Consider the following 144,179-nt stretch of genomic DNA (forward strand, 5'->3'; position numbering starts at 1 on the left):
CCGGATGTCGACGGAAGCGACGACGCCCAGGTGGTTTCCCAACGGGCAGAAGAAGTCCGTCAGCTCGGGAGACTCCGGATTCAAGCCCAACAACGTATCGACACTGGCCTCTACAACCTTCGTCCCGGGACGTCCACTTCCAGCCCGGAGACAGGGTGTGCATGTGGACACCGATCCGCCACCGTGGTCTCAGCGAGAAACTCCTGAAGCGCTACTTTGGACCCTACGAAGTTCTTCGTCGACTCGGGGATCTGAAATACGAGGTGGTGCCCGACGGAACACGGACTTCATCACGCCGCCCTCCACGGCCAGACGTCGTCCACGTCGTGCGCATGAAGCCGTACTACGCTCGATAGGACAGTGGACCTTAGGTATTCCAAGTGACTCTTTAGTTTACCGTTCTTTTTATTTGCTTTGTTTTGTTTTTCGGTTGCATCGGGACGATGCACTTTTTAAAGGGGGGTAATGCCGCGCGCTGGCCAAGTATGCAGTGCGCGCGTGGCCTAACGGTTATCGCGCTTGCCTTACACGCAGAAGGCCAGGGTTCGGTTCCTGGCCGCAGCTACAGATTTTTGTTGACACTGTAATGTGATGTTCTGGTGAATTCGAGAACCGTCTTGGCTGATTCGAGGTTAGAATATTCTACGCGCCGAACCTTCGACGCCGAACGATCCAGAAACCCACGAGGGGTACATAAGGGATTCCGCAAGGCGAGCGGAGTCAGTTTCGCACCAGCGTTCGACTCTGCTGCTACGCCGACTTCGGCGCCCGCGACGCTCTGTTATTGTCTTTTGTACCCGTTTATTTTTGGCACAAGTTCGCCACATTAAACGTTTATTTCTTTCTGTTTATTGTTCTTTTGGTCACAACCCGATACAATATGGTGCGCCTTCACATCTCCCGGGTGAGCTCCTTTCCTCCGCATCATGCGACGGCAGCGTTCCGTCCCCTCCTCACTATCTCGAAAAATTACTAAACGACCAAGGCTCCAAAAGAGTTGCGTCATTGACTTGGGTCAAGGTAGTGACCCCTGCAGAAAACCAAGTAACAAATAGATGTCCTTGTGGCACTTTTACACTGGATTGGATTGCTCCATTATTTCTCCTCGTTGGTCAAACATTCACAATGCTTCGTACTGGACCCTCATTTTTGTTCCTCTTTCAGAACCCAAGCGTACCGTGCTTCCTGCTTCATGAGAGGGATTTTTCTGGTAGCTCGCCACGGGGTAGAAATGAAGGTCGAATCGCGGGATTACAGTCCCTTGCCTTTCAGAATAAGTTAGTTAAGGAGCGGACATTGTAGTGATTGAGCGTCGTTACATTTGGTTTTACCTTGGCTTGTTTGGGCTTCCAGAACAATAAATTACGATAAAAAAAAAAGATTTCTGTATATAACTGCGCTACTTGCAAATTTAAAGCAAACAGCATATGTAAAGAGCTACAACTCGCGAACAAGTTATGTTATCATCCAGTAAATTGGGTCGCTTACGAGGCAATTTCGTTAACAAACCCCGAACCGTCTCGTAAAACTGCACCGCAATATAATATTCCTGCTGGTAAGGAGTAGGAATATTTTTTTAATGCAGTATCTATGTGGTTGCAAGCCTCACATCAAACACATTGGGATACTCCGCCTGAACGCTTGAGAGGGAAGGGATGTGATGGACAATTAAAAGCAAAAACAATACGTGTTTGTTTTTACTCCTCGAGACGGTTGATTTGTAATGTGTAATAAAAACGTTTAACATATCGATCATTTAAAATTTCATTGCATGCATGATAAGATTTAGAGATCAAGGTCATAACAAATATTTTATTCCCATGAAAAAAAAATGGACGCAGCAACGCAAGGATTCAACTGCGGGGTCCAGTCGACAAATGCAGAAATGGCCGGTTTTTAACATACCCCATGGGAGGTTGCCTTGAACAGAATTCATATATTTTATGTAAAATCCAACTAAGCTTTCATTCATAAAAATATACCTGCAGAGAATGATGTCTATATTTCTAGAGCAAGCAATATTACACCAAAGGTTATTATAATTACCGACAGTTTAAGAAGCTCAGAGCTTGGCTTATGTCCACGCTTTCTGCTTTATGCGCAATGTCGCCATCCTATTGGCCGTGGAGCAATAATCAGATGCGGGAGACTAGCCACGCCCTATGTTTTTTTCTGATGTCTATGACTATTGAAAGAAAATTCAGAATGAGGGTGGGGTTTAGAGCTCGGTGGTTCGAACGAATTGGGAAGATGGTGAGGGCAACTCGACTGAATCGACGCGATGACACACGCGGCCAATAAAATAGATTAAAACCTTCCGCAGTCGTAATACTTGCTACCATAACATCATCTCCCCTTTTTGTTCCGAGAGGGGGAAAAATATCAAGAAAAACAATTAGATTTTTCTTTACAAATAACAAAAATTATGCAAACACGCGCGAATAAATACGCTCGGAGTTGGATCAATACGCACTCGAAAAGTATACGAGCCAAAAACAAAACGCGGTCGATTGTACGAGTACCTTTACCTTCAATAAAAGACGGATTTCAGGCAAAAACACGCCCCAACAGAAAAGTAACCACGCCGAAACAAGGTCCATAAACAGTAAAGTCTACGCTCAGCTCATCACGGCTATTGTAAATTTAAGTCTCCTACATAAACAAAGCAAAACAAAAAGAAAACGCAAGGAACAAACCTAAACGCCAAGTCAGAGAAGTCCACATGTAACACTCTAAATTGCGCTGACATCTGCGCCTAAAGCACGATGATGGAGGATGCATTTACCGAAGCCAAAAATCACTTTAGCCGGGGAGCTATGCTGAAGAAGTGCCCCCCGCCGTCTATAATCCACAATGCCACAGCGGCTCTATGTAGAGCGTGCGGTTGAATCGCTTCCATACCGCAAAGCTTGCGGTCAAACGACCGGCCATAAAATGCGCGGAGAGCGCGGATATAGAGGTCTTGAGCTCGACGGAGCGTACAGTTTGGTCGATTTTACTGTCCGCGCCTCAAAACTGGCGACCGTTAATCACGATCTGCCGCTGTGTGGAACCGCGTCGGCTTTGGTGCTGCAAGGAAAGACGTTCCGTGGAACGGCGTTCAGAGATACAGTATTATGAAAATAAGGTATACAAACTATAGTCAATGAAATATTAAGAAACGTAAGTAATGGCTTATTAGGCTGCGAGTTCTTCTACGATTTGTTCTTCGGACGTCTTGTCGTGTAAAAGTTCAAGCTGAATGCCTGCAGAGTTATTACAATATTTTCAGGACTCGCCGTGTCCTCCGTCCATTAAATTATCAGCGACTATAAATTGTTATTTTTTTTTTAATTTTTACTGAAACTCTGAGCGACACGATGTACAAAATTTCACTCAGCGCGCAGCTGGGTGATGGAAGTTTACTTTGATGCTTTTTGACCCGAGTCTGGGGCACGTGTTTTTAATGCGAAAGCCTTAACTGGTCCCATGGAGCGAGCCGGCGTCATCCGCCAAACGGCAGCTAAATTCCCCTGTCTCACTGAAGCGAAGTGACGCCGCGATCTGAAGCCTCCCAGCTTTTAAGCCGCGCAAAAAGCCAGTCAAAACGGCAACTGAATGAAGCCGAAATCTGAGGAATGCGCCTCTGTGCATCAGTTTCAAGGAGCACCACCCGATGGCGCTGAGTGCCGGAGCCTTCAGCGCGTCGGCAAAAGGAATCGGCTGGGGCGGGGTCAGCGACCCCAGAGCGGCGGCAAGGCTATGTCAGCGCGGCGCAGCCACTTCACGATGCCGAGCGCAAGAACGACATCTATGCTTTCTCATTCACAACTCATAATAAGTACTTAGGTATACCTCAAGCTCTTTTTAGAGCGCAGCTCTTAGGCGCCCGTTTGCGGCTTAAGCGGCGTCGCCGTCGGCGTCAGCGTCGGCGGAACAGCGCGGTGCATGATGGGTAAATGTCCCCCCTAAATTTAGTGGAAAACGTTCTCAACTAAATTTAGCGAAAAATTTTCCCCGCTAAATTTAGGGGAAGCTTTCCATGCTAAATTTAGCGGGAAAATTTCCCCCGCTAGATGTAGCGGAAAGTTTTCCTGCTAGATTTAGCGGAACATTTTTCCCGCTAAATTTAGTGAAAAATTTTCCCCGCTAAATCTAGCCGAAAAACTTCCCCACTGAATTAGCGGAAAAGTTTTCCCTAAATAGGGGGCGAGCAGGAGAGGAGGAGGGGCATAGCCCCCTCTCCGTAGCTCCCTCTCCTCCTCCTCAAGAGCTGCGCTCTTATTCGGCGTTACAGGGAGTGTTAAACTGCTTTCATTTTCTTTTTATGTATTCGTAGCTATAAATTTTTACAATCACTTACCCTCGACCAATTTTCACTCACGACTACATACCAAAACTCTTGCTTATGACGCGACATTTTTATTTCAATTGAGGTTTAGAGCGCAGCTCTTAGTCACTCGTTCCCGTGTTTCGCGACGTCGGTGTCGCCATCGCCGTCGCCGTCGCCGTCGGTGTAACCGCAAGGGTTCCATTATGGGATGCCGCAGACCTATACACCAATTCACTTCCCCACTAAATTTAGCGAAGGATCTGAATTCATGTCTAGGTACGTCCCACGGTGTAACACTGGACATTCAGTTTCCCCCCTAAATTTTGTGGTATAACTGACGTCAGATGACCTCAACACCAATTCAGTATCCACGCTTAATTTAGCGGCAAATTCATTTGGTTTTGAGGTCACGTGATATCAATTTTTCCGCTAAATCTAGCGAAGAAACTGAATTTGTTAGTAGGTGACTTGACACGAAGTCATGTGATGTCATTTTCCCCGCTAAATTTAACGGGTACATTTAATTGGTGTTGAGTTTACTTGGCGTACATTTTCCAGATAAATTTAGCGGGGAAACTGCGGTAGAGGTGGAGGCTATGGAGGACGGGGAGGAGGGGAGGGGGAGCAAGGGAGAAGGAGGGAAGCAGGAGTAGCGGAGGGTCCTCCGTTCTCTCCCCTCCTCCGCCTTCTTATATAAGTAACATTATAATGAATAACTAATTTATATAGACATATAATGTACGCAGCAGTACGAGGTTCCTATTTCTTGACATAGATATTTCTTCCTCAAGTTTTTTAACACGGTATATCCCAAAATAAATATACCTCAAAACCTGTGCTCTAATTTCGCGTTACAGGTACCTGTAAACGTCTCAATATTTTTCTTAATCATCTCTAGGGCATCCAAATAATTCACTACATGAAGAGGAATTTAAAGTAGATTAGAAAATCAATTAAATTGATAATACCGTAAAGTACAATACTGAAAAAATGGTAAGGAACATGAAGAAGTGTATCTGAGTTAAAGTCGGTTTACAAATGATTAGTAAATGTTTTACCAAAAATTATAAAATTGCCACAATAATTTTGTAATAAAATTAGATTAAAGATTTCTTGCGCAAAAAAGTAACGTGGTACTTGCAAAATTACTTGAAAAGTCACGAATCGCAAGTAATAAGTTACTTGTGACGGATTACCTTGCTAGTCTGGTACCAAATGAGGGTATTTGGACTGCACTTCGTGCCACGTGAGGAACTTCTTTGAGATTGACTAGGACAAGTAAAGCAGACGAAATTACTGTGCGGCTGCTCCAGACTTCAACTGTATAAACACTCAAAAAGTTGGAGGACAAGTCACCCTTCTCACAAGTTTTGCGCAATATTCACTAATATTTTTCACATATAGTTGGCGGTAGTAATTGTTTTCAGTAAGCAGAAAGGACTGTCAGACGACGCATTTTTTTTTTCTGGCGGCGCTCTTGCGTACAAATGCCGAGCGACGGCACTCCACACGCGTTCAAGTGCCGTCTGTGGATTTTAAATACGTCACGCTTCTTCTGACCTGTGTTCCATCGGCTGCTCACCATTAATTTGTTTTAGCATCAAACGCGAGCAAGCAAACGTCAGGGCTCTACGGAACTACTGTTGCCACAAAAATACACCGAATTCCTCCAACGTGGCGCCAAGGCACTGATGGCAAACAAAAATGTTATTTTTTTTTATTTTTTATTTTATTTCAAAGCTATTTAGAGATTAAATCAGGTGCAAGAAGCCTATACGCGAACAAGTCATCTGCTTATGCCACAGGAGTTGAGGTGACATCATAAAAACACCCAGCTCTGGTTGGCCCTGACTGAAAAGATAGTAGGTAGACCTCAATGCTGGATGCCTTGGCGTATACCCGCTAGTGTTTTTGTCAATCAGCCAATAAGAGTTCAGCGCTCTGACAATCATCTAAACTCCTGTGCAAGAAGCAGATATACTTCCGCTTTACATTCGAACACGGCTCGTGCATGATCGAACGCTACAGCGGCGTCCTCATGGTCGTATCATGTCATGAAAGTAGGAAGCTTCTGGAGGCGACATGACGCCACCAGGGGTGAAGCGGGGGGAGACTTCGGGTTCGGAGAGACACGCCCCGAAGTGTGTCCAAAACCAAAAGACGCTTGGGCGGACTTGGGCACCCTTGGACGCTTTTGTACGAACTTTGCACCCTTGGGGTGTTTCCACCGACCGCGAGCTCTACTTTCGGCCTAACTTGGGATTTTCTCGTGTGCTGGCTTGAGCCGGTGTGTCAACTTTTCTTATTCCTACCTTCATGCGTCTGGCAGACGCCGCAGCCAGCTTTACATGGTCGCGTCTTACGGACGCGCTCGCCGCCACCTGCCGAAAAAAACGAGCATATGAGACGAGAAAGTGAGGGAAAGGAGAGCACACGGGAACGTCAAAACGCCGAGGTCTGATTCGAATAATTAGTGGGTAGACATAAAGCTAGCTGCCATTGTCTCCACTGTACTCAACGAACGCACTCGAATGCAAGAGCCGAACGCCGGACCCCCGCGTTGCGCGTTTTAACGTAATCGACAAGTGCAGTTGGGAAAGAGGCAGCTATCTTTAGGTCAACTCACTAATCATTCAAATCAGAGTTCCTCTTTCCGACGTTTCCGCGTGCTTTTTTCTTCTCCTCTCCCTCACTCTCTCGGCACATAACAAAAATTACCCTACTTTTTTGAAAAAATCGCCAAGAGATATTTTTTTCTACCGAAATGCAGTGTTTTTTAGCGTTTAAGTTTTAAATTCTTAAAATATCCAGCATTAGGGAGGTCGCTTCCATATGGAGTGGACAGCTGCAATAGCGTTGAAGTATTGCGTATTCGGTACATTCTACTTTACGCTGGCTCTCATTTACTACTGTAATGCTTCGAATGCTTACGCAATGCAGTGTACTCTATTCTGAGGATAAAATATTGTAGGTGCGCATCTGAATATACGCGCAACGTGCGTTTCTGCACGGTGACATCCCATTGTTGTGGAAAGCTTTTCAAAGGCTCATTTTTTTTGTTTATTAAGGCCATTCACTCATTTAGGTTTCCCTCCGCCCCCCCTCCCCCCCCTCCCCCCACCTCCTTGTTTTATTTTCCCAGATGGGTGAAACCACAAAGCACAGAAGTCTGAATCCAGAAAGGAAGATAAGCAAGCTAACCTATACAATATTAAACAATACGGACTATCGCAAGATGTGTCATTGTATATAGTGTCAGTGTATGAAAGGACCACGGGTTTGGTTTGCAGAGTCTTCAGTTGCTTTTGTGGCGCCTTGTTCTGGATAAACGTTTGGGCGGAGGGGCCGGGGGGAGGGGGGGGGGGGCTCTTGTTAAGTGACGCTACAATCCCTCAAAGCCACTTATTAGATCATGTGTGTCGCGTGCCTTCACACCCCCCACCGTGCTTTCGGTAATAATATGACCGGCGTTTGAGCAGCTGTGTTATTAAATACAAAAGCATCGATTTTTTTAATGTTCCCGATAGTCGTAAATTAATTACGGGCATTTAGTACCTCTGATTTATTTAAACTATTATGGAGGTTAAGAACAGCAGGACAATATCTTCCCCGCGAAGCCCTTCACTTCTTTCACTTTTGTAGAGCGAACACTGGAGAGTAGACGAAAGAGGAATCGAGCCCACTCACCTCCAATCTAGCGGTCGCTCTGCTAAAGTGGAAAGAGCGGAGGGTCCTGCTGAAGCAACTTGCTCTTTCTTCCGTAACCTCCAACAGAAAATAGTATGTGCAGGAATATAACTAACAATATTTATCAATGATTGGCGCCTAAGGGTGTGAAACAGTACGCAACGACGGGTGCATTTATGTGTAATGCTTAAAGTATCTAATATGAGGCGCAAAACCAAATGAGATTTATAACGGACGTCGCTTTATTTTTCAAGCTGGAAGTCTTATAGCCGAAACTGTAATAAAACTCCCCTACTCATTGTTAAAGAAAGCGATTTTTTTTTTTCGGGTTACCTCAGACGCGCCTTTTTCATAATCCTGCTGATTTAAGGTTTTGCTATTGCTCACTGACAGATTCCTTTTAAAGGGCAACTCCGCTTAATTCTTTATATTGAGAAAACTATGCAGCCCTCTACAGCATCATCTATGAAGACCGCATGCCAAATATCGCGATGTAATTCCGTCTACATATTTATTAAACTGGCCAGCAAACTTTCAAGTTAGCCAAGTCGCAGAAATCTGCTAACTCTAGCGCGGGACGTGAAGAGCAATCAACCGCGCTGTCAATACCACGGAGTTGGCGCAGCCAACAGTTAGCCACTACGTCAGAGGTACGACTACGTCATTTCTATGTTTTGGCTCTTTTTACTTCTCCGGGCGAAATTGAACGATGACTTCGTAAGTGGAAGTAGTTCCTCCCGGTGTTGGGTCTAGGCTCTGTCCATATGATCACCGTAACACGCATGTGCCAAGTTGAGCACTATCTCGTTTCGCCTCTGTTGCAGCAGGAGGACGGCGTTTTGTGGTTTTCTTACGATTCGGGCAGCATGCCTGAAGCCTAGCTGCGATGCCTTGCGAAAGGGCTATAGGCTCATGATGTTGTGTTGCTGCCTGCTTGAACTACCAGGTGACCAGCTCGGGAGTTGTTTTTCACAAGTTCCCTTGCGACATTGCGCGTCTCAATGTCTGGACAGACATCGTGTGCCGTTGGAACTCCGGGAAGCCGTGGTCGCCGAATAGCAGGACAATCATCTGTTCTGACCACTTCTTGCGAGAATGCTACCAGCGGGATCTGCGCTTGTTATGCGACGCTGGTTTTTCAAGCAAGTACGCGCGTTTGAAGCCAGACGCCGTGCCGTCGATCCTTGATCCTGGATCCTCGCCTTCCGAAACAGCCGACGGACTGACGCCAGACGCCGTTTCGCCTTACCTCGTTCCTCGATCTTCGCCTCCCCAAAGAGCAGACGGATCATGCGTGAACCCTCGCCGGACCGGGGTACGTATATTCCTCGCTCACGTCGCGCTGGCCGCTGCTTTGTCCCTGTTCGTGCTGGCGAGCATGTGCGATTGCAAGCCTGTTGAAGCGACATTCACGTGCACGTCGCACGTGAACGCATACAAAAGTTTTGAGCTATATATCAGTAGAAGTGAGTGCGCGTGTCCGCCCGCGAGCTGGCGTGCTCTTGCAAACGCTGCTTTAGGAATTTTACCCAGGACTGGACCGAACCCGACATGGGGAATCATAACTCTGAAGACCACCGTTATGCACTGTAATCTTATTATATTTCAATACTCTATGCTGTTACCAGAAAACAGTACATTTAAAAGGAAATACGTTTTTTTTTGTTTTTTTTTTTCAAAACCAGTGATCTGAATAATATATTCTTCATTATTGCAAGATGCACTCTAAAAAAAGTTTGTGCATCAACTTTCACGCACGACCTTCGGAGAGCCAATCAGCACAACTTACGGAGGTAGCTCAGCGAATGACAATGCCGAACATATGGTTAGACCAAGAAATACAGCCTGAGTTGTGACATTAAGCAATGCAAAATGTCACGCTTGCATTGCTTAATGTCACAACTCAGACTGCGTTTTTTGGTCTAAACATATGTTTCGGAATTGTCATTCGCTGAGCTGCCTCCGCAAGTTGTGCTCATTGGCTTTTTGAGTGTTTTGCGGGAAAGCAGGCGCACAGGCTTTTTTTTAGAGTGTAGACTAGAAAACATTTCGTTTGTTTGGCGACCAAAACATCCCACTTCTAATACATACATCCAATTAGTATTTATGTTGACACATGTTGCACATCGTTAGTTTAGCAGCGTGCGGTCGCCAGGGCAATTTTTTCCACCCAGTCTCTCCTCTTCCACCGCACTAACATTCTGACTGACTCCCAGACGGCCTGTCGGCACTTCCTTTCAACACCCTGCATCTCTCCACTGCGTCCCTACTTGACTCCTTCCTATCCTACACCACCCACACTTTCCGGCTAGTCTGGGTGCCTGGGCTTGGTCCCTGGGCACGCAGCCATCCCTGGTAATGAGTGCGTTTGTGTGCTCGCCCAAGAACTCTCACACCGGAAGTCTGGGGTAGACTGCCACCATCCGACCAGCCCCTACCCCTTGCACAACTCAACAAGCAGAGTTACACCTTGTTCAACAACATTATCCTCCTCCTCACCCTTCTCTTACTAGCAGAGAGTGCGTTCTATGACGTCAACTCTTTTCCCAGCATTCTCCGCATGGTCTGGCATTGTCCTCTGTCTCGCCTCTTCCCAACCCCTCCCCCACCTTCTGGGAGGAGCGGCTGACCGATGACGCGGCCACCGGCCAGCAATGGCAGGTGAACCGTGCCAGATCGGTGACCACCATTTTTGAGGCCCCGGACTAGGGGCTCCACGCGGGGATGCTAGAACCCGTTTCTACAAAAAAGTTAATTTATTCAATATTTTATCACTTTCGCGTGGCCCTTAGACTGAAGTTAGGCTATAGGGTGTGTTATGAACAAATCAAAGATGATAAATATTGACTGATTGGTTTCACAGGGCGGTGACCACTGTAGCAGTAGCACAGTGTCGAGGGACAATGGTTTGCCAATGGTCAATACATGGGATGACGCCTCAGAAGCACCGACGTATGAATCGTCGCCCGATGCACCAGTGGCTCGAGAAGAACCTGTTGGCCAGAACCAAGACAATGCCGTATGCCTTAGCCAAGTGCGTATATTTGTTTTCATTGGTGCAAATTAGCCGTATCTTGTGTATGAGCCTGGAGATAATATTGTTATGAGTAACGAAACATGTTTACTAATACTGAACGTGCTGGTCCTTGGCCCGAAACCAAAAAATGAATCATCAACAGCGTCTCGCATTGCTTGATATAGGGGGGTGTCAAGAAACAAAATTTCACTTCCTAATATCACACTCTGGAGTGCGGGGGGGGGGGGGGGGGGGGGGGCTGTATCCACCATTTGCCCTATTCGTTACGTAGAGGCGCTTGTTTATGAGCGAATTTCGCGGTGTTGGTAAATGCCACAAAACCTAATGAGCATCTCTTACGACTGCAGAGCTCGAGAAGCACCACTGAAGACGCTCTTAGGCCTCACATACCTTAGTCCACTACGCTTTTCTGTCCGTCGAGGTGGCCCCACGGCACCCACTGGGGCCGTTTTGACCACAAGTGAGCCAATTCCTTGAGTAACAGATCCTCTAAGCTCCGAATAAATATCAATATGTATGAAAATTGAGTACCAGCCGATGCTCTTTTGCGTTGCCGACTTCTTCGGCTGGCGCAGCCAATCACAACGCAAAAAGAAGTTGAGCAAGCTGGAACATATTGCCTTCGCCCGCAGGGAAAAAAAGGGCAAAGGCTCTCAACTATGAATTCTAGCGCGGGTTTGAGCAGAAGGTATGTCACGTGAAACCACCCTATACGTACACGAACTCAACTCTGTTACGTCACGGTGCGGTAATGGCGCGTCTTGCGCACTTCCGGTCTGGGATGTAGGCGGAAGACTCCATGCGAAACGTCTATTCCTGCGTTGTTTTGAAAGGAACCAGACAAAAAACTGCCTTGTCGTCAAAACGCCGCGACTGATCACGTACCAAAAGAGCCGAGAAAGGTTCGAAGGTTGGTTTTCAAGGGCTCGGTTCGTCCGAGAACGTGGATATGTGCCGTGAAAAGGGAAAACCAGACGCCGTCGGTGTCGTGTCCCAGCGAGGGATAACGGCAGGAACGTCGTGACTGAACAACCGTCATCAGGCCAATGATGTTCATTCAGGGCACAAGGACCCAGCTCGAGAAGGAGAGAAAGACGAAGTGGCATCTAGTGGCCGAGAATTATAAATGTGGCAAAGATGTGGCAATGAAAGAGAAAGTGAGAATACAACATCCCCCCCCCCCTCCCCCCGTTAAGGAAAGAAGAGAAAGAGGAAAGAAGAAAGAAGTAGACACAAAACAAATGCAACACAAATTACATAGGACTCAATGCAATATACAAAGTACGATAAACAAGTATGAATAAATGTACAATAACCTCAATTGGAATCAGCACAGCATCTCCGAACCTCACAGGTTTCCGCCGCTCTCGTCTAGAGCGTCTAACAGTCTCGTTTGCTGGCGCTGTTGCGGCGGTGTTAGGTGCAGCCGCTGCACCATTGTTCCCCTGCACAGTCCTGTTACCGGTGGATCTTCGACCGGCAGTGTCCTGATCACCATTTGGCTGGACCGCTGGATCCCGTGCAACAACGCCTGAGGGCGTACACTGGGCAGGAACCTGACTGTCATCCGCGACAGTAGGCGATTCAGGAACCCATTGAACTCTCAGGATTCCTGGTGGCCGATGCTGAAACGTGTTTGAGGGCGTCGACTGCTTCTCGGGTGGAACGGCAGTGGTCAACTTGGATGCGTTCCAGGCTCTTCCGTCCTCTAAGCGGAATGTCCAACGTCCAACTCGTTCCATATTTTCAACGGCTCGCTGAACTTGGATTTATCGTTGCGCGTTTTCTTTGGAAGCCGGTAGCGAACGAATTGACCAACAACAAATGTCGGTCGTTTGGCTCCTCGTCGCTGGTCAGTGTATTTCTTGCTTGACTGTCGCCGATGACATACTCGTTCTCGTAGACGTTTCATCTCCTTCACTGGGTTGCGAAGAAATTCACGAGGTGAGACCCAGGATTAGGAGACGCGTCTTCGGTTTGCTTCCGTGGAGGAGGAGCGCTGGCGACAGGCCTGTTGTGGCATGTGAGGTACACCGATACACCCCTAGGTAGTCGGTGACTGCTTCTTGTAACCGACGCTTCTCAGCGGCGGCGAGCTGAATGAAGTTTTTCAGTACGCGATTGAACCTTTCGACGAGCCCATTGGCTTGCGCATAGTTCACAGACGAGTACACGTGGTTTATGCCTCAGTTTTTTAGGAAGTCGTTAAACTGTAATGACGTGAACTGTGGCCCGTTGTCTGACAAGAGACAACCTGGATAACCTTCCCGAGCGAAGACTGATGACAGAAATGTAATCACTCGAGAGGTTGTCACGTCGTGGCAAAACTGAACCTCTGGCCATTTTGAAAAATAATCAACAAGAGTGATGGCATACCGGCATGCTGGCTCTGCTCGCTCAAATAGACCGACAATGTCGATGGCGACTTTGGCCCATGGCCGCTCCGGAAGTGGAACTCGCTGCAAGGGTGCTGGTGAAGCTTTGATAGGCTTGTCTGTCGCTAGGCACACCGGGCAGCTTCTGATCACACTTTCGGTTTGACGTTTTATGGCAGGCCACCACTAGAGGTCTCGGAGCCGGCTCTTGGTCCTGACGATTCCTGGATGGCCTTCGTGTGTATTTCACACGAAGTGTGAAATACTCACGAAGGACAATCCTGTTGACTGATACAAAACTTGAAAGTATAAAACAGAGAGGACGAGGACGGGAACAGGACATTTTTTAAAACAGAGAGGACGAGGACGGGAACAGGACATGTTTTGTATCTATTAACCAATACGCTCGTTTTCAATTGTAACTAACAACGTTTTTCGAGCCATGTTTCGTCCAAACCCCAACTGCGTTTCTTCGGTCTGAAAGATGTCCTGTTCCCGTCCTCGTCCTCTCTGTTTTATACTTTCAAGTTTTGTATCTATTAACCAACACGCTCGTTTTCAATTGTAACTGTTGACTGAAGGACAATCAGTGCCTGATAGTCGGTACGTAATGTAAAGTGGCGACCCTATAGGTAGTTATGCCATCGCTCACGTGCCTAGAGACATGCCAGGGCTTCTTTTTCCCCAACAGATTACTTTGGTTCTGCTGGAGTGAACGTACGAGAGGCAAAAGCAACAGTATGGACTTGTTTCCCCGCTCGTTGCTGGAGGACAGCCCCAAGCCCATATGCGGACGCCTCTGTTGCGTCGATTATCGGCAGGGCGGGGTCGAGCATCCGAAGTACTTGACTGGACGACAAGAGAAATTTCAACCGTTTAAAACTTTCGTTGGCCTCGGGGTCCCAAATGAATGGAACGTCTTTGCTCAGGAGCCGGCGAAGTGGTTCCACTTCGGTCGCAAGTCTGGGAATAAATCTTGAATAATATTCCACCAGTCTCAGGAATGACCTGAGCTGGCTAATGTCCGTTGGCACCGGTGTCTGGTTAATGTTGTCCACTTTTTGTTTAAGAAGAGCGATTCCCTGGCTGCTAAGTTGGTGACCCAAGAAAGAGAGTTTTCTGACGTCAAAGACGCACTTGTCATTCATGCGTAGGCCTGCACTGGAGATGCGCTGAAGAACGGCTCGGGAGTTAGCAAGATGCTCCTCGCTGGATCTGCCAAAGACAATGATGTCGTCTATGTAGAATAGTACTCCTTCACAGCCATGTAAAATTCTAGACATCATTTGTCGGAATGACGCTGGAGCAGAGGCCAGGCCGAAACATACCCTCTTAAATCGGAACAGGCTTTCATGTGTTACAAAGGCTGTCAGGTCTCTGCTATCTGGGTGTAGTTCTACCTGATGGTATGCAGAAGCCATATAGAGTTTTGAAAAGTGGATTGCACTAACCAGGGAATTAAGAAGTTCCTCTGTGTGTGGTAGAGGAAAGCTGTCAATAACAAGTGCCTTGTTTGGCTCCCTGAGATCTACACACATCCTAATTTTTCCATCCTTCTTCTGGACTACGACGATTGGCGACACCCATTCAGACGCGTCAATACGTTCAATCAGGTCCCTGGCTTCAAGGCGCTTAAGCTCGTCTGAAACTTGCTTGCGAACCGTAAACGGAAGACATCGCAATTTGCATTGTACTGGTGTAACAGAGAGATGGACTTTTACCTTGTGTACATAGCCTTTGGCGTGACCAAGCTCGGAAACAAAAAGATGCTTGTAGTCAGCGCTCAGTGATTTTGGAAGCCGTCCCACTGTAGATGTTTCAGGTGTCGCTGCTCCAGCAGCAACTTGTCGATCTCCGATATGAGGAGGACCACTCTTCGGAGAGAGCCGTGATGCGGAACTTGATTCCCTTACAGCAGCACGTAGACGATCCTCTCACGACGGCGGGCGTTGCTGGACTTTTTCTGGAGGGCTGTGTGCTACCCCGGAACCATCTGGCACTTCGTTGGTCAATAAATCTTGCCCCGATGAGGAATCTAGGCCTTTGACCTGAGTGTGAAGACAGCGCAACGCTGTCCCTAGGATGCGAAGATCTAGGGCTTGTATAGCATCAAGACCCAAGAGAGGCGTTCCATTGTTTGTGACATAAAATAATATAAACGCCGTCTTTTTCTGGTAGGAGACATCTGCGTAAAATGCCCCCAGGACTGTTATTTTCTCGTGTGAATAGTTCAGGAGATCCGTGTGTGGTGAGAAAAGCTCGATGGTCCTTTTCTCTTTGAGGCTCTTGGAAACCGCATCCGAAACGATGGAAACGGACGATCCGGTATCCACGAGAAAGTTGACAGCATGATGGAAGACGATGACGTGTATGTAAATGGCCGATCGACGACTACCAGGAGTAACGTCCATCAGAATTCCATAATCGTCTTCGTCGTCGTCGGAAAATATCTCTTGGATATGAACGGAGTTCTGTCGACGGTTGGAGCTCCTGCAGACTCGCACGTAATGTCCGCGCTTACCGCACCCATAGCACGTGGCATTTTTCACTGGGCAGGCCGCGGCGGTTAGACATTTGTGCAAACCACAGTTTCGGCATTATGGCAAGGTCTCCTGGTGCGATCTAGGTGCCCAAGGCCCGGATGTGAGCCTCTTGCACTGGACCGACTCCCGGTTATTACGTGGTACTGACACTGATTGGTCATGAGTAGCCGTCCCGGAGAGACTCCGATTTGAGGCTCGACGAGACAGAGGCTGGTCGTGTTGTGGTGCATGGCAGGTAGTCAGTCGTTCCGACGTAGGCGGAGGCCATGACACCTGGCGCGAGGAAGAACATCCTTTGTTACTTCGCTGCTGTCGATGGGAGGGTCTACGACGTTCTGCATTGACCTCGCATGCTATTAAAGGTTCGTCGGCATATGGCTGTGATCGCATCGCACTTGCTTCTTGTGCGGCCTTCTCTAGGTGAAGAGCGACGTCGACGGCGCGCTCGAACGTTAAGGCTTTGTCGTAGAGCAGTCGTTCGCGAAGAGAAGCCGAGGATATTCCCGCTATGAGCTGCTCACGAAGGTCTTCGTCAACGCGGGTTCCAAAATCGCATCTGATCGCCAATTGACGTAAAGCCGCGATGTACTCTGCGAGCGACTCGTTGGCTTGTTGATGGTGGCGGCGAAACCGATATCACTCTACAATGGCGCTCGTGTTTCCAGAGAAATGGTTGGCTAAGGCTGCGACCGTTTTTACGTAGCAGTCATGAGAGGGAGTTTCCACATGGACAGACTGACTTGACTTCGTAGCTTCTCCAGCCGTGTTTACAGCTGGCCCCGTGGCTGGCGGAAGCGTAGGGGTAGCGGGTGGTGGAAGACGACTCACTATGACGGCATCATAGACACGTTGACCTTCATCACCCAAGTTGTGGATGAGGATGGATTGACGGCGAACGGCAGAAAACTCGACAGCACCAGCTGCATCCATGTAGCGCTGGAACCGCTTGTACCATTCGTCCCAAGGTACCGGAGGTCGTCCAGGAGCATCCAGAATTGGTTTTGGTGGCGCGATGTTTGAAAAAGCCATCTTCGGGTGAGAGCGGATCAGCTTGCGGCAATCTGACGTCCTGGTCCGATCTAGCAGGAGGCTGCGTCAACGTTATGGGAGCGAGGCCTATATCCGAACGCTGTGGTATGGCCTAACTGCGCTGGGTCTAGAATTGAGCTGAGGCAGGATCGCAGATCGGCGGACCAAGGTAGGCGAAGACGCGCAGTCCCGCGACGAACTTGGTGGCTAGCAGGAACCGTCAAGCATCCTCGTCGCCAAACGAATGTCGTGTCCCAGCGAGAGACAACGGCACGGACGTCGTGACTAAACAGCCATCATTAGGCCAATGATGTTTATTCAGGGCGCAAGGACCCAGCTCGAGAAGGAGAGAAAGACGAAGTGGCATCTAGTGGCTGAGAATTATAGATGTGGCAAAGATGTGGCAATGAAAGAGGAAGTGAGAATACAACAGTCGGCGCCTGTCCTGTTTACTTCTTGTCCTTGTTTCTGTTGCGCTATTTTATGTTTTACTAAGATGAACCAACTAGCCCAACAACGTGCCTTACTAAACAACAGTCGGACCACGATTGCTTGAGCGGCAAGCACTTTGGGTTGAATTCACAATTACTTGCGGTCATCAGCTTTATTTGTTTTGTTCCAACATAAATGCCAGAGAACTAACAAGTTGTGCGGACCACCACGCGAACTTTTGCGGTGTAACGAGCCTCGGTAATTTTGCTGAGGCCGCTCAAGTAATCGGACATTGCCAGGAAGACATAGGATCAACAATTCGAACGCGAACAAAGGCAGGGAAACTCACACCGACGCCAACAACAGCGCATTTCAATGGTGTGTTTATGGGTGACGGCGAGCTTCTTGCCCACACTCCATCGCGCATGCACGGCGCTGGTGGCGTTCGCTAGAGGCGCTCCGGTTTGTTTGTAAACATGAGTTGGTGTATAAGATGTCCGATTGATGTGGCCCCCCAATTTTCACCCAGGCGTGCGGCGTAATCTGCCGGTTGCATCAGTCAGTCAGTCAGTCAAAGTATTGAAGGAAAACAAAGGAGGTGTTGCTCGACCAGTGGCCGTGTATGCCAGTTGTAGTAACTATCGCACCGCTTTTACAGAGCGGGGACCAGGCTTCCACTCGTGGGCCAGGGTGCAACCGCAGCACCGCCGCTTCATGCGACACCGTGTCAGCAACTACTGGAATTGATGGCCATTCTGGACCGCACTTGGAGCCACCCATCTGCCACATCTGTATGTGGGTGGTAACAAGAGGTATGCAGTGACTTGGTTCACCTTATCGTGTAATGACGGAATACCTTTATCAGCCTCTTTCTCACTCTCTCACTCTTTGTGCATTGTTATTTGAGTCTATATCTTAAATGTAATGCGTTTGGTGTGCCAGGTACACCGACACTGTACGCGGACAAAGCTGTGCAAGCCTTCGAGAAGCTTTGTCAGACCTCGACTGAAAATCCGGCACTGCCAATATTTTTGGGTGAGTAATTGTGGTGGCTTAAGAATATAGTGCCATCTATGTAATGCAGATTTGACTAGAGTTATAATAGTGTACATAGTATAGATGCATTATTCGTGTTCCCCGAGTTTATTTTTCGTCAAATTCGGAAGGTTAGTTCTGGATTTTTATTCTTTTATCAAAACAAATTTTTATATTGTAAAATATTTACAATGAGCTCATCTCTACATTTCAAGACAAGCAGGTATGCTCGTATTTACTACAAGCTTGCTGTAATAAATACAAGTGCAGATTTTTGTATACGCATAAAAGTAAAAGTCGTCTCGCTGTTGCTGATGCCACAGAAATGTGCCGTGAAAGCCCAGGTTGAACAATGTAGTAGTATAGAAACCTCAGCTTCAAGCACCCCCGTTCAAGTAATTTTACCCGTACCCACTGATGGAACTATGCGGTCCACTGTTATACAAAAAAAAAAAAAAAAAAAAAACATGCCACTTTTTTTTTCTGCAAAAGCCAGGAATGGTGACCACGGTCTGAACTTGAGACTTGAACAACTGCTAGCAGCGTTAGACGTATAGCTTTATTTCTGCCGCGAAATAGAAATACATTGCCTCGTTCTCTGCAAAAAAACACTGACACACACCGTCTTTTTGAGAACCGATGACCGTTCGCACTGATCCAACCTGACCTTTATTGTGTGCTTTATCTTTTCCCCGATCGATGTGACCTTCAAACTCTTTTCGGATAAATTGCGGGCAAATGGTTTTAGGACTTTATTGACTTTATCTGAAAACACAGAACTACCGTTATATCATAACCATGGTGTTGTACCGTCGTCTTTGTGTTTTCTTCTGGTTCGGTCTTGGTTCCGGCATGCATGCTAAATAGTAGTTTGGTTACTGCCACTACCAAGCATGAAGTGGTTCCAACCAGTTCATAACACTACCTTTGACTGTGGCCATTCATGCATTCCCCTCATCTTTTGTTGAGCCTGGGCTACTTGCAGTAGCATGGCAGAAAGGTGGGGATCTAATGTTTTATTGCGTCAAAATAAACTGGGAAGAGTTAGAGTGACGGATATATATTTTTTCTCATGAATTGCAAACTGCACTGCGTCATAAGTCATGTCATGCACACTCTTACTGTGTGTGTCTAACAGTTTTTCAATGAACCGGGAATCGCCATGCACATCTGGTCGAGTTCTGGTTCGGTCAAAAATAATTATTTTGATCCAGTTTTTGGTTCGATTTTCTTTTGACACCATAATGTTTGCCCTGGTATTCGATTCTTTCCAGGCGTGGTTGTCCAAAGCCCTTTGGGAAGCGAGTCAGGTGTTCCGGGAAGTCCGGAACAAGCTGAAGAGAACTCGGCAGAGGTTGAACAATGGTTGCGCAGTGGTGTTCCATGCCTACGGAGGACAAAACACCAAGCTCTTTGTCGTTAGAGCGGGATGCCGCTCCTGAACCCTCGGAACCCGAGGCAGCGCCTTCGGAGACCAGTAACACGGACTTCATGGACTTTGACGAGGATATGTGTCCTGAGCCAAATCTGTTGGACGAGTGCTATAGGCCAGACAACTCTTTCAACTTCGATGATGAACCGGACTCTTCAGACACCAGCATCTGCTCCAAGGACTCTGTGGACTCGGACGGTGGAACAGATGTCGAGTATGTGTCCACAATAACTCTTAAGAAACCAGAACTTAATTTTATGAGTAGGATTAAGCTGGGTCTACCAATTTAGGAAACCTGTAATTATCTGGGACTTTTCTTTACCTGGAAAAGTCAAAGAATTATGAAGAAAACAGTCAAAAGGTTGGCTATAATCAGGAAAAATGACAAATGAAATTGGCACAGCAGTACACAACGAAGCTTGACAGTCACATAATGGCATGGCTGCACCCAATAATGTTCCTTGAAACATCATTAGATAATGCAAGCCATTACCTGAATTAATTAATTAATTAATTTAGATATACTACCAGTCCCTAAATAAAACTTTATTTGGGTGGTTACATGGGTATATGTTATCATACATACGGTTTATGGTGCAGTGTGGGAGTCTCTATAACTACATCTTATAAAAAGCATGACGAGCACACTTGGTTATTGGACCAGGTTGCAGTAACGGCCAGGGAATTTAATCGAAATAGTCTGGGAGAACCTGGCAAAGTCAATGAATACGACAGGAGGAGTTTGGTAGATATCCCGGTTTGGTGCAAAGAACTGCAAGAGATAATAGCAGAATAAAAACAAAATTGAAAGTGTTGAAAAAGAACTGCTTTTGAAATTTCAAGACTATAATTTCTTTTTATTATTTTTTTTTACAGTGAAAAGGTTTGCAAAACGTCCTCAGCAGCAGTGGACCCGATAAAGGAAATAAAGTACCTGGTAACTGCATCACAGCTGCTGCTGCTGTTTTCTGTTTGAGTCAATTGCCTGGCTCCAACACGGACGAAGCTGACACATCAATGGACCCTTGTGCACGCCGTCATCACGCGTGCACGAGGACACAATACTCTCTGGGAGAATCAGCCCCGAATCAACACCAAGGCACTCCTTAACATCCTGCTGCCTGCTGCCATCACCTTCTCTGGAGCCAGCCCTACGCGCGTTCTTTGCCTCCTTGGATCTATAGGCATGCAAGCCTTGAAGAAGACGCAGCTCTTCCGGGTGCAGAGCTGTTTGGTCTTTCCTGCTGCTACAAAGGTGAGCAGAACTGGCTACAAGATTGTCAGTTTACTAAACATGTTCATTGATTGAGCCTCACACTGCGTTTTCCGGTTTCAAAGGCCTGTGAAGCTGAACAGAAGTCCCTCCTGACAGTCACGAAAGGGAAGCTCCACCTTGCAGGCAATGGGCGTGCTGACTCGCCTGGCTACTCTGTACACGCTGCTTGACACCCGCATCAAGAAGATCATGGACTACGAGGTTCTTCAGGTAAGAAGTGGCCAAATATAAGATGATCTCAATGCATAACATATATTAGGTATGGATTTCACGGCACCTTTTCTACCCTAGTCGTCAGGAGACAATTCGAGCAACCACATGGAGACGGAGGGCCTGAAACGTTCCCTGGACCAGCGGCGTAGACTTTTCATTTGCCCGGGGGGGGGGGGGGGGGGGGGGGGGGCAGGCTGCAAGTTCTCCAGGGGGAGAAGGGGGAGGGGGGGGGGGGGCTTTTCCACGCAATTTTTATTTACACCGGAAATTGTCAGTAGTTTATTTTAGGGGGTACATTTAAGAGCGTATGTATATCACTTGGTGTCCGTCGCTGTGTGCGTTATTTTGTTTACATTCCACTACTAGAAGCTCGTTGCATGGTACGTAAACAACATTTTGGTAAGGATCATGGCCCGCGGGGGGGGGGGGGGGGGGCTCTGTCCTCCCCCTTCCTTGTATCTCACCAGGGGAAGCATGAGCCCCGATGCCCCCCCCCTCCCCCCCCCCCCCCCCCCCGTTGTCTACGCCTATGCCATGGCCTTCCTCCTGAGCACGGGGCAGTCGGTGTATGTTCTTGTGACCGACCGGCGCTCTGGGGTGAATGCCCTGATGAGAGACAGGTACCTCAACACCAAGCACCGGTTCGACGCATGGCATTTCGCAAAAGGTAATAGTATTGATAGCTCTAATACCCTTGTACATGGGCCGTTTTACAATCATTGAGTCAAGGATCATTGACATCTCCCAACTGTCGCTGAGATCAACTAAGTTGCCCGGTGCTACACAGTACATAGGCCTAACGACCGCAGTTGGGGTGCACGTCACGTGACCCACATGATAGAAAAAAAAAGTTTGAGGATAATTGCGTTTAACACGTTTAATAAAACACAAATAAAGTTCAACTTGACATATACTGTAAACAACTTAAATTTCGCGAATCGCCCACAGTTCGCGAAAAATAGGTCCCACAAACAATTCCGGTGAAATGTAAACACATAGAAATCTATATTGAGATCCCACTGCGTCGCGAAAATTAAAACCCACAAATTATTCCAAAACTTCAGCTTTGACTTAGATCGCGAAATATTAAGTCCGCGAAAAATAAGTAGTTAACAGTAATAGATTTTAGTTTATTTTGGAAACACAAAAAAACACGAAAATCGGAACATTTCACACTAATTCAAAGCAGGAGTGACAACGAAAGTTTTATTGCCACCGACATCACAATGGCCGCACTTCCGCGACGTTTCGCAATACTTTTAGTGGTAGCTCTGGCTTCGTATCATACCTCTTCTGATAATATTTGCTGCTATGATAACTTTAGCTACCGCCCCCAAGCTTCTGCAATAGTAAGTGCTTTACTAGCACTGGCCATCAATGGTGATGCGGTGAATGCCGCCATCTTTAGCTCTGTTAAGGTGGACCCCCATCAGTTAACTGAGGCAGGCCAGCTCAGTTTAATTCAGTGATCGTTAGCGGCTTATGGTAGATGCACTGCCGTGTAACACCGCTCGATCGCGATTGAGTCAACGATCGCTGGCTCAACAAACTATAGTGCAATATACTTTGTTGTCAAGATACACGTGGCATTATTCAAACATCATCTTATGGTATACTAAAGCTGACGATGTTGTCTATCCTGCACCACTATCTAGATGCAATTCTACTATAGCTTCATATATTTAGTGCATCTAATATCAAAACTTATTATTCTCCAAACTAGACTGGTGCTGAGCTAGTAATGCATGGAGGCATTCTAATTTCTAGGCATTGGGAGCAAGATGGCAACTGCAGGCAAGACGAAGAACAGCGTCTTGAACGCATGGGTCAAGACTGTACGTGGACATTTCTACTGGTGTGTAGAAACCGGCAGTGGAAATGTTGGTTTAGACGGCTGATATACCGGTCTAGAAGGGGGTCATGACATCCCGACCCCCCCTCTAGACCTGCCACTGGCAGGACTCCATCTCGTATCCAGCTCATATTACTGAGCGGATATTTCACTTACATGAAGAGGCCTAAACCGTTTGTTTTTAGCCTTATATTTTAATTAAAACACTCTTCACTTTTGAGGTCGTGAAAAGACACATAATGAGGAAGTGAACACTGACTTGTAACATGCAAAAGGCGCATAAAAAAGAAAATTGAAGATTATATGAAAATTATTTATGTAGAATTACTGAGCAGAGATCTAGCTTCTGCAAAAATGGCAAAAAATAAAATGGCAGTTGCATCACATATACAACACAAAAAAGTGTTTTGTGGACAGGCAACACGAAATGCTGCAAGGGACACTGGCTTTGCTGTTTAACCTTTCAACTACCACCTGGAGTATACTCGGCTGCGCTCTGGTTACTTGCTCAGCAACTATCGACTAAACCCAGCACTTACAAGGGTTAATTTGGTACTTTATCTTATTCTCTTATCGCAGGGACCGAGCCATACGTTGCTCTCGAAAAGATTGTCGTGTCCAAGCAACTTCTAAAAGACATTTCAAGGGTGTCTGGAGACGGCCAGACATACCGTCTAGAGTCATTTCCCAGCATGCTTCATCGGTTTACTCCAAAATCCAGTCACTTCAGCTTTGAGGGCCTGGTGGCACGGTAAGCAGGCATCCTGATACGTGCTAGTGGTATGTGTGTGATATTTATGTTTGTTCTTGAGCCTTTTCAGAAATTTCTACTGTGCACCACTCACGCAGAAAATTCTGCGGATGCGCTGATGTACTCTAGCAGATGAGCGAGTGCACATGTTGTCTTCAGGAGTGAGGCCCTACGTCAATTTGTGCAATATTTATCTCCCTCGTGTTTTTAACAAGCTTTTCATTGTTACTGTAAGTCGAAGGGAAGTCAACATTTTTCATACATACTTGTGTCCGCACAATGGTGGCAAATTGCAACGCTCGATGTACTGTAAACGACTTAATTTTCGCGAAGATCTAATTTTTACGAATCGCCTACAGTTTGCGAAATAACATCTCGCAAACAATTTTGGTAGAATGTTAACACATAATACTTCACATTGAGATCCGAGCGTGTGGGGAAAATTAGAACCTGCGAATTATTGCAAAATTTGAGCTTCGACCTAAATCGCGAAATATTGAGCCCCCGAAAAATAACTTGTTTACAGTAAATGAGGACTGTCGGCTTAGCTTTGGTCGCAATAACAGTGAGTCATTCGATGAGAACAGGATGGGTTGCTAGTGTGCGAAGCGATGCAGGGCCATGCTCCCGAGGATGGTCAGCTAGCATACAACAGGTTGACTGCTAGTGTAGATACAGTTCCTAGCATTGGTTATGCAATATGAAAATTTCCGGAAAGTTCTAATATGAAATATGCTTAGGGCATGTTTACAGTATTTCCTCCCCTTATATGTGGCCTTTGCAGGACTGCCGCCGCGGTGCTTCACTACAATGAGAACAGCAACCGTGCGCAGGCCACAACGAAGGACGAAAAAAAGCGGAGTTTTCTGAAGTTTCCCAAGTCACGGAAAGGCACATGGGTCCTCAGCCTTATCATGGAGACTCCGTCGTACGGTAAATACCGACTTTTATTCAGACATTGGCAGAAGCTTGGCTATCAATCTTTCTTACTCAGACTACGTCCAGAGGCTCCTCAAATCCTGCCTGGAGCTGGCCAGGCTTCCCAGATCTACCAGCAGGCTGCGGCTGCGAACATGCCGCGTCCTCGTCGACCACCTCTGTGTAGCGTTGCACAAAGGCCAGACAAGGAAGCAGCGGTGTTGGCCTACAGGACCCGGTTCGATGAAGCGTAGTGGAAGCCTGTGCATGTGGTCGATGGGAATTCTTTTCTTATCCTGGCCACCACACAGTCTGACACGGCGAAACCTGCCCAGTCGTCCCCAAATCCGCCAGACGAACTAGCTATATGCCGTTTTTCTGTACCTTCTGAAAACGCAACACGAGAATTGGTAAGAGCCTTAGAAAAACTTCATCTGCTAAACTTGTGCTGCGAGCTTAGGAACCCTTTTGCCGCATCTCTATATGAAAAGGTTTTTCGAAATTTGGAAAGCCCATGATATCTAGACATGTGGGTGAAACTTTTGGCGCTGCTTCTGGTGTGCTTCTATAGACACTGAGGAATTCAGTAATGCTTGTATGGACGTTTCCTCGTTCTTGGGAGATTTACTTTGCAAACCCTTTTAAAATCTAATTAAATCTTTCAACTCGTTCATTAGCCTGTGGGTTGCAAATTGCAGACTCACGATCAGAAGTCCCTCGACTTGAGGAACTCTTAGGTTGTGCGGGACCTGACCTGTAGTCCATGGTCCAAGGCAGTAATCTTTGGATGTCTCTCTCAGATCAATATTGTTATTAGGAAGTCGCCGAGAATCTCTGCTGTCACTTGACTGCAGAAAGCAACCCCAGGCCACTTACTGAACTAGTTTGTTGTAAAACTGTAATGGTCAGAGAAGTTTGTAGAATAGTTCCACAGTGTCTGTTCCAAGCTGTTTTCATTCACCTGTTGGAGAAAGGACTGGTTGTAGAGGCGATGCTTACTTGTCGGTTGTCTGGCGTGTGTGACAGTATTTGGACAAGTGTTGGCTTCGCTATCCATTCTGGGCCACCAGAAGCACTCCCGTAGTCGTTGGGTTCGCACTATTCCAGGATGATATTTGTGTGCCAGGTCGATGAGTCGACGTCGGAGTGAAGCAGGAGGAACCAGCATTTTTGCACATAGCAGTAAGCCATACACAGAAGAAAGTTCTTTTCGTAGCTTGTAGTAGGGAGACAGTGCTGATTCCCATAGGTATTCGAGACCTCAACCCATGTTGACACACTATCACCCTAGGTAAATCGGGGTGGTGTACTTGGTCAATTGAGCAGAGGCTGCACACAGGGCAAGTGAATTTTCTCTTGTCGACGTATGACTCCGTGCAATCGGAGCAGTTCAACGCAGGAAGACGAGAAAGCTCGTCTGCCACAAGATTATCATTGCCCTTTTGGTAATTTTAAGGAGACGCATGGCCATCCGGCAATTCTTATCGGTTGTCGACCGTATCCCTAAATACAGAGTAGTGTAACCAGAGCCTGGTGGTCCATCCTGAGCATGAAATGGTGACCGAAAAAGAAAACATGCTGCTTCTCGCAGGCCCAGAGACACGCCTATTCCTCTTTCTCTGTAGAGCAGTTGCACCTGGTGCCCAAAAGCATTCGCGACGTGAACAACATGGTGCGAATTACATATGAATATCTTGCTGTAGAACTATGCCTAATCCATAATTTGATGAATCTGTTGTGACGACAGCAAAATTCTAATTGGAGAGTGAAGAAAAAAACTGAAACAAATTTCTCTCCAACCTGTGACGATAGCAGGCAGTGTCACGTCGAAAATTAAATGGAACAGTTTCGAATCAGGTCTTGGACTAATGCAAATGCCTCCTCCTGTGCCGTTCGCCTTTATAAGGCGGCATCTTTACGCGGGCGCACATGCAAGGGCTTCATGATGGTGTCAAAGTTAGGTATGAATTTGAAACGGTATGTAAGCAGGTCAAGCAAAGACCGGTTATGATGTCGTGTCTTTTTGAGTAGAAGCTTGCATGGTGGCTTGAACATTATCATGGCACGCCTTAATTCCCCGAGGTGTCAACTTATGTCCAAGAAATTGAAGTTGCTGCACTGAAAAATGCATTTGTTTTTGTTCGGTTTCCAACCTGCATCTTGTAGGCGGGGTAAGCCTTTTCTTAGGTGGGCATCATGCTCTTCAACTGTGCACCCGAAGCTGAGCGTATCATCCAGATCGACAAGGGTGCCTGTAGTGTGCCAAATTATACAGTTCATCATCTTTTGAAAAGCCGGAGTGGCGGAAGCCAGCCCAAAACATACTGTGTACACGAAGAGACTTCCATAAGTCACAAACACATTGAGGTCCCGGCTCTCCTCTACCAGGTCCAGCTAGTGGTACGCTGACGAGAGGTCCCGCTGGTTGAAGACGCGGGTGCCAGAAAGCTGGTGAAGAAGCGCGTTCGGACATGGAAGAGGATGTGGATTGAGAACAACAGAAGTGTTTGGCTTGCAGAAGTGGTCTGTGATGCAGTAATGCGCTAATCACCCAGGAGTGCTCCAACTTTGCCAGCTCTTCAGGAACTTTGTCACGCACTGCAAAAGTTAGCCTTCATAAATTTTGTTGCACCAGACTGATGGAAGCTTCGTCTTCACCTTGTGAACATGTGGGGGCACGGCCAAAATACTACGACAATGGCACCTAACATACCGCTCCTGTTAGCTCTGCAGTTTCTTCTCGCGGCGAGTGACAGTGGCCTTCCATCCTTCTACCCGAGAGCGACCAACGCAATGCCCGGGATGACGAAGACAGCACCGCTGATTACCCTGGCCGACCCCCTCGATGGCGGTGAATTCAACGCTGGAGCGGTACCAGGATTCCTGCCGCCAGTGTCGCCTGACACGCAAGCCCCACCAGCATCGACATCAAGCACACTGCCTTCAAAAGCCTTCTCGCAGGTGTTTTCGACCAGTGGGCACGGCGAAATTGCTACGACAATGACACCTAACATACCGCTCCTGTTTGCTCTGCAGGTTAGTAGGCAAAAACTTTCGTACTCCGTTAGGGGTAATTACGTTTGTCTCGTTTTGCCGTGCCCACGGATGTGTCTGAAGCAGTGTTGTACACGTTCCTCAAAAAAAGGAACGAAAGCTCGTTCCTCGTTCCTTCTGATATTTGGAACGCGTTCCCGTTACAAGTTCCATATCTGAAAAAGGAACTCGTTCCCGTTACAGTTAAAAAATGGAACGTATCGTTACATATACGTTACATTTATATTTTGCTATTACCATATTGAGTTGGATCGAACCACGTTCTATATTTTTATCTATCCCATCAAATGCCAACACAAGAATATGAATGCCGTGATGGAAAGGCACCTGGAGGAGAAAACAAGCGGAAGCAGAGATTTATTTCATGATATATTCACCATTAAAAGTCTCAGCTTTTAACCATATTCATGTTTGTGGTGGGCTATGCAGACGAGCTAAATGTACTGTTGCATTGCACGAGCGTTTTACAACAACCTCGTACGTTTCAATCTAACAATGTTCCCTGTTCGAACTTAACAACAGTTGCTTATCGATGTTGCTGTCTGCATGACAAACAAATGAAGAAGAGGGTAGGGCTTTTGGAAGGTCAGTCTTGAAAACTCAACAAGTTCTTCGTGAAGGTTGAATTTGTTGTTCAGTTTGAAGGAGGGGAGAAATAATAAAGGTTAATTTTTGTGTATTTTTTAAGTGACCAGTGTTCGGGATAGAGGAGTGCGTTCAATGTCTAGAGACTAGTAACCTGCTTTTTTGTTGTAACTGTGGTTCTCTTTGTGTAAGTTCAGTGGCGGCTGTAGTCGGCCTCAGATTTCTGCGTGTATGAGGATTTGTGGAAGCGAAGCAAGTAGCTGAGTTTGAAACGTCCCTCTTTCTGACTTTTCCTTTGACTAAAGTTTTTATGTTTTGCTCTTTGAACTGCAGCCTCGGGCACGAAAAAAAAAACAAATTAACGTCCACTAGCTCTCATGTACCCAACTGTTACCAAGCGAGGACCACACAAAATGAACCCTAATATAAGTAACCAAAACGTTCACGAGATTCTGCTCTTCGTAAAGACATTGCTTTTATACTTTTAAAATTTCCCTCTTAAAAATAAATTAAAAATTACCCCAGTAGCGGAAAAAAAGAACGCCGTTCTTTTTCCCGTTCCAGTAAAAATGTAACGAGTTCCCGTTCCAGTTCCACAGATGCCAAATGAAACGGCGGCGTTCCTTCGTTCCTCCTAAAAGTAACGCATTCCAGGAACGCCGTTCCTTGGAACGCCGTTCCGTACAACACTGGTCTGAAGCGGTTTCTTGACTTGTTGTTACTTCTTAGTGGAGACATAGAGCGTAACCCTGGTCCCATGCCTAAACCTGAAGCCGAGTCACTTACGAAAATAGAGTCGCTTGTCAGCGAAATGCATTCCGGCCAAGCAAGCGTGTTGATTCAGCTCAAATAAATCAGGGACGAACAAAAACGAACAAATGACTCGATAACCACTCTCATCGCGCGTGTTGAAATGATTAAAAGTGAGCTCGCAAGTTGCAAATCAAAAATGAACTCGACAGACGAACTTGAGGCGAAATTCGAGTCTGTACTTTAGGAATTGGCCATTTTCAAGCGTCGTTCCGATGACGCAGAGTGTCGTTCCCGTCGATCCAACTTGCTTTTCTTTGGCATAGATGACTCGGCTAAGGAAACGTGGGCTCAATCGGAAAAGCTGGTTTTGGATGTGTGCTCAGATAAGCTTGACGTACAAATTGACCCTGCTACAATCGAACGGGCTCACCGCATCGGGAAGTTCAACACCAGCAAGAAAAGGCCTTTTTTTGTAATGTTTTCCTTCTTTAAACATAAGGATGCGGTGCTGGGGTCATGCTACAAACTAAAAAATACGGGTATTTCTATCAGCGAGGATTTTTCACAAATTGTTCAACTTGACAGAAGGCGGCTGCCTGAATTTGGTCGTACCCAGGGGGGTCGTTACAAACTTCGCGTCGACAAATTGTATATCGGCGATAAGCTATATTTGTTCGACCATAACACAAACGAAGTTTATGAAGCCGCCTCCTAACTAACTCGAGACAGCGCGTTTGAATCTGTCCTCCCTGAGCTAAAAAAAACGCCGGTAAACACACGCGTAGTCCCCTTTCTTTGCCAGATGAGATTTCAGTTATTTTTACTAACACAAGAATCGTAGTCCGTAACCGCGATGACCTGCCAATAGTTATTGACGCATCATCAAGCGATATTGTTATTTTGACAGAAACGTGGCTTTTAAGTGTTGTCCGTGATAATGACATTTTTTTACTGTTAAATGCTACAATTTTTATCGGTGTGACAGAACGGATAGGCGTGGAGGAGGTATTTTAATCGCAGTGAATAAAGCCATTGAATGTTATCACGTGAATATTGTTTCCCCGTTGGAGCTTGTTTGCGTACGCCTACAGTGCGCTTATAGAAATATTATTTTGCGCGTTTGTTGCCGTCCTCCCAACGCTCCTGCAAATTCGTGCTCGGAGTTGCACGATGCTTTAAATGTGATTTGTTGAAGGTTCCCCCTTGCACCCATGTTTTTACTAGGTGACTTTAATCTTCCCTTGATCAACTGGTCGGGACCTTTTCCCGCTGCATCTAGTAGCTCTTCTGATTACTTGCAGGATATTTAGGGTAGTCTGCCATGTGGTGCAGTGAACCAGATCTGTAGCAAATGCTGGACAACCTTTGATTGGGTGTTTTGCCCCTAACTATTGATTCCTTTTGTGCTTGAATTTTTGCCACTTGAAAACTGAGTCCCGCATCTTTGGTAAAAATTTGGCCTCCTTCATCGCCTGCTCAACCTGTGAGATGATGGCATGAGCTTATTCGAGTGTTAGCTCAAGCTCTAGTAGTGGGCGGTTTCAGACTTCGGCATGAATTATCTTATTATCAAGTCGATTGTAGATTATTTCGTCTGCTATTCTCCCAAACAGGCAGTTTGTCGGAAGGCCCCGGAGGACATGACACACTCTTGTACTGTTTTGGCCGGTCATCCACGTGCACAACGAAAAGTAAATCTTTCTGATGTTTTACTGTGAAGAATTTTTGCAGCTTCCGTGCCGCTGCATCATAGGTTCTGGAAATGGGTGATGCAGGTCTCCACGATTCAGAGGTAGCTCCTGCAGTACTTGCAGTTATATGAGTGGTAGCACTGGACAAGGCAGAATCTTCCGGCTGTTTGCAGTAGGTCCGCTGACCCTCAACTCCAAGTGAGCTAAATAGAATGGCAGTTCTGCCATCATCTATTGTTGACCCATTGGAAGGGATCGTGTACTGGCATACCATAGCTCCATGAAATCGCAGGCTCACCTGGGTATGGTAGGAAACACGGGTGGATCAACCCTTATAATCGAGTTGAGGCTGTGTCAATTGTGACAATTGTTATGTATAGGGACTGTCTATGCAAGTTTCACATAAGGCAAGCTGTTCCCATTCCGAGCTCGGTTCGCTCAGCCTTATTCATTGTCTTTTTCGGCTCAAGCTACTCGTAGACAAAACAATTTAGGTATTTCGAAATTCCCCAATCCCCTAAAACAAACACCTGGCTATGTTCCTTCTTCAATCCAAGGTACCATGAGCACAACTAACACTTGCAATAGTCGCGACTCCAGCTAAGTATAGGGGGTGTGCTAGTCAGGCAAAATGGCGGACGAAAGGAGGTCGTTTTCATCGTTCAGCACGCGGACCACCATAAGTTTCTTGTAAAATTTGTGTTACATAAGAAAGCAAAGCAATTTTTCAACAGTAGAAACCTTCTAGTCAGTGCGTAGGAATGAAACGGCAAAAGCATAAAAATAATTACTGGAAACAATGTTTGTTTCTATGCTCCCTACGAGAACCAAGCTGCGATAGCAGACGACAGAATCGAAACGACCTCGTCTCTTGTGCTTCTTGGCGTTGCCGCTACACAGCGTCGATTTCGTTGGAGTCGCCAATACGCTAAGCGGGATTTACAGGCTGTCTTACAGTGTAGTGCATTTATATTTGATATGCTATAAACGTTCTGATCTTACTTGTTCCGATACCGAGCTGCTGGCTCGAAATGTGTTGGGTGAAAAAATTTTAGTTGGTCGTACGCAATGTTCAGCGGTCGCACATCCAGACATACAAGCAGAAAAAGTTCGTTTTCTGTGACACACTTTCCCAAGTGTTTTTGTGTGATTTTTGGCATGCTCCTGCAGCATTGCCCGACCTCCTGGGGGCAATTTCCGCATGTTCATCTCAAAGAGGATACAGTTCACTTGAAAAATTATCTTTCGATACTTATGTGAAGAGGGAGCTTCAGGCAGATATCAGAGCGGCCTTTCGACGTTTTACTAGGAAACCTACCTTCTTCAGGAGACCTAGCCTTGAAGAAGCTAGGTATCCTAATGAGGTATCGGCATGCCGTTCTGAGGTCTACCTGAGAGGCTAGGCCTTCACGTTCTTCCTGCCAGCCTGGACTCCCTTGGAGTTATGTTTGTGCTTCCTATACTTGTGGTCACCCCAGAAAATGCTAGTTGCACAAATAGTTATTATCTGCATAATGTAGTTCATACTGGACTGGTGACTCCTGGCTTTTTTTGTTGCTGGCTATCACGTCGTTCTCTTGCTGGCAATAAGGGATCAAAGTTGTACGGATCAGGCACATATGTAGCTCCTTGCTGCGGGCCTCCCAAGTCTGCTCCAAACGGCAGACTGTCTTTCTCGGATATAGATACTTAAAATAAAGCATTTGGATCAATTAAACATTTCATTATCTATGATCGGTTACATTTATTTTTGTCTGACTGTTGCATTAGCTCTTGCAAAGTGTTCTAAACAAGAATGCTTAGTACGAGTTATTTCAATTTAGTTGTGTAAATTACACATATGTATTACTTTGTTGTGCTGGTTTTGTGGGAATTGTGCGTATGTGATTGTTCTATTACCAAGCTACAGCATTAATAAACAATGAAGCTATACTTAATTACTCTTTTTTGGTTCTCTACATTTGCATAGGTGGCAACATGTGATTGGTTATGCTCATGTCACTAATTTGCAGTTACCCTCTAACAAGAAAAAAAAACCAAAAAAAAGTGCGTGCAAATATTAGTTACGATGTGAAACCAAACAAATGTGCACTGAAGCGTAATTATCGCAGCATTGATCACTTTCGCGGGGGCTTTTGCTATTGACAACAAACGTGTAGTCTGTCGTACAGCCCTAAAAAGGTGCACAATCAGACTGCTGAAGTTGTAAACATGCGCAGTCAAACGCACACCGCCTTGGCCGCACTCCGCGCCGGGCGTTTCCGTGTGTACGAGTAAATGTCTAGCGCCCGTAGAAACAAAACGCGAGAAAACTTCGCCATTTCCGGGAAAAGATATGCAAATTTGGCGGATTATGTACCAAACCAACGAGGGGTACCTAGCACGTGCAAACGAAGGTCTGATTATTAATTTGCACCACTTTGCAATCTTTTTACGAGCAACCGATATCTCGGTTACATGGCACCTTCTCGGTAATAAGCAAGCGTAAAATTACGAGCATCTCGGTCGAGATTTTAACCCGCCAACTGGGGATACGCAAGCTGAGCTATGTTCCGGGACAACATCTAGTGGCACTGAAAACCCTTCCTGACTAAATGTCTGCTGATGCCAAACCTTCGACGGCACATAAACGATAACTGAAAGCAGAGTTAGGGCACAGGCGAGCTGGTGACCGAAGACACAGAAAGACGATTACGTGGCACGTCACCTCGCACAGCAAAGCATCCTGGGATGTGTGATGGTTGTAGCTAAGCTCTAATTCATCAACTTCGTGAGGACAAACGAATGCACCACACTGTTGATGTTACTACAGTTCCTTTGTTCCAGCGGGTATTGGCCGTGGCACTCTCGAACGTAGTGCATGTACATGTATTGTTTACTCTATTTCAGCTTCTGAAATGCCTACGAAACATACGCTTGAGAAAACTTGTCTTTTCTGTGAAGCAGCGCACGCTTCGGCCCCGGTTGTTAAGACGTCGTTGGATGCTGTAGAGAGCTAGGTTGGCGAAAAGTGCGGAGCAGACGACACTGCCGCTTGCTCCACGTTCGCCTGCCCGCCCGTCAGCGATCGTGTAGAGATTCACGCGACGGTTCGAACCACGTGGTTCGTCATGACGTGGCCGTGCCTCTGACGACACGAGACCAATGTTGCCTGTCGCATTCAAAGTTTCGGTTTCGGTTGCTGTTAATGTCGAAACTAAGATTACACAAAAAATATTCCACATTTCGTGGATCCAAAGACGTCAAGTGGTTCATTAGTGCTTCGGGAAGTGGAATGACATGTAATCCTAATTTGTCTGGAATTGAGCGGAGTTGTCCCTTAAGAACAAACAACTTATGAGACACTGCAATACAAATAGAGCTTACGTTATCGGTTTTATATTCCCAACTAAATTGCGGTGCCATTTTTGACACTAATAAAATCATAAAATCAATCACTTGACAGTAGCGGCGGCACGGCACGGTCATAATCGCACGCAAACCCTCACAGCCGGACGCGACGAGACGCTGCTCTGGAAGCTGCAAAAAAGAAGCGCATAACAAACAAAGATCCGGGGTCCACTAGTACCGCACCGATCTACATAAACGAACACCTATGCCGCGTATTGAAACGACTTCTTGGCATGTCAGTGGCAAAAAAACATGAACATAAATGGAAGTTGGTGTGGGTCCGGACTGGCAGGATCTTTGCCAGGAAAACGGACAACGCCCCTATACTGGGCGTCACGCACGCGGACGACCTTGAGAAGATTAAATAAGAGGTGAATCGTGTCTCGCTATTGAGTTTGTGTTAAAATGACTGAGGAAAATTACTTACTACCAGAACATGTTACGAAAATATTCAACACAACTAAACATGAGATATATAGTGTATTTTATCTTAACCTACAATCTGCACATAATAAAGAGGATGAACTTAGTATTTTACTAAACAACTTTGGGTTTAGTTTTGACATTCAAATGTTCACGGAAACATGGTATTATGAAGAAGGTGACGTTATACACTTGGAGAACTACAAAACATTTTATTTAAATCGCTCTACTAGACTTAGTGGCGGTGTGTGTATCCAAGCAAAAAATAGTACCGAGCGCGAACTCATAGAACAGTTTTCTGTGATTAATGAGGACTATGAAGTATTGACTTTAAAAAATAACGACTTTTTGTTTTCAGTTCTTTACCGCCCACCAGGCAGTAATATTGCTCAGTTAACTACATTTATTGAGTCCCAAATTCGTTTCGTAGGAGACAATGGCCTAAGAATAATTTTGGGTGGAGATTTCAACATTGATATGTTAAGTGATTCAAAACACAAAAGAGAGTTTAGTATGTTGACTGAGTGCTTTGGATTTTCTAATACTATCAATTTCGCCACTCGTGTGACTTCAAACTCTAGCACACTTATAGATCTCTTTCTTACAAACGTTGATGCCTCAGTGTTACAAAGTGGTGTTGTGGGCTGTTCAGTCAGTGATCATCTACCCATATACATTTTTGTGCATCGGAATTTGCCCAAGGTAAGCATAAATGATGCTCCTTCATTTACATTTCAAGACATTTCATTTACCGCCTTAACAGGATTTAAGTATCAAATTGAACATGCGAACTGGGATGCGGTATGCTCTGCGGACTCTGTTGATGAAGCATATGACTGCTTTATAATGATATTCACTACCATTTACAAGAACAATTTTACATATAAGACACATCGGGCCCCAAAAGGCTCTCGCAAACCCTGGGCGACTGCCGAAATTCTAAAAAAATAAACAATAGAAATAGACTTTTTAAGCAATTTGTTCGTACAAAAATCCAGAAATACTACATCTTTTTAAGAAATGTCGTAATGAGGTAACAAACTTAATTAGACGAGCAGAATCTACCTAATACTTTAACATGTTTATCAACTTAAGTACCAGTACCAGTATATGGAAGAAACTCAACTCGATCTTAGGAAAAACGTCAGCCTCTTCTAAAACTAAAACATTAAAAATAAACGAAAAAAAAACTCGGAGGAGTTGAACTAGCCAACAAATTTAATGATTATTTTATTATCTTAGTCAGTAATGACCGCAGTAAAGTGAATGAAGCACTGCTATATGTATCGAGATATATAAATGAAAGTATCTTCTTTTATCCTACGGATGTTCATGAGGTAAGTTCTGTGTTTTGTAACCTTAACAATAGTAAAAGTTGCGATATTCATGGCATCCAAATAAAACCCGTTAAATATGTGATTGCGCAAATTGCACCTAATTTAACTCATTTGTTTATTCTATCCTTATCACAGGGTATTTTTCCTAAAAAAATGCAAATAGCAAAAGTGTCGATACTTTATAAATTTGGAGATAAAAATGATTTATCAAATTATAGATCGATTTCTGTACTTCCGATATTTTCAAAGGGTTTAGAAAAACTGATACATTTTCGATTAAACCAGTTTTGTGAAAATTTTTCAGTTGTTACAGATTCTCAATTTGGATTCAGAAAAGGGAGATCGACTGTACTTGCGCTGTTGAACATGAAATAAATAAATTTGAAAATAAAATTCTAACGGTAGGAATTTTTAACGACTTTTCGAAAGCCTTCGATTGGTTAAATCATGACACATTAATGAGTAAACTTTACAATTATGGCATTCGTGGAAATTCGGCGTTAATAAGAAGTTATTTGAGCTTTCATTTTCAGTGCATTCACATCAATGGCCACTTCTCTGATCTAAAACAACTACAGGCAGGTGTACCACAAGGAAGTGTTTTGGGACCTATTTTATTAAACCTAATCATTAACGACATCATAAATATTTCACATAATTCCCAGATAATAACGTATGCGGACGATACGAGCATATTTTTTCAAAGAACGGACATAAATATTATTTCATCTGTAGTGAATAGTTTCTCAATGTGCTTAGTTCGTGGGCAATGGCAAATTCGTTAAAAATAAATAGCAATAAAACAAAGGCCGTTCTATTTCGCCCTAAAAGTTCTCTTTGTCAAATAGATATACCACTTAAGCTAGATAGATCAACCATACAAGTTGTTCCAACGGTAAAAATACTAGGGGTGTTCTTTAACCAATACATAAGTTGAAACGAACACGTAGAACATGTTATGCCTAAAGTATCAAAAATAACAGATATTATTTATAAACATCGTTTTTGTTTACCAGAAAGGGTCAAAATTATATTATATAACACATTGTTTGCTTCAAATTTAAAGTACTGCCAGCTTGTAGGGGGCAATACGGCAAAATTAAACCTAGACAGATTATACATCGCACAAAAAAGATCTTACGTTTAGTAGCCAATGTACCATATAGTAGTCATGCCGATATTTTATTCACAAAATTTAAGGTAACAAGTATTTTTGACTTATGTACACAGACATTATTAACGAAATATAAAGATAGTATTTATTGTAATAACAAACCACTCCTTTACTTAGCTTCGCTGGAAGAAAACTCGTTTTATCATACGCGTAGTCCAGACCACTGGAGAGTGCCACATCCCAGAACCAATTACGGATTTCAAATGCTCCAGTATACTGTATCATCTACCATTAATGTACTCATAAAAAACAATATTCACGTAGAAAATATGTCAAATAACCAAATTAGAAAATTGTATTTTAACAACAAATCATATTTTTAAAGTTCTGCGCTGTTCATCATATCAAAAGCTGTATAATGTTCTGTATGCATTTTTTCTTGTCTTTTTTTTTTTTTTTTTTTGCAAGTGCCGATTAATCTGCCCAAGTCTGTATGGGAGGCAGGGACCTGTGAAGCACGTAATGCAGCTTTTTTTCCCTGTCTCCTCCAAACTGGAGTCAATAAAGTTGAATTGAAATTGAAAAAATAAGAAATCACAGGTGAAATTCTACGTGGAGATCAATTGTCCCTCAAAAAGAGGAATTCCAACTTGGAAGCTCTTCATCGAACAAAATACCTGCCCTTTCTATACTACGCTTACATACACCTTTAAAAGAATACTACAAAAAAATTTGAAATATACGCGTCGTGTTCAGATATAGGCTGAATATGATCCGCAATAGTCGTAAATTGCAATCGCACGTTTGTATTCTGAGCCTGATGGCGGTGTTTTTTGTTATAAACGGCCCACTCTGGGCAAGCATTCGGAGAGCAGCCGGCAGAGAATACGTGGCGCCCAGCGCCATATTGGGGTAGATGGTTTCGGGAAGCGCAATGCTGTGGCGAGACCGATGTCGAAAGGACGTCCTAGCCCTTCCAGTCACCGAAGAGGCGGAAACATGCCAGCGATCGGGCCATCGCGACTAAGCTCAAGGCTGCTCTTGTACGAATTTCGAGTGACGGGTTAATCTTCTATAATCTCATAGAGGGACAATGGCGATATCTGAGACACACAAGAGAGAGACCCGGTGAAAGGGTAGTTCTTCCCCTCTTCTCTCGTGGTCGCCGGAGAGCTGGGAGGATGACGTCACGTTGAATACATGTGTTGTACTAGGCGAGACAGGCATCGTCACTACCCGTGAAGGTTCATAGACAGGCATTACAAACGGCTTTAACGTAACCCACCTGGTGCGCTTTTCTAATTGTTTCATTTGTTTTAAAAAGACATTTCGTGTTTTTTAAACATCATATTGGTGCAAATAGATCAAGGAATAAGCTCCGAAATATCGTTGTAGTCTCTTTTTAATGTTTTACTTTCTTACACCGTGACATTATGGTGTCCTGTGACCTGACGGCAGGTACGTGAGGTCACGTATCTTTATTTTCTCCGCTACATTTAGCGAGGAAAATTACGTCAATTTATTGATTGGTGGAGACACGTGATACATTGACGTCAGATGACTTCAATTTTCCCACAAAATATAGCGGAGAAATTGAAGTCACTGTGAAAAGTCCTGGCGTAATGAGTGAAGAAGACGTCACTTGGGACGTCGATTTGCTCGCTAGGTTCAGAGGAAATAGGCACCGACGGGCGGCCGAGCAGACGAACAAATCTTCTAGATTTGAGGGTTCCGTTCAAAAGCAAATTCTTTGCTTTGAACCAAAAAAAAAAAAAACGCAGTGTTTTACTTTTTTTCGTAAATGGACCACAGCAAACGCCAGCCAGCGATCTCCAACTAATGAAAAGCCCATATAGCGTCACCTGACCTTCAGTTCCACGCATGAAGAAGCTCCAAAGAGCAAGGTCGCAGTGTTTCAACGACCGTTTTTATTGGCTTCTTGCAATTACAGCGGTTAAACTTTAGTCTTAATGTGACATGAAGGGGTCAGCGTCCCCTTGTTACTTCACTTTGTAAACTTACTTCACTTTGTAAACGAGAGAAAGATAATATCTGAAGAAGTTTAGAATATTGCGAATTCAATAAATTTCGTCCTGCAACTTGTTTATTATGGCGACTAAGACAAAAGAAAAAAAAACGCGAGTAAATATTACTTTCTGCTAGATAAGATGTAACTTTATTCAACAAAGCTGAGACCGATTTGTTTTTCCTTGCGAAGCCCTTGAACATGTTGATGAATCCTGCCCTGGCTAAGAGTCAGATGCACCCGATGCAACACAAATAGCGGTTGTACCCCACATAATTCAAGCAAATCAGAATCTGATCTACCATTTTCGTACAAAGTATTGTAACTGACATCTTAAGAAACGAGGATCTGTCGAGTCCCGAGAATTTTATTAGCGCTGTTTGATCAAGAAGGCTGTGGCATTACCTGATAATATCCCCGAAGTGCAAGTCGCGATTCAAAAAGTTTATAAATAATAAACAACCCTTTGCATTTCTAGCTCTATCAGTTATTCTCTCTTTTTAGGTAATTATGTGTGTTTTATCATTTTCACTGGATACAAAACAAAACGCAATGTTGAGACAGCTGGAGCACTGAAACTTCCTGGGTGCGTAGTAACATAACCAAAACTCGAACCTATTAATATTTTAAATTATGTAGGTGCACAAGCCTGTTGAGAAGCGAAAACCACTGTGAAGACTCAGCTAACGCGCTCTCTACGCGTGGTTTCCCTAAACGAACGTCCTCGCAAGCTATGAAAGACGCCTAGCTTTGATGAGAAGCAGGAAAATTGCCAGAGCGAATTAAGTCCTTTCCCCCACCCCCGGAGGACCCTAATTGAAATAAATGGTCATCCCTTGCCTAACCCAACGGCGAGATAAAGTGGTGGTCGCACTAACACTCGCCTTACGAGCGCTGTGCTGCATTTTTTTTACCCTTCTTTTTTATGTTTGTGCACTATTCTGTTGCGATAAACCTATATCTGCTCTTAATTTGCTTCTTTTATTTATCATATCTGTTGAGAAGATTCTGGCTTTTGGAGCATCTCTGAAACGCAACGCACTAAATTATGTATTTTGTTTTCTTTTTTTATTACGGAAGTTGGTTATCTGCGTCTGCTCTTTCTGGTTTGTTACTATCGAAAGTAATTCCAAGCAAGACTATTCGCGCTAGTTATATCAATACACAAAATTCATAAATTATGTCGATATTACCAATATTTTTATGCAGTGATTCTATCATAAAATATTTGTATGCAAAAAAATAAAGAACACAGATAATTTTTTTTTATTCAACCGGTATTTTTTGCATTTTGTTTGTGAATCTAGGTGTGATCGTGAATTTTAACACTGTAAAATTTCGGGTCTGTAAAACAATAAAAGCAGTAAACAACACTCATAAAATCACAAATTGCAGCGAGACAGTTATTGCTTCTTTTCAGGATTTGTAAAAAAAAAAAAAAATTAAATAAAATAGAACCATTAAGATTTTTAGGAGTTCTTTTTTTTTTTTTTTGTCTGTGCCCGCGGTTAGAAAAACGAAACTCTTGTAGGTGTCTGAAATACATTTTAATACGTCGGACGTTTTCAGCCTCGAATTTTACAAACACAAATCGAAACGCCTCAAAGTTCAAACCTAAACAAGTCTAGCTGGAGATTATCTGTCGCTAACAATATTCCCATCGGAATAACATCTGAAAAACCTGTTTCGTAAGCCGTCAGTGATTTTCCTGAGACCCACATAGCTATAGTTGTATAAAGTTTCGGACGTAGGAAAGGCGCCAATAAAATGCATATAAAGTTCTACTTCTGGCGATTCATATGAAGACGAGTTCAATTGTTGTCTACCCAAAGTGTAACCCATTCAGGGTGAATGCTTCACATTACGGCGATCTGATGTCCAGGGCTCATCCACTCGAGCATTTTTTTCTGCTTGCTCTAATATACACATATTAAAGTACGTAAAATACAAGTCTAAAAAGAAAAAAAAAAGCTCCGTTGGTGTGCACCCGATCACTTTCGTTTTGCATGCCCAAATCTTAGTTATGATAGGCGCATTCGTTACTATATGCAATTCCCTTTTGCTCTTTAATTCACTGAACCTACGGGTCTTAATCGTTGTCATTATGAAACCCTGGAAATTGGTTGTGTTGTCTCTGTTTTAATTGCTTTATTCTTTCTTCATGCATGGCTTAAACCAACACGCTCTTCTCCCAAGCATACCTATAAGTTACTGCCGAAGAAGTGCAATGTGGCAGTTGCGATATTATTTAAAATACCATGTATTAAAATTAATACGCTGTTGCCGCAAATTCCTTCCAATCTTCGTTAAAGACCGTTGTCCGGTTTTGTCCAATCTCGATTTTGTTGGAGCTAAAGAAGGTTTCCGAAACATCGTTCTACAAGCAAAAATATTTAAACAGGTTTGTGTTTCTACCTATGGGTGTAAAATTGAAACGTTTCGTATTCTTGTAAATTCATTCGCTTAGGTTTTTATATGCCTGTATGCATGCGCCCTTAACTAATTTTGATTTTCGATCTCTTAATTATCCCTTAATCATCACTATTTTAAGAAAAAAAAGCATAAATACGCTATTAAGTACAATGATTTAGAAATTGAACGGTGTGTATAGTGCTTGTTTCGCAGCAACGGTAAGCGGACCACACATATTTTCTTAATTTTTTTAGATAATGGGTTCTTTTTTTTTGTGTGTGTGTCACACTTTTAGCTGCAAAGTTTGCTTCTCCGCTGGCGAAGAAGCGAATTCCTGTACAAATTGCTTGGAACGTGGAAGAGTACAACATGCTAAAAGGCCCAACACACTACGTTTTAAAGAAAAAGTGGAGGAGCTCTCGCTAAATTGTTTCCTTTCGGTATATATTCCTTATACATGATAGGAAAAACGGCTCAGGAAACGGGGACGACAAAAATTATTATTTACGACAGGAAAATGCTGTCCGGTCGTGTATGTGTAAAAAGCAGTTCAGAAAAGCGCTCGCGTTTTCTGAGCTGTTAATTAACGTGAACCAACTGACCCAGAGACCGCCTTATTATATTCCTGTTGTTGAAGGAAGAAACTAAAGAGTTAAGTTATCCACCACTCACGTATTACGACATTTAAGTTGCATTAAAGGGGCACTGACACCCCAAGGGTCATATTTTTTATTGTCTAAAGCGATGCAAATTGTAGTCATAGACATGCAAAAAAATACCGCATCGCGAAAAAAAATTCTTACGCGCGCGCGCGTGCCTTTTTATTGTTTGCGTTTTCCTCTCCCGCTTTTCGCCTCCTCACTTCTTTTGATTCGTGACGTCAGAAATCATGCAATTTAGAAGCTGTGTAGGCGACATTTCTATAACATAACGGCAATCGTAAAACATTTTTTAACGTAATTGCGAACGCACTGCGGCCCTTCTTTTTGAAATACCAAAAATCGGAGTCCGATATGATGTCGCCTTGTGGAATTGTATCCCCCCTCGGAAAACATGCCGCCTGAGCCGGCGGCACCGCTCCCTGCACGGAATAAAACCGTTTTTTCTCGGTCCGCCGGCGCCCACATCTCCCGCTCCCCTCCTCCTCGTATCGAGTCGCGATTGCAACAGCACGGAGTCGTGAAAGAAAGTCGACTCTCAGGACTCCGCAATATTTGACGTCAACGCACCTGCGCGGATCGCGCGGGAACTTCGAATTTGCCTTTGGAAATTGTTTTTTTACTTCACAAATACTGAAATCCCAAGTTTCGAGTTTTGAGGGTAAAGTCCCGGCATCGTTTTCAATCGTTTCGGATAATTAAAAAAAATAAATATATGACTTTGATATGTCAGTGCCCCTTTAAGTGGTTGCTGTAATTATATTGATCGACTTTTGTTTCACGTCCGAAGAATGTTGTTGAAATAAGACGGACTGTTACTTAGCTTGAGGGCAGTACTTGGGTTTTTATATCGTATATATTTTGAGGCTGTAGCAACACAGACAACAACAAAAACCTCAGCGTTACTTGAACCCGAGAATGTCCTAATAACTCAGAGCAAAATATTACTGGTGGGAAACAATAGCCAAAGAAAACGCTATATTAACATCCGCCTGCACCACTAAATAAAGCAGGTCCAAAACCGAGGCCAGTACTGCCTCCCTAAAGTATTGGTAGCTAAAGGAAAAGCTATGTTTCTGTGGTACATTCCTATAATATTTGTATCACTCACTCTTTAGGAAACACAAGGCGTGGGTAATTGCGTAAAATATTTTTCTTCGTTATTCTTTCTTCGGCGTTTGGCTAGACTAATCCCCGCATCTTATTAGCAGCGGAGCGATAGCAGGATGGTGGGCCCACGTATTCGTCAAATTAAGGGTTATCAACGTCATCAACGTTTTAAGAAACGCAGGATGCAGCTTTTTATCATAACTCTTTCTGCTTTTCGATTAGATCTTCGGTGTTCTCGTCGGCTAATGTTACTATCTTAATGGCTGCCGAGCTACAATGAGATGCACTGTGTTTCCCACACCCTACGTTTCTCAGTTAGCCGTAACGATACGTATCTTGTACTGACGTCACTTGGCCAAACATAACGTGAAGAAGGGCGCGTGAGAGGGCATCTTTCGCTGGGTTAACGAGACGCTTCTGCACACCAGAAAGAGGGGCGAACTGACGTCACGTGCAAGCCATGTATAGGCGGCAATAAACCAGTTCCAAATTCTTTCTCTTTTTTTTTTTGTTTTTGCTCGAATGTCAGTGTTTAAAAATTAGTGTCACGCTTTTGTTTATCCGTGAGTGCCTCCTAGATTAAGATAATGGACGGATATCCGTTGTTGCCACGGACGCGCCCATGCACTGAGTTTGTCGACTGCCGTTAAATCGCGCGATTAAGAGGAAGGGAGACGCTAGCTAGCGTTTGTCGTACCAGCAAAGAGCACGCGAATTCCCACTCAGTGCTACGTACAGTGGACATTGTGCAAATGAAGCCGCAGACAAATGTGATGGCGAAAACAAGAGGCGTCCGCAATAACTTTAAAATTATGCATGAAACGCGATGTCTCGCAACGTAGCCCTACATTTTTCCCAACTATTTTATTCTTACTCGTAATATAATAATTCTATTTCAAGTGTTTATTTATATTTAATAATACTGAACACTAATCCGAGTCGAAGGTGCAGGGAACATAGTAATAAAAATAAAGACTGAAAACCAGAGCATTATAAAATGCAATATTGATTAGGCGTTCGTGTTTCCTGTGGTGAAGCAGGCGCGCGAGTAACATTTTTAGAGTGCATAAGCTGGTGCAGAAAGAAGGGCGCCAAAAGGCGAGGTAACTCTGTACCTAAAAAAGTCGTTTTTATGGCTGTGTACGTAGTCTTACTGTTTCGGTGCAGCGGTGGCCATGTTCACATTTTATGGATATGATGTTTTTTGTTTCTTTTTTTAAATTTTACGAACGTTTCTTTCTCTCGGTTAATCTTATAATGTAGTTTCTAGGCATATAGTGACTGAATTTGTATAAACGTAAATAATCTGGTGGTTATTAGCCGAGCTAAGAACTCAAAAGTGCTGCAGCTTTTAGGATTTTTTTTTTCTTCACCTAATGGTTGTCAATCGACATACAATTGCTAACTCTAAATCAGTGTACTTGGCGGAACAATGTAGTAGAGCTGGTTTCTTGAAATATGCTGATCAAAAAAGTAGTTTCATTGCCGCCTTGAGCTTTCACGTTAAACATACATAAAAAGAAAACTAGGGTCATCGAAAGGCTTCTAACTTTAGTGACTGTAACTATACTTCGTTTCAGCTTAAGTACAGAGGCAGCCAACTCTACAAGGTGACACGACCAATCAAGATGCGCCAAAAGCGCCAGTCACTAGGCCTTTTTTGTCTATGATTGGCTCAGGGATGATAGAACACGCGCAAAAACATTACGAACACCATGATGGTACGCTTTCGACGTTATCTGATCGATTTGATCAACTCGTAGCATAGGCAGCATCTGGACTTAAGATGAAACGAAGGTAATGGTGCCTTTTAAGTTCAGTCTTCAAAATTACCACATGTTAAAGCATTCTAAAAACACCAGTTCGTATTGTTATCACTAGCAAAAGCCAAAAGAAAAATCCTTATTGCACAGATCTTCTGAAGCTTACAAGACGTTCTCTGCCATTCATGGAATGCTACCTGTACCGAGACCTTTGGTAAAAAAGGAGTCATGCTCTATGTTCCAGCGCAGGTAGAGGTTATGTATGTGAACGTTCATGGGACCAACTTATGTGCGGGTGCCCCTCAATCGACCCGAGCAGTCCGTTCTCGTTAGGCTCGATGGTCAGGTGAATGCTCGCGGAGCGCAAGTTCGTCTGCTTTTATTACAGGTGTTATGGTGACGGCAGAAAGCCGAACTCTGATTGAAGGATAGTGGGTAGACCTGAAAGCAGTTTGCTTAGAGGGCTACCACCTACCTTTCAATCAGAGCCAATCAGAACTCGGCGTTTTGACGTCTTCGCAACCTCTGCGAAACGCAGACAAACCTGCACTCCGCATAGCCACATGAGCAGACGCGTTGACACGAAGCTCTGTGATGTTGGAACGTTGAATCGTTGGTGAATCAAAATAAGAAAATACATTTCCACCTACCTGAGAGCAAGATGGCAGTACATTGCCGCATAAATGAATGAATGCGACCATTCGAAATGTAGAGCGGTCTGGTGACGCGATTGTAAATTGGTTCTGCATAATGAAGAAATTTTCAAGGACTGGTATTTTGCTATAGCAGTAACAATGCTACATCTTGATTACGCTACACCAAAGCATGTCCAGGGCACGAGAACAACGTACACTTTGTTTAGTCGCTTTTTTAATTTGTGTGACAACATTCTGCCATCATGTATCGAAATACGTGCAAAGATTATGAAAGTCCTCGTCTCTCGTGAATCTTGCAAGCGGGTTGGATATTATTCAGAATTTTTTTTTTACAGCTACATACTGCCCTTCTTCTAGTTCAGTTAAACCGCGGCATTTGCGATTCTTGTCTATAGTTTAATTGCAAACACATTAGATTAAGATCTATGATAATCAAGGTGTGGAGCTATGAATAACCAATGTCGCGCATTCAAGAAAAAAAGAAATACAATCCTCAAAGGTTTCTGAAGCGATATTTTGGTAGATTAGAAGCAGATATTTTGGCCCTTACTTTTTACCCTGGGGCAAACACGCTACTTCCACGCGGTCACTTCCCTCGAAAGACAATTAGGAATGAATCAGCCCAAAACAAATCTGCGGAAACGCGCAGTCTAATTAAGGTTGGAGTGTCCCCCTCTAAATGCGAGAACGTCTCTCGAATAAATTTTTAATTATGCTCGATACTAATGCCTTTGACTACGTTATTAAGTACAAAGTGCAAGGTGCGCATTCCCACCGTTGAATGAAAATTTTCGCTTTTACCTTTTTTATAAAAGATATATATTGAATTAAAAATAATGGTACATTATTTTATTGTATTGATTCTATTGTCTGGAATATTCGGCGGCAAAAAAAAGTCTATTGTTTGTGTTTTAGTGCAATTTTGTTGCCAAACTACAGCCTGTTGTTGGTTAGTAAAATAAGCAAAAACGTCTACAGCAAACCACTCAGCTTCATTTACTTCAGCTAGCGAACGCTGGAGAGGATACGAGAGGTGCCTTTCATCTGGTCTCCTCTAAATTGTTCGCTGCCTAATGTAGAACGATTGGAGGGTTTGTGGAAGCAGCTTGTCCTGATTTTATTAGCTTGAAACACGTTATAAAAAATAAATAATAATAAATTGGGTATTGGTCGAAGGTATAAAAATGTCTAGTTAATTTTAATTCTTGATTGATTGGTTGATACATTTAAGATCACTAGCGTTATTTTGTTTTCGTATTCAAACAGCAGATCAGGTAATTCTTGTTATTTTAATGGTAAAAATAAAAGAAAGCAATTTTGGAAAAAAAAAAAGGAATTGCCAGCATCTGTGTATATATGGAAATTTGTTTTTGTTTTGTTTTGGGTGTAATATCTTCAACGCTAAAGTGCCTTGACACAAACGAATGTCTCAGCAATGCCAGATAATAAGCCAACTGATAAGTTCAAGAAATTTGAAAAGTAGAAAAGAAAACAGCGGTGAAATCTTCAAAGAAATTAAAAAATCTTCCACATTCCTGCTGCAACTGTGGATGCGATTGAAACATCTTCAAATATTAGCTTTCTGCCTTGTTTCTTTCTCCAGAACATTTATGAGAGTAAAGTATGGCTTTTCGGTTCTACTTTCTTCTTGTTTTTTGTTGACAAGGAGGGTGGAAGAAGAAATATATACTTCCCTTAAATTACTGGCATAATGAAGTGGTCGACCTAGTATGTGCAGGTACGGCGCCGACCCGGAACAATTAGGTCGCTCAGGAACATCTTGACTGTTACATGATCCGATGTAACAGTCAAGTACATGATGAAAAGCGATACAAATCTCAGACCATTTATTGGCTTCGTTATGCCAACGAGGAGTAGAAGCATCACGTATTTTACGCTGTCGGAATAAATAGAAAGAGACGCGCAGAACGTCTTATACTTCTTTTAACATTCTAGATAGCGCGCAGAGCGTGCTTTGGCAGTTGTTAGCGCAAAAATGCGAACACCTATAGTGTAGCGTACATGGTATTTAAAATAGTCCACCTGTAAAGGTGCTCGAAAAAGATCAAATTCGTTCAGCAGTTGCTAGCACGACCACTCGCATCGCTGAAGGGTACAATCTTTTTCAATGCGGTGGAGCTGTAGCCAGAGTGACAGTTGACTATAAGTGGATGACCCCAACAGAAGTGCAGGAATCTGTTGTGCACAAGCAGTCTTGTTCCTGTTACTGAAGAAAATTGACCGACTGCAATTACAATTACTTTATTCAAAAATTCACTTTTACAGTAATCAATTACTGCTTCACAAAGGAAATTGAAATATTACCAGAGAGCAAGTTATTTCTTTTCACTTTCATTCTTAATCTTTTTATTACTAAATATAAAAAGTAATACATATGTTTAAAGTGGTTACATTTTGTTTGTTTTTTCTCATGCACACCTCGTAAGCTTCAACAGCTGTTGTCATTCCAGGTTCTCGTGAGTCACCTTCCCACGTTTCCTGGCGAAGAGATCTGCCGCGGCGCTGAAGACCCTCTTGATGGATGCTCTTGAGGGAAGAGCGGTGTTGTAGCGAACAACACTTAGCGTACCAGTCTGTTGCGCAGTGCTTCGACGGACGCTTCCGAGTTTTGTAGGAAGCGAAGTGCTCCGCTGTTGAGACAGCCTGTTAAGAGCGTGTCAGGTGGGGAGGCTGAGCGCGTTGACATTCCAATCCTTCTGGTGTCTTGCTATCTTGTTTTAATTGTTTAGAGGTAAGAAGAAGTGTCCAACGTTTGTGCAGCTTCGACAAGTGCCGCACGAGCTGACGGCGATATTTCACGTTACAAAAATGAACTCAATCATTTCAGCTCTTTCGAAAACATATATTTGGTTACGTATACTTGAGTACCGAAAAATTGTAATTGAATTACAGCGCACGTAAAAGCAGAAAAAGTAATTGAAGTGTTAAAATTTACAGTAAAATGTAATTTTACAAGTAATCAGTTTCTTGTAACTCGTTAGGTGAAAGCCTGCGCAGGAGACACATGCTTTGACAAAACTGTGGTGCGTGGAAAGTGCCTCCGACTGGTGGACTCGTTCTAGATAGTGGTCTCCTCTGATTTCCCCCTGGCAAGGTCATAAAAGCATCATATACTGACGGTGTCTCTGCAGCGGCGGTAGGCGTGCCAGTCGCCACTTTTGGTGCAGCTCTCTCTCCAGCTTTACAGTGCGTGGCATCTCCAGCAAATAGGAGTTGGGACTCCGAGGGGACAGTGAAACTCGCGTTTGCTTGTGCAATTGGAATGTCTATGCAAATTTCATACCATCGAGTGTCTGCTCAAATTTTACGATAAAAAATTAGTTTGTACTACTAGAGCAACCGCAGTTTTGATTTATTAAAACACCAACTCTTCATAATCTTCCAAATATTATGCGCCGATTAACACCAAGCAGGAGTAAAGGATGGGAGGTTGACTTTAATGTATTTCATGACCAGCAGCGAAATGGAAAAGTTGGAACTACTATAAAAACTGAATATTTAGCTTTCGCTGACTGATCAGCCGCAACGTATCAAATAATGTATACTTTCACGATGGCTATACGCGTAGGAAGTAAGACAATGGCGCTGATCTTTATAAACTTACTAGTACAAGAAGTAAATATTTACTAAAACACGAAGGAAGTTAGGCAATTAATTGTAAAGCAAGGAATGCTTTATAAGAAAGCCCATACCTATAAAAAATGCATCCATATGTGCGTCGGTGCGCCTGCCAGCTAATGGCCCATCGCACGTTCCGTGCCGTGAGGTCCCGGTCCATTCATTTATTATTCCTTGAGGGCCCGTTAGGGCATTATAAAAGGGGGATAATAACACACTAATAATCATAGTTTAATATAAATTAACACTCACGGAGAGGTAGTCAGCAATACAGATAAATCAAAGAACAACAAAATACAAGTAGTTATCAACATTACAGAATATTATTAATATTTTAACGGTATGCACTGTGAACAGTAAAAATAAAGAAGAAAAAATTAGCAGATAGACATGTTTGTAAGTTCAAGGTAATTGATCAGTTCTTCGGCAAATCCATCAGATTTAATCTGGGTACAACGCTATCGGGTAATTTATTCCAGTCCTTGGTTGTCATGGGCAGATAGGAATTATAAAATGCTACAGTTGAACTAAAAATCGGGCGAACTTTCCGGGAGTTATCATGGCGGAGAAATATGCTGTGGGGTGGAAGGAAGACGGATGCTCTAATAGAGCCATTGTTGCAGTATAATTTATGAAACAGGGATAGTCGAGAAAGAATTCGCCTAAATGAGAGTGAGCGAAGGCTAGCTTTGCTCCTTAGGCCTGTTACGCTAGTGAAACGAGAGTAGTCTGAGAAAATGAACAATAAAGCTCGGTTTTGAATTGCCTATAATTTCGTAACAAGGTAATGCTGCCACGGAAACCATACAGAAGACGCATACTCTAGACGAGATCTAACAATTGTTATGTATGATAATTGTTTTATTTCAGGTGAGGCAAGTTTGAGGATGCGCCAAAGATATTCTAATGATGAATTAGCTTTAGATAAAATAAAATTATTGTGAGTTTCCAAAGGTAGATCACAGGTTAAATGAACGTCGAGGTATTTATAAGATGTACAGGGGTCAATTATTGTGTCGTTGAGTTTATATGAAAAGAGTGATGGGGACTGTGATCTGGTGAAAGACACTAGTTTCGTTTTATTTACATTAACTGTCATTTGCCATGTTTGACACAATTCTTCTATTATTAGTAAGTCAGCCTATAAGAGTAGGTTATCATTATTATTACTCATCGGTCTGTATAGAGCACAATCGTCAGCAAAGAGGCGAATTTCAGATGTTAGGTTAGCAGGAAGGTCGTTAACGTATATTAAAAACAGCAAGGTGCCAATAACACTACCTTGGGGTACACCGGACGTTACACGAGAAAAAGGTGAACGGGACTCGTTTACAACAGTATATTGTGTACGATCGGATAGGAAATTTTTTATCCAAGGGATTACTGAATTATGATTACGCAGTTGGATTAGTTTTTGTAGCAGACGTTGGTGGGACACTTTACCGAATGCGTTAGAAAAGTATATGAAAACGACTTCGGTCTGTAATCTTTTGTCAAGGTTACTGTGAAGCTCACGAACGAAATGTATTAGCTGGGTTTCACACGAATATGTCTTACGAAAGCCATGTTGATTTTAAAAAGCAGATCGTAATTTTCCAGATATTTCATGATAGAAGAGAAAATGGCGTGCTCTAGTAATTTACATGAGATGCTGGTGAGAGATATTCGGCGATAGTTCGATACAACATTACGATCAACACTTTTAAAAAATAGGGATGACTCTACCAATTTTCCAGTCAGACGGAAGCTTGCCGACATCAAGTGACTGTCGAAAAATAAGGGTTAAAAATTGGGATGAGATATGTTTTGTGTTTTTCAGCAATTTAGAATTTATTTGGTCATCACCGGAGCTAGCAGACGTAGTGAGATTTTCTATCGCTTTCACTATACCCATATACGTTATTTCGATAGAAGGCATAGCAGAATGAGAAAGGTGATTTATGAGAGGAATATTGTCATTGTTTTCTAGTGTAAATACTGAGCTAAAGTAGGTATTTATTAGTGAGGCGCTTTCGCTATCAGATGCGGGAGTTCCATTCATATTTGTAAGGTGGATAGATTTATGCTCTTTAGGATGAATGTTCTCCCAGAACTTATTAGGCTCATTCTTTAAAATGTTAAGAAGGTCGAAGTTAAAAAAATTTGTTCTTTGCATTTTTCACTTCTCTTTTGTATTCCTTGGCAGGCGCGTTGTAATTATCCCATGCAATAGTATTGTCCTTTTTTTATCTTGCTTGAAATGTCGTTTCTTCCGAGCACTTAATCTGGAGATTTTCTTGTTGTACCAAGGCTTTGCATTGTTTGTTTTAATTCTGATGGTTGGAACGTACGGGTCAGTCAGAGTTGTTACCTTATTTTTAAAGAGATTCCAATTTTCCTCGACTGTTCTTTGATAAAAGTTGATATGAAAAGTATCGTAAAACTGTTGAAGATTTCTATTAATTGTATCATAGTCAGCTTTATTATAGCCTTTAATAAATTTATAATGGCATGATCTGATAACGACGTCAAACTGCAGGTTTAAGTGTATAACATTGTGGTCACTAATAGCGGGGAGATGAGTGATTTTATTCACATGTGAGGGGTCAGTAGTAAGGCACAGGTCAAGAATGCTTCTAGGGTGATGTCTAACTCTTGTTGGTTTAGTTATCATTTGGGAAAGGTTAAACGTGAGAGCTAGGTTGATGAACTCATTATCAATCTGACGACCTGATGAAAGGGAGTTCCAATCAATATTCGGAAGTTGAAGTCACCAAATAGGATGACCGACGCATTTGGTTTAAGGGTATTAAAGATGAACGAGAGGGAGTCATGAAGTTCGCTAATGAAACTAGCGTGATGATCGGGTGCTCTGTAACACACACCAATCAAGACATCGGAACACTGACAGTGAAGTTGAAGCCATACCATCCCGAGGTTACCTGAAACATTAAATTGCGACTTATTAATATGACTGCGGATACCGATTAGGATACCGCCACCCCTCTTTGTTAGTCTGTCGCATCTGTGTAAGGTATAATTTATATTGCGGGGGGGAACATTTCTGAGTCAGCAATTTCGGGTTTCAGCCACGTTTCTGTCAGAATGACGAGGTCGGCAGTGCACGATTCAATTAGTGATAATATATCGTCGCGATTTGTTAAAACACTTCTTATATTTGCAAAAACGACCGAATATGACTTGGTGTTTCTGCATACTCGGGAAGACTGGGGTGGGCGGCGGCGTGTACACATCTCCTATCACTTTTTCTCTTCATATATACTGTTTTTTGCACAGTCGAAGCAAAATGTTTTGTTTTCAATGACTAATCTGCTCGAGCGCATCTTGTACTGCTTTCCCGGTTGTTTCGCAAACTCAATCAGTTTTCGCCGTGCCTCGCGTACTGCTGGTGAAAAAGCCTCGCTGACGAAAAAAGCGGTATTTTTTAGTTTGTAACACGCGCTCAAGATACTATCTTTATGCTTGGTAGAAGAAAGCTTGACAATGGTAGGGCGTGTTTTATTATCGTTAAAAGGACCTAGCCTGTGTGCTCTTTTTACGAAACTAGATTGTAGCGAAAGACCCGGGTTGCGAAAGCACGTCAAGAACCAGTTTTTCTGATTGGGCCCACGTTTTATTTTGTTTGTCAGCGTGGCGATAGAACACAAGATTGGAACGTCGCATTCTATTCTCCGCGTCCTCACACCGTGATTCCAAAGTATGAATTTGTTCTGTCATACTTTTTAAAGATATTTTTGTGCTTTCTGCATCTTTGCGTATCTCGTTCAAACTAGACACGCATGCTTCCACATTCGCTACTCTTTTAGTCAGAGCAGTCACGGCTGATGCAGTACGAGACTGATCTTCTCCCAGTTTTTTTAGTTCGCTTAAAACTTCATTTTGCCCTTCTTTAAGGTTTCGTACAATGGACAGGACAGATTCTAATTGGGCTTCCTGAGCCTTTGTCATTCCAGGGTTAGTCTCTACGCCACCGGATAATAAGAGAAGGAATTGGTTACAACACTCACCGGCGTAAGCAATGCTATCAATGGTGAACGGATACCAATGGGTCGGGCACGACACCGCTATTAACAAGAGGTCATCGTTTTTCTAACAATCAAGGTGAATTATACCAACCTGAACGAGAGCGAGCGGTAAGACTTCCATTCCTAGAGCAGTGACATGCCCGAAGTGGCGGTCCGGAGCTTGTTGTTTAAGTAGTCGCGGGCTTGTTGTGGTAGAGCAGTGTTGCCAGCCAAGGTCTGCGCTGAGTTTCGTGATTGGCGGGAAAGGCGTTACGATGGTTTCAAGTTGAAAAAATGGCAGGGCTGTTCTGTTGTCGATCGTCCAAACAAGCCGTTGAGGGTCGGTAGTCAGTTCGGTAGCTGTAGCTGGTGCAGGCAGGCAGAAGAACCAGATAGGCAGCCATGCTTGGAGGAGCACCTGAACGAGAGCGAGCGGTAAGACTTCCATCCCTAGAGCGGTGACGTGTCCCGGTGCACATGACGTTAAGTCATACCGGGATGTCGCGGCACAAGACCACGTCACGTGATGTCAGGTCACGTGACGCCACAATGAACATGACAGCACGACTTGACGCCATAAACCAAGTGACGTTTTTCTTTAGAAATTCTATGATCGTTCCTGAAATACCGTATTTCATTCAAAAAAGGATTGTTGATGAAGGTCTCTGCCAATTTGGGTTTATTAAAGTTAACTGTGCTCGCCAATTTGCCTCTCAAATATTTAAAACACCCTAATGGCCGTCATGGGTTTTTATAATTTTATTCTTGAAGGTTCTTGCGAAGTTCAATCAGTAGAGCGGCAAATTGTTGGAGGTGATGTAGCATACAATAGTGTCAATGAAATGTTCAGAACGAGACAGTAATTATTTTAGAACTCTAGTAACTGAGAATTTACAAGGGCACTGAAATTAAAAAAAAAAATATATTCCCAGGCAACACATATATTTTAAAAAATTAGTTCCCCTAATTTTTTTAGCAATATTTATTCCTCCAGACGTAATTTGGGAACAGAATGTGGAGGTCGCAGCCAGTTAAGCCCAGCCCCGTGCTAACAAGGTGCTTACATCGCTCACTCGCTGGAGAGATGATTGAGGTGTCAAAGGTTAGTTTAAATTTGTATCCCCTTGCCGTATTAGTATTTGAATCGACAATATTTTTATGTTAGGGTAGCAAATAATCTAGATAGAGTCATTATTGTTTTCAAAATTATCATGAGACTGCCTTTCCGTTTTCGTTTCAAACGACAGCGAATATGACTGTCGTTGTCTACGGTGCTCTCGACGATCTGCCCTAGTTGAGCTCGTTTATATTTATGAGTGCGAGTCGTTCTGCGTTCACCGAGGTATTTAGAGGATGTTCTCAACCGGCCTAGTTTGACGCAAACTCTCGCAAGTACGCGCATTGGGAAGCGCTTTGAGGGTGCTTGTTTTCGTAGCGGGACTGGCCTAAGCTTATGCGGAGAGCACGTCGTCTGGGCGTTTGACTCAAGTTAAGTTACACCAGGAATACTCTCGTCATTTCGCTTCGAAAGGTAGTAGCTCTCAAGTTTTGCACTGCACCTGGCCTTTCAAAGCGAATATTTTTAGGCTACGTTTTAACTGTGCGTCGTAACGCACATTCACCTTTCTCGCAGGTGCCATGCGAAAAAATCAGAAGAACGTAGACGCTGAAACAATTGCAGATATATCTTGAAGCTTTTCTTAGTCCTCGCTGTCGCTTCTTTCCGCACATCGACAGACTTTCACAGACGTTTCTGTAGGACCGTCGCTCGCGTATAATGTGTCGCTAGAACGTCACTTTCGTGGTCGACTATTGCGACCGTTGTAAAGGTTTCTAGACGGGGGCTGAGTAGCGGACGGAAGAAAAGTGAAAACGGACGTTGGCGTGCAGCGTTCATGTTCACGTCCTCCGGGCACTGCAGACGAAGATAGACGGCGGTGAACTAGCAAAACGATGCCAGAGGTTGCTGCGCACGTCGTCTCGCGCAGCTAGCCGGCGCTGTCAAACTCTGGTCCCTGGAATGCGTCACCGACTGGTGTGCTTAGCGTCCCATCCTATCCATACATCAAAAGTGTTCCCGAAGTAGCAAAAAATTACGATACGAAATCCGGAATGTTACGCTGTCGGATGTTGCGAACCTGACGGTCGGCACCAGGTGTACCGGCAAGCAGCACGAGCGAACGCGAGTGTCGCTGACGTCGCGTCGTCCCAACTCCTGGCTGCCGAAACTTCCGTGGACTGACCAGCTGAAGAGCGACCCGCAGCAGATGAGACGTCTCCCGCATCCGCCATCGTTGCTGTAACACCGCGAGGTTCGCTGCTGGCGACAGCAAGACTCTTTTATGACGTCATCAGGCGAAAATCGAGGGACAACTTTTTTGGACACAGTAAATACACCAGTTGGTGAGGCTTTCCAGGCACCATAGTCAGACGACAGACTAGACGAACCGGATGTCGCGAAGCGGAGAAACTAGGCTTCTTAGCGTGTCCGGCCGAATACCCAAGCCAATTTGGTAGTAATGAACTCGGCAATCAATCCGTGGTGGGGGCTCAGAGCAGGCCGTCACCCCCACGTAAATTACTACTACCAGGGTTAATATTGAGCGAAAATATGTTCTTCTCTTGTAAAAAAATCACGGAAAAAAATACGCGTCCGATTTATTACTTCTTAAACAGACTTTTTTTTTTATTTAAGTGTTCCTTTAAGAGAAGCTGCGGCGGAGTCCGGAGCATATTTTATTGCCACTTCGCAGTCAACAAGGGTGTAGCATTAGAAGATAAGAAGGTCGAAGAACTTATCAGGAAGCAAGAAGAGTGGACATAATTAAGCTAGGTCACTGCTTTTTTTTATAACGTTTTTAGTGACTATAGTTAAATTTGATTCAGCGTGGATTATCACAGATCTCAATTAATAAAAGTTCAAGTTTCAGTCATGTTCCAAAGCATGAAGAGATTAAATTTAAATTGGGCGCAAGCAATACATGTTATAAATAAGGCTAAAAATACATTTAGTCAATACCGGTTTCTTATATTTCAACAAAACGCTGTAGAGCAGAAAGAAAACTGCAAATTACTAGAGCAGCCTGCACATTTTTACACTCTGAGGTGCCACTGACTTCATAAATTTGAATTTAAAAAAAACTGCCAGAGGAGCTGCTTCTGAGGAAAAGAAACAAAAAAGCACTGTACTTAAATATACGGTATGCATCAGGAGAACTCACGGTAAGGGTTGACAGTTCAGGAGCTCATCTTTATTATGTTAGCTTAACTAACTTCACAAATACCTTACTCTTGTACATCTTCCTGGAAAACTAGCCTCTAAACTTTATATATTTATATAATATAGTACGCCGGGGGTCATTATAAAAGGGAAGCGAAGCACTGCTCCTCTCAGCACCAGTCGGCGCTTTTTTTCTCTAATCATTAGAATTAGTTTATTAAATTTTTGTTGCCAATTCCTGAGCAGAGCTTCAAAGCTCTCTATGAATTGAACCAAAAAAAAAACATGTAAAAACTACAGACACCTTTTTAACAAGCTGATGGTTATCCTGAGTTTGGCGCTTGATTACGGACCCAAGCATATCATTAGCGAAATTTGTCGAGGGCTATATCAGAACCCATAGTTCCGTTCGGTAACAAGCGACACTGCACTCTCCCTTAAGTACCGCTTTTGTGTAGCTTAGATTTGACTTTATTTGTTTATTTTAAGTTGGCTTAGGATGTGAGAGTGTGAGAAAAGTCTGACGTTTAAAAGTAGCACCCGCGTTTTCGCCCTCTAATTAACAAATACACTTATATTAGAATTTTGAGCATGCTGATTTGTTTTTGTGTTGTGAGCGACAGCAACAACTATATATATATATATATATATATATATATATATATATATATACATGTGCGGCATGAGCATCGTACGTTTTAAGTACAGTGCTAATTATACTTGTCTATAACGCGCGAGCGTGCGGCTTTCTCCCGGGAGCGCTAGACTGGTGGCATTCGCGGAAACTAAGCTAGTCACGTCGCGCAACATGGAACGGTCCGCTCGAGGGGTGTCCTGCCCACTCTATCAGCTGGCGGCGAACGCGGAAGGCTGCTCGCAAGCTTTTTACAAACGTGACTCGAACAATCAACACACTAAAACATGAAGGCGTATCAAGAATGTCGTCATTAAAAAAAATATATATAATAAAGCACTTTACTTTTATCGCTTATCAAGCTCATAGAGTGGGCAGGACACCCCTCGAGCAGGCCGTTCCATGTTGCGCCACGTGACTAGCTTAGTTTCAGCGAATGCCACCAGTCTAGCGCTCCCCGGAGAAAGCCGCACGCTCGCGCGTTATAGACAAGTGTGATTAGCACTGTGCTTTCGTCTTGAATCACCCAGCCGATAGAGCAGGATGAGTTCGATGCAACAAATAGCAAAAAAAGAAAAACTTATCGAGAAGTTACTAGTATTACTGGCATCACCCTTCGTCAAAATGTTTACAAGTTGTGGATGATCGGTGTAATTTGTGGCAAATGTCCCTTAATACTAACAAAGTAAAGCGATGAATATCTCCCGTCGAATCACTATATCTTCTATTTACTCAATTTTTCAATTCCCTCTTGCAACGGTACCATGCTACAAGTACCTTGGGGTGCACATCACTTCTAACATGTCTTCGAAACCTCATACTGACCACATTATCGCCAACGCTAACTCCATGCTTGGTTACCTAAAGAAAAAATTTAGGTTAGTCACAGTGTCCCTAAAACTAGTAATGTATAAAACCCTTGTCCGTTCCAAACAGACTATGCCGCAGTAATCTGGGATCCGGGTCTCTGAACTCTCGTTACTGATCTTGAAGCCCTACAGAATCGTGGTGCCCGTTTTATAATTACTAACTAGCATCGCACATTCAGTGTCTCATTCATGAAAACTAATTTATCACTTCCTGCTCTTTCATTACGCCAAAAAATAACTCGTTTGTGTCTTTTTTTAAATAAAGTTTATCATTCCCATACTTAGCTAAAAAAGAAACTAATGTTAAATCCTGTTTTCATCTCGCCGTGGGTAGATCATCAATTTAAAGTCGGAATTCTTCATTGCATTACCTCAGCCTCTTATAACTATTTTATTCCAAGAACATCTTCGTAGTGGAATCGCCTTCCCCCGCAATTAGCAAACATACCGCCCATTGACTTGTTTAAAAGTGCGGTGACTAACTTGTTGTGTTAATATTTTTCTTTGTTTGTTTGCCTTGCTCTATAAATTTCTTAACTTGTTCACAATTTTTTTAAACATTTTTAGTGCTTGGTTTCTAGTGCTGGTATATTGTTTGTATTTCAAATTTGTCTTGTACCACTCCCCTCTGTAATGCCCCAGGGCCTTGAGGGTACTGAAATAAATAAATAAATAAATATAGCCAAATATAAAAACGGCTCCTTATACTTCTTTCAAACACTTCGACACAGTTTAACCAAAATCCGACTTATGGACTGAGAACAAAAAGAGAGACTAATCATGCAATTTATTTACACATTTCTTGCCTTCCAGACTACGGCCTCTCGATGAAAAGCAAAGTGCGGCCGGCCACGTTGCACCGCCGTACATAAGCAAAGACGAGATTGATCAGTTTCTACTGGCCGCGTTGGCACTAGTAGTCGTGTACGCTCCGGAAAATTCCGGGGACACGTGCCGCTTAGAATCAGCGGAGAGATAATGACTAGCGGGGAGGTACCACAGAACAAGGCAACCAGCGCTAGTTATAGACCGCAGCTGTCATCGACCGGTAGCGCCGCGGTGGCCACCCAGGGAATTAGGCGCGTCTCGCCGTTTGCTGCCCATCTGGCGGGTCATACTTCTGCCTTTCAGATCAAGAGGCCGTGCCAAGACTACACCCAAAGGCAGCCTAAGAGAGGCGGGAGTGCCAATACACCAAATAGGCAAACTTTGAGTCGAGAGCGAGCCGGTTATGGCAGGTGAACAACTCCGGTAACCTCTCGCTTTGTTCAGTGCCACGGGGTAAATGCTGCGGTGGCAAGGAGGAGGGTTGACGACTCCGCGCGCGGCGTTGGTGGAATTTTGCGAAAGTTGGATTGATTATTTTAGTATTGTTTAATTGTTATTGAATCAGGCTCATTAAGTGTGTTTGTTTTATCAAGCAATCACAAAACTCATGACCAAGCTATCTACTTTTATGACAGTATAGGTAATGATAACTTGTATAGTTTCCGAATCACAATCCGCAGTACCGAAGTCTAAAAAAAAAAAAAATCACTGCGAGCTCTACAAAAGTCCTTCAAAACCGCGTAAGCGTGAAGTTCGTTTTAGAATTTGCGACCATTGAAAGCCCGTTCTTGGCTACTGAATCAGGAGACATTCTAATCGGATGCCTATCTTAAAGCCTCATGTTTCCCAAAGCACAGGAGCAGATCCGCCACCATACTGTTTTAAGAACCCCCTCCCTCCCTTTTTCTATCCCTCCGCACACACTCCAGCAAAAACTAATCATATGCAAGTATGGAAGCTCCACAAAGCGCAAGAACTTTAATACGCATTCCGAAACCAAATTTTGAAGAAAAAAAAGAAAGGAACTGTCAGAAGCATTTTCCCATTAGGATAGGCCGCAGGCAACGACGTTGTTGGGAGCTCCTAAAAAATGTTCAGGGATGTGATGCGAGCCCTCGAGCTAACTTCGGGTCAGAAAGCGGATTATGCTTTATCTAGTCACTATATGGACCGCTGTAATTACCGGGAGCCAATGAAATGGCTCATACTATATCACGTAGTATTTCTCCATACCATCCTCAGGAAGGCAACGGAATGTCACGTGTTATATTACTGGATGCCAATGGGCTAAAAGTTACTCGAAGAGGTTGGCTGAGATCCACTGCGAATATAAAATGCAGCGATCAGTTTTTTCTTTCGCATACCCCGGAAATTAGGCTCGCCATTCAGGCGCCCCGTTATAAGGCCCAGAGAAAGAGACGCTGAGGCTCGCTTCGGGGCATCTCTGAGACGCATTCCTCGGCGATAATTAGGGCACAGAGAGGGAGGGGCAAATTAGATAGCAAATGAGGGCGTACTCGTAATGCAATGTGACGAAAACAAAGCGTAATATAAAAGCAATATTTCTATACATAAAGTACAGGTGTACTGCGTCTGTCTCTGTTTTTAAGGACGGCTCTTGTCCATTTCGTATTATACCTGCCTTTCGTTATAATGTAGACAGAAAAATTATTTTACAGCACTTTATCTCCACACAGTTGAAGCAGCAACGTAAATCTAATTTATATATATATATATATATGCACCTCATTATTGGCACAATGCAACGAAGATAAGCCGGCCAGTCTACAATAATGACAATCTATACAAATTAAAATCGGTATTACCGAAACTAAGAATGTTACGTCTACCAGAAGCAATCATTCCGTATTTGGGCAAAGGACCATGTGAGGTCGGTTTAATCTCCGGAAAGCGCCGTTTCTGCTTGAGCGCTCGTGTACCGGGGCATCTTTCATCCTAATGGCATACCACCGGCGGTCGTCAACCTCCTTCTATACATGGCGGGCCGGTGGACTACGATTCATAGTGGATCGGTTCGCAGCGAACTGGAAATCAATGAAGCAGAAAGAAAACTAAAGCACTCTTCTTGATGTCTGCGTCACGCCCAAAAAACAAAACTCCTATTTTTTTTTTGTTCAAGGAAAACCGGGAAATTATATTAGATGGTGCCCTTTCCCAAAACATAGGCTAGGCAGACAATGGAAGTATAGAACGAATAGCCATGCATGTCTCCGCTCAGATGGACACAATCTGCAGAGATTCCGTCATACCAGTATAGTTTTAGTAAATCGGATCAATACATTTTTTTTCTGGATATTCTTAAAATAAAGAGAAAAAGGTTTTTTTTTCGCCTGTGTTGCTTTTTTTTTGTATTTTTTTTTGCTTTTGTGTGTGTGTGTTCATAAGGTTGTGAGATTTCTTCCTTTTAGCTTCACACTTGTTACTAGACCTGATAGCTACGCCCTACAACAAAACTAGTGCAAGGATTATTTCATCACAGTGGATAAAGCGGCTATACTACTTCCATTCCTAAGCTGCGCGTGCGCTGGAAGAAGCAATACCCGGACTAATCAACCACGTACCTTTCATAACCTTACTCCTCTTTTTGTACGTGGCTAGTGAAGGGAGCGTGATCGCGTGGCAAAAGGAGCATGACTGAACAAACGAGCATAAAGTTTCCACCGCACTGTCAGCTTAAAAGGGAACTGAGTATAATCGGCTCTTTTAAAAACGGAATAACAAAAAAAAAAAAGGTTCCTTTTTCTCTTATTTTGGTGAGCAGGCCAGTGTTAATTAAGAAGGCGATGCAGCGTCGAGCTAGGTGCGATCGTAGCGCCGCCATTTTCGGCGCTACTGTAACTTCGGCAATATATCTGCGGGAAGGAGGCATACCGGAAAGAGAAGAAAGAGTTGTACCATGCTGCGGCTTTCTCGTGAACAGCCCCTTCCACTGGACGCATCAAAGCGAATTAAGAAAAAAAGGTGGGGGGGAGGGGGGGGGGGGGAACGGGGCGCACTTTACAGGAACGTTGAAAGCTTCGAGTGTAATCGTTAGGGGCGCGGTAGACTGCGACGCTCGCGTCGCTCTATATATGCTTACGTGATGTGCCCCCGCTCGAATAACTTGGATCAACTCTATACTCTGTTCACCCTTCATCTGAGACTATAAGCTCCGCCTTCAGCGTGATCTTTCTGCCCATGATAACACAAGTGTGAACGCGGCGGCACACGTCGCTAAAGCACTGCGGAAGCTAAGAAGCTCGCGCTGAAGATGGAGCTTCTAGTCTCAGCACAAAGGACTACGAAAACCAAATTCCGGCGCTTATTTTCTAGCTTAACTTTGTTGCATGTTGCACCATAACCTCAAAAACACCGGTCCTTCGTTAACAGGCACATGACAATTTATTTTAAAGCGAATTAAACTATCTTTTAATCTGCACCTGGAGGATGCCTGTGAAGCCGAGTTGGGAGGTAATCTAGCAACGCGAGGGAATCTCGCTACGTAGTCATGACGTAGTAGGAACCGTTAGGTAGCCGCACTAAACATCGAAGCAGCGCCGCTCTTTGGAAGTATGTTCAAAGGTTGTAAGTCACCTCGGCCTGAACGCGATGGCGAAGCCTTTGGCAGTGCGTTTTGCCCCTTTGCAAAGGAAGCCAACGAGATGCCATGATAGGATCGTTGAGGAATATCGCAAAGTTCTTCCTGCGACTTTGCTGTGCAGATCGAAGCCGTTCGGCGCTTCTTAACTTCGAGGTGCCGCCCCGATTCTGCATGACTGAGAACTCCGGAAAACACTTGCTCAACAGCGATATGACGATCAAAACTTTCTGAACGACGAAAAACTTCGTGTTCATTGGATATGGCTCGCACGTCCGTGATTTTCGACGTGGGTTCCGACGCTTGCTGCTCGTTTTCCGAAATGAATACAGATAGGGTTGTGTCGCTGCTCTCACCCTCACTTGGGACGCTCAAGGTTATGTTCCCAAGTGAATCTTCCTAAAGAGCCATTGGAGTGGGCCACACGAAGACAACGCACACGACTGATCTCACACGTGAAACGCTCGTCACCCCACGGGACTTCAACCGGCTCGGTTGTAACAGGTTGAGGCTGTTGACACCACCATAACGCTGACAACGACATCCACGGCAAAACTCATAACCCCGCCAGCCTTGCTGCGTGACGAATGAAAGAAAAAATTGTTTGTTTTGTTTGCGTTGGATATTTCAAAACGCATTGCGCTCTCCGTTCGCGTCTCTTCGAGCGCTTGCTCGAGTGCATCACTTGGAACAAAAAATACAGCCACTCGTTCAAAATACAAACGTGCAATTATCATTTACGGTTCTTATTCGTCATGCTAGAGTCATTTTCGAACGAAAGCTTTATATTTCAAATTTCGTTTCTTTACTCCTTTCAGGGTGAAGGGAGCACAGTAGGACCTTTTGGTGGCACTGAAGTACACAATCACTAAGGTATTAGCTAATACACAGTAAGCTGTGCATTAGCGTATTTTGACACTCAAGCTCTTTTTTTATTAATTTTCAAAGTGCGAAACCAAAAACAGTTTGGGTGCCAGAATTATAAAAGATTATGCATTAAAAGTGGTCGAAAGCGTGGGATGCAATACCACGGGTAAAATATTGTCTCAGCCATAAGACGCTTCGCGCAACGGCACGCCACGCGAAAGAATGCGTGGTGGCACGACGCGATGATTGCACTAGGAAATGTATTGTCAAGACATGCGCTTCGGGGTAAGTACATTTAGGTCACCAAGCTGTTTCCAACAATTATAATTAAGAAAACGCAAAAGGCACTATCATCTAAAGAGTGGACGTTTCTTGTCGCGAGCGGAAGAAAGCATACCCACCTCAACATAGCCCCAGAGTGAGAACAGTGGCCACACTCATAGAAAAAAGGGTATCGATAGTCCTCCCTAAGACGAGGAACGTTCTTGTAAGCTATGTTCCTTTAGAAAGGGAGAAACTTTCGTCCCTGAAGCAGGGGAGCAAAGTTCTTTCGTCGCCTGCACCCCATTAGGGCGGCCCTAAATCGAGCAAATCGAGCTCAATAAGGCTTAATGAGGGCGCTACGTCTCTTGTACGAGACGGCAGGAGCAGCAAATAAAAGGGTAACACGAGCTTTCCGCGAACTGTGTTTTTTTCCGAAGCCAGATTGCCCCCGCAGGTAAAGAAACTTGCGTTCTAAAAGCAGTTACTCCGTCTTCTTGTCGTTAGCACGGCGATGTTAAACGGAGACAACCGATATACTGTTGCTTCGATCACTTTACGTCTTACCTTTGCTATTTCTCGAGCCAAAATTCCTTCGTCAACCGCACATCACGGAGAAATGGCAAACAAATCCGCGAAATCAAAAGCCGTTCTTAAATGAACAATTTCGAAGCCGCTGTTCATCGCGTAGCGTGAAAGAAGGTTAAATCGCTTGCCACCAGATGGCAGGATCAAGCAGAGTAAGTGTAAGTAGTTAGGCTAGGTGGCGCTGGGTACCGCCCTAATTCATGTTCTAGAAAAAAATTATCATTTCCTCACGCAACCATTGCGCTTCGAGAACTTCGGAAACCTTTATTATACACACCTGTAGACACATTAGGCATACTACAAGCAGCTGAACATACATTCAGCGCTTACACATACATGGCACATACAAACATCAATACAACAGCACACTAACCCAATCACTAATCTCGAGCTCTGCGTTTCCCTGTTTTATACCGGTCGTTTTGAGAGTACGGAATTTCTTGCTGACTGCCTAAGCAATAAAAATATTCCCAGCATGTTGATTTTTTCCAGCAATGTCATACCTCTGAGAGTATTTTGGATGACTCAGGGGGTGAGTCTCTTAGTAAAACGTAAACGCTCGGTCATGCCGTAATTACTTGAAAGCCTATCAATCAACCCCTCCAATGCAATTCCCAAGCCATGTGTTTGCTTCCCTGCACGCAACGTCGCAGCCAGTATTTGTAGTGTAGTGTGTTTTTCTATCTGTGCTGTTCGTGCGCGGCTGGAATTGTCTTAAATTAATCTCTCTTGAGTGGATATTCACCCTTTTGGAAGTGATGCTTCACGGGCAAAAAAATCGCTTTTCGATCAACTTGAATGCAGTCAAAGCCGCGACTTGCGGCAGGTGTTAAGTGTACGGAACTACGCCGTGGCGAGCTCGGAAACTTCTAGCGCTCATCCAAGCGTGCCTCTTGGGGGCAGTTTCTCCAGGAACCGTAGTATATTTAAACAACAAAATAAAGGAAACCTTTTTTTTATTTTAACTGCTATTCATTTTTAATGCTAAAATTCCAAACAGTAAATATACGTACTTTCCGCAGACTTGTACGTAGTTCAACCATTCTACTCAAATTACTTATATAGTTTAACTACTTTTCCGAGTAACTTGGTAACTTTCAATTACAACTTTATTGGGGTATTTAGCAGTTTAATTTAACTACGTTTTTCAGATAACTTCTACTCCAATTACTCTAACTACTTTTGAAATCTAATCCGATTTTTTTTATATACAACAAGACTTTGAGCGCAGAAATAAATAAGCTCCCGAACAAGGGGCCCCCTCACATTCCGTTCCAACGCACTTATACTCGGCAGCCGTAGAAACTGCCTCAAAGACGTCCTAGGGGCAAGGCGGCGACGAGCAGCCAAAACATAACACCGGCGCGCACGAACACAGGCAGAGATGCTTAAAGGGCAACTCCGCTTCATTTTTGATATTTAGAAAACTATGCAGCCCTCTTCAGTATCATATAGGAAGACCCCATGTCAAATATTACAATCTAATTACGTCTATACATTTAATAAACTGGCCAGCAAACTTCCAAATGAGCCAAGTCGCCGAATTCTGCCAACTCTAGCGTGCGACGTGAGGCGCAATCGTCAGCGCAGTCAATGCGACGGAGTTAGAGCGGCCAACGTTGAACCACTACGTCGCAGGCATGACTACGTCATTCTCACGTTTTGCTTGTTTTTACTTCTCAGAGCGAAATTGAACGATGACGTCATGAGTTTCTCTTCCCGGTGTTGGCTGAACTGCGTCCACGTGATCACCGTAACGCGGATGCGCTAGTTTGCACTGCCCTGCGCGCTTATCGGTCTTTTTCTCTGCTCCCCCTCTCCTCTTTCGTCCTCTCCCCCGGGTCATCACCGTCCACGCCATACGAAGCGACCTGCCCGCGTCGCGTATCCTGTCCCTCGCCCACCCGAACGTCACAAGACAACGTGGTTCGACGTGACGTGGCCATGACTCTGACGGCACGAGACCAATGTTGCCTGACGCAACCGAAGTTTCGGTTTCGGTGTCAGCTGATGTTTAAATTAAGATTACACAAATATTATTCCACATTTCGCGAATCCGAAGACGTAGAGTTGTTTAGTAGTGCTTTGTGAAATGGAATCACATGTAAGCCTAAATTTTTCGGAATTGAGCAGAGTTGCCCTTTAACAAGCCTCGGTCGGGTATTGACCTAATCCGGTAATGCACGTAGGCGCCACGCCTCCCGCTGCAACCGTGAAAGATAGGGACACTAAGAGGTTTGTTGTTGTTTTCATGCGTGTCTTTAGTGAGTTCTGACTCAAGTGGTAGGCTCCACAGTAGGCGCCACTGGAATGACCTCGCAGCTGGGCGCCTGTTCTCATGGTCGCCTTGTCGTCAGCGCATACTCCCTTCCCCCGCGCACAAACGCAGACACGGATAATCCGTTCATGGGAGCACGTTCCCGCTTCCCGCTTGTTCACGTCTTCCTTCGCGTCCTTCTGACCTTCCAAGCCAGGGAGACCGCCTCTTTGCTGAAAACGTTGTACTTCTGATCCATCGGAGATTTTTTTCTTGGACCCCACGTCAGCGGCGAAAAGCATTTTTTTTTTTTTTTTTTTTTCAGTGGCGTAGCATCAACATTGCAACGAGACGCGCAGTCGTTCGGATGATCCCATCGTCGTGGAGCGAGACTTGATCCCTTGACGGTCAGGTGGACTCACTCAGCGAACTCTCCGAACGTCGTGAGAATAAAGAGGGGCCAGTCAACAATCTCACCTTGCCGAATAAAAAAATGGAAGAAGGAGGAGAGTTTGTTATAAAAGGCCCTCTAGCCGAGGCAAGCCTCACATGTTTTGTTATGAACCCCAAAGATGCCGACACTCGCTTACCCGACCCTGCACAGCCTGCCTCCAATATTGAACGCTGCCTTTGCATCCAGTGCCACGGTGGGACGCCTGTTTAGCTTGACAGAGGACGTCATTAGAAGGAAAAGGGGAAAACTTTCCGATAGCAACTTTGAAAGATAATTGCTTCTGCAAGCGAATAGACCATTTTGGAAGTCATAAAATTACAACATTTATTTCAGGCTCGCAGGGTTTTCACTGGTCAAAACTGCTGTTCCTTTTGCTGCCACAAAAATATAAAAAGTAACTTCGAAAGTAACTTCAAAGTAGCTTGCTACTTTTTCGCAGTAGTTAGTAGTTTACTCAATTACTATTACAAATACGTAATTTCTACTCTACTCCAACTACTTTTGGCGTCAATACTCAGTAACTTAACTTAACTACCTTTTCTGAGTAATTTGTACATGTCTGACTTTCTGTCATATTCTCGTACTGTTCAGTCCTTTCCCCGGAGTGCAATCGCTCTCGGGGAAGAGACAACCGACAGTCACATTAGCCACAGTACGATAGGAGCTTACGATTCAGACCAGCGTTCCAACATAACTATCCGCATTGAAAAACAGCGCGAAAACCACACGGAAAAAGAGAAGAGAACACAAAGTACTAGGCGCTGACTATCAACAATCTATTGTGATTCGCGCTGTTTTTGAATATGGATTATTACCAACTAATTGTCCATTCTTATGACTATCCCCACGTCGACCAATTGCACCTAATCCCTCAAACGGTCTTAAACTCTTTATGGAAAGCGGAATGTCAACCTGCGACACCCCGCCGCCTCCGATCACGGCCCGACCAGCGGCATCAATGCTCGACAGTTTACGTCATCTCATCTTGTTGTTACACCACTGATACGCGAATAGACGGTCCCATCGGCGCCAATTCCCGTTTTCTGCTCACAAAGCACAACAGTGCCATCACGATGTTGCAGCTATGTTGCTGACACGCAGAAATAAAGACCCACGTTGATTGCCGGTTGGCACTCTGCATTGGGAAACAGAACCGAACTCAGCACAAAAGTAACCCAGGCACCCGGCAGCAAAACCTGCCTGTCTGGGACGCAGTTTCTGCGATTTTCATAATGTCGAAATCGTCAACACGGTTCCCCGTTGTTCCGCGCGGATCCTGCAATCCAGAGGACGCCATCTTACCCAGTGTACTTAGCGCTGCTGGCACTGCTCCGGAGCTTCGCCGTTTTTAGCGGCTTCGTTTGCTCGTTTGATAAAAGTAGTCGTAAAAACGTCAATACAATCGAAATGTTCTACACGTTTGGACTGGGAGACGGAATACCAGCGGCCTTCGCTGCCGCTGAAGCTCAATCAACTCAACAACATTCATTAAACAACGTGCCCGACGTGCTCGAAAAACGAAACCGAAAGAAGATGAGTCGGGAGGGCGCAAGCTTTCTCCCGTCTGCCTAAAAAAGGAGAAAAACGTCTCGTTCCTCCCTTCTTTTCGTGTCCGCTTGGGGGCGCGTCAGCAGAAGGGAGGAAAATGCGCAGTTGCTACATTTTCCTCCATTTTATTCGCAGAGTGCCCCTCGGTCGGGCGCTTGTCAGTGCGTCTGGTGGCCAAAACGAACAAACTTGGGGAAGGTATACCGCTGAAAGACTACACAAGTGCACTGCAACAAAATTTGGCAGGCACTCTAAGATGCGTGCTCGAGATTGTGACGAACCACGAGCAAGCATCTTAGAAGGTTTGATGGCGCTAACCGTCTAGGAGATTAGAACATTTAGCATGAAATGGCGCAACATTTCAAATCAAAGTTAATTGACAGTTCATTATATAGGCCCACAAAAGGCTGCTTGCTTTATGTTTTGTTTTTTCTGCTGGAAAACAAATAGGGCCTTGTTTAGCAAGGGCAGCAATTCCCGCTTCTCTAGGCCTTCACTGGAGGTTCGTTTATTCCCAAGAATCTTCGGCATTTTAGCCTGGTTTTAACTAACATATATTTAGAGGCCTGCTACCGTGTTGCGTCGCAGTCACGATCGTCTTTACCGTTGACGAGTGGAGACCCTCCTGCACCAGACAAGGTGGCTACCTTCTGGCAGTTGCGCGAAATGCACGCACTTCTACAGGTAGCATTGTTTGCGTTTTCACCGCGAAATAAAGAAATCCTCCAATCGCAGACGACCCTCGGGGAAAAAAACATCTTGGGTCCAAATCGAGAGCAAAATAACGCGCCAGATATATGCTAATTGTATTGGTCCTATGTAGTGCTTCTATGGGGATGTGCGTTGTTCTCCCAAGGTATAGTCCGCGTCGTTATGTTTCGTTCATGCGAAAGATTTCGGTGAAATATTATGCGATGACAATACAATAATATTATGCGACGACAATACGATAATATTATGCGATGACGGTGAAGCTCAGAAATTCGGGTGAGTATTTTTTTTTTGCTGTTGTTCTCGTCCTAAAAGAGCAACAGTAACATGAAATGTTTTGCTAACCACATTAATTTTTTTTTTCCGCGTGCATGTGTTACTTTCGCGCAGAGGGCGCTGTTGCGGTAAACTGTTAAATCCGTTTCCGCTCAGTTCTAGACACTGCCGACGCCCAGAGGAAGTGAGACAACTCGAGAAGCATCCAAAGTGCAACTCACAATAGGCCCTTTCCGTTTATGATTAGATCGGCGGTGATAGAAACACGTATACAGAGACACGAAAAACGCCGTGATGGTGCGCATTTGACGCAGTCTGATTGGGATCCCATCAGCTCGTAGCGTCGGCTGCATTCTGGACATCGGTCAAAACGAAGTATAGACCAACTCATCTCACTGACGTCACGCCACTGCGGTGGCGCTGCTGTCGGTACTGCGCATGCGCAAACGCTTCACACCTGCCGAATTCGGTTTCTGCGCACGCGCAGTGCCCACACCCGGTGCGGGAAAAACGGGCTTTATGTAAACACTGTGTAGGTGTATAGTGAATCCGCACAGAGTCGCATAGGTTTCGTCAGCGTCTCCACGAGCTCCTCTTTCAGCGTCTCACAAGGGGCGCGACACTTAGATACGGCGACTCTCGTGAAGCTTCAGCGTGTTTGCTGCTTGGGGCGGGTCTGGCCGCCTCTAACGATGACGTCATGCCCAGGCCGTGCCGAGGCCTTGGCCAGGCCTCGCCCAGGCCTTGCCCTCTATGTGGTGTTGTTCGAAACCACGTATGAGACAAACGAGCTGTAATTGAATCCTTAGTGGCGGAAAAAAAGAACTGTGACGAACATTCAGAATCGTGCGTGTGTGCAGTGTATGAACGTTAAGCTACAAATGAGAGTGTGCCGTTGGACCCGCGGTTCAAAGACTTCGTTCCTCAGAACTTGGGGAAACTGAAGTTTATATGATCGGCTGCGGCTAGGGACGTCTTGCCACCGCCATTAGTCTACGACTGCTGCAACGTGACGGTGACATTATTTGTTATGATCTACTTATCGCATATCGACCAATCGGAGGTAATTAATTTGGGCGGGAACATAAACCGTGCAAGAAATCAAGCAGCGCTTTACCGGCGTCTGTTTTTAAAAAAACACAAAAAAAAAAGTTTTTTTTTTTTTTTTTTTTTAACAATAATTGGGACACGCCTGTCAAAAAATAAAATGTATGTAAAAGCTTGGTCTGCTGGGCAAGTTGGTAGTGGACATTCATATTAAAAATAGCGCAAAAGAGACGGGACAAAAAGACGAAGAAGCACACCGGTGAATGTCCACTTGCGTTTGTCCTGTGTGCTTCTTCGTCTTTTTGTCCCGCCTCTTTTGCGCTATTTTTAATATGAATAAAATTTATGCTTGTTCTCTTTCTCGGCATTTCGGGTGTCTGGAGGAGAGGTGGACCAACTGGGCCATCGCGTTGAGGTGGAGAGAGTGTTTGATCATCTCGTTGTGGTAAAAAGAGCATGTTACTATTCCGTAACGTCATAAACTTCGCGCAACAAATTTAAAACAAGTCTCGCGCCATCAATATTGCTCTAAAAAAATGTTGCGAGAAATGTATTTTATGACACGCGTGTCTTTTTAGACTGTTAAGAAGAAACGAACAAACAGAAAGAAACATTGTATTTCCGTTTTAGTGGCTCTTTAATAGCACTCCAGGAAGCCGTTTGAACCAGCACGACTGCGCCCTTACACGAGTATCGAACTTTTATATTTCCGCACTACTGAAAGATGCACAGCTCAGTTTTTAAGACAACGGGAGCGTGATTCGGGAAGTGAGGAGATGTCAACAAAAGGCGGGAAACGAGCTAAAACAGGAAAGGTGTGCCTGCCCGTGTTTCGTGCTGGTGTAAAGCCGTAGAAATGTGTCGAGATTATCTTGACAATAATCGTCCATGGATTGAACGTGCAGTTATACTTTGTGTAAATTTATCACTTTTAGAGTAACCAGTTTTTGAGAACATAAGTGTGGGACATTACATTTTGAGTAACCGGGTATCTAGAAGAAAGAGCACGAGTGAGAATCAAATGAGCACCCTTCGACACCTGTCTCTTTTCTTGTCTCGTAAGTATGAGGCGCCTGATTCCCTACACGAAGCAGTTCTCGAAAACAAAATGGGTCCTAAACTTATTTCAGAAATAATCTCGTGATTTCTGTGTAAAAAAATAACTTTCTTTACTTCAACCGTGTTCTTTGAGCAGTATTAGTGTTCTCTAGTAAAAGTTTAAACTTCAAGTCTCATCTGCAATCTTTCTGTGTTAGTATAGTGGGGATCCTAACTTACGTTTCCCGTGACCTCTCATTTTCCCTATTCCCCGCGGCTTCACTTGGCCGCGCACCACGTGATGTCACGGGACTTAGTTCTGGACAGTATTGCCCAACGTAAAAGATCACGTGATCAAGAGGAAACTGCGAGAAAACACACCGAGGTCACAGCAAAAATGAGTGGATGGAGTGCTTTTTTGGACTGGGCTCCCATACGTGAAGGGCCTAGCTGTTTCGTCCGTCTATTGGAGATGTTCCTCATGCCCGCCTCATGCGCCTGGACTAGCTAGAGGTGAATTTTAGAGTATTTTTATCCCGTGAATCTGAAAGCGACGTTCGTCTTTTTCCGAAGATGCAACTAAACGCGATAAAACAGGAAAGGCATCCCATCAGTTTGTTACGTCATGCTAAGATCTTTCGTGTCACCAAGCGCGTGTTGCTCGTGTGGGCAGCACGTGCAATTGAATGATTGCCAGGTATATCCCCCGCACTGAAATCAGTCGTTACGTCTTTTTCGGACCTTTTTTGGAAAATAGCAAGAATGCGCGTGCATAGCTCTGATTAGCGCTTAAGGTGCGCGAGGACGGAGGTTCCGACTGCTCTGGATATGACGTCCCGCTCCAGGAAGGAGGGGCTTCAGCGCTACTTCGCAAATGAGTTTCTGTAGCCTCCATGCACCAAATAAAAAAATAATAATAATCTCGATATACGTTATCTTGGGGGCCAAATGAAGATGATTTAAGTATATTTCCTCAAATACAAAACCACTTGATATGCCCTTTTACCTAATTATAGCGGACAAAATGACCTGAAATAGTTATTCGCGCTTTTTCGGCGTACCAGGCAGTTATTGAGAAAGCTGGGGACCGAGAAATAGTAATGAAATGGGAAGTAGTGGTGCAATACATCGAACCTTTTAAGAAATTATGATATATCAGAGATTGTACGAACCGCTGACAGAGAAATAAAAAATCTGGATTGGCTCTTGCAACTCATATTGTTAGCGGGGCTACCGACAGCACAGCCACTTGGAGAGATTTAAAGACTGACAGACAACAGCGCTGTTATACACTGTCTGTGCCGTTGCTCTGTTTGTACGTTTAACAATACTAACTAGCCCAATTGACAACTATAATTAACCGTGAACCGAGAGCTTGTTGCGACATTGGTTCCATTCAAAAGTTATCGCTGGGGTAAAGGTGGAAACCCACAATGTCCTCCTTTTTTTTCATTACAAAGTAGCCTTTTCTTTCTTGTCCATATTTCCTACGTTCGTTCCTTTTAAAACGTGCTTACTTCACTCAGCTCATAAAACGTTATTATAGTCAAAGAACTACAGCACGCATTGACAGAGACTATTAATGACGCAATATATGACTGCAACGTATTCCCTGTAATTACATTAATACTCAACAAAAGTGTATTTTCGAGGGGGAATTTGACTGCACAAATAATTGAGACAGAACGTTCTGTCCGCAGTGGGGGCTTGAAGTTGACAACCCCAACACCACAATTAGAGCATTCACTTATGACTAAAAGGTTGCTCTATATACAGTTCAATAAAAAAATACTTTGGCGCACTTTCCCCGCCCAATACACTCACTAATTATACTCCGAGTTAAAGTCACGTCGCCAAATTTTATCGGATTGCTTTTTTTTTATTTTAAACTAAAGTATAAAATTGAAGGAAAACTTGGAGATACCGTGGTGTAGGATTATATGAAATATGTATGGTTTTATAAATTCTAAAGTAAGCCGAAGGACGGGCCGAGAAATCCCTTAGGCCTGCGAAAGAGAATCGTGCATTATACTTCCTGCTGTGTATTAAGCATTTAGCTGCTCGCCAGACACAATACGCCCGTTTCCAAGCGCAAACTTCTACTTTTTATTCGAAATGCGGTATACTTAAAACAGATACTTCCAATGTTTTTTTTTTTTTAGTTTTAACTTCTCAGGAGGAAATTACCCCAACAGCGGAGTCAGGCGCTGCAGATTTCTATAACGGAGTTATTTAGAAACTACGTTATTCATGTCAGACAAAATGCGCGATACTTATTAATTTTTTGTTGTTTTTTAAAAAGATGGGTTGTAACAATATGCCCCCCTAGTATACCGCGAGCAACGCTGCTCGCAAGATGTAGTCATTTTTAATGCCATGGGCTTCCCGGCGTGACATTCTGGAATTGAAGCAGCATAAGGTCCACCAGCTCACCTGCGCACTGATTGTATTACTATTATGGCCGTTGTAATCGCAATATGATGATCTGGAACATTAATGTCTGGATTTAAAAAAAAAAGAAACAAAAAAAAAAACGATAGAATATTTAATGCGAAACACGCTGAGGACTTTCGGTAAATGGCTTGGGACGTATACATAAATGCGATTTGTTTACGTTTAACACCATAATTGTAAAAATATAAGACATTTTCCCTATGCTTCTATAGTTCCTTTTTTTGTGCGTAAAATAACTCCAAATGAAATAATTTCAACACCTTTTGGGAGCGCGGGAAAACTTCACGATGATGACAAATCGCGTGACGCACCGCTTTCATCCGCTTCCCCGGTCCTCTTCTCCCGATCGGGCACATCTTCACGCGTCAGCATGATGTTAGCGCCATCCGCGCTGACATTGGCTCCGGCCCTCGGAGAGTCGAAGGGCGGTGCGGTGAATATCTAGCAGGTTGCTCGCATGCTGGAGCCGGACGGAAGTTCTTCCGACGCTCCGGTGGGACGAAAACTCTCGCCTCCGAGCGTCGTTCCGACAGTTCGCACGTAAGATTGGAGAGTTTTGACGCTCATGTGTCTCGCGCACTGACAGGGTATTTATGCTTGCCAAGGTTTGTATTTGTACATGATATATGGGAGCTCAACTACCCAAAATAATATCGCGGCTATAAATTCGTTTTCTTTCTGCCCGAACTGGCCGGTTTGAGTCGCGCTTACTCTCTTCTCCGTGGTCACGTGCCGTTTTCTATGGTTTAGACACAACCACCAAATACAATCAAAGTCCTAGGTCATCGAAGGGACAGACACAATATTCAAATTATAAAATGAATATGATACCCATATCTTGTGGCTTCTAAAAACCAGCAAATAAAAACCACAGCGACGAAACTTTTCCAATTCTCTCCTCCTCTGTATGTCTTCTTCCTCCCCAGTTCAGTTACGGTTTCGGTTTTGAGCAGTTGCGTTTTATTTTATTTTTTTTTATTTATTAAAAATATACCTGACGCTGTACCAAAATATTAATTGGGTAGTCTTCTGACCCAATTATAAATCGCCTAACGAAAACAAAATGTAGGGTATTTCAGTGTCCCTTTAAAGACGACGGTGGATCACGGTGGACCACTCGACACGGCAGCCTCGTGATGAACCTGCGGCTACGCCCGCTCTTTTTCCTTCATTCATATTTGTTATTATGACTTTTCGTCCAAAAGTGATAAACTTCGAATTTTTCTGCCGTCTCCCAGTGTTGTGTTTTTATGTTTTGTTGATATATGTGCGTTACTCTTGCAAATGAGCTGGGATGTTGATACAAAACAAAGTCCACCGAAGTTGGATATGTGAAGTCGGGAGTTTTAGGAAACCATCCACAAGTGGCCAACGACTTAATGGCTTTCAAGGAAAATCAGACGCGAGCAGAAGAGTTCTTCAGGAAATTGACAAGAAGCTGGATAAATTTTAGACCAATACTTCAGCCATAGGGACCAAAAAATTAATATTTCTGTTTGTGAAAGCAGACGCAAACGTTAAAGGTATAATGGGAAACCTGTTGAATAGGATCGATGACCTCAAAAATGGATGCCGCCGAAAGAACGTAATCATTTATCGTGCACCTGAGAAGGTTCACTAAAGAACGGAATTACGTCAATCACTTGGTAATTTTTTTGGCGAAACACACCGATTACCAGAAGCAACCGCGGCAAGAGTGCATCGACTATAGGATATGAAATGGAAAAGAAACGACACCAGTAAGGGTGAAGTTCTTACCTTACTGAGAGAAATGTTTTCTTCTTCAAATCTGTCCTACGCTGAATGGCTCGTCGATTTCTATTTAAGAAAAATATATTCTTGGTACGTTTTCGGGACGTTCCTAAGCAGTGACGGGACAGTGCTATCGGGTATTTTTGTAATGGTGATAAGGCAAGTCTGTGCTATCTTTACAGCTTGTCCAGACACAGCCGACACTACAAGTTGATTGGACAAGTCAGAGAGTATGAAAACCGCCCCTTCATGGAGTTTGTTATGTTTTGTACGGGTTTTATTATCGCTGAACCAAATATAAACAGAAAGATCAAGTGACTTGCGTATTTGAAGCTACTTGATTGGTCCTTTCGTCTCATAGCATCGGCTGCATCTGAACTTCAGCTGATAGAAATTATAATGTACAACTAGGCAAACATTAATAACAGTTTTCATCTAATACACTCAAAACAGACACGACAAGCACTCGTCCAAACCCCGACCATTGCTACGCAAAGAAACAGTGTACGCGGGAGGCTACGGATACTATTAAAATCGAGGGCTTGAATTGAAGGAGCGTAATGAATAAATAGGGTTGTTGATATTTAACATGTTTTGCTGACTCCCAAGCAACATATAATTATCACGGAACAATTTCTGTACAATGAGGTAGCTGACTCAATAATTATCCCTCCAAATTATACAAATTATAGGAAAATACCGAGACACGCATGGTGGAGCCGCGGCGGTAGTCCGGGGGGACAACTCGCATTATAACAGAATACCCGATATCAGCAACGTGGAAATTTTGTAGATTCGTGTCCGTATTCTTACTACATCCTTTATCATGGGTGCGTTTTACAGACCACCCAGTAGTCACAATGCTCGTGAAAATATAAATGACTATCTTTCCGAAAACGCACACACAATGTTTACAAATATTTTTCCCGGGCGATTTTAATCTATACAACATAGATTAGGACAACACGTGGTGAGCATGTCATACTTTGGAGGGGTTATTAGAGCTGGCCTTTTGTCATAACTCAGTCAAGTTGTACAGGCTCCCTGAAGGTTATCCCAGAAGAGAAATTTGATATCTGATATTATTTTTCTTACGCAGAATTTAGAATGAAGAGTGGAAAGTAATGATGTGACAGAAATAACTGCAGATCACAAACTGCAATTATTACTTTGCAAATTATATGACCTGCTATGCACAAAGACATGAAGAATACTTTGGTTTCTCCAGTGCTGATGATGATGCTACTACTGCCACGCTGGCATTCGCTTTTAGTGATTTTAGTGCTTACATTGAGCGTTAGTGCGACGTAAATTTTATCTGGATTTTTGTTTTGAATATTGCTCTAACAGCAGTTTTATATTTGTGCCAAAAATAGTGAAGGTTCAAAAAAATAATTTGTGGATATATAAGAAAATTATTCAACTGCGTCGTAGACTATGCAGACTCGGCAAACGAAGGAAAGTCAAACACCACTTTGGTTCATTGAACCATGAGCCCAAGAAAAAAGTAAAAAAAGCAAAATATGGGTTATTGATTGTAACAATGTCCTCTTTCCTCTAGTACACGACTCAGATATTTTTGGCGCTTTGTATCGCCGTTAAGACTGAATGTAAATGAACTTAATATTAATAATGAGACAGCGGACGAGTACTATTACATTGCTGATGCTTTTAGTAAATACCGATTTTTAGTGAGGACAGCGGACACAGTCAGACTTTGGAGGTAACTCGTGAAGGTAATGATTGCCATTGAAACGTTTTGTGTAATATAACGATTTTAATGGTTGGAATCCTAGATTACCGACTGAATACTAATGATTAAAAGGCGACTGCAACGCACAGCACCCATTATGCTTAAAAAAAAGATATTACAAATAGAGCACTAAGTACTTGACAGCACAATTTAGGAGGTCGCTAGAGACAACCACCCTACCTTCAAAGACGGAAATAGCATAGGTTATTCTAATTAAAAAATCTATCAGTTAAAAAAAAAGTTTCGAATTATGTAGATATCTTTGCTTAATATTGCAGTGAAGTCTTGGCGGTTAAGACCAACTGACAGAAACCATCAGCCAACTGACAGAAACAGTGCCCGAGTTCGAGTCGGTACTTAATCCGCGCGGGCAAACTGCTGTGGTGTACTTGACCTTCGTAACGGTGCTTGGTCGCGTTTCAGATCAAACAGTTCCGTAGTAAATCGGCAGTTCTACTAATTAATGCTAACATTTTGAAGTGACCAGAGGTATTTGTTCATGAGACAGATATGTGTGCCATTTGCCACCACCGGTTTCTGTAGTGGTGTTTAATATTTTAATATCTGTTAACGATATTGTTGCTTAAACCGCAGTAAAAATATTGTTTGTATAAGAGTGTGCAGTGCTGAGAGAAATCAGAATTTCCGCAGACCGTAAAGACATAAATTGCTTGTTAGGATATCTGTCTATATGGTGTGCTTACGGCTAATGTCCCTGAATTTATGAAACAGTATTCCTATAAATATTATCCCATAGAAACATCCTCTACTTTTAATATTTTGTTGGTAACTAAAGCCACGTCAGGTTAGGCTCCTACAAGTACCTTAAATTAACAATTATATTCGACTTAAAGGAACACAGCAAAAAAAAAAAATTCAAAAATTTCTAGAGGGACATTTCTATTAAAAAAAAGCGTAATCACAAAAAATATTTATTTTTTCAATATGTACACCGTTTTACGCAATGTATGTGCAGAACGTAGAGATCGCAGCCCGCTGAGCCGTGCATCGTGCTTACAAGGTGCTTACTTCTACACATGGTTGGAGGGATGATTGATGCATGAAATGCTGGATGTAAATTTGTATCTCCGTGCCGTAATAATATTTAATCGAGTTTTTTTGTGTTTGAGAAGGAAATAATGTTGGTAAAGTCACTACTCTTAAAAAGAAAATCCCGAAATTGCCTTTTCGCTTTGGTTTCAAACGATAGCAAACATGCAAGTCTGCGAATAGATGAACAAGCGTAGCTCGTTGATCTTGCCAATGTTTATGAGTAAGGGTCGTTTTGACTTCACAGAGGTGTTTAGAGAAACATATCATCAACCGACATAGTTTGCTGCAAACAACTGTCACAAGTACGCGCCTTCGGAAGCGCTGTGTGGATCTTGTTCTCATAGCGGGACTGGCCAAAGCCTAGCGTCCCACAGTCACTATTTCGATCAATCTGGCTTGATTTCTTCCTTTGCGCTTGTTCATGCTAAACAAAGACGTTGTTTTCCTTAAAAGCGGCTCCCCCGCTGCACAGTGAATTGTGTAACCGTCGTAATTGTGACCATGGTTTCAATACCGAGAAGATACAAAAACAAGTAAGAATTTAAGAGTCAGTTGGCTGGAGGCAATCGGGTGTTCGGCTCTCATCAAGTTTGCCCAGCTACGTATCCGTCATTTCGCTTCGAAAAACAATTCGTTCTGAAAGGGGCACTGACACCCCAAAGGTCGTATTTATTTTTATTGTCTAAAACGATGCAAGTTGCAGTCATAGACACGCAAAAAAAACCGCATCGCGAAAAAAAATTTTCCCGCGCGCGCGCGCGCCTTTTTATTTTTGGCGTTTGATTTTCCCGCGTCTCGCCTCCTCGCTTCTTTTGATCGGTGACGTCAAAAAATCAGGAAATTTAGAAGCTTTGTAGGCGACATCTCTATAACATTTAATTACGGCAATCCTAAAACATGTTTTTTAATGCAATTGCGAACGCACTACGGCCCTTCTTTTTGAAATACCAAAAATCGGGAGTTCGTTGTGGTGCCGTCTCCTGGATTTGTATCCTCCAACGGAAAACAGGCGACACCGCTCAAAACCGGTCCGCCGCAACGCCTGGCGCTCGCTCCTTTCCTCCTCGCTTTGGGTCGCCATGGCAACAGCGGGGAGTGGTGAAAGGAAGTCGACTCTCAGGTCTCCGCGATTTTTGACGTCAAGGCACCGGCGCCGATCGCGCGGGAACTTCGAATTCGGCATTTGGAAATTGTTTTTTTACTTCACGAATACTGAATTCCCAAATCTCAAATTTTGAGGGTAATGTCCCGGCATCGTTTTCAATCGTTTCGGATAATAAAAAAAAATATGATTTTGATGTGTCAGTGCCCCTTGAAGTTGTGCAGTGCACCTGGCCTGCTAAAGCGAATAATTTTGGATCACGTTTTAATTGTGCGTCATGACGCTCTCTTTTACTGCTCTCCGGTAAAAAGCGACCGAGAGGACTCAAAGAAGAAACAAAATAAATATGCCGACATTTCAGCTTTCATTTTTTGTCCCATGGCATCTGTGAGTATTCTCACAGATGCCACGGGAAAAAAATAAAAGCTGAAATGACGACATATTTATTTTGTTTCTTCTTCGAGTCCTCTCGGTCGCTTTTTACCGGGCATCAACAGACGCTCACGCGTTTGTATCGGACCTAAGAACGCCGCTTCACGTTCGAGAACCTAAGAACGCCGCTTCACGTTCGAGTTTTTCGAGCGTTGTAAGTTTTTAGACGAAGGGCGGGAATGGCAGACGGACGAAGTCGAAAAGGGACACCGGAAGGCAGCGTTCATGTCCGCGTCCTTCGGGCATGGCAGACGACGATGGAATGAAGCGAAATAGGGGGAAGGTGGGGGGGGGGGGGGGGGGGGGGGGGGGCTGAGGAGGCTGCCGCGCCTCTGCTCGCGAAACAAGCGCGTGCTGTTAAACGACAGACTAGACGCCGGATGTCGTGAGAAGGAGACACTAGGCGTGTTAGATTGTTCGGCAGGGCAGCTAGGCAATCCAGTAGTAGTGGGCGGGGCAACTGATTTGTGGGCGGCACTTACACTGAGCCGTAGCCTCCACCTAAATTGCACAAAACGGCGGAAATATCGCTAAAGGTTTTTTTTTCATCTCGTGGAGAATATGCGAAAACATCGTTGCGGCTTAAAGACAAACTTTTTTTTTCTATTGTAGTATCTATTTAACGTAAAACAAAAGTATTAGTAAAATATCTGGCAAAATAATGAATACGTCGGCTTCGATCGAAGGTATATCAAATCTGGTTCCACCGAGACAAATCTAATAATATAAAACTCTGGTCAGACCAATGCTAAAATGTGGAAGCATCATTTGGGATCCGCACACACCATGTAGCATTTCAGAACTTGAAATGGTTTAAAAACTGGCAGTGTAGTTTGTGTTTAACCTGCACTCTTCCTATGTGGCACCGACTCAACTTGGTATTGATGAGGGCAGGAAAAACTTGCAAAAATAAAAAAAAAGAACTAAGTTTATTTTTTTCTTATTTCTTTGCTAATGATGAACTTGGAATAAGTAAAGATAAGCATATATCTTCTTCTGTCGTAAGTCTACATTACATTGTTATTTTAGATCTAACATAATGGAACACATCATCTTCAAGCATTTGGTTTCATTCCTGGATTCTAACTCTTTCTTCAGTGGCATGCAGCACGGTTTTCGCCGTAATTTTTCTTGTGAAACACAGCTTCTTCATCTGACTAATGACTTGTTCTTGAATCTCGACTCCGGATTTCCCATTATCGCTGTATTTCTCAATTTCGCTAAAGCATTTGATAAAGTACCTCATAAACTTCTACTTCCCAAACGTTCCACGCTAAATATTGACGCTCATGTACTAATTTGGATTGAATCATTTCTTTCTCAACGCCGTCAATACGTCTACGCTAACAATGCCTCGTCTCACGTCTCTGCTGTTTCTTCTGGTGTTCCTCAAGGCACCGTGCTTAGACCGCTACTTTTTCTCATTTATATTAACGACCTCCCATTGCGTATCACCTCTGTTATTCGCCTGTTCGCTGACGATTGCGTTGTTTACCGTAAGATTACTACTCAAGATGACCTTCTAATTTTGCAAGCTGACCTTCTCAAAATAACCGACTGGTGCCAGAATTGGAAAACGTTTCTCAATACTAACAAATGTAAGTGCATGCGTTTTTCCAATTCATTAGCAGAAACTAATCCTACGCTACTTTTGGATGGGACTATGCTCGAATATACAGACCACTATAAATACCTCGGCGTGCATCTTTCACCTAACCTCTCTTGGAATGCTCATATTAACAACATTGTACAATCTGCTAATCGAAGTTTAGGCTACATCCGTCGAAATTTTAGATCTGTTCCCAATAACCTTAAGCGCCCCCTGTACGTTACTCTTGTGCGTCCCAAATTCGAATATGCGTCTTCAATTTGGCATCCTCATCAATCAACGCTAACTGATTTAATTGAATCTGTTCAGAGCTGTGCTGCACGCTTCATTTTTTCTGATTATTCCCGTTTTTCGAGTGTCTCGTTAATGAAAGCTCACCTTGACCTTCCGCTATTATCTTCACGTCGTAGGATCTCTCGGCTTTGTCTTCTTCACAACGTATTTTATACGCCCATCTTTAAACAATCTTTCTTAAACCCCCCATCATACATCTCGGCTAGAATTGACCATTCTTGTAAGATCGCCCGCCCACAATGCTTCACCCTCGCACACCAGAAGGCGCTCTTACCATCTGCGATTGTGGACTGGAATGACCTCCCCGAGAACCTCATCGACATCACCGACAGTGGAAGATTTCGGGACGCCATCACCAACTACTTCATGTAAACCCACTTCTCTCTGTAACGCCACTTGTGGCCCTGAGGGTATTATAAATAAATAAATAAATAAGTATATTTATACAACTTATTCAAGTTCTTTTTTCTCGAACAATAATTGATTGGATGAATTTCTACCCCACGTTTTGAATATCGCTCATTTTTAGACTTTTGTTGTATGTTGTCACGGCAAGTGCGGCTTTTGGAATTTTGTTTTTGATCTTGCTCATGTAAGATACTTGAAAAAGAGTAGAAGTATTACTTAATAATAAGAAGTATATGAGCTGGCCCAGCGACGTTTACGCCGGGAAGACGCCAGAACCATTTGTGGAGCCCCCAGTTTGTTAAGCTGTTAATAAACAGGTTGGAATGGACTGCCGCACATCCTATTGTAGCAGTGTGGAAGCAGGTTCTATAGCTTAGCGCGCGTGACTGGCGCCATGGGCATATCGCCTCTTTCAGCTGCCACTAAACTGGGTCGATTCAAACAGTCATGTCTCTTTAATATGGACACAGGTATTAACGATACTCCTCTATGTAGACAACATTTTCAAGAATGAAGTAGGTAAATGCACGCATTTTTGACACATTATAATGGACAACTTCCGTTATAAACATATTTTAAGGGAACGGAGTGTTCGGATTATTGAGACCCACTGCACAATCTATAGTGTTTGTGTTTAAGATATTTCTGACGGCAAAAGTATGAAACAGAAGCTACGCCTATGGACATCATGAGCAATAAGTCACACTGTCACTGCAACCGAACCAAAAGCAACCATATTTTCTAAACTTTTGTTGTATGTTGTCGCGGCAAGTGCGGCTTTTGGAATATACTAGTGTCAGTTGCTGCGGCTTCCATACTCCAAATAACAAGATTGTGCTAAACGAAATCATTATAGGAAATCGAAGAACGTGGCTCAAGGGAATCGATATTGTTTCATCGTCCATCAGCCCACAATCTCCAAAACTTTGATGGATAATCAAAGAACACCGGGGGCGCATCCAGGTTTCGGAGCTCCTCCGAGCGCTCACTGTATACCCTTCATATTTGGGAAAGCGGGGATAATAAGATCATCCTCGCTTTCACAGTATACCAGCCTTGCGACTGCTGCACTAGAGATAACTTTTACTGCTCTTTCCAGACATTCCAAGTTTTTTTGTTTTTTTTTCTAAAATTGACTGATTTAGTGGTTTTACGTGCAGCTCAGCAAGAATATAATTGTAAACTTGTGTCTATTTTTAATAACTAAGCAGATATTTTGCAAACTTTAGTTTATTATCCGGCTTAATGAGACAATTAGCCCCCCTTAATATGTCCCCTGGCCCTATTACTAATACGCGCACACGGCATTAGTGTAGCTTTTACGGCTTGCTCTTAAAACAAATATGTAAATCCTAAGGAACCCACCTATATATTTATCGCTTGCTAATCCTGGCTTTTATGTGACCGACGTAGTGAAAAGTCCCGTTACCCCATCTGCAAAACTCTAATGTAGATGACTGCACCAGACAGCTTTTAATTACGAAATCGACAAGCCACCCAAGCAAAATATTTGCATTTCGCTCGGTACGATCTTCTCGGCTTATTACAATCCCCTGCTGCATTGGGTCGACTATGCGACGTCGTAATTTATACACGAACGGTTGACCGAACAAGCCGCTTTCTTTACGACCACGCGCGTTTCGAATATGATTTCGATTGGGCAACTCCTGCTCGCAAAGAGCCGAGGTGTCGTCCGAGGCACCCTCGTTGTTTCGGCTTTTGGCTGTTGCAATCGCCCGGAAGGTATGTAGAAAAGATTAATTTCCGTAGCAGGCAACGCTGGGACGAAAAATGAATGCATTCCAATTTTAGGGATTAGGTCGGACGACGCAGAACATGAACCGTATCGTGAGCTGTGCGGGTATTTAATTAAGTTCGTTTCTAAGCTCGTGGTGCGAGCAGTAGGGAGGGCGAGCGTAATAAGTATAGTGCACGTCGTTATGCAATGCGTACGAGTCACATGGTTGGTGCCATATTTTGGGTGATCCCGTGACGAAATGTGATGTCGCATCATTTGAGGCGGTGTCAGGTCACGTCACAATGTCGTGTGACTTTGTGACCACAAAGTCACGTCGTTGTGCCACGCGATGCAATGTCACGTGACACGACTTTACCTGACGTGACGTCACATCACAGATTCGCGTGATGGCCCATGACGTCTGAGTGTCACGTGGCTCGGTTAATTCACGGTGTCACGTGGGGTGTCACGTCACCAAAGTCACAACGTAACTCGTGAAGCCATGTGACCAGACGTCACGTTATATTACTATCACAATGACGTGACGACAGTCGCGCGAGGCGTGAAAATAGTAGTACCGCGTATCACTAAAAAAAGCATTTAAACGATTAGAGTCGAATGAGATATACAAAGGCGGGACCGCTAACTCTCGAATAACCGAAATGAATAGACAAGCTGTTGCGCGCGTCGACGCGGGCTCCTGCCTTGCTGTGGTAGGTCCGAAATCTGACCGGAATACCGCCATAGCTACCATGCGCCTTCTGCTCTGGCTCCAGAGTAGCTGCAACCTATGAAGTTTGTGCAAGTCAACGACCTCACCTTTAATAGAGGCGTGGCTCAATATAAAGGCATATATATAGCACGTCATAAAATTCTGTGATTCTTATAAGGGAGCAAATACCTCATGTCAATGCTCAAAACAGGTAATGGCTGATAAGACTGCTGACTAGGCGAGGGGGTAGTTCATGTCGAATAACGTAACAGCGCACAACGAGAGAAACACTCGCAAACTCAGACAGACCAAAAAAATAGACACTCACTCGGCGCTGTCTCACAACTCTTGTATTTGTACTGTCTTCTTTTATGCAAAAGACCCACCTCCTCTTTTTCTATGCTCAAGGAAAGAGATGGCGACCTCAAATGGAGAATACAAAAATACCCAGTCAAATTTAGAAATTGTTTAAAAATAAATATTAAAAATTAAAAAAAAGTAAAGAATAATGAAAAATTCTCACTGCTGGTGCCTAGGAGAACTTTTGGTTAAATACTCCAGCTCCCTTAGTGAGAGATTTAAAGAAGGCCTGCTGACAATGTCCTGCTGACAAAATGGGCTGCTGGTAATGGCCATGCGACTGCAACTTTTATACGAAATGGTGGTTGTTAAGTAATCTTTGTATCTGCACTAAAAATAAAACGAATGCACGTATACCTCTTCACTTTGCAATCGCTAGTTCTTAACAGTTCCAGTCTTTTTGACAGTGACCTATGGCTAGGAGAATTTGCGGTGAGACAAATGCCAACAAAGTACGAGGGTCACTGCTAAGGCTGTCTAATATACACTATATTCTATAGATGTACATGGGTATTTTTTATCCCTAAGCTATAAATTCCCCCCAGCTCAAGAACCGCAGGTCTTGTCTACTCGTGCTCACGATCCTTGCTCTTTAGATTGTCCTTCGACCTTCTTATTTCCGAAAGGCTCAAACTCATAGATTGCATAGCGATAATGATGTGCTTGGAACTCACCACACCCCATGTTCCTTAAACTGTCCGGGAGTATAGAATAGAACTAAGCGATACACATTGAACAGTGGTTTTGCGCATGTCCATCCATGGCTTAAAGCCTCTTTCGTTCCTAAACGAGCGGCAGAAACAAAAACCTAAGAAGCCAAGAGGGATGGCGCGTTTTGTATCCTGTGGGAACAAGATAGCGACGTACAAAAAAAACAAGTTCGTCATACCGTCAAAAAATGTTCACGTATGCTTCCTTTTCCGAAATAAAACTGGTTGCAAATTAGCGCCTGCACTGTCTACTCTCTCCCCTTGTCTCTGTGTGCGCTATTTTATCTTGTGCCTAATCCCAATAATGCACCAACTAGCCCAGCAACATACTTTACTAGAAAACAACAAAGACGCACAAACGCCTCCGTGTGCTTGCTTGACTTTTCATGGTCACCAATGTCAGTATGTTTCATCACTTAATTCAGCCTTTCGTCGACCAGACATAAGAAGAACATACTCTAAAAAAGCCCGTAATCATGTGCCATATCCGGGATAAAGTGCCCTCTTGGGCCTCATTATCGAGATTGCTAGAGAGGTATCGTCCACTTCGTAATTATCTGCTAGGTTTACTATATGAGAACTCTCTCTGGAAGACAACCATAGCACGTTTGTTTAGCACGCAACAACTCCAACAGGCATCGTAAGTCATTTCTGCTGGACGATGCCAGAAAAAAAGGCAAGCAACGGTACCGAGGGAGCCGCGAGGATTTATATCTTCAGCCTGTCTCTATTCTTGCCTGGTTTGGGCTTTCTGTGTCGACGTCCCAATTCCTTAAGGCGCCGTTTGGAAAAGAAAGATAGGTTATTGCTGCTTGTCAGCCTGTTATCTTCTGTCAATTCTGCCAGCGATAGCGTTGTTTTGTCGACCAGCGTGGGTTATTTTCGGAGGAGTGTTTGCCCAGAAAGCAACAACGTTATTATTGTGTCGATTGGACTCGTGAAAATAAACGTGATGTCGATATATTTTTATCTTTCTGTGGTATTCGTTTCCCTCGCGATGTTTGGGTGCAAATCCGTCGTTTGGCGTTTGTTGGGTTGTGGTGAGGGCGGCAATTGAGTTGTTGCAGTCCTGCAGATCATTTATATTTTAACCCGTTCGTTTTAAGATGCTGCTCACATCAGTGATACATTTTTTCTCAGCAAAAAGGTTTTCGACAAAGCATTTGGTGTGATAAACAACAAACAAAATAATGAATGACTCATGAGACAGTTCCAACTGCATTTGGTTTACTGATTCAGCCTATAGTGTAAAACGGTTCATTCTAACACCTATTTAATTATTTCTAAAATTATACAGTTTTCTTCTAAACTAATTGTACTATTTTCTTACAGTACTCATAACAGATAACACCTTAAGAGATATCTCGTATTTAGTGATATGCAGAATAATAATGTCGGGTGTGCCCACGTAAGACCGTGCAATGACGGTCAAGACCCTTTTTTATACATTCCTGTGCAAAAAAAAAAAAATCTTGAAGCAATGTTTTTGGGAGAAGCATTCAGCCACATGTAAACGCTGTAGCATTTTTCTGGAGATATAAACATTAAAAATTCTAGGCGTGGAGATTGCCAAGGATTTGCTATGGTATCTTGCACAGCTGTGAATTACACACGGAAAAGGTACGTAGTAATATTTTTCAAACTTACTTTATGAAAGGTTTGTGGTATGTATACAGAATATCATAAATTACACTGAAATATTTCTGTGCAAAACGATTTACGAAACATGCCAAATGAACCCGTTTTAGAGACCCGTGAAGAAAGTATTTACCAACGAGCTTCGTCATATAAGACTACGAAACATAGATCAAAATTATCTACAATAAAGAAATTGTACTAATGTATAAGAAAATAATGTTTAGCCGTTATTGTAGCTTTGTTAATAATGCAGAAACGCAGCTAATTTTTCGAGCTGTGCGAAATCGCACGTGAATATTAGAAAAAAAAAACACTTCATCTTTTATTTAATTTTAGCACTCCTTAACCATTGCGGTAACTTGAACTAACTTGTAATGGCAAAATAGTGAGTAACGTGTGACCTCCTTAAGAGAGAAACGACAACAAACCTTCACTCAAATTAAGCTAGCTTGTCTTCGTTATAGTGTAAGGGTCTCAAACAAGCGGCCCGCGAAGCTCTGGGAAGCGGTCTGCAAGCATACCGTTCCCTATGACTCGATCGCCACATTCGCCATAAATAATAGTTGTGTATCGTGAATTTGTTTCTGGTGAAAAGGGATCTTTGCTAATATAACGTGTTAACCCATTTGGCACATTTCTGCTTATTTTTGGAAGGAGTATTGCTTCGTCTAAATATTGGCCTCTCATTCTTTTCTCATGTAAATAAACCGAAATGGCAACACCCCTACAAAATTACAAGCTAAAGCTTCTTGCCCAAGGAGGCCCTCCGGCTGCACATACTCTTCCTCAGCAGGAGCTACTGCCAAAAATAAAGCTACGAGCGAGGACCTCTAGCGGCCAGACAATATCTTTAAAATGACAAAAAAAAATATTCTGATACTGCTGCAATAAAAGTCGTCAGTATATCCGAAACTGCCATATGGAGAGAAAGTTTTATATGCCTGTTCAGCCTAGTGAATTGTGTGACAAGGCAAAGAAGGTCGGTCTGCTTGCTGTCGTCCTAATAAAACCTGCCAGTACTGTGGTCTGACGGTGCTTAAACCTTCTTATAACGTCAGGTGTGAACCCAAAGAAGTCGCATACGCCAATGAATGCTAAAGTTGGCAAAATGGCAGGATTACAAAGTTCAGACAGCGCAACGTTCCTTGTCTAGGAAATCTCTGGGGTGTCGATGTGGCAGTCGGCTGCTTTGCAAAGTGGAACACCATATCTCTTTCGTCTGTTTATAGTTTTTGCACCAAAATAGAAAACCATCCCCCCCCCCCCCCCCCCCCCCCTCCCGCCCCGGTTGCCCTCGTCCTTTTAGGGGTTGGCAATCTGGCCCCCGCACTTGATTGAGTTTGGGAAACCTGTTATTGTGGATTTGCTACGACTTCGGCTCCAAGAAGATGCATCTTACAACCGATAAAGGCAGTACAGCCGTGGAGCTCTATCGTAGGGCATAAATATTTGTGCTGTTCCTAGCTCAGCTAGCTTAAGAATTGTGTTTTTTTTTTGTTGTTTTTTTTTTGTTTTTTTTTGCTTTTTGCATTGCCCCTTCCTTTCCCAACCGCTTCCCTTCACCGATCCCCTTCCACGGGCAAGTAACTCCCAAAGGAATAACGGTGGACGCCATTGCAGCCAGCAGTTGACAACTGCAGTATGCACACCACATTACCGTGAAGACCAAAGCCCTCACACAAGGAAGGTCTATAACCGTGAAAATAAGGCGAGGGAAATAGTATCTGGAGAGTAGCTGTCCGGGCGTTCAACGTTGTTTGACGACAAACAAACAAGCTTACCTTAAGTATCCATCTGTACACAATGGAATAGAGATATAACTTGATAACAACCAGGATTTTGTTGTTCGGTGTTTCCATGGGAGTTGAAACACTGATCGGCCGACTTATATTGCGTACATTAAAAAAAAAAACATTATATGTCATAAAAGTCATAGCCTTAGGTGAAGCGCTCAGCTACGCATCCAATGTGTTTCACGAAACGCGGGCAAAACGGTTACTGTAAAAAGTAAGCATCGCACGGCAAAAGTGTTCATGAAGTAATGGTTAATGCAAAGGACAAATTTAGGAAAAAATATGTGTTTGATATAATAAAGTGAAAAATTACTTATGGTGATTAAATTTATAACGAATAAATTTAAAGGTGTCATTTGAATTACAAACATTTTGGGCGTAATTGATAGCTACTAAATTCATCCATATTATAAAGATGTAAAGCATGCGCAGCATTCTACTGCGATCCGTAAAATACGCTGAATTCAAACGTCCTGAAAAAAAAAACGCGAGAAGGAGTGTTTTTTGGAGGCAACGCAAGGAAACACAAATGTAAACCTTAACTAGTGACAGCATAACGGGTTACACCCTACTGAAGAGTAGCACTGCTATACAACCTTTGTCGGTCCGAGGAAATGCCTCTTTGGATCCGAAGTCGTTCGGCAAATCCCCTCAAACGAAGACAAGCTGGCTTAGTTTGAGTGTAGGTTTGTTTTCTTTTTTCTTAATTACATCAAATGTTACTCAATGTTTGCCATCAAAAGTTTGTTTGTCACTGTAAACAGTGGAGAGCAGTGTTTGAAAATATTAAAAAAAGTTTTTTTGTTTTTTTTTAAATATCGAAGTGCAATTTTGAAAAAATAAGAGGAGTGATCCGCGCGTCAGCATTAATAACAGGACTTCAAAAATGGCTAAGCATATTTTCTGACACATTTGTAAAATGCATTTAAACTTGATAATTTCGATATATTTTCCGCCGGTTTATATGAGGTAGTTCGTCAGCCAACAATGTGTGAATATGTACCGAAAAACGTGTTTATTTGATGGGTTTTGTTTCCATTTTTCATGGAAATGATTTATTTTAGTTTTTTATGTTGTGTATATGTTGTAAACCGCTCATAAAATAAGTAGAAAAATGCGTTACTACGTGAATGCTTCGGTGTAAAATTGACGACTTTGCAATGTACCATAGGGAAACCTTGGCAAACTCCACGACTCGAACTTCGGAATTGTATATCTATAGAAGAAAATTAGCTACTGCGGTCGCATATCAAGCTGGATGCTCCTCCCGAGAGCATCACTTGAAAATATGTTTTCATAAGCATTTTAAAAATATGACCCGAACCATCACTGCACTGTCTGGCGTGGCAACACCCTGCTTTGTTCATTATCAATGTAATGTCTTCAAGATAATTGAAAGTGTCGAACTAAATTAGATTATAAGTGATGGGAACTGAGACTAGACGACGACGACAACACACACTCGTCTGGAGCCGAGCGCGCGAGCGGCGGTTCGGCATCCGCCATCATGAAGTAAAGACGTTTACTGTCCTGGTTCTTCAGTTCTTAGTAGAACATATCGCCACACCGGCGATTCGGTAGTACTTTACTACAATAAGCTAACATGCATTTAGTTTGCTGTGACCTAAACAATACTCCGGTATAACTGAATGCTGTAATGCATCTGAGTTACATTTGCTATATCACTCCTTGTAAGAGGGTGAATGCCTGCAAGATCTAGAAACGTGGATTCAATTATCGATTTAGGAAATAAATAATTAGAATAAATAAAAATGTGAAAGCGGAAGAAGGGATGTGTGCTGCGACGGAAGTTGAAATGGAGTACTGAGAAATGGTCTTTAATGGTAAGACCGTTTGCGATGCGATCACTTCTAAAAATAATTTAGACTAAGAATGGCTTTAATCATCTAGAGAAATAAATTAACTTACATTAAGTCAAAAGCCAGATACCCGTCAAGAATCCTATACAATTCAAGTTTTAAGATAGATAATCTAGAAGTGATGAAATATGTGGAAAGGTAACTATTACAAGCCGTGTTCCTATTAAGATACTCATACATTTTTATGTTCACGATTATTCTTGGCAAACCATTATTAAATTAGAAATTGGTTGACTAAAGTCACGTTATAAACCCTCAGCAAGTGCATGAAATTGTTTTATTCGTTACTGACTCAAGGAGCGGGAACACAACGCCTATTTTTGGCAGGGAAAGCTCGATAAATATGATAGAGAATATGTGTTCTCAACAAAAACCAAAGACAGGGGTGCGACACTCAGTATGATATTTTTCACGTGCTGACCTTATTCCATCGAGTATGGCAGGTGTAGGATGCGAATGTTGCGTTATTGGCAGCTGCCTCTTAACAACTACGTCTTCACCAGGCTCCAGTCGCGGCGAAGTACAATGAAAGAACACATAATCGGATCTTCCGTGTTTGAGTCCTATTCTCAAGGAGGAAGTCAGTATTCATAAAGGGGCGTTGAATCATTTTTTTTTACTTTAGGTGAATACCGCTTTGAAATTGTTCTTTAAGTTAATAAGCAACGAAGCACTCGCTAGATTTACTTTGCACGCCATTGCAGTTAGAATAAATTGGAGAAAAACGAGGAGCGTGCGTCCCCTCAACTCGCAGACAGAACAAGAACAATCGAGACATGTGACAAGACGGTGTTTCAGAGAACGCCTGAACCCGCTGGAACATTTCATAATGCGAATTTCTTGTGCAGTACCGCTTCAGGAATGCGCCCGTAGCGAGCACTCTGCTGGCTCTGCCGGTGGCACGACTACTCGGGGCCGGCCGCCCTCGCCGATGTTGCAGCACCTCGTTGCTTTGAGCTTTTACGGTGCCGGGACGTTCCATGTTGTTACGGGAACCATGTGAACATGCCGCACTCGGCAGTGTGCCGGGTTGGGGAGCGAGTTATCGGCTCCTCGCACGGACCTTCTTCACCTGCTCGTGAAGTTCGCGGACGGCGCGACGATTGATAAGAGGACCCGGCGGTCCCGATGTGGAAATGTTTTCGAAACAAAAATGAATACTTCCCCATCAACGTACAGGTAAGTTCAGTCCTGTTGCTTTTGTTAGTAGTGCCAAACTTAATTAATCAAACTGCATGCTGAGATTCGGTATAATAGGTCTAAACTCTGACGGAACGATATCAATTAAAGCCGACTTTAAAGCAAATCTGTATCTTGCGAAAGTTTGTACAACCGGGCGTGCACTCGTGCTCTTCCAAAAAAAAGAAAAAAAAAGAAATGTCGTTAAATGGTTGCCGGCTCTTGAGAAAGCGCACAAATGCTTTAAGACAAATCGAACTCCCGATCGGGTAGACGAGCACAACGATAGTAGCCGCCCGAGCGCACCCTCCTTGCAAAAATGATCATGACCAAAGCACATTTCCAGTGAATGTGGATGAAACGATGTTGTGTTACAACACCGCCTCACCCCAGATGAACCTTTCCTGATCGTCAGATTTTAAATATGAAGACTTACAACAAAACTAGATTAAAATTGGAAATGATGAGTGAGTGTTTACTTTCTACACACATATAAAAGCATTATTTGATGGCATTCGCAAAGTATTTTGCGCAATTGGTAACTGACAACAGTCGCAGATGTAAACAGTTTTTGTGTTTCTGTCGTTTCCACCAAACTGGTAGGCGAACACCCACTGATTGAGAACATTTGCTGTTCATCGAAGTTGGTCAGTGTTGTTCTTGGCATTCTTAAATAAGACTACAGCTTACGAGTTTAAAATATACAATACTGTAATGAAGATACCCCGATACCAGACAATTCGCAGAGTGATAGCCTTCAGCAAGCAACGGAGTGTACCAAAAATACTACTAGAACCAAAAGTCCATATTGTACGGCATACCACCCGATCTGTACTGAGGCCTGCAGCAACCTAAAAGAGACTTCCTGAAGCTTAATGTGCGGGAAGGGACATTATCCGCTCACGACAAAAAACTGTGTGTCTACATCTCAAGAGTGTTATCCTACAGAGAACGTTCTATCAGGAACAGTAGTCTGAGCATTAATTGGACGTACACTACTGCACAAACTAGTCCCACATTTTTTTTGAGATAATAGTTGTGCTCTATTTTTCTTGTGTGGAGTAGCAATACGTTAAGCAGTAGTGGAAAAAAGAATGTTTATTGGTTCTTCATTCTTGTCTTATCTAGGTACCAAAAGGCCCACTTCCAGACTAGGAACCCGACTAGGAACCAAGCCTGAATGGTCAGCTGTGATGATCACTGGTGGACTTGCAGTGCAATACTTGGCCCGCCTACAGAACGATCCACTTCCCGCTCCACCATTCCCCCATTCCACCATTCCATGCCCTGATGATGTCGAAGGCAGCATCATCTCTCATCGGCTCCAGACCCCGTGGACACATTATACACAACAGGGCATGGGTGCGGGCTCAATTCCTTGCGTGGTGCGTCCAGTAGGCACTGAACGCAGAGCATGTCCTTTTTAGCTTAGGTCATTGAAGAATCAAGTCACTGGCCATGTTTAAGCTGAAAATGCAATCGGGCCAAAGACAAATCAACCTTATACTATGGCCACACACTTTCTAGTTTGAACCCCCCAAAAAAATCAGTCGGTTTCTCAGCTAGTTGGTCACCACGGACTGTTTCAATGCCGTTGTTCTATTCAGGTTCTAGCTGAACGACAGCGTTTGAAACTATGCTGGTGGTTGCAGTTTTGTGAATCTTCCAAAAGAAGCAAGACTAACTTGCCTTCTTTGTTGTGGAAATATTTTGCTTGAGAACAATTCAATCTTTGCCATCACACAAAGCAGAGGGTTTGCAGAATACAAAGAAAGTGAAAAGCTAAATTACATTAAAATAAACTTACATTGAAATAACTCAAAATTTTGTCATGTTCAGACTTGAGAGTTTTCAGCGAGTTGTTCAGTGCACATTTGTTCGAAATAAACTTATACATGAGAATGTCTCAAATCATATCTTGCAGCTGTGACCCCACATGAAAAACTTCCGGTTAGAATAAATATTGCAATAGTGAAGCATTTTCTTGCGAGGACACCTTCAGCTGTTAGGTGGTCAACGGTGTCCTACCTAACAGTACTTAACAATACAAGCATGCAGGGCCCATGCACTCAAACTGATGGCATCACACTACGTATTACTGAGTGCGAGCATAAATGAGGTGAGCACTGTGCCAAAGTTTAGCTGGAACCGCTGCTCAATTACTGTATCACTGTGGTCAGCTGCAATCTTGGGCCCAATTGCTACATCGGCACTGTAGTAGTGTGCCGTGAAAAGGCAGTGAAGTCAAATTTTGGGGTTTTACGGGTCAAACAAACGACAGGCATCTGGCGCGCCCCAGCAAAGAACTGAGGATTAATTTTGACCACCTGGGGACCTTTTGACGAGCAACCAAAAGCTCGGTGACACCGCGCCATCTCCGCAATGAAAAGGCAGTGGTAAAACCCCGTCAATGTGGTGTGGACTTTACTCTGGGAGGCGGTGTAAGTTCGTAGAGGACTCTGGGAGGCGGTGCAAGTCCATATAGGATTGCGAGGCACAAACACCTGGACAGTAAATAAGACTTGTCTGAACTCAATGGAAACTATGGCAAAACTCTGTGACAACAGCATTTAATGAACGAGGCTGCACATAGACAACACAATAATAAAATATAAATTACATAAATCACAGTTGCAAAGTTTAGGAAACACCTGGCTGTACGTACTAAAACATCGATTCCTATATTTCCTTCGGGTGGTCGGTGGTTGATTGCATTCACGCGTCACAGCTTGGAGCACATGGAGTGAAAGCTCGCACAGCTGAACATAGGAATCCCGAGTTCAATCTCTGCCCCTGCCCGTATCGATGTGGACGATCATTATACCAGCATGCGGTTGTGTATCACAACTGTGATGTAAGTTAAAGACCTCAGGATAGCTGTGGTACGACACTGGCTATATATATCGCCTACAGTGGAGGTAACAGTCGCTCACTGAGGCTAACTTCCCATTGTCTAAACATACAAACAATGCAATTAGTAAGAAAGAAAAATACTCGGTTACTTCCTCCGCTTTGAGAGAATACATTTAAAGCTGAGGTAACTACCCTTTTCCATAAAATGTTCACTACAAATAGCCAATGAAGAAACAGGTTTAAAAAAATGCTGGGCTTTGCTGAATGAGATACGGTCAATGCTTGTAACAACTTTAGGTCAGGGATAAAATGAAGCAAGTTACGGACTTTAAAGAAGCATTTTTAAACACAAAAGAGAATGTAAAACATTGTAATTACTAAAAAGGTAGATGAAAGAAAATGAATAAATCAGCCTACTGTAGTGGCTCGGCCCAGAGAACAAGCAGTTGTTGCAACTTGATTAGTTTGTCGAGCTGGAGCAGCTCAAGCTCAAACCATCTCATTACGCTGCTGCTCATGGAAAACCTGGGCCTGCGCCTGCTAATAATCAACCTTACACTGGCGTAGCTCCACCTGCAGCAGGTGCAGGTCCCCCAGTTGTTGCGGCCTCCAGGCGTCTTCACTTAGAAAACCACACGTGGTGGCTGAGGAGGTAGAGGAGTCGGGAACCTGGTTGGTGACGCATCAACCGCAACCTCCATAATGTTGCCCCAGTCCAGCGGCGGTGAGCCAGGCGAATCTAGGCAAGCCCAAAATATTGACGCCAAATGTTACAGGCACGGTGAAGACAACAGAGAACTGATAGAAACTGTCAGAACGACCCAATTACAGAAATGTTAAATACCAACTGTTGGTAAACATGAGTCTGCCTTCCTTGTTCTGACATTTTCCCTTCCTTGATAGTGCCAGTAGCAGCAGCGCAGACTCCGAATGGTTATACCGTCAAAAGAGACAGACAGCGGAGCTATCTCGGACCTTGTTGGCCCTCGGGCAAACGTGTGGCGTATTCGTCAATAAACACGTCATTTCTCAGATGCAAGGAATTTACTGTTCCTGCGTTGTACCACTAAAGGGGAAACCCACAAGTCGCATTCATGAAAAACGCGGCTCATTTTCACAGTTTTGAGCATTCCTACGAGAAAGTATGCAAAAATTGAAATAACAAATAAACGGAAGAGCATCGACAGGTTTTTCTCTAAATAAACATTGGAAGCTGTGTGATCTAGCAGCAACAAACCTTCATGTTTACGTAGCGAATGCAACCTAAAGCCTTTACCTGGCATCATGTCAGTCGTCATGCTCATTCACTGAGGCTTCGGGAATGGTGGCTGGCACCATTGTAGAGTACCGGCCAACAAGAGCGGGTGCTGCCACTGTTGTGCGGGCTTGGCAGCCGTATTGACATGTGGGACACCAGTGTCCCCATAACCTGGAGGGGCAGGCTCATTCTTCAGCGGCTGCAACACCAGTGCCTAATCCTGCAACAAAGGTCGCAGAATATCCTGTGACAGCATCCATGAGTTTAGATGCACAGAGCACAGCGCATAAAAAAAAACAAATCATGCTAATACTTATGCGGTACAATTTGTTGTTCGACACTTAACTGCAAGAATGAAATGCGAAACAATTGATGTCATATCTGTGCTGTTTCTTGGTGTGTATGGAAATTACTGGAGTAGCTCAATGTGATCATTGACAACAGTCGTATTGCGGACAGAATTTTTTTAAATCAATAATGTAAACTACTACCCAAATTAAATTTGTGCCGGCTTAAGCATGCCGCTACAATGCGCTGGTTAACCTCGCAAATAAATGACAATGGTTGTACACTAACAGGGAGACCTGAAAAAAGACAGCGGTCAACAACTGTACTCCAGTACGTCTCATGTCTACGTAATGGCATTTCTTAAGAGGTTACAATTAAAAATTGAGATTGTAGTCAATTAAACCAGCGCAAGATTTTTGTTTCTTCAAAAGATTAGCACACAAGGAGATGAGGTGCTAAGCCTAATTAACATATTCTAAACTCCTACTTAGCGTAACTTCTACGTGCAGTAGTGTCAGTTTCGTGCGTCGCGTTTTATTGATACGCCCAGGTTGCCCCTCTGATCTCCTCAAGAAAGGGGCCGGAGCCCAAGCTAGGGTGGTGTAGCGCAACCAGAATGTTCGCTGCGTACTTTTTGCTTGGATGTAGCACAACACGCAAACGCAAGTTGTCGATGTCGGCACAAGAAACACCAAAGATAGCGAAAATTCACTATCGCTACCCGCCTACGGCCTCGATAGTGACGTGCTTGACCAGCTCCTGCGGTCGCTGCAGGTTGCCACAGCAAAGTTCCCTGCAGAGTTATTTACTACACGCGTCCAGGCATGTGATTTTGTGAACGCGTCGGGTTATTCTTCCTAAATATAGAAATCGATTACACACCTGTTGAGTGGGTGCCCCGCTTCTTCTCAGAGTCTGTTTTATTCTACTTGGATTTACCGTTGTCCCGACACTCGTGTGGGCGGACATGCGGCTGGCCCGGTTATACTTGTTGCAGACTCTTCTACGCTTGAATTTTAACTTTTTCCGGGGAGTTGTTAGTAGTAAAACGAATAAGATCTCCTCCTTCGTGTAAACCACTCGCCCCTCCTTGTCACCTTCGTTGAACGACATCGTTGTAGGGCAAGGCACTCTAGTAGGACTCTGAAGAAAGAGGAAGGGTGAAGAAGTTTCTTGTTATAGGCGGTGACAGCGATGCAGATAAGCGGTGAGACAAGGTTAGACGGCGAAGAACGGGCGAGACGCTCAGACGACCGACGGCATCAAGCTACAGCTAATTCTACGACGCAGAAGCTGGAGAGCGGCCACCACCGTTGCCAGACTGTAGAACGCTTGTGGCTGTTTGTCCGAAAACGGGCTACAACGCATAAAACATGCGCGCCGCGAAGCAGAAATCTTACAGACTCCTAATTCAAGGTGTGTCCCATTAAATAAGATGAACTAATATGTTCATAATCACACCGCAATATTGTTTTTTGACCTCACTTTTTACTACAACCTCGTAACCAGCGGCTCTGGTAACCAGACGCCTGTCACGCCTTTTCGAGTTTCCATAGGAGTTTCCTCGAGTGGAGGAAGTGTTCTGGAGGAGTTCCTCAGTCGAGGAAAAGCCGAGGCGCGTCTTTGAAGCCCGATGGCTCCTCGAGTGGAGGCGAGATTCTTTCCTCCACTCCACTGAGTCGAGGTGGAGTGTCGAGTCGAGGCCCCTTTATAAATACGGCCAACTGATTGTCACTAGCAGAAGTCGTGTGGTCGCTTTCTGCTCATGTCCAATCTAGACGCCGCATTTGAAGATCGGCATCATGGGTTATCCCTGTGGTTTAGTCATCACATCAATCCCTTTAACTCAGTCACAGAGGTTCGAAGGAATAAACTGAAAGAAAATCTCCGCTTTTATCCTTCAAAATCATCCGCGGCGACGAACCATCTGCGTCAGTGACGATATATATGAGTATTCTTCGGTCACACTAAGGAGTGTAATGCTGTGCAAAGTAAAAACATGAGATTCCGAACCCAATCTTGTTATGCGGCTTAAAATGACACCGAAATTTCACACCCTTCCAAAGAAAAGAAGATAGTGTAAATGTCTGGATTGAAAACGTGTGTCACAAAATGTACTTCCGCAAAAAATAACTTTTAGCGAAATATTTACGTCGTGAGTCTCATATTGAGATAGAAGGAATTCCGAAACTTTCTTCTATTCCGGACGTTGACTCACAAAATTTAATTATGCTTTAAAATTTCTCAAATATGCCTCGCGACGCACATAGTGTGTGAATATATATATATGTATATATATATATATATATATAAGTGAAAGATGCGTACTGTCGGAGTTACTAATTCGAAGTTTATTACGACGTTTCGAGCGGGGACCGCTCTTCATCAGGTAGCGAGTATACTCGCGGGCTGTATACTCGCTACCTGATGAAGAGCGGTCCCCGCTCGAAACGTCGTAATAAACTTCGAATTAGTAACTCCGACAGTACGCATCTTTCACTTATTAACTTTTCCCGGTCCATTGTTTTCATATTTACCTTACTTTACCTATATATATATATATATATATATATATATATATATTTAAAGTTTATTGTTTTCAATGAGTAACTTATTCGTTCAGTTTATTTATTCTGTGTTAGGGGAGATGTAATTTTCTTTAGGAGAGAGAAATGTTAAAGATGCAAAGCACTTTCTAGGATATAATAAAGAAATAAGTTGGTAAACAAGCGGCGGTATACCGACAGCCCGAACGGCAATGAGGTGCTACACAGATGCTTCACAAATTGACTGCGATTCATCTTCGCAATGCTACTAACATAATTCTCCCGAACGGTAAAGGGTGCATTTTATTTTTATGGTTCTTCTTCACGCCCACGTCAAACAGAATACTTAGATTTAATGAAAGTGTAAGGACTACGGGAGAACCTACCATCAAGTGTCATCGAGATCCCCGTGGCTCCCCTAATTATGGTTAGAAGACCTAACTGCGGGACACGTCAGGGAGCGGAGCCCTTATATTCTAAGGGAGGCGTGACTGAAGGGAATCGCCGTTGGAACGCCGTTGCCATCGAACGACCGAGAGAGTCGAGAGACAGATTTACTGAAATTACTGCGCTCTAAATAACGGGTGTCCCCAATGAAAGTATTAAGCTTAATATAATTTACAAAGAACAAAGCTGAGCATTATTGTTTTACTAATGCCTCGAAGCGTAGCAATACAACAAAACACGCCATGCTTTATAAGGTTACAAAATTGGTTCAAATCGTAATGACCTAAAAAAACAGGTGAATTGGAAATCTAATGTAGAGTTTCCCACGTTGGTGGGGCATTTGGAATGGTCCGCCTGAGTAGTCACAATTAAATATTTATCTTACTGCTGCATAATTGACGAGCCACAGCACCCATACTCCGTGTCATTAATTGCGTGCAGTACAAACGAAGGCAACGCCAGGCGAGGGCAGAAATTGCAAGCATTTGGGAAGGATGAGAGTAGGAGAGGAACCTCCTCTCCTCTCTAACCTTCCTAGTGCCCTCGCTCTCTCCCCTCGCCCTCCATTGCCCTCCTCTCCCGTCCCGCCTCCTTTGTGCTCACCCATTCTCGCAATGGGAAGGAGCTGAGCTAGTTGGTTGTACAAACTTAGATTGTGGAAACCAGCTGAACTGTAAGTTCAGCTGGTTTCCACAATCTAAGCACCCATTCTCACTTCGCCTGGCGTTGCCTTCGTTCGCACTGCACACAACTAGCGACGCGGAGTATAATTAGGGTTATTTTATTTTTTATTTTTGTTCTATATTTCGTTGTGAAGGATTGTTCGTCACGCTTCCTGTTTTAAATTCGATACACTACAGCTGAAGGCAATGTCGTGGGACGCTCAACCACTTTTGTTCTTTTTTTATTATCTCTGGCAAGTGATTCGCTCATTATTATGAAGGTTATTCAACCAAATACGCAAAGGAAGATCGACTTCTCTGGTGCGTAATCCCCTGTCTAGGACAACATGGCACTCGCAATCATTTGCTATAAGAAACGCGCTTTATCGAATGCAATTCACTGTTGTCACTTCCCCAGTAACTACTTAATGTCCCCCAAAAAAAACTTAAGACTTTTTTTTAATATTTTTGCACTGATAAATTATGTATCGCGAACGCTCAGTTCCGTGCAATGTAGCGATAGCGGTCCGGGAGAAATTCTAAAGCTTTAAAAGCTTGCCATTATCCCCTTCAAAATTTATATGCGATTTTCGAAAGTTTCCAATGAAAAAACCGCGACCGACGAAGCCCACGAGTTCATGCAGACGAATTGTGTCCGCTAGTTGGAACAGGTATTATTTTCCCGTTCAAACTTTGTGGTGTTCATTATGGTAATATCGCTCCTCTACTAATTGCCGCCCGATCGGTATGCGCTTCGCTCGTCTCCTAGGGAGTGACACACCGCAACCAGAAGACAGCGAATATGTTTACTGTACCTCCCGGTTACCCGTCCTCGAGAGCTGGCTGTCCGAACCCGCCGACCCTTGTCGCCCGTCGTTCAGAGCTCGAAGTCGGAGCCCGTGTCTAGGCTTGCGGATCGTCTTTCCCACGCCAGAGCTGCGTAGGCTAGCTGTTCCGGGCTTTCATAGCCCGAGACTCGCCGCGGAACAACTCCGGGACCGTCATGGCCCAGGCCGGTACGGCCAGGGTTCGCCATTCCCTCCGGTCCTCATCAGAACCTCGCCGGTGGACCGCCCTGTGGATCTCCATGGGCCAGACGAGCCAGAACGGATCCATCGTTCCTGCCCCGGCCCCAGCCTCGCGCAGCACGCTCTGTCTGGCCCCAGCTCGTGTCTTCTCGGGCAACCGCCTGTAACGTGCCCTTTGCCCCGACTTGTTTCAGCCTCGTCTCCCTCAACTCTAAAATAAAAAAAAATCGCTTATAATGTAAAAAAAAAAAAAAAAAAAAATAACGGTTGGTAATGAAATTTTGGTTACCTATTTCGGGCCGGTGGTGCTCCATTTGCACGGAGGCTGAGCATTCGGTGATGTGTAGTTTATTTTTTTTTTTTTTAGATAGAAGAAACTTCATAAGTATTTCGGAGGAGCACGCTGTATACAACAAGTTTCTTAAACAATTTAGGAGCAACTGCGTCCGCCAAAGAAAATAAAGGGGCAACAAAAAAACATTAAAAAAAATGTAGAATACGGATTGGACTTTTAAGCTTATTTCCACCGGCTGTCTCAGGACTCACTTCTCCGTAAGTTGGAGGATAAGTTATATGCTGCGTATCACCGGTACGCGAAAGAATTCAAACCAAAATTTGTTTGTGCAAAACAAGAACGTATTTTACTCCAAAGACTAGTAAATGCGTGCTTAAGTATAAAAAAAAACCAAAGAAGAGGTTACATAAATCATAATACAAAATACCCATATATGTTTTAAATAATACAAAATCAAAAATTAGAAAGAATTAAGAGCACCCTTGCAATTTGTACTAGGTGGTCACCTTACGTAAGAGAGTGCTTTACAGATGCCTATTTTAAAAGTTTTACGCAAGGTAAGAAGCAAAGTACAAATCAGACGTACGTATCGGAATGTGGTAGTTTTATTGACCTCCAAGTATTTAATTTTGTATATAAACCCAGAAGTTATAGGAAAAACATATTAGAATTGGGTGCATAAACTTTTAATAATCCTTGTGTTAAAGGCTATTAAAATGATTTTCTTGCGTCCCTAATGGCTTTTAAAGTTCCCGTGATTAGAAAAAAAGGTAAGGTCTTCGCTCGAATTCGACTTCAATTTCACAGTGCATCATAAAGTTAAATGAAATAGTGATTAGACACGAGCCTCTTGGGATTCTCAAAGTAATCGTAGACAGCAACGGGTGCGTTCCGTGCTATTCGCGTTGATGTCTTCGTACAATGTTTATTAGCAAAGCATATCAAGCTAATCTACTCTTAAATGGAATTATTTGCTTAAAGCTTAAATAAAACGTAACATGTCTAACTTACTTGTTCATGTTTACTTTCCCAGCGAAGTTCTGCTAGCTATTTTGTTCCTTCTGGAGGAATGGCATTTGTCCATTAAGGAGATATCTCAAATTGAAAACGTAATGGTATCTAGTGTGGGCATCAAACGCTCATCGTCATATCATTGCGACCTTACACCTTGGAAATCCTCTACATAATATTTTCTTCAAATTGTTTATTTGACGCCCACAGAATATCTATATAACGTGGGTCGCGAATACAAAGAGCGACAAAAGAAAGCCTTGTGCGAAACCTGTCACTCGGGCCTATCATTTGCGATCTAAGTGAGGATTGACGACTTTATGTCCGCTTTTCTAGATAAGTTAATTTGAATAACTTCTGGTATTGCAGGCTTAATCATGATGCGCAATCAATGAGACTGGAATAGAATCTCCTACCTTTCTTCTGTCATATCTAACATATCTTCAAATTCCGTCCCAGTGTCAGGGTTTACACATCATGATTAGTTCGCAGCAGCTCGCCTTCAATTTGACCGTTTTTAGTACAAAATTACCGCAGCGGAACACTTAAAAAAGGCGCTGCCAGAACTTAGGGACTTCATATTCGGGGAATATTAGCAGTTACGTATATCGTTATATATTAAAGGCTTAAGTTTTTTTCTTAATGTGATTATTGTTCTTGTTACTTTTTATTGCCATCGTTTGTAGTTTCCTTTTCTTTCTTTTCACATACCTATTGGTTCACCGAACGAAGGTCACGCCTCTAATAAAAACAAGAAAACAAAATGATTAATTCTCTATTTACCCGGCGATTATAAGGTGATTAATTATCTACTTAATTAGGCTTACCGGCGAAAGTACACACGTGGGCCGAACGCCTTAAAACTTGAAAATGGAAGAACCTGAACTATTTCCTTACCTTTTAATTACCTACCTGAGGTAATTAATAACTTTGTATCAGTTCCGTTAACACCCACGATGGTCGCAATGACGTTCAAACGATTTCATAAAACGCGAGAAGGCATGATAATGCCGATCCCCTGGGCCGGGTCTTTTGCGATGATCCCCATTATATCGTGACCACTTTACAAACTGCAAACAAGCACCCAGTAAGCAAGACAGTCTTCGGAATCTTTGTCCCCGCACGTTCAGTGCCATACGCGGGTATACGCACGACGCACTGATAGTGCAGGCACGACCTTGCGACTTTTTTTTTTTCGCAGCTTACTCCGTAAGGGTATTTACGGCCACCGATATTTACGCTTTAAGTTACTGTCCTAAATTAGCACTTTTCATCGACTGTAATAGCCTAAGAAAAGCTTGGTGTGACAAGCTTTCGAGAAAGTTATTCCTACGCAGCCAACAAAATCGCAGCACCAGCAGATAAGAATTCCGAAGGACCAATTACGAAGCCGGAAGCATGAAAACAATGAGTCTCGCCCTGAGGTTTATTAAGCTGTCATTGTGTCTAGTATAGTAGCTTCGATGACAACAATTCAATTCTCGTATATTTCGCTTCATTATGCTTCAGAGTGAATTTCAATGCTTCATCACAGTTGAGTACGCACAAGCAGAGTATGCGTACGTCACACGGAATTTAATGCATGATTGTTAATGCCGGTTATAGTAAACGTAAAGAAAGACGACAAACACCATAAAGCTGCGATTTTGACGTTGTTTAGTTCGTCCCATTGGCTCAAAGTGTCGGTGACATCAAATTAAAGTAAAACAAAATATAGAAGAGGAACAAAAGACGTCAATTCTCTTTTGTTCGCGTTAAAAGTGTCTCGCTGTGTTTGGCTGCTGTGTTAAATTGCTGCGATCCATATCGAACCGCCCCAGTGCGGCCTGCGTTTGCATCGCCAGTTTCGCACAGTCAAGTCAGGAGCCGCTTCATTTTTTGTCGAACACGAAGAAGAGTTGGAACCGACCACGCGGAAAAGACGCTGTTCCAGACGACTCAGATGATCGATGGCGTCACTGATTATTAATGTATTCTATATTTTTACCGTTTTTCCAGGGCGCGTTTATGTGCGATGATTCGTGTTCGTAGAGTGGTGAACAAAAAAAAAATAGGGACCATATTGACGGGAACATAATGTCCGCGACTAAAGTTGTCAGAGCCGCCAACCAAAAAAGAGATCCGTTCCCTGGGGGCTTCGACTATTTATTGGCATTTAATCTTTGCGCCTTTCTGAAGTCATCAGTTAAAAAAATAATAAAGATGAGACAAGATCGAGACGGGGTAAGGAATATTTAGTCAAATAGCAAAAGCGGGATACAAATATAGAAAATCTTTTCTTTCTATGGTTGGGTGTGCCAGTTTATGTTTCATGTACGAAGGTGGATATCTTCGAACTACCTATTGTAAGGTGTGCTTTGTGTACCCTTTTATTCAGATTTTTTTATATATTGTTTATACTCTTATTGCAACGGGTGTGTATCTTTTTTTAAAGGCTTGATATAGTGCTGTGCTTTAGTTTACTTTTTGTGCACCACATTATAGACTGTGAAGTTGTTTGTGGGAGAGGAAAAATACACTTGTTATTAATATTATTTATAGTATGTTTTTTTCGCTTGGCGGAGGGGGGGGGGGGGGGGGGAGCGACAAGTACCCGAAACAAATTATTTATTCCAAGAATTCAGAAATCTTCGCTCGATTGCTTTCATAATACATAAGAAGAGATTGATTCCCAAGAGGAAGTTTCCATTCAATTCCTTATTCCTGTTAACGTTTACAGTAATACGTCAGCCGAAATATGCGTGATACTTATGCAAATATTTAAAGCTTCATATAGTCTCCGAAACATAAAGAACGCAGCGTGCGGCATATTATTTTGAGACATCGTTCGTCATTCTTTATTCGGCGTTATCGGCTAACGTTAGAACATAATTGACTGTGAAGCGATATTAAATACTCGCTACCAGCCCAGCTCTGCGTTTTTAGAGTTATCAATCGCCTTAGAGCTACGAACTGACTTTTCCATTTTATGTCAGAACACAAAGAAATACTAGAAAACATCCAAACGCAAACGCAGAAACTGAACGCTGAGGGTCACAGCGCAAAGGTGTGCTTGATTGGCTTAACCGCTGATCGATAGCACGGGCATAAGACAATGCGATGTCCGTTACGTTGTAGTTTTAGGCCCTTATGAATGGCTAGCGTTGTCGCGCAGCGTCGGTCACTCGCTATGACTTATTTTGCCACTATGTATAGAGTTCAGTACTTCTTTAGCAACTCTTTACAAAACAGCTACTTTGATAGGAAATGGCGACTTGTGGTTTCTTTTTTGTAGATGGTTAATTGGGTCTGTTAACCATTCGTGGCCATTCAGCCTCATCGGGCACATTCATTTATGCGACGCTAGGGATGGCTATCCATGTGATATTCTTAATGCATCGAAGATTAAAGAAAAAAAATTGCGGTGGCTTAGCTTGGCTTAGCTAGGCTATGCCAGGATATACGTAGCGTGAGCTTATGCGCACAAAATGAGAGGAGCTATCAAGCAGCTCTGGTGCAGCGTCAGACTTGGCTACTGCACAACAGAGGCACACCGTTGGACACGCGGCGGTGCCAGTGTGTCCGCCGCGGCTATGAAGTCACTCCTCTGGAATACGAAGATCGGCGAGGCGCGCGCGGTGGCGGAGGAGCGCGCGGCGGCGGCGGCTCCGGGACGCCAGCTGCGCGCCGTGTGACGTCACTGCTCCTCGCGCTTGCGCAGACCGGCGAGGCGCGCACGGTGGCGGCAGATCTCGCGGCGACGGGGCCTCCGCCCCGACAGCTGTGCGCCGTGTGACGTCACTGCTCCTCGCACTTGCGCAGCACGGAGCACGGCTTATTATGCGAGTCACGCGAAACTCCTCAACCTCGGCCAGGGTAGCTCACGCTACAAAAGAAATTGGATATGAGACTTCGCGATCCGTAATAGGGTGAAGACGCGATCGTAGGCCCTTTTGTTAAGACTCATTACGACTGAAACCTAGTTCCTGGCAAGTCCCAGATATCTGAACGCCCTTCGCAGCCAGGGACATTGTTGCGTGAGCCATATAAGAAAGAAGAATAAGGAACCGTAAAGCATGAACGGCAAACACTAGAAACCGCGCCCTTTGTTTTCTAAGCTGTCCGTGCCTATAAATGAATACCGCCATCGACGCTTTTTTACAAGAAGCCACATTTTCTTTAAGCCCCGACCGTGTTGACGGCGCTGATTTCAGGAAGAGAACGGCAGCGCACAGTAGCAAAGAAAAACTAAAAACAACGCAACGTGTTTTTGTTCTTTTTTGCGGTATGGGCTTTTATGTATGTACTGTTTATCGCTATACTACCAAGAGAACGCGTCAAAGCGCCAAGTGCTGTGAAGGTAATACATTCTAAGCATCGGAGGAGTCGAACTCTCAGGGGCTGACTCGACAGAGTGGGTGACCAAAAACATCCTTCTTTGACGGCAAAAACGAACAAGGTCAATACGTGTGGGACTAACCAATCGGTCAACGCTGCTCAGACTTGTACCGTACGCATTACGAGCAATCAAATTAATTGTAATCGATTATTTTTTGGAGTAATTTTGTAATCAGTTGATTACTTTTATTAGGCAGTAATCACAAGAATAATCTGATTACTTTTTGAAGTAATAAAATTACTTGTAACCGTTACAATTTGTCCACGGGACACCCCCGCCCCCCCTTCCCCCCCTTCCCCCTGGGGGCACACGCCTTTTTTTTTTATGGAATGACAAAAATAAAAATTTGTTCTTTTTTTTTCGAACGGAAAAAAGAAAAATTTTTGCGGAGCTGTAGGAAACGAGGTCAATCTCTTTCTATGTACAGTTTCTGTGGAATGTCCGAAGCCACAGTGCGTGACAAAGGCCATTCAGGGCGAAATTTGAGGAAGCAGAATGTAGCTTTTGAGTCCTTCGTTCAAACTAAGGAGCCTTCATGTGCGCAAAGCGCACATGAAGGTACCCTAGTTCAAACTAGCCCCCTCACGCACACACACACACAGAAATAAAAAAATAAAAAAAAAATCCTGCTTAGGGTACCTACTCGTAGCCCGTAGGAGAACCAGAACCGAAGAATGCCTAAAGCGGATGCAAAATATGACAAAGGCAGTTGAAATATTTCCCCATTTCCCCTACGTGGTCTTTGTGACAAGCATTGTTTCGAGTTGAGAAGTCGTCGGGGCGATCTCTTCCGTTAATGGATACTACACATTATCCGTTTCAAATCCTGAAGCTGCTGCTCTTTTGTATAACATGCGAGCTCATCCACATGTGAATAATGAAATGAGTGACGCAAACTTTGAGCGACAATTCTTGCTCAAGCTTAAGATCTAGAACCCCCTCCGCTCCCCCTTCCTCCCCCCACACACACACTGGCGAACGCCCAAATCATTAAACATGGGATGAGGACGATTCGTCACATGCGCATTCGTCACAGGACGATTGGTCACAGGATGATTCGTCACATAGGAACATTCGTCACAGGATGACTCGTCGTGCGGGCAACTGGTCACATCGATCGAGCAGGGGACGATAGTAAATTTTAAATTTCAACATCTGCCCACATACCCTGATGAGGAGTTTCATGATTTCCCACTGTCACGTAAACCAATGGTTATATAAACTAATATTACAATACTCATCCGCTTTTCCTTTCATTATATTACGGGTCTTCAGCAGGTTGATCTCAGTTGCAGGCTTGAACGAGCAATAATCCGACTGGCAGCCAAATTAGTTTTTAGTTTTGCCTTGCATACACCTATTCGACAAAACCAAAGAGTATCGGAATTCCTTCTGCCGAATGTGTACGAGTACCCCTCGTGCAGCATCATGGCTCTCTCTGTTCCGATCACCTCCATCCTTTTGAGTCTGAGTTCAAAAATAGTCGCTTTTCTATGGCCTCCACATTCACCGTTCAGGACGGACCCAGATAGCTAAAACGTCGGTTACAAATTCTTTGACCTCGAGAAGCGAAAGACATGCTAAGATAAGAGGTGACCGACTTTCTGAGGCCCAACCAACATTCAATGTTCGGGACCGAATCAGAAGCTAAAACGTTCGTTACAAATTCTTCGCCTTTGTCCGCCTGAACCAAATTGAACAATACATTTTTGGGGGGACGAACTATTGTGGGACCGGTTGGCCGCGTGACGAGTCATCCTATGACGAATGTTCCTGTGTGACGAATCGTCCTGTGACCAATCGTCCTGTGACGAGTGTGCATGTGACGAATGGACCGTATCCCATTAAACGTCTTCAAACGAATTCTATGCTTGTGTCCGCATTGTGAAGGTGCAACGACCACGAAGAGGGAGCCAGTTTTTCTTATTCAGTACTTGGGCGAATGTGAAATATAGGTTGGAAGTAGTTCATTGTTATGAGCGCTAAAGATGTCTTCACACAATAATGTAATCGGAAAAGTAACGATTACTTTTTAGCCATGAGTAATAGTAGTTGTAATCGATTACTTTTTTTTAGTAACGTGTACGAGACTGACGCTGCTTCATCAAATACGTTAAGCATCAAATTCTTCCGTGAACATCTCCTAACGGGGACTGACGACACCAATGACGATCATGAAACTTCTCAACGTGGACCTCAAATGGACACAAGCGTATGAGCACAGACCTAGGAGGCTTGTTAGAAATGCCTCTGACGCCTTTAGCTGAAGGATGTAACTATGTGCGCGTATACATAACATGTACAGGGTGTCACAAAAGAAAATTTACACGGTCCTTTTTACCGAAAAAATAAACTAGGCGTCGTCGGACGCTCATTCTCCGTCCAAAGGTAGCGCTAGAGGTCACAACCAGATGCCAAAGTTTCAGCCCGATTCGATAACTTAATCAAAAGTTATAACTGATTTTCTGAAAATTTCAATGGTAAAATGGCGGTCGCCGCAGTTTTCGAACACGTGGGGCTCTATGGCACCAGAAACTGAAAACGGGCAGAAATGGGCTCCATTTTCCCATTAAAATTTTCAGAAAATCACATATAACTTTTTATCAAGTTATCAGATCGGGCTGAAATTTTGGCATCTGGTTGTGACCTCTAGCTCTACCTTTTGGCGGAGAATGAGCATGCGGAGTCGCCTAGTTTATTTTCGCGGTAAAAGATACCATGTAAATTTTCTTTTGTGACAACCTGTATATTTGTATTGTAACATTTTTCTTTCAATAAATAAAAAATGTCTTCATATGCATTGAAGTATTTCATTTGATTTACTTTTATCTTCAACACAAAAACTTTTAAAACCCTTGTTCGCGTTAAAAATATATTTTTCTAAGCTCACAACCTTTCTACAACAATTTTACATGCTTTTTGAACATTCAAGGGTGTACGGAAAGACCTGCACCCTTCGTACATCCTTTTTACAACCTGCGGGTACCGAAATCGTGTTAAGATTGCGTTGCGGTGGTACACCCATGATTTTGAAGTCGTCAAAATCGGAAACCACAAAATTGTAGACATACGCTCCGACTCCAGAAGTCAAGAGGCTGCCCGCTCTATTTGGTGGATTTTGTGAAGTTTTCTGAAGCACGATGGGCAGCTGACATCCAATCCAAACCAGCGCGCAATTTGTTTTATAACCAGGTGAATCCGTGCGTTGTGTGCAAGCTTCTTGACAAGCGACCAGGAAAATAGCATCGGTCACTCACGCACTCTGCTCAAAATATTGAGACCACATCGCTTCTATTATGATGCATTCCGTCTCATCCTGAGACGTACCAAAACGAAGGCTAGACGCTCGAAACGATACGGGCTCACAGCAAAGCTGTGAGCCTGTGCAGTAACACGGTTGTCTTGTGCTCGTCCTCCGCGTTTTATTCGTTCGATTTTAAGCATTTATTATCAACTCGCTCGCTCTTATCAGTATTAGTAGATACTCAAGCTGCACGAGGGTTCGTGCAGTGGGTAGAGATGTAAGCAGTTGAAAAAGAAAACATTGAAAGTTTCGGAAAAAACAGTTTTTTTTTGTTTTTTTAACCAGAATAAAAATTAAAAAAAAAAAAAAAAAAAAACGGAGCTTACAAATTGTGAAGCGTTGCCACACGCCGGCGGCAGCGACGTCCCCCTCTCGCTGGACGTCGGGAAACTTCTAACGTCGCAGAATACAAAACCTCCAAGGTAATTGGTAAAAAAAAAAGGAGTTTGGGAGTCCGCGAAGCACCTGGATCCATCCGCGTGTCCTTTAACCAAAGTCTTTTAAGCAAGGACTTTGCTTAAACCAACCCTTGAGTCCCCTCGCCTCTCGCGTACTGCATATCCCCCCCTCTGCTGCGGCATGTGAAAGAAACTGATCCGAGTTTGAAAATATGCAAACCAAGCTACGCAACCGGCTCGCAGGGGATCATCGCGTCCAAAAACATGTGTACGTGCACTCCAACCTTAATGTTCATAAGGCTTCGTACGCTGCATAGCGAAGCATTGACGCGTCAAGCGGAAATGAATCGGAATTTTCGGACACGGATTGATATAAATGCCAGCCTTGACGCTCTGATGTGATATCAATGCCTTGAGGTGAAATCGAACCAAGATTTAGAAACCGGAAGCTCTGCTGGAGCCTGGGACTTTTATGGTGCAGTAATGTAACAATTAATTTAGTTTTAGTGTTAAAATATAAATGAATCGGGTTTTTTATAGCTCTGTACGAAATTGTCGTTTTTTCAATTTTTCGTTTTTTTTTCGAAAAACAAAAACATAAAAAAACTTTTTCATGACCCTCTAAATTTCGTTAATTTTTACATCTCTAGCAGAGGGACCATCTAGCGATACTATGAACTCGTGCTTTAGCCTTGGCTTTAGTGTGTGTTAAGGGAAGGGGGGGGGCAATCATCGGGGGATATTTCTTTATTTATTTATTTAATTTATTTATTTAATATTCCCTCAACGCCAGAGGCATTACAGAGGGGGAGAGCAAAGAAAAATACAGAAAAGGAAAACAAGCCTCGAAATAGGTTAAACACACTCAACAAATAAATGATTAGTAATTGCAGTTTTGAAAAGGTCAGAGTCCGTGATGGTGGCAATTGTCCCGGGAAGGTGGTTCCATTCTCGTGATGTACGAGGGACGAACGATGAATGAAATGTTGTTGTGTTAGAAATTGGAATATCAACCTTGTGATTGTGATCGTTGCGAAAAGAAACGTAAAAAAAAAACGGGATATTAATTTGTCGCGCAGGATGGAAATGTGAAAATAAATCTTATGGAATAAAGAAAGGCGAGAAATGCTACGACGCAAGGCTAAAGGCGGCAATGACAGAGTAGCTTTCATGGCTGTCACGCTAGCCGTGCTGTGGTAGTTCGAAAGGATGAAACGAGCTGATCTGTTTTGAATCGCTTCCAATGCAGTGATGAGGGTGACTTGTCCAGGATTCCAGACAGAGGCTGCATACTCCAACCTTGGACGAGTTAATGTTTTATAAAGGGTCAACTTTAGTGCAACTGGAGCTAATGAAAAATTTCGTTTAACATAACCTAACATGCGGTTAGCGTTAGAGGAAACATACTGAATATGATTCTTCCATGAAAGGTCAGATGTTATGTGCACGCCGAGGTATTTATAAGACAACACCGGCTCCATATAAACCTGATCAAGAAAATAGTTAGGATTGTCAGAAGATTGTCGAGATAAACGCATAGACTTACATTTGTTAGCGTTAACGCTCATTGACCATAAATCACACCACTCGATGATAGTGTTAATGTCCGACTGTAGAGCACTGGTGTCATGATTATCTGTTATTTCACGATAAAGGACACAGTCGTCAGCAAACAGACACATAGACGAGGAGATGTTAACCGGGAGATCGTTAATATAAATTAAAAATACAATGGCCCTAGAACAGATCCCTGAGGAACCCCGGAAGTAACAGATACAAGAGAGGAGTTACTATTATTGACAGTAACAAATTGCGAGCGATCAGACAGAAAAGATTGAATCCAGGCAAGTATGTTAGGATCACAGTTAAGCTTGGAAAGTTTCAGAATCAGAAGTTTACGAGACACTTTATCGAACGCTTTTGCAAAGTCTAGGAAAATGCAGTCTGCCTCGGATCCTCGATCTAAAATGCAATGGAGGTCATGGGTGAAAGAGAGAAGCTGAGTTTCACATAAAAATGTCTTTCTAAATCCATGCTGGGAAGGGCTGAAAAAATTGTTAGACTGTAAAATGTTGACAATGTGGGAGAAGATAACATGCTCAAGTAGTTTGCAAGGTATGCTGGTTATAGAGATTGGGCGGTAATTACGAGCAGAATACTTGTTACCAGCTTTGAGTATAGGTACCACCTTCCCTATCTTCCAGTCGAGAGGAAGGACGGCATCTTTGATTGACTGTTCGAACATCATAGTTAATATTATGGATGAGTAATTTAGTATTCTTGAGGAATTTTGAATTGATACCATCCACTCCTGTTGAGGAGGACAATCTGAGATTTTCTATAATTGAAATCACTCCAACATAATCAAGAGGAATCGAATCCATCAGCAGGTAATCAGTGCTAACCAGCAGTGGGGTATCAAGGCGTCTATCGCTAGAAAAAGAATCAATGAAAACGTGATCAAATACATTTGCGCAGACTTCGCTAGGCATACTTTCACCACTTGAAGACATTAGTGTGATTGACACCCGATGATGCAAAGTCTGGTTATTTCGGCTCTCGTACTGTTTTGCCTCGACGAGAAGGGACGTGTGCAGCCATGTGTCCCGCCACACCAGCATTGAAGGCTGCTAGGATATTAGATCAGGCTAAGCCCTCTGGCTTTCAATCAGTGAACACTCAGGCCGTTCCACCTGACTTCGTTATTTCCTAACTGATGTGTTACAATATGGAACGCACATTTTCTTTACATGGCCAACACATCAAAAGTATTTTCAAATAGTACCTGCCATATTCATATTGTATGTTTACAGACCAGGGTCCCCCTGCCTGTGGAGAATGAAGATGCGAGCAGCCTCGAAACCCACCAACAGTGGCTCCGTGCTGAGAGCGAAAGTTGGCACCTGACGAAGGCCAGACTGACCTTCGAATGGATGCGGCTGCCTGAAAACGGCTACATGTGCTGACATTGATGGGTGTAAAGAATGCACAGGATGCTTATCCCTACCTGATGGATGCTAGGAGGGTATGCATTCCATATTTCTCAATGATCTCAATGACAATACCGGGATCGCGCTTCCCCGTTCCGTGATTGTGGCTATTGGACGGCATCTTGGGACACGGAAAATCAACCTTTTGGAGCGTTGCGGAGAATGAGTGGCTGTCGGCTGAAGACACGTTTTTTGCACGTTTGTCTTCATTCGCTGAAAACGTTCTTTAAAACCTTGTGTAAACGGATATAATTGCTTTTGGGAACACATAAAATATTTTACGAAAGCGCTGCATTGCAGGAAAAAGGCGCAGCTCGTCTAACGTAAGTCTCACCAGCCTTGCGGCGTGATCAAGGCTTCCTTGGCACGCCCAACTGCTGCATCTCTGTACCTTCCCACGCTTGGACACTTATCAAGAATCAAGGCCGTGGCAAAGTTTTGAAGGTATGTCGCGCGTAGACGTATCGTACACCCAACTGTTCCGGCGAGTTGCTGTCAATAGGATATGCAATCGGTGGTTGCTATTATGCGCGACTAACCATGGCTATGTTCTAAATACACTCGAACGGATCAGATAGCAGCACGAATAGAGCAGTGTAGTGTGTGTTTTTCATAGGTGTCCTGCTGGGGTAAATAAAGGTGAAGACAATAACAAACATTACTATTTCCGAAGGGCTCGTAAAAAGCTGACGAACAAAAAGGGGGACTAAGATGCAGGTAACATAGAGGTAATTCACAAAGTGGGCCAGGAAGAAAAAAAGCCACACAAAATTTCAGCCTTTTCAATTTGGTGAAGGAAGAGCAGCGGAGCTGCAGCTTCTGTTTTCGGCGGTGGCTTTCCATCGAGCGATCGGCTCTTCTTTCGCAAGGGAGTCTGAAGCGCTCGACGCAGTGTAACTTTAGGCGATAGTGGCCTCACGGCGGTTGCGAAACCATTCGCGCTGCTCCGCACATCGCCGTTCGTTCCGTTCCGCTCTTCTTCCTCCGAAGAAATGTTGCCGCGATCTATGAGCGACAGCGTCGAACAGAAAACCGGCAAACACAACACTCTGGACAGCTACCGCCATCTATGAGTGACGGCGGCAACCAGATTGCTGTGTCGGCCATGGGTGTCGACATTTTTTTGGTACCGGACACGACCCTGGGGAAACTAGCCCTTAACACCTCAGCTGTAAAAATGTAATGTTTTCTAAGACAAGATGATAAATGTTCTAATACCTTTTGTGCAGCACCGAACAAGGATAACACCTTCACTTATAGCACCGCTCTGAGTAAATTTTAAGTTAAAGGGAGCCTCCTCTACAGGTGTGACATAATGAAAATTGTTGCACTCGCTATAACCAAGAGGGACGTCATCAAAGGGGGGAGGGGGCTCAACAATAAGTGGGCTACGGTCAAAAACATGTGGAAGTTGCCCCCTGACACTTTTAAAGTAAAGAAAAGAAAACCGATTTCGCCTGCGTGTCCTAGTTGCTGTGTAAAACAAATATAAATATTGGCATTTCTGGCACCCCTCAACTCACTTCAAGTCTTCAGAGTCACACCCTCGTAGTGACGTAATTCGGGGTGCCGTGTAGCTTGCCGAGTGCTCTCTCGGAGGACACTTCCTGTCCCATTCTCTGATGACATTAGCAGGCGTTATGCTGCAGCTTAGAGCCGAGGGAGGTCACGTAATCTTTTCGCCGTAGTTCCTTCGGTTGCCACTAGCGGCTGCAGGTGGGGCAAAAAGCTCGACTTTTGCTTTGCGATTATGCAGCAGAATCGCTACATTTTTTAATCAAGGAGATGTTTTTAGGGGCAAAGCTCCTTATGGGCTAGCCATGACCGTATGTCCGTCCGATGTCCGGCGTCGGGTTCTCGTGTAGGGTAAAAAAAAAACAAAAAACGCATCTCCACGTAATGAATGATGTTGATTGGGGCGAAGCTCTGGTAGTGCTTGTCTGCGTAGACGGTGAGCCACAGCATGCCGAGCCTTTCGTTCGTTTTCATCGAGAATGTGCGGTATGGAACGTAGTTATATACGCATTTGAGCATTTGACCGCAGCGTGACATGGATGAAAACGAACGAAAGGTTCGGCATGCTGCGGCTCAGCGTCTACGCAGACAAGCACTACCAGAGCTTCGCCCCAATCAACATCATTGACCACGTGGAGATGCGGTTCTTTTTTTATTCTCCGGGACACGATAAACAACGTAAAAATTACGAGATGCAACTTATTTTAATCTTAAAATCGTTGCAACCCCCCCCCCCCCCCCCCCCCTTTAATTCTTTCCTGTGCACCTGCTGGCTTGATCTTCTTTAAGGGGCACACAATCATTGGTGTGTCTCCCCAAAGAAGCGCACAAATACTTCTGCCTCCCCTTTTCGATTGCGAAGAACAAAAAAAAAAAAAAGAGAGAAGGGGGGAGGCGGGAGGGGGACAAAAAGGCGCAGTTACTTTTTTTTTTCTTTTTAGAGCGCAGCTCTTAGGCGTACGTTTTCGGGCTGAGAAGCGTCGGCGTCAGTGTCGGCGTCGGAATCACGCTAAATTTAGAGGAAAAATCGACGTCACGTGACCTCAACAGCAATTCAGTTTCCTCGTTACATTTAGCGGGGAAATTGCGCCACGTGACGGTGTCACGTCACTTATGATCACATTAATTTTCTCCGGTAGCTGTAGCGGGAAGATCGACGTCACGTGACCTCAACAGCTATTGAATTCCCAGCTAAATTTACCGGGACAATTGACGTCCCGGAACCTCACCACAAATTCAGTCTCCCGCTAAATTTCGCTGGAAAAATGAGGTCACATGACTTGGTGTCACGTCACCTATGAACAAATTCAGTTTCTCTTCTAGATTTAGCGAGAAAATTGACGTCACATGCAGAGGAGGAGGAGGAAGAGGGGAGAAAGAGAAGGAGGAAGAAAGGTGGCAGAGAAGTAGGGGAGAGGAGGGATGAGGAAAGGAGTGGAGGAGGAGGTGGGAAATTAGGAGAATGGAAGGAGGAGGAGGAAGGGAGAAGAGAAGGAGCAGGAGAGGAGGAGGGGAGGAGGAGGAGCAGAGGCATACCCTCCCCTCCGTACCCTCCCTCCTCCTCCTCAAAAACCGCGCTTGAATTTCGCATTACAGGGATTTGTAAACTTCTTTAATTTTTTTTTTTTAAATCTATTTAGATCTCTTGACTTCGTTGGTAGGGTTTGCAGAAAAGAATATATTCAGGGGCTTGGCGATGCGAAGACAGACTTTGTTGAAGAGAGGAGCACAAAGCCTCCATTCGTGCCGGTCATTGCACATGACAGCGTGACTGAGGCGCATTTTGCCGAAATAAAGACACCTTTTGTTTTTGTTTTTTGTTTGTTTGTTGTTGTTGTTTTTTTTTGGGGGGGGCGGGGCGGTGACAAAAATGGAAGGGTTTACAACAAAAGCGTTTCATAAATATGTAAAGAAATTACTTTTCAATTACTGTTTCCAATATTGTATGTAAATATTCCTTTACAAAATTACTGAAAATGTAAGCGATTGGAGGTAATTCCGTTATTTGTCACGGAATAAGTACGAGTCTGGCTAGAGCTTCAACAAGCCCGCGGTTCGAGTCTGCGATATATTACAGCAGCACGCACGGCCGTGATTCTGGCAAGCGGCGGAAGAACACGATCTCACATTTAAGGGGCAGGGTTTCAGTGAATACATTTTCACAATGTTTGTTTTATTATGATAGAAATCAGCCTCCACAAGTGGATATGGTAAGCGAGTGTTGAAATTAAAACAAAATTGACGAAACTGCATATGTTTCTTCAGCATTTAAGGTAAGTATACGATTTAAATGGATCTCTGCAGAATATTTGAAATAGCCCGATCAAATCACCTCTCTCACTTCAAACAGAAAGAAGAAATAAGACAGTATCGACCCTTTCACACATCGGTAGCTTTTGTCTGTCTGCAGTTGCCAACCTCAGCCCTCACGCAAGGGCCGCTTGAAGCGTGACATCTTTCACCCCCCCTTTTCGTGACGCAAAGCGCAATCGAAAAACGGAACATCCTCTCAACTACGCGCTCGGGAAATTAACAACTTATGACTCACACCCGCGCTACCACAAAATGTCTTCGACATTAAACAAAAAAGAAAAAAAAAAAGGGAGACGAGAAACCTTTCGCTTGCATTTGTGAGACCTCCAAACACCAACAAAAAACGGAACGACCTCCGAACGACGCCCTCGGGCTGTTCAGAACTTACTAACCACACAAGCGCTACCCGCAAAATATCCTCTATTTAATGAGCGTGACTTGGTACAAACGGGATGTCATATTGAAGCTCTTAAATCCAGAGGTTGTCAAAGAAGTTTCAACAATATGTTTACAGGAATATTCTTATCGATCATGTGTAAATGTCACATCGTCACAGAACGCCTGGCAATTTAATGCGAATTTTATATTTAGTTTCTCAAAGTATACTACTTCACAAATGATGGTATACCGGGCAGTCACTTTCAAGAAAATCGCGGCTGACAACTCGGCTATTCAGAGATAATTTATCCAAAGTCGCTCGGCTGCTAGCTGAAGTGCACCATACAGTATATGTAGACTATTGTACCTGAGTACACGAAAAGTAGGGTTCAGTTACCTTGCTTGACCTAAGGTTTGTTGACCCTCATGACAGATTGGGTGTGTCCTGCTGCCGTGTTAGTCTGATGACAAGCATATTACAATTCCCCGCTATGACTACCTTCCGCTCTCTCACGCCGAGGTGGAGACATTGCAGTTTAATCGGCAATGTTCTGCTGTGGGCACGACTCGATGGAGCGGCCGACGTTTCCCAATGAAAATGGGTTAAGACTGTTCACTCAGGCATAGACGCGGGACCGAACAGTCATTACTCTTTCTGTTGCATTGTCATTGCTTACATCCTGTCTATTTGCTGTTATCAAGCCGATAGCAGTTTCCCTGTTGACGTCACCAGTCGTGGCGTTCTCTATATATCTGTGTTCGAAGCAATAAAGGGGGCGTTTTCCCCTACTGGCTACCACCGGAGCGTGTCATACTCGCGTCGCGCCTGGCCGAACGGCGGATGGCAGCTAAGACGCAACAGTGGCGACGAGCTAAACTTACTCAACGGGCACGAAAAGCAAGGACAGCCCAAGAATGACAACTGCGGCCACGGCGTTTCAAGTTCCCTTCTTCCACGACGCAGAAGATAAGTGGGAAACTTATGTTGTTCGAGTTGAAGCCTTCTTTGAAGGAAATGCTATTACCGAAGATAAGAGGAAGCGCGCACTGTTGGTAGCCGCGCTCGGCTCCAGGCCGATTGGAATACTGTGCGAAATATGCGCGCCTCGAAGGGTCAACGAACTGACGTACAAGGAAGTTGTCGGAATCCTGGGTCGACAATACGCGCCCAATCCTAACGAAATAGCTGAAAGCTACAAGTTTTTCAATCGGCAACAGCGGGAAGGCGAGTCGGTGCAAGACTTCATCGTGGAAGTAAGGAAAATCGCGGAAAATTGCAATTTCGGAGACAGCTTGGACCGCATGCTGCGGGATCGCATTGTTTGCGGAGTGCGAAACCAGACAGTCCAACGTCAACTACTGGCAAGGCGAGACCTGACTTTGGCAGAGGCAGAAGATTTGGCTACCGCGGCAGAGCTAGCCACAAAGGAGGTAAAGAACATGGAAAGCCGGGAGGTGAAAATGAAGCGGAGCTACACAGAATGGCTGGAAAGTCCCGAAAACAGCCAGACCTGGGAAGGAGGTACAATACAAGAAAAGAAGAATGCGAGCGATGCGGAAGCAGTTCACATGCACGGACGCGTGTCGGCACAGATTCGCCAGATGTTTCCGATGCGGCAGACAAGGCCATTTCGCGAAGAAATGTGGGGCGCATCATGACGTTGCAACTCCAGGACGACCAATCTCGACGATTGCAGCTGCAACGGCGTCAGAGGGAGAGGACCTGGACTTGGCATCAGTGTACACGGTACAACCTCGAACACGGGCAAGTTTTGAACCGCCGGTCCGAAGGCAGATCTCCTGGGGGGGAGTACGACTGACCATGGAAGTCGACACGGGCTCTCCTGTTTGTGTTATTCTCCGAGAAGTGTACAATGAGCACAAGGACCATTGGCCGGCGCTGTCGGCAACCAAGTCTCCGATGCTACTTGGGACAGCTGCCCATCCTCGGGGAGCTACACATGAGGGCGACCGTCCATGACGTCACGGTGCCGGCTTCGCTCGTGGTTGTGAACTGCACCGGACCAAGCCTGTGTGGTCGAGACGTAATCGGCAAACTGAACTTACTGGACCCTCTGGTGTCAAGCGTGGTTGCAGGCTCAACGAGAGAGCTGGAAGACCTGCTGTTGCAGTTTCAGGACCTGTTCGAGCCAGGTTTGGGAACCATCAAGGGGCCACCGGTACGTTTTCATTTGAGGGAGGGAGGGGTGCCGAAGTTTATGAAAGCACGACCTGTTCCATACGCGCTTCGCGACAAAGTGTCAGAGGAGCTGGGTCGGTTGGTAGAGGCAGGAGTTCTCTCACCTGTAAGCCATTCGGAGTGGGCAGCACCGATTGTACCGATGCAGAAAAAGAACGGCTCGATACGCCTGTGCGGCGATTTTAAGTTGGCAGCGAACATGGCGTGCAACACAGAGCAGTATCCGCTACCTAACATAGCTGATATGTTTGCGTCGTTGCGGGGCGGTTCTTTATTTAGCACCTTAGACCTTAGGGATGCTTACAGCCAGGTGGCATTGGATGACGAGTCGAAGGAATTGACAGTCATCAACACCCATCGTGGCCTTTACAGCTTCAATCGCCTTCCGTTTGGAGTTGCTTCCGCGCCGGCGATTTTTCAGAGGAAGATGGAGAGCATGCTCGCAGATCTCGAGGGCGTGCAAGTGTACCTGGACGACGTCCTGGTAGCGGAACAACCGGGAACCGACAACCTGAGCAGGGTGCTGCAACGCTTCCGGGACATGGGTGTCAAGCTTCGGCGATCAAAATGCCAATTTAGGAAGCCGGACATCACTTACCTGGGCCACCAGATCGACAAGGAAGGACTACATCCAATCGAGAAAAACTTGGAGGCCATCCGAGATGCATCGACGCTGTCAAATGTAAGCGAACTTCGCTCCTTCCTTGGGCTTTTGACGTATTATCACCGATTCTTGCCCAATATGTCGACCCTGCTAGCACCGTTATACGAGCTGCTCGGCAAGGATCAAAGGTGGAATTGGGGACCAAGGCAAGATAAGGCCGCCAAACAGGCCAAGGCCGCGCTGCTAACATCACCGGTCCTGACATTTTTTTGACCCTGAGAAGCCACTGCGACTGGAATATGACGCGTTCCCAACATGAGTGGGCGCCGTCCTATCGCACAAGATCCGGGGTGTCGATACACCGATAGCTTTTCGGTCAAGAACATTGACCTCCGCCGAAAAAAACTATTCGCAAGTAGAAAAGGAGGCACCTGCGTTGATCTTTGGCGAAATCAAGTTCCGTGATTATTTACTGGGACGCCAATTCGTATTAGTCACGGACCATCAACCACTTGTGGGTCTGCTTCGAGAAGACCGGCCTGTCCCACTACTGGCGTCTGGACGGATTCAAAGGTGGGCTCTGCTACTCAGCGATTTTCGGTACAAAATAGAATTTCGACCGGGCAAACAAAACGGAAACGCTGACGCGCTGAGTCGATTGCCACTTCCACGGCAAGGACCACCAGTGGAAGAGGACCTCCCTGAATTTGTGCTGACGTTGCACCGCGTAGACGAAGCATTTATGTCCGCGCGGCGGCTAGAAGACTTGATGAAAACAGACGATACGTTGTTGCAAGACATCAAGTACGTGCAGAACGGCTAACCTGCTAGCCTTCTGAAGAACCAGACAGAGGTACAGCCTTATTTTTCCCAGAAGCTCGAGCTGTCTACGTGCCGTGGGTTACTTTATACTGGGCCGGCGCCTCGTGATTCCGACACGGGCCCGCCCGGACATCCTGAAGCTGCTGCACGAATCTCACCAGGGGGTATCAGCCATGAAGAGAAATGCGCGGTCGTTGTTTTGGTGGCCGGGACTGGACCGGGAGGTGGGACAACTGAGCGGAAATTGTAACGAGTGCGTACAAGCCGCCCAATGCCGTCCGCGTGCTCACCGGTGAATTGGCCAGAAACAAAAGAAAGGTGGTCGAGAGTGCACATCGATTTTGCAGGACCAGTTGAGGGAAGGATGTTGCTAATAGTCGTCGATTCCCATTCCAAATGGATTGAATCTTGCATCATGCGATTAACAACGGCAGAGGCGACGGTGAATCAACTCCGAGAACTGTTCAGCAGGTTCGGTCTGCCCAGAACAATCGTTTCTGACAATGGACCTCAGTTCACTAGTCAGCACTTTGAAGACTTTGTGAAAAAAAACAATGTGTGTCACCTCCGCTGTGCGCCCTATCATCCTCAGTCTAACGGTTTGGCTGAACGGGCAGTCAGGACGATCAAGTTCGGCCTCGCTAAGTTAACTGGGGGAGATTTGGGAAAAAGGCTGGCGCAGCTTCTCATAAATTATCGTCAGACGCCTTTAGCGCGTGGCAAGTCCCCAGGGGAAATACTTCTCGGGTACCGCATTCGTTCGCGCCTGGACATGAGTGTACCGTTCCGGCCTGCGTTATTGTCCGACGATGTTCAGGTTCAAGGAGACTCCTGGGGCCTTGGAGCACCGGTGTGGGTCCGCAACCTCGGCCAAGGTGAAAGATGGTCACCGGGGACCGTCCAGAACAAGCTCGGGTCAAGGATGCTGGTCATCGAGACTCCGGAGGGAACAGTCCGTCGACACATGGACCAGGTCCGCGGCAGGCAAGGTCCGACTGAAAGTCTGGGTGGCCCTTAAGAGGGTTCGGACAACGTCGGGCCGCCAGTGACACTAGGACAGCCCGACAGCCAGGGCCCACCGAGCGAGCAAGACGTGCCAGTGCCCGACGGTCAAGACCAACCATCCTTACGACGTTCAACGCGGACACGAAAACCGATCGATCGTTTGCAATATTAAGAGAAGAAGAAATGATGCATTTGCATTGTTTAAATCCTGTCTATTCGCTGTTATCAAGCCGATATCAGTTTCCCTGTTGACGTCACCAGTCGTGGCGTTCTCTATATATCTGTGTTCGAAGCAATAAAGGGGGCCTTTTCCCATACTGGCTACCACCGGAGCGTGTCATACTCGCGTCGCGCCTGGCCGAACGGCGGATGGCAGCTAAGACGCAACACTTTCAGGTTACTAAAACATTCGTTGACATTTACAACGGTGTTTTTTATTGGTTTACTTCGGGGAAGGTTTGGTTGGGTCAACTGTGGAAGCTACCAAAGGTGGAAACTGCAGCACATGGGGTAGATAGGTAGTCAATTACCGCGAAGCGTAAGTGAATAGACTATTTTTGTTTCTGCGCGCGTGGGGGTTTGGTCAGATTTTGCGGCTGCCACACAAAAGTTCAGGGTTCAAGCCGTACGGGCCCAGTTCTTACCAATAATGTCTGTTCTTAAAAGTTCTAAATTCTCGGCTCTGATCGCGAGGTCTATTGTGGAACCTTTCGAGATATATTGAGTGCGCAAAAGACGCGGTGGCCCGCCGCTTTAGGTAATTGGCCCTTGCTCTGCCGACATAGGATATTAGACTTTGCTTAAAGCGATATTGAAATTTAAAAATAAGAATGATATGCCCAGATAACTGAAATAAAAAGAGGGAAGGAAAATAAATATTTGTGCAAATGTTATGCCGCCAGACGCTTTGTAGTTTCAAAGAGCCCTGGTCTAGGCGCCTCCCCACTTTAAAAAAAAAAAAGGTTATTTGCTAGTTAAGCTGCGTTTCTTGCCTCTCATTGGTTGGAGATATAATTGACTGTGTAATGGTTGTCGATCATTTTTTTTCTCCCTACCATGGAGGTCTTTTATTCAACATATTTCCATATGTTTAAGAAACAAATATTATAAAGATAGGTGCATTATTTCTTTTTCGACATTATCGAGAAATAGCCTTTTCCGCTTTGTTTCGAAATATATCAAACACGGCTGCCGACATTTGCAGCGAGTGGTTTATACGCTACAAGTACTCCTTGCGTCCGTCTAATTTTATGTGTGCGAGTTGTTTCGCGTTCACCGAGATGCTCGGAGGAAGATCTCAACCGATCAAGTTTGCAACAAACAATTTCGCAAGTACACGCATTGGAGACCGCTGTGCAGGAGCTTGTATCCATAACGGCACTGCTGTAAGCATATAGTGTCCCACGTCAACTATTCTGCTCGATCTAGCTTGATCTGTTGGTTTGAAGGTTTTAATGGCGAGTAAATGTATCGGTTCTCGAAATTATGGCCACTCGATCTACCCTGAAAATCGAGTAACCGTCACAATTACGGCCATCGTTTCCGTACTGAGGGGCAACCTACACAAGTAAAAATTTGCAAGAGATTTAGCTGGAATCAAGCGAGTATTCGCCTCGCATGAGGTTTTCCCAGTTATGTTTCCGTCCTTTCGGTTCGGAAGGCTCATAGCTCTGAACTTTTGATCAGTGCACTTCCCTTGCTAGAACGAATATTTTTATGCCGCGTTTTAACTGTGCGTCATGACCATCACACACCTTGCATGCGGATGCTAAGCAAACAAACAAGAACAGAAAAGCAGAATGAACTGTATATTCATTTTCTTGATTTTTTAGTCCTTCCTGTCGCTTTTTACCGCACATCGGCATGTGCTGACACTCGCATGCTTTTGCCTGTCACTCGTGCATGATGAAACGTTAGGACGTCGCTTCGATGGTCGTGTAGTGCAAGCATTGCAGACTGGTTTAGATGGAAACAGAAACGCAGACGAACGCAACCGATGGCGGACACAGAGTGTTGCTTATATCGCCGTGGCTTACGGGAGTTGCAGACGATGATAAATGGTGATGGAATAGCAGTCGATACCGTAGCATGCCGTATGTCTGCCCGCACGACGCGCAGGCAGTGTCAGACGCCAAACTAGACGCACCGGTCGTCGCGACAGGAGGACTCTAGGGTCGCGAGCATGTGCAGCCGCGCAGCCAAGCCAATCCACTAGCGATGGGCGGCACCTTAGATTTTTGGGTAGGGCTTAGAGCAGGCCAGGACATCCACATAAATTTCGATTGACGGCGTAAATATTGTGCGAAATAAATTTTATATTGGGGAAAAATGTGCAAAAGAACTGTGTACCAGCAAGGCCCCTTAAATGTTTTCATTGTGTTTTTAATTTAAGCGTCCCTTGAAGTTGGTAGGCTCAAGTGCGCCTTATACGCTTATAGTTTCAATTATATATTAATTCATTTTTTATGTGTTACAATCTATTGCAAGTAGCGGTTCAGTGCAGCTAGGGGAGCTGGTAATGAATCGACATCTCTAAGGTTCTACAAAATGACAATATATTCTCAACTGAAGCTCGTATATATGCTTTAATTTTTTTATTAGTCGGTGACAGCTTAAAAAAACTTAATTCATGATCAATACTAAGCATCGGATTATTGCCCCCAACCAATGAGATTGTATTATTAGCCGATTAGAACACTGATGAACTAACCATGAAGCAAGTAACGGGAAATTAGTAAGCAAAATTCCTCCGTTAAAAAACCATGAGTGACTATGTTTGCGTTCTAATACGTGATCTTTTGTACATACTAAAATTTTCAGGAGACGTTTGGCCACAAAACGAAAATAGTGGGTAGACTGAGTATACTACACCGCAACAAGTCTTGGGCATGACGACTAACACGTGACGAGTCTAGCTAAATTAAACGCATGTGTCGAATGTAACTGAGTCATTTCTAAGTCACTGAATAAATAGAATAAAACATAAGTAGAAAAAAAAAACATTATCCGTTAGTCACACATCAATCGAACGAAACAGATGTTTAAACGTTCGATAATCATATACAACGATAACACAACAACGATTCCACAAGGAAGTGAGACACAAACGGCAAGGCACAACACAACCCTGTTCAATCACAAGTCAAACTAAAACTGAAACAAGTGCGAACGTTTTTGTTTGATTAGTTTTTCTTCGTTCTGGATCGCCGCATCGCCGCGGTGGTACTGGATATGCAAGGCATGTCACAAGATGGCGGCGCGGGTAACGTCATGTCAGCGTAAGACGTACAATGATCATCTAGTTAGGTGGTTATCCGTTGAACGGATGTTTATATATCGACGATCCTTTACATCGGGTTTGGCTCGATGAGGTCTACTACCTATGTTCAATGTTTCAGGTATATGTATACAATAGACACAAAGACAGAGGCCTCAACGTTAAATTTTATACTCATGGTTCAACTTTCACGCGGAATTAGTACCACACTATTGTCACAAGCTATATGTTAGCACCTAGTGTTGAGTGCATGTCTATTCAACTTTAAAATTGCACCAAAAACAAGTTAATGCAACAACACGTCTGCTAGCAACCGCAAGTAATAATGTAGTAAACGCGCATCGGACGCCTCATCGAAAGCGCCGTCCCACCTCGATCCTGGGGAGAAGGGGAGTGAATGTGACTACACACTTAACTTTTTACACCCTTTAAGGGTGCTACAGCACCCTTTAGGGGTGCTGCAGGGGGTTTGCACCCTTCACTTAGCCGTCTAGCACCCTGTTTCTTGCAGGGTTAGCACCCCTCACGACGAGCGCGAGGGTGCTTTTGCGCGAGCACCCTTCCGATTCATTGCGAGGGGTGCTGAGACCTGGAAGGGTGTTGGAACGGTGCTCAGTTATTGGGTCAAGGGTGTTCTTTATTTTTAACAGCATAATTTAGAAAAAAAAAGGAAGCGATAGATATCTGTATGTCGTCTTCAGTTTATATAACTAGGCTCAGCGTACATTAAATGAATTGATGAACCACAGTATATTTTTTTATTCATTTTATTTTTATTTATGGCTAATCAACCAAAATCTGTATACCCCGAAAATCCGATCGGCATCTATTTCAATTTACGACCAGCAAAAATAAAGCTCAATCAATCAATCAATCAACTAGTATTTACTGCAGAGTTAAGGAAGAATCACTGGATTTCACGCTGGCATATTCAATCATAACAATAAAAATAAAATCATTTATTGTTTTTTGCAGTGCCCAGGGACATTCAATAGACCGATCCCACAGCTAGTTTGAGTACGCCACCGCTGCCGACATGCATCGTGGGAGCTGTAGTCCTTCTGCACACGCGACAACCCTGCTAGAGGTCTGCGCGAGCAGAGCACGAGGCGGCATGAGCTATCTCGTGAATTGGTGTCTGCCTCCTACAAACTACAGCTATGGCGGCGTCACGCATGCGTGGAACGCTTGGTGAGATCGGCCTATTGGCCTTCTTGCTAGCGTAGTTCAATAGAATGCATAAACAGATATGCTTGCGCGCGCACACACACACATACACGCGCGCACGCGCGTACGCAAGCATGTACACGCGCAAACGCACGCAGACGCAGACGCACGCACAAACAACCACGCGGACGTATCCACACGCGCACACGAGCACGGGAGCATGCACGCACACACGCACGCACGCACGGAAATAAATACGACAAACGAAACGTGCTTGAGCTATAGTTTCGGTTTCGTGTTTAAAAAGAAAACCTAAAACTTAGATAAAACCTAAGATAGGCTAAATTTTTGTTAACTTTCTACAACATTATAGTGACACTATTAATAGTAATATAATACTTATTTGCTTAGTTTCGTTTTCAAAAAAAAAAAAAGAAGAGCCTTTTGAAGACTGCGCAAGGCCCATCGCTATTGCACTCAGCTACCGTTGGCAGCCGTTGGAAGTTAGGCAGGCATCGAGGATCGCTTCCTTTTTACGTTTTAGCCCATATTTTAGATATCTTCCTTACGAATAACGTGTTCAAGCGTAGCAAGGGATGACTGAGAGCTGGGAGACGCTGCGTCTTACCGATGCAAGTTGCGGACACTCGATCAACACTGCTGCAAACGCCGGTGAGCACTTCTGTTTTTGCGAACTGCGTCGCTGTTTTGAAACTTTGTCGTGTACCATGTGCTTGCTAAGCTATGCTTGATTCTAACGATGCTTCTGGCCGGTGTTATTTCGTTAATTAAAAAGAGCGTACGTTGTTCAAAACCTATGGCTTGCTCCGCAGGGTGAGAAAGATTCGTGTGCGCCGGAGCCGAGAGGCTGTTCTGGGCGCCGTTCTACGACGTTCGTCCGATGACGCATTTTGCGGAGCGTTCAAGTGCAGGCTGACGGCAGTTCAAGCAATCACAGGTCATGCTTGTTCTGCCGTGTGGTCTCAACAGCCGCTCGCCACCGATTCGTTTCGTAAAACGGGAGCGAGAAAAAACGTTACAAGAGCGAGCAGCATGATTTCTGCTTATAATGCCTGTGCCGCAGAAACGCGCGGTCATTTTGCGTATGCCGAAGCGGCACGCTTTTGAAGTATACGATTGTGCGATGTAAATAAAGTGAGTTTGAATGTCGCGTTTTTCCGGGGCAGCGAAAGCCGCTTCAAAAGCAGAGCAGCTAGAAAAATCAAAAGTATGAAAAAATGCGAAAAGACCCTGAATATTCGATGGTGTTGAAAGACTACCAACGTACCGACTCGCCCAGTTATTCTTTCTGTCAAAAAATAATAACCAATAGTAATAAATGAAAAAATACCAACTTTTAATTGGTTATAAATCATGTGTAATTCATGCAGTACAGCCTTCCCTGCTCTGTTGCTTTCATGAGATCAGGTAATGTGTAAATGTGTAGGATAGTTCACAGGAACAATTTATGTCCGACCCATGATATTGTACGTTTTCGCCAAATGCTTCAAGTTATATAAAAAAAATGCTCATCATAAATTAAGCCACACCACTGAATGTACACTAGTGTGTGGTGTTATGTATGTTCCCAGCAAAAGAGAAAGATGCATTGAAAAAGGGCTAAATATTGCGTTTCCTCTCTGTTGAAGCTTTTTCAGGTATGCTCAAAACGTGGGTGTCTACGTCTAAAAGAGTGGAATTGACATTTCCCGCAGGGCTGGCTGGCCTGACTCAGTTTGGCTGGCAGCTTGCAACCTATGGGAACCTGGAGAACTGCTCCACAAGAGTGAGAGTGACGCCCACCCTGCACTTCCTCTACGATGGCACCATAAGGAAGAGGGAGCTGCCCCCAAAGTGAATGCAATGGCAGGTGGGTCGTTACAGTGAACCCCCATACAGATGACACCAAACAGAAAATCATTAAAAATGAATTATTATCAGAAACAAAGAATGGGAGTCGCACAGACAAGGAGGAGGAGATGAACACAGTGCTGTGTCATGTCCGTATGCTCTGTTCCCATATTCTTCACAATTTTTTAATAATTGTCTACCAACTGGTCCAATCATCAGCACTAGCCAACAAGAGTATGCTGCTATCTTTTACTCTGCATTAACACTGTGCTTACAGTTAAATCCTACAGTAATGAACAAACAAAAAAATGGGTGCAAGCCAGGCACGTAGCCAAAATCTTGATTCCGCGGCGCCCATGACAAAATGCTGTATGAGGGGGATGGGGGACAAGAGGCCTCAGCAAAATGGAAGACTTTGGGGAGGGGGGGAGTGGAGAGGGGGATGGGCTTTCGTTATCTTTTGAGTAGGACAGGCGCTGGCAATGCCTCTGTGGCACTGGGAAAGCTGAGGTTGATATCCTTCAAATTAATTGGATCTAAAAAGCTATAATATGTATTAGCGGCTGAGAAACTGCCCTGGGGAATGCAGGCAGAGGATAACAAAATTGAATGCACACACGACAGAACAATAATACAGAAAAACAAGACAGACAGAATAATCCACTACCGATGGAGTTGCCATGCAGTTGCTTTCATTTTGTGCGTTGTAATGTCGTTGGGCTCCCTGAAGCAATTAGCTAGACATGTCAGTTTGTACTGGGGGAAAGACGATGAAGGAGCATTTTTTTTTTGTTGCATTTTATGACCTTCCATTTCAGCTTCTTCAAATAAAAGGAATCCTTACAATCCCTGTATTGGTGGTTTGGGCAACCTAGGCAATAAGGAGAGAATTGTGTTACTAGCGCATTATGTTTTAATTGAACAAGGCAGAACCAGCTTGTGCTGCAGTGGCGTCACAAAATGTCGAATGCACGTGACTTGCGACGCATTGGCGATGCCTCATGAAGCAACTATGATGGGTCAGACCCGCCGCTTTGTCTTTTTTAAAGCAAAATGAATATTATAATCAGGGAGCTGCACCAGTTATTTATTAAGGTACTTTTTATTTAATATTGCAGATAAACAAGGAACATCTGAAGTTATAATTATAAAGTATGGAATCATTAAGCAACGAAAACATCAAATCATCAACACACCCGCCATGAAGCGGTGGAACAGGGGGCGCACCGCAGTAGCTCTCAGCAGTAAAGGCACACTTAGCAGTTGTCACAGCTGTGCAGTGGCTGCAATTACACCTGTGTGATTGCAGGAAACTTTGCTTAGAACCAAGCTCCTTAATTTTGTGCAACAGGTGGTTGTGGGACTAATGCAACAAATGCTCGCCAATTTGTGCTTTCGTCTCGCCGGGCGCTGTAAGCAGGCATGCTCGGAACATTAGCATGGTCTTGGTCGTCTTCTGCTGCCCCTGATACCGGCAGGAGCCAAGAGTCTTCGCCAGTGCGCTTTAGACGCTTACAAGAAGTATGCTTGTACAGCACTACATCCAGCTCCACACTCCTTTTAGTACCCGAAGCTCCAACTTCGATGGACCTTGCAAATCATGTAGGCAAGCGCCGTGGAAGGCGAGCCCTTCACGGCGCTAAGGGCATGAAAACTGTAAAGAATTTCTACTAACCTTATACTGGAACTGTGCTACTATTTTTCAGACATCTTGGCAGTAGCGGCTACGATGATCGTGGTTTACAATGTCAAGGAAACCATGGCACTGTCACATCTGTTTGTTGGAGAGGAGGTAAGCTCTCAACTATCTTTTCTAGCATAGGTTGCAAAATGTAACCTAGCGCTTTTATGAACTCCCTTGCGCACAATCTTTCTAAGCAAATGTTTAGGCAACATTGGGGCACATATGCAATTGTGAATGTATTCATCTTATTAAAGTTTTCCATTTTTTTTAATGGCAGCCAAGCATGCGGTACATTACAAACTAGCACCTTTCTTGCACAACAGATAGAGCCATGTTCCATGCTTGTACATAGTTTAGCCTTCATCTAGATCAGAGTTTAGCAAAGTTATGCAGTTGGAGGTGATGTTTAGGAGTCGCATGGTCTCAGGGGAGCCAATACGATGCTGATGGCACTGCTTCACATGTTTGACTACAACTTCGTCAAACAAGCTTTCTAATCACTGCACGGCACACTCTTCTAGAAAGGTACAAAGGATCCAGTGGCTGTCTTTCCTGACACACTGATGGTTGGAAATATCATGGCCAAAAGCAGTTTCTACTAAATTTCTAACCATCTAAAGCAAAATATTTTGGCCCAAATGTACATGGGAGGTCAAGTAATTGCAGATCAGGAGATCACACAAGGAGAATGTGGACTCCTGTTGACTGATTCTGGCTTTTTTGCAATGAGCAAGCCAAAGCAACGTTTACGTCTCTATGTGGAACCAGACTTCTGGCTAGCATTGCCGAAATTTTACTAATCGCAGAGATAATGCAGGTGGGTGATTCCACGTCAATTCATGCAATGATGGTCCGGGTCATATTTTAGATATTTTTGTTAAAAATATATATGAAAGCCATGTTTCTGGGAGGAACATTCAGCTAGATATGAACGCCGTAACAACTTTTTTCGCTGAGATATAAAATAGAGAAGCTTGAGGCGTGGAAATTGAGAAGATTTCACAATGCTACTTTGCGCAGTCGTCATTTCCTTATCGAACCTTTCATGGCACCATAACTTTTTTAATAGGTTTTACAAAGGTTATACAACACATACATAAAAAATTAAAAATATCCATAACATATTTCAATGCAAACAAAAATATCAAACATGGCACAAAAACGCGTTTTAGAGACATATTCACAATTTTTTTGCAAATAAACCATCTTTCATAATACTTCACAAAACATATCAAAATGCGCGTATTTAAATATTCTTTACGAATATATAAAGATAATATGCCCACCCTTAAACATATTTTTGTTATCAACGCGGAAATTCGGCTGATTTCTCAAAATGTGGCAAGATTGGGCGTCGATATTTAAAAAACTCCATCTTTTATTTTCTTTAAACTCCCCTTGGCACTTTGCAGTGACTTGATCTAACCTGTGATGGCAAAAGATTGAGTAACATATGACCTCCAAGCGGGAAAAGCTACGACAAACCTTCACTCGGAGCGAGCCGACGTCTTCGTCATAGCGGCTTTGCCGCACAGCACCAGACGTTCTGAGCGTTATTTATGGCATGTATTTTATATTATTAAAATTCTTTTTTTCATAAGGGCTGAGTATTTGTGACGCGAAAATGAACTTTGAGCTGGAATACCATTAATTAGCTTACAATTCACAGGAACAAAACGGCCCCACTGTGCGAATTCGCTAACTATGCATAGATAAGCTTAAAACTCTCAGTTATGCGAGTGGCCATGTATACATCCGGCCTCTCGGCATATGATGACTTCCACAGATGAGAAGCCTGGATTTTTCTCACAGGTTTTATGGTGGTCCACTCTGCTTGCTGTACCGCACGAAACTCTCGAACCCGTTCCATAGACAGGTGGAACATGCAGACATTTGTTACTTTCTAACGTAGCACTTCCACAAAGTCTTTAGCGGTGGCAATCGTTGAGTTGAGCGAAGATCTCAACTTGGTGAGCGTTGGTTCTTCCACCTACTTCATCACAAGCGCTTTCTCCGTGTCCAGTGGCTGAAAAGATCCATCTTACCGAAGAGTGCGGCTTCCAAGACAATTCGTGGAATTGGAAGCGATTCTTGAAATGCGCCGCCGCTCCGTCTGATACAAAAATTATTTCAAAAAAGACTGCGAAATAAACGTTAACATACTCTTCTATGGCCTTTGTGGCTAGAAGAGCGTGAGCTGTGTGATGTGTCGTGTACCACCGGTGACAACGGCAAAGCTTTGCGTGCCTTGCGTGGACGTAACCACACTTGTGAAGAGAGACACTTGAGTTTTTTTTTTTCAATGAAAACTCTGCACTTCGGTTGGAAAGAGTACTGTCCATTTTTCAGCAACATCGAAGTGGAACATCACTGCTTTGGGTGGTAAGGCGGTTCTTGTGTCATGTATCAGGCTTCGTTCAAAGTCAAGGATGTAAGAATGCCTCATATACTTTTCGCTCTCCTATTGCCGCAGGAAGGCAGAAGTGTCCATAACCTTTTTGACGAGTTCGCCAGCGTCCCATAACGCGAAACAGATCTCTTCGTCTTCGTCGAGATGAAGCGACTGCAGCGAGATGCTCTGCGTGTTTGGGCACTTTTCGCAACGGCGCAGAAAGCAATCGTTCTGTGGAGCGCAGAAGAGGTAGATGCGCTTGAGGTCGTCTTCAGTAAATGTCTTCTTTGGGGCATTTGTTATTTCCGTTAAAAACAACTGAAAATTGACGCAATATATGCATGCGCACACCTCGTGCTCGGGACATTTTTTTTTACCCTTTTTGGTCGTAGAGAATAAAATTTGGAGATGCCTAGTTCGGGCTGGGGATGGTCCTTCCTAAACAGCTAGTAAGCTTCCTTAATAGAGCGGGTCATAAACCTTTTTACGACTTTGAACATGCCGTTGATCATGGCTTTGACGACGTCCTTTTTGTCGGGGCTTTGAACAGAGCATGCGAGGTCGTCGCGTGTGTAGTACTGAATTGCAACCCCACGTCTTCGGCATTCGCCTTTTTCCCCATGTAGGGATCAGGGGTTGTTCAAACACCACCTTTGCGCTTCAGTTTTCATGTTTGATCAATCATGTAGGCAGTCGCACCCGACACCAGACGCAATATTGTTTTCTTCAGGATGATTGGTGGCAGAAGCACGTACAATCGCTTGCGTTCCTGGTGGGAACTACATGCCTTCAGCACTTCGGAAAACGTGTCAAACCACTCTGCGCAGTGCTCACAACTGTCTTCGAGTTCGAGAGTTTCGTGCGGGGAAGCAAGCAAAGTGGACCACCGTAAAACCTGTCAAAGGAATCCAGGAAACTCATCTGTGAAAGTCATCATATGCCGAGAGGCCAGATGTATACATGGCCATTCGCGCAACTGAGAGTTTTAAGCTTATGTATGATGCATAGGTAGCGAATTTGCAGAGTGGGGCCGTTTTATTCCTGTGAATTGTAAGCTAATTAATGGTATTCCAGTTCAAAGTTCCTTTTCACGTCACTAATACTCGCCGCGTATAAAAAAGAATTTTAATAATATAAAATACATGCCATAACTAACACCCAAACGTTTGGTGCTGTGCGACAAAGCCGCTATGACAAAGACGTCGGCTCGCTCTAAGAGAAGGTTTGTCGTAGCTTTTCCCTCTTGGAGGTCATATGTTACTCAATTTTTTGCCATCACAGGTTAGTTCAAGTCACTGCAAAGTGCCAAGGGGAGTTTAAAGAAAATAAAAGATGGAGTTTTTTAAATATCGACGCCCAATCTTGCCACATTTTGAGAAATCAGCCGAATTTCCGCGTTGATAACAAAAATATGTTTAAGGGTGGGCATATTATCTTTATATATTCGTAAAGAATATTTAAATACTCGCATTTTGATATGTTTTGTGAAGTATTATAAAAAATGGTTTATTTGCAAAAAAATTGTGAATATGTCTCTAAAACGCGTTTTTGTGCCATGTTTGATATTTTTGTTTGCATTGAAATATTTTATGTATATTTTTAATTTTTTATGTATATGTTGTATAACCTTTGTAAAACCTATTAAAAAAGTTATGGTGCCGTGAAAGGCTCTATAAGGAAATGACGACTGTGCAAAGTAGCATTGTGAAATCTTCTCAATTTCCACGCCTCAAGCTTCTCTATTTTATATCTCAGCGAAAAAAATTGTTACGGCGTTCATATCTAGCTGAATGTTCCTCCCAAGAACATGGCTTTCATATATATTTTTAACAAAAATATCTAAATTATGACCCGGACCATCATTGCATGAACTGACGTGGAATCACCCAGGTGTCCCTGTCACACTGATGATCTTGCATATTTTTCAGTGCTGGGAAAGCATGATTTACTGCCACTTGTCTAAGTTGCATTCTGTACAAGTGTAATCAGGCCTGCAGAGGGTGAGGGTATTACGTATTTAACATAGATCAAGTGACTATAGCAAATAACACTGGACCAGCTCGCTGGAAGATAGTGATATACTAACTGTGATGATTTAGAGAAGACTATCATGCATGGTTTCTGCCTTACATTGCATTGATTTTGTTTGCTAACACAGGAGCAAGACATCCCGGCAATGCCGTGCGTCGTGTACTCTGGCAATGACGCCGAGGGGGCTGACTTTTTGTACCTCGCAGTCGATAGGCAGCGGTTTTTGTCCGTGAAGAATGCAGAGGACGACATCGCTGCCATCATGGTGGCTTACTGGCTTTTTAATATACATACTCGAAAAAGGCAGCAAACACAGTTGCTGTACTAGGATGGTTGTTTGTCGGCCTCAGCAGCACTACTCCGAGGCCAGTTCTGATGAAATTCCTGAACAAGGTCGCAAGAGCGTGGAATCAATGAGGCCGACAAACAACCGTTCTAGTACCAAAAAGATGCTGAACCGAGATTTGGATGCACGAAACCAGGGCGAAGCACTAGGTGGGATGCTGCAAACCTTAGAAACATAACTCATATGACGGTATCTTGTACGGATGGCAGTACTTTTTGGAAAATATGAGCATGATTAACAAAGCTTGCGACATTTGTATTCTCTTCTTCCCTTTTTCGAAAATATGCCCATCCAGTTGAGATACCGCAGCATGAGTGATGTTTTGGGGTCTGTAGCATCTCTCTGTGTGCTTCTGGTGCCTTGTTTCGTGAAGTCAAAATTCAGTACAGCACCCATTTAACCTTCTAACTCGAAACTAAAATAAATGTACTATACTTTCCAGACTATAGTGCACAAACTATACATGTCTAAAAGTTGATATTTTACACCGTACAGCCTATCTACAGGTGTGGACTCTACTATTTTTGTTTCAAGATTGTTCATTATTACAAAACTGGTTAGGCCAGATTGCCGTGTTTCGGATATTTTACGCTGGGATAAAGTAATCAAGACAACCTCTTACCGTCAGTCTGTTTCCCAGGCTTTCGATACCTCGCATCTGACATGTTTTTTGCTTGGGAGCCCGCAAGCAACCAACTTAGGTCAAGCTTAATCTTGAGGAACTCTGCGATTGGCTGACGAGCAGATTACACAAAGCCCCCTGACATTCATCCGCAGATATCTCTTTTGTGGAGTTCTCCAGCCTGAAGTTTTCCCCGAGGACTATACACCGAGTGCGGACTATCTAAGAAAATACTTTTTCTTTTTAGCCGAAACTTACCCTTGCGCATTATACAGCTGATTGTGAAGTATAGTCTGGAAAATATGGTAGCTTGTTTTGATGTTTTAAGCCCTAAACTAAAAAAAGTGTAGCTTGATTTTTATGCAACTTTAGGGTCCTAAATGAAAGTCTCATGTGCAAGGGAACAAAAAGTATACACTCGAAACGGAAGGTGTCTAAATTGATCTTCTGTTCTAGTCATTTTATCAAGAACCATTGTGATGTACTGAGGTAATCTGTATTGATTTTTGTTCTTTTTTTATTATTTTTACTAGCATCTTAGGCCTGCACTGTGATATTTAAAGAAAATATATTTGGTTATTTGTATGGAGGACATAGCTGGTTATTTTGTTGTGCTCACATAATAGTTCAATAAATGATTATTCATTTAGTTTGGCTTTTATTGACTCAAACCCCTTGATTTTGTCTCGATTTTTACTAGCATCTAGCCTATATATGCTGTGATATTTGATAGAATGCCTCAAGTATTGTATTTGGATATGTGTGTGGAGGACATACCTCATTATTTTTTTTTTGTGGTCACATAATAGCTCAATAAATAGTTATTAATTTAGTTTTTCTTTTAGTTTTTTTACTCATTTTATAACAAATTGTATTTACTTGCAGCTCAATCACAATCTGTTTGTATGCAGTTGATGCCACTCGCCATGCCTTGGGCGAAAGTGTAAAGGTACTACGGCATGCCAAGTATGACAACTCGTAACCACCTCACATGCAAGGGAAATGACCGACGAGCCAGAGCAGGATGCAAGGACCAAGTATCGGAATTGAACAAGCTAAGCTCCTTGTTTATGTTTTTACCATACACTTTCTCACATTGCTTAGCTTGCATGAGCAAGTGCTGATTATGCATGTGATGCATATCACACTTCACTGTTGGCAGTTTGACAATTGGACACTTGATGACACATTGAGATTGGTGGCAGACTCCTTCTTTAAAGTGATGTTTGAGAATGTCTCCCACTGATCTATTCTAATATACGAGTATTAAGACCATCGAGCAATTAATAAATTCAGAAGCTTTAGGCATGGAACAAATTCTGTGATATTTTCTTATTTTCCTTCCAAATTTTGTCGGAAGTAAAACTTAAATTACTCAAGATTTTCCTGTAACTTCCGTTTGCACATAAGCTTCACATTGAAATATTACCTTTTCTGCCATGCACATCTTGCCTTTATTATCGGACAGTGCATCTATGCACGGCTGCTTCAAGTAGCATATGTGCCGATGCATTGCACAGATCAAATCAGGAATCCAGTTTCTGTAACAAGGTCCTGTGCTGGCACTGCACTTTTGCATCTCCTTATTTCTTCACTTATCTGGTCTGCATACTTCGTGGTTTTCTGGTTGCCATGCTTGGCATACTGAACCCTGTTTGACAGGTGCTGAGATACAGGGTGATTCATTCTCATCGGAACAGATTCTTGTAAAATAAAACTTTTGTTTTATGCAAATTATCTTTTTACAGTTGAGTTATAGTTGTCCTGGCAGACACTTTATACAGTCAAGATGACAGTTAAAAGTGGACTTATTGCATAAAATTCATGAATTAGCTTTTTAGTTACTGGTTCGATAGCACCAGCACATATTGTGAAAATGGGGGCAGTCACCTTCTCAGACCAGGTTATTTTTCGTGAAATGAGCACAGACCTCAGAAAAAAAAATGATTGTGAAAGATTGTTGCACACAAAACGGGTTGTGGGATACAATACTTTCTGGACCGCTACAATACCGCTGCCGTTGGTGAAATTATATTTTCTCTTTTTTGGTCTATGTGCTCAATTCAGGATTTATAAAAAAATTACTGATTTAAGGAAGTGATTGTCTTCAATTTCGTAACAGCTGTCGAACCAGTAATTGGAAAAGTTAATCAACTAATTTTAGATAATAGTCCACTTTTAGTGCCAGCCTGCCTGTACAAAGTGTCGGCTTGGCTAAGTGCTCATCTGTAACGAGATCATCTGTGTAAATGAGAAAAGTTTTGTTTTACAAAAGTTTATTTCGATTAGAATGAATCATCCTCGAGCACCCATTAAAATCAGCATCAGCACCCTTGGATTGGGGTGCATTGCACCTTGCACCCTATACTACTTCACACCCCTATAGGGTGCTTTGGCAGAGGGGTGCTCGTCCTGGGACAAGTGCTTTACACCCCTAAGGGGTGTAAAAAAGTTTAGTGTGTATTTCAAACAAGCGAGGGATTAAGTCCAGGATAGTAGCTACATAGCGGCATAAGAACAATTTCAGCTTTACAGTCAGTAGGCTGTTATAATGAGGTCTGCCTTTGTTGCACAATGTTTCCGTAGACAAAACAAACTCTCAGTGAGACGTTTTCATAAAAAGACGGTGTTGTGTTTGTCCCCCTTTTTATGATGGCTCACCACCTCACCTGCGCAATGCCTCTTGCATCTGTCGCGTGCCGCTTTCAACGTATTTTACGCGCCGTTCTAAGTTTTTGATGACACCCCGCATCCACTTCGATTCCAAGCTGCACCGAAAATCCGGCGAGGGCATAAAAACGATACAATATTTAATATTGCCGCGCGCGCAGCTGGCGAGGCAGGCAGCGCGCGCGTGGCCTAACGGTTATCGCGCTTGCTTCCCACGCTGAAAGCCAGGGTTCGGTTCCTGGCCGCGGAGGCGCATTTTTGTTGACACTGTAATCTAAGGTTCTGGTGAATTCGAGAACCGCCTTGCTGTTTCGAGGTTAGAATGTTCCACACGCCGAACCTTCTACGCCGAACGATCCAGAAACCCACGAGGGTACATAAGGGATTCCGCAAGGCGAGCGGAGTCAGTCTCAACCCAGCGTTCGACTCTGTTGCCACGCCGACTTCGACGCCCGCGACGCTCTATTATTATCTTTTGTACTCTTTTATTTTTGGCACAAGTTCGCCACATTAAACGTTTATTTCTTCCTGTTTCTTTGTGATTTTTGGTCACCACCCGTGACAATTTTGGTGGAGGTGCGGGGTACACCCGGAATTTGGACCCTTGCCACCCAGGACCATGCAGTCAAACAGGACGACGATGAACAACCAGTCGCCACAGACCTCGACGGCTCCATCCGTCGTCTTCATGCCCGTCGCCCCACGCAACCCGACGCCGTTCCATGGTGAGGCCCATGAGGATGTGGAGGATTGGCTACAGCATTACGAACAAGTGGCCCGCCATAACCAGTGGACACCAGAGCAGTGCCTTCAGAACGTCTACTTCGCTCTGGAAGGCACGGCGCGCACCTGGTTCGAGAACCACGAAGCGTCCATTTCGACGTGGGAAGAGTTCCAGGCCGAGCTGCGGCGCACCTTTGCCAACCAGCAGCGACGACAGCGTGCCGAAGAACTCCTCTAAGCAAGACACCAAGGGCCAAACGAGAGCGTCTCAAGCTTCGTCGAAGACGTTCTCCGCCTCATGAACCGCGCCGACCCAAACGCTCCCGAAGAGAAAACGTTGCGGGTCCTAATGCACGGCGTCAAAGAAAACATCTTCGGGGGCCTCGTGTGGAGCCCGCCTACGACTGTCCAGGGTTTCATTACTGAGGCCACCAACATTGAACGTGCCCTTCACGCACGGGCCTCACACTACCAGAGACTTCCCGGCTTCGCTGCCCTCTCGCCGTCCAGCTGCAGCATCCCGGACATCCGCGACATCATCCGGGACGTCGTCCGGGAAGAACTCAGGAAGCTGCTGCCTGCTGCCAACCAGCCGGCTTCGCTGTCGATAGCCGAAGTGGTGCGCGAAGAAGTTCAGCGCGCAATTCAACCGGAGACTCCTGCCAGCGTGGCCGCAGCCGATGAGCCGACGCTGACCTACGCCGCAGTGGCCCGAGGACCGTCGCCAACTGCTCAACACTACCCGGTGGCGCCACGACGAGACCCATCAACGCAAGCGTACCCCCGACGCAACGACGAAGTACGTCATTACGACCGCCGAGAACAGCAGGCGCCAAGGAAAACCGAAAAACCGACGTGTGGAGGACAGCGGATCGACGACCCATCTGCTACCACTGCGGGGAGGCCGCCCATATCTACCGTCGTTGTCCCTACCGGCAAATGGGCCTGCGTGGATTTCACCCGAACGACCCACGCCCGAGGTACGGCGAAAGCCCTCGCGACATCGAGGAGTACCTCCGACGTTCGACCTCCCCAGTGTCGTCTCTCCGCCGTGAAGCCCGCTCCCCATCGCCACGACATTCAGCCTCCCCAGCGCCACGATCCCGCCGAGAGAGCCTGTCTCCCCTGCGTCACCGGGAAAACTGAGTGCGGCGACGCCTGGAGGTGACGTTGCCGAAAACGACGGAAGCAAACAGCCTCCAAGAACGCCGGAGCGCTCCCACTCTCTCGACGCCCCGCATTGCACCGACGCGCCTGCAACGGTGTCCAACAACCTAAACGTTGTTATCGATGGCCAAAACGCATCGGCACTCGTTGACACCGGGGCAGACTACTCAGTATTGAGTGGGAGGCTCTCTCGCCACCTTCGAAAAGTCACGACGCCGTGGGATGGACCGCAGATACGAACCGCCGGAGGACACCTCATCACGCCTGTCGGAAGGTGCACCGCTCGCGTCGAAATTCACGGCGAGACGTGTCCTGTGAAATTCGTCATTCTACAAGACTGTTTCAGAGACGTCATTCTCGGCATGGACTTTTTGTGTGAATACGGCGCCGTCATCGACCTTGGAGAAAACAGATTGACGCTGCGGACACCTGTTCCGCCTTCAGAGAAACTCCAAACTGCGTCAGCCGCCGTCCGAGTCGCTGCCGACCACGTGAATCTGCCGCCGCGATCAAGTGTTGTCGTACCCGTCGTGACCGATGCAGCTACCCGTAGCGAAGTTCTTCCGGAAGGTAACCTCCAGTTGCTCTTGGGAAGAGGAATAGGCGTCGCACGAGGAGTAGCTGAACTTCAGGATGGCCGCACTGTGGTCCTCGTGACGAACTTCCGGAATGAAACGCAACACCTCACAAAAGGTGCAGCCGTTGGCCACGTCGAGGATCTCCGAAACTCCGCCGAAATCGCCGCCATTACTGATAAATCCTCGCCACCTCAGCAAGACGGTACGTCGCCAGCGCAACTCGACATCGACCCTAAGCTTCCGGACCCGAAACGACGGCAGCTGATTAACCTCCTCGCCGAATACCGTGACTGCTTTGCGACGTCGTCGAAGGTACGCCAGACAGCCGTTGCGAAGCACCGCATCATTACCGAGGACGACGCGCGCCCTGTGCATCGATCACTGTACAGAGTCTCCGTTAAAGAAAGGGAGGTGATCCAGGAGCAAGTTCAAGAGATGCTGAACGACGACATAATCCAGCCATCAAGCAGTCAGTGGGCCTCTCCAGTCGTACTGGTTAAGAAGAAGGACGGAACGCTTAGGTTCTGCGTGGACTACCGGCAGCTGAACGCGGTGACGAAGAAAGACGTCTACCCACTCCCCCGAATCGACGACACGTTGGACCGGCTGCGCCACTCTCGATACTTCTCATCGATGGACCTGAAGAGCGGCTACTGGCAGATCGAAGTCGACGAACAGGACCGAGAGAAGACAGCTTTCTTCACGCCGCATGGGCTGTACGAATTCAAGGTAATGCCCTTCGGACTATGTACGGCGCCAGCAACTTTCCAGCGTGTTATGGACACCGTACTGGCAGGACTGAAGTGGCAGAGCTGTCTGGTCTACCTCGATGACGTCGTGGTGTTTTCCAGCGACTTCGACGAGCACTTGCGACGACTCCGAGCTGTTCTTCAACCCATACGGACCGCTGGACTCACCCTCAAACCGTCAAAGTGTCGGTTCGCCTATGACGAACTGAAGTTTCTAGGTCACGTGGTTAGCAACGAAGGCGTGCGCCCAGACCCTGAGAAGACTCGCGCCGTCGCGTCATTTCCAGCGCCGACAGACAAAAAGGCCGTACGAAGATTCCTTAGACTTTGCGCCTACTATCGTCGCTTCGTTCGGGATTTCGCACGGATTTCCGCACCGCTCACAAACCTCACGACGGACGCCGAGAGGTTCGAATGGGCCGAGGAACAGCAGCAGGCATTCGACGAGCTGAAGCGACGACTCCAGACGCCTCCGGTTCTTGGACATTTCGATCAGGATGCGGACACCGAGATTCACACTGACGCAAGTAACGCAGGACTTGGCGCGGTACTAGTTCAAGTACAAGAAGGCACCGAACGAGTCATCGTCTACGCAAGTCGGGCACTGTCCAAGGCAGAGAGAAATTACTCCACGACTGAGAAAGAATGCCTTGCGGTCGTCTGGGCAATCACGAAGTTTCGTCCGTACTTGTACGGAAGCCCGTTCCGCGTAGTCACGGACCACCACTCGCTCTGCTGGCTTGCGAACCTCAAGGACCCGTCAGGACGCCTCGCTCGATGGAGCCTCCGGCTACAAGAGTTCAACATGTGTGTGGTTTACAAGTCAGGACGCAAGCACAGCGACGCTGACTGCCTGTCCAGGGCCCCGGTCGAAACACCTTCCGGCAGCAGCGACGACGATGATGACGAGTGCTTTCTAGGGGCAGTGAACACCGATGACATGGCACGACGTCAACGAGACGATCCGGAGCTGCGAGCCTTAATCGAGCACCTGGAAGGGCGCGGCGGTACCATACCCCGTGTTTTCTCACGAGCCGTGCCGACCTTCGCCATTCGACAAGGTGTACTCTACAAAGAGAACTTCGGGGACAACTCGCCGTGGCTGCTGGTAATCCCGACCGACCTTCGAGGGGAGATCTTTCAAGCATGTCACGACGACCCGACATCCGGACACCTTGGATACAGCCGGACACTGGCTTGTATTCGTGAAAAGTATTACTGGCCCAAGCTCCCCAAGACCGTCCACCTGTACACACGATCATGCCACGAGTGCCAGCGACGCAAGAAACCTCCGACGAGGCCGGCCGGACTCCTGCAGCCTATTTCTCCTCCAACTGCACCCTTCCAGCAGATCGGAATGGATCTAGTTGGTCTTTTTCCGCCTTCGACGTCGGGGAACCGCTGGATCATCGTCGCCACAGATTATCTCACACGGTACGCCGAAACGAAAGCTCTTCCTTCGGGGACTGCTGTGGAAGTTGCTAAGTTTTTCATTGAGTCCATCGTCCTCCGGCACGGCGCTCCAGAAGTTCTGATTACAGATCGCGGATCATCGTTCATGGCACAACTGACCCAAGAAATCCTCCGACTCAGTCATACCAGCCATCGTCGTACAACTGCGTACCACCCGCAGACCAACGGGCTGACGGAGCGACTCAACAAGACAATCGCCGATATGATCTCTATGTACGTCGACGTAGAGCGCAAGACGTGGGACGAGGCGCTACCCTACGTCACGTTCGCCTACAATACGGCGGTTCAAGAGACCACTGGATTCACCCCTTTCCAGCTGGTACATGGTCGGAAGGTAACGACCATGCTGGACGCCATGCTGCCCCATGAGCCATCTGACAACGAGAGCGACGACGCCCAGGCGGTTGCTCAACGCGCCGAAGAAGTTCGCCAGCTCGCCCGACTCCTGATTCAAGACCAGCAACGCGTCGACGCCGGCCGCTACAACCTTCGTCGCAGGGACGTCCACTTCCAGCCCGGAGATAGGGTGTGGGTATGGACGCCCATCCGTCGCCGCGGCCTCAGTGAGAAATTGCTGAAACGA

The 144,179-nt window shown here is 44.3% G+C and overlaps 1 protein-coding gene and 1 pseudogene across 1 annotated transcript; both read left to right on the forward strand.

The window, feature by feature from the left end:
- Positions 1 to 8,921: 8,921 nt before the first annotated feature.
- LOC115326622 lies at positions 8,922 to 20,172 on the forward strand (the record flags this gene model as incomplete). Its single annotated transcript, XM_040220341.1, has 5 exons — positions 8,922 to 9,314; positions 10,863 to 11,033; positions 18,074 to 18,227; positions 18,358 to 18,450; positions 19,913 to 20,172. Coding segments are annotated over 5 exons (1,071 nt in total), but the record flags the coding sequence as incomplete, so codon positions are not given.
- An 896-nt stretch (positions 20,173 to 21,068) lies between these two features.
- On the forward strand, positions 21,069 to 120,216 carry LOC120848336 (annotated as a pseudogene).
- Positions 120,217 to 144,179: the final 23,963 nt, after the last annotated feature.

This window comes from Ixodes scapularis, unplaced genomic scaffold, assembly GCF_016920785.2.
Source record: "Ixodes scapularis isolate PalLabHiFi unplaced genomic scaffold, ASM1692078v2 PGA_scaffold7__128_contigs__length_106722199, whole genome shotgun sequence".
NCBI lineage: Eukaryota > Metazoa > Arthropoda > Arachnida > Ixodida > Ixodidae > Ixodes > Ixodes scapularis.